This window comes from Pleurodeles waltl, chromosome 2_2 (assembly GCF_031143425.1).
Source record: "Pleurodeles waltl isolate 20211129_DDA chromosome 2_2, aPleWal1.hap1.20221129, whole genome shotgun sequence".
NCBI classification, from domain to species: Eukaryota; Metazoa; Chordata; class Amphibia; order Caudata; family Salamandridae; genus Pleurodeles; species Pleurodeles waltl.
This window is the reverse complement of record NC_090439.1, coordinates 1,098,506,580-1,098,613,641: the sequence shown is the minus strand read 5'-3', so window position 1 is coordinate 1,098,613,641 and position 107,062 is coordinate 1,098,506,580. Positions and strand designations below refer to the sequence as shown.

At 45.4% G+C, this 107,062-nt stretch overlaps 1 long non-coding RNA gene across 1 annotated transcript; it reads left to right on the top strand.

Moving 5' to 3' along the window:
* Nucleotides 1–49,486: 49,486 nt before the first annotated feature.
* Nucleotides 49,487–91,834, top strand: LOC138274682 (uncharacterized). Its single transcript, XR_011200391.1, has 3 exons — nt 49,487–49,550; nt 78,654–78,773; nt 89,752–91,834. It is a non-coding gene; the product is annotated as an uncharacterized lncRNA (long non-coding RNA).
* Nucleotides 91,835–107,062: the final 15,228 nt, after the last annotated feature.

Here is a 107,062-nt window from a genome sequence, read left to right as displayed (position 1 = left end):
CCTAACATATCCAATTGAGCACTGTTCTGAGGCACTGAGTTCCTCCCACTCAGGGTATAAATCATCCTTTGATTGTCAAGGATAGCAACCTCAATTTGACCACGTTTGAATTTACCTCCTGCACGCACTCCTTTTGCTATGGTCTTGACTATGTTCTCAGTTTGGAGCATGGGAAAAAATGAAACATTTCAGCAACTTAAAAACAAAACCTTGCAAGGTTCTATAAGCAGGTGAGAGGATTTCCTTAATTGGCTGATTAAATTGTTTATGTTAGGTGTGTTTTTTTGGTAGGAGATTCTGGTAAAGTTGGTAGCGGAGTTTGTGTGGTAGTCAGTGTTAGAAATTCTTCTTTTGTTCATTGTACAAAGATATTGAATCTAGAAATCCCGTGGAAACTGTCATCTGGGTTGTCCCTTTGAGTTTTTTTTATGTAGGTCTCCTTTTTTGCCTTGATCGACAGCACTACCACTGCCTAGGAGAAACCCTGCACAAAATGGCTGTCCATTTGCAGTACCTTGCCGTAATCAAACTCACTTCTTCCGAATCCTTGGATATTAGTGATTGCCTTGGACATTTACATCTGTGTTACTTCTGAACACTCCAATGTCTAGTTCAAATAATCTAAGTAATGAACCGCTGGAAGATGGGCCGATTTTCAAGGCTGTTTTGAACATTTCTAAATCCTTAAATAGATCTAATGATTTATCTCTGTTTGTTATGGGGAATTTAAACATACCTTCATTGGAACGTTGCTGGTCTAACATCAAAAATAGCAAAGCCTTCCTGGTTGGACCTTATTAAATCATTTGTTTTATCTTACGAAACACGTTCCCAGATTTACAAGGCCATAGCACCACCAGAGAGTCACTTTTTGCGAATCTCTGGTGGCGCTAACCACTTTTCCTTATTTACAAGGAGGTGCAACACCACTTTTTGTGGCTTTACGCCCTCTGTAACTAAGGGCCCCTCTGATGCAGTTTTCTGTGCCAGATGGACATGCAATGGGTGTTGCAGTGGGCGTTCCACAGCAACACTCATTGCTTTTGACACTGCCCCAGATGATCAAGGAAATGTAAATCTGAGGCCGCGCCAAAATCTAACGCCACCCCAGGGGTGACATTAGCATGGCGCAACATGGAGGAATACTTTTATTCCTCCTTGTTTTTGCTTTTTCTATGTGTGCTTCATCCTGCAGCACACGTAAAAGAAGTAAATTGCCATGGATGATTGTTTATGTGCAGGAAGGGACACCTTCTGCACGTAAACAATCACACCCCTCAATGCAGACACCCTTGCTCTATGGTGCAAGGATGCCTGCATTGGCGCAGGCTGCTTAATTCAGCTCTGGCGCAGGGGTAAATGGAGGGGTGCACCAAATTCTTGTAAATATGTTGCATCCCTGCATTTCAAAACTGGCGCAGTGCGGCACTGCTAATTTCAGTGCAGCACCGCTTTGCACCAGTTTCTTGTAAATCTGGGCCATGGTCTACTACAACACATTATCTTCATGGCTACTCCACCTTTGTTGTAGCTGATTTTTTCTTAGAAAAAGTGGCCTGTTGGCTCAGGTAGGTACTAAACCTTATTGTCAAGTAAGTAATTCATGTATAGACTCTTTGAATATTCAAGGTTTGATATAAAAAAAGAACAGATTTTTTAATACTGTGATATTACATTTTTACAGTAGTAATGGTGGTAGCAACAGTGTGTGTAAGTTGACTACCTTATTCAACCACGTAGACACCTGCCTGAACTATGCAGCTGATTCTTTTAGTCGGGGTTGTTCAATTATTATTACTGAGGAACTGAATGCAAATTTAGAAACTGAGGGTCTGATTTATGAAAAGTGGCGCTGCACCAAGTGCATCACCAGCAGTGCCACTTTTTTTGCACCCCTTACGACCTTCCCTAACGCCACCATGTGTGCGCTGTATCTAAGATACGTCATACCATGGTGGTAGTTATGACAACCAGCAGCAACAATTTTGATGCTAGCTCAGAGCTTTGCAGGATTAGAGTCAAAAATGTTCGCGTAATCCTGCAAATCCCATTGAGGCCCATTGAAAACAATGGTGTGATTCCTTTTAATTGATGTTCGTGATGTTGTGGACTGCTCTATTACTCAATTACTCACTTTTGTTGGCAGGATTAGTTTAAATATCATTGACTACATTTTTCTTTATTGGGTCCTTACTACTACTGTTTTATACTCTTATGTCTGACCCTCAAGCTTTGTTGACCACAGTCCTTTATTATTATATCTTCTGATTCTTTAGGCTAACCCACACTGACCATGTGGTGCTCTGAGGTTTGGTCACAGCTGAAGGTGGTGGAGGATGAAGAGGAAATGTGTGCACCCTTCATATCTCCTTAGGAAGCTCATGACTACTAACTTGAGTGACATTTATAATTGTTTGCCCACAAATGACATCTTGGATCTTTCGGTCCTTGCTTCCTTTAAATGTATTGTGATGTTAGTGATTCACTGGAAGTTGAGTCTGATTCTTTCCCTGCCAAACAGAAGAGGTGGTTACATAGATCATGGTCACAGGCTAACAGGAGACTGATGCATACTCTCAATAGGTCTCATATAGAGAAGGAGGAGTAACACTGTGCAGGATGCAGTTTAAAGAATCTGTTAGATTGAAGAAAAAATAATCAAAGGATAACACTTGGACAATGTTCTTGCCTAATGTTCTAAGAGGAATAATTGTCTTTTTTTGGAAAAGTATTAATTCTATGTTTTTTCATAATTGGAATTCCATCCTCGACCTGGCAATTTCACCAGACACCTGAGGCTCAAACATTTCAATACTCAATATGGTGAGGTCTGTGCATCTATTCTTGAATATAGTATTTTCCGAGATTCACAGATAAGGAAAAACATGATATTTTCTTATCTGGAGGTAAGGGAGGCCATTACTGGCAGTCCTGCTGAGAAATCCCAAATGATTTTTTCTTGGCTCTCTTTAAGAGTAATATAGATCTATGGGCTCAACTAGGACCAGGTTTCTTAATGTATATTTTCCATTCCACTCTCTTATTCATAATTTATATATGCCCATGTGTATAATAAAGGGAGTAGGGATGATCCACGCTGAACTACACAGTCACTTTGATTAATTCAGCAGAAAAAAAGCTGGCACAGTTAATATGGAAAAGATTTTGAGTTGGGCAGAGGATAAACAAATTTGTTCGGGACTCCAATATGAATATTAAGTGAGCTAGAACCCCATGAACAATGCCTTTATGTTTACTTACTTAACGAGATGTATACCATTATTATAAAAAGATCACTACACTTAACATTTACGGATCTGAGCTCAGATTACAATGGGTGTTGACTCAGGTATTATTTCTTTTTTTTACAGCGTCTTCCTACTTACCTATCCGCAAGGGTCCAATTTGAGTAAATGGGTGAATCCACAGAATTTTTTTAATTAGCAAGAGTTATCCGACAGGGCTGTGTTCTGGCCCCTATTTTATTTACTTCATATAATAATGTTCTAGAATCCTGACCTGCTTTGGTGGCCATCTGACTGCCACATTATGACCGTGGCGCAACCGCCACGGTCAGACCACCAGCACAGTTTCCCTCTCCACCAGCTTTTACATTGCTCTCTGGACTGAGACAGCAATCACACTGCCTGGCAGCTGACGGAGTGTGTGGATTGGCGTTTGGCTGCTAATGTGTGTGTAGTGACCAGCAACAAGTCACTACACACACACTGCCAGTCAAATGCCAGCTCACACATACTGCCAGCCAGGCACCAGTCTACACACACCGCCAGCTAAGTGCCAGTCCACACACATCGACAGCCAAGCACCAGTCCACACACACTGCAAACCAAGCTCCAAGCCACACACACCACCAGTCAAGCACCAGTCGCTACATCCTGCCAGCCAAGCGCCTCTTCACACACATCACTATCAAATTTTTTTGTTAAACAGAAAAAAAAAACACAAACCAGTTTGAAGGAGATGAGAAACCAACTATGACTATGAACACAACAGGTCTAACTAAGTACATCAAACTACATTCAACCATGAAACTTAACATAAAATATAAAACAATAAATACCAGTTAGTTCACTTTTACTCCACGGTTGCTCTCAATACTTCCGTAGTATGTGGTACAATTTAAAACATGACCCTCCTTTCGCATGCCTCTTCGGACACAGGCCCTCATTCTGACCCTGGCGGTCCTAAACCGCCAGGGCCACGGGCAACGGAAGCACCGCCAACAGGCTGGCGGTGCTTCAGTGCCCATTCTGACCGCGGTGGTAAAGCCGTGGTCAGAAAAGGGGATCCAGCGGTTTCCCGCCGGATTTCCCCTGGGCTAGAGAATCCTCCATGGCGGCGCTGCTTGCAGCGCCGCCATGGGGATTCCGACCCCCTTCCCGCCATCCTGTTCCTGGCGGTAAAACCTGCCAGGAACAGGATGGCGGGAACGGGTGTCGTGGGGCCCCTGGGGGCCCCTGCACTGCCCATGCCACTGGCATGGGCAGTGCAGGGGCCCCCTAACAGGGCCCCACAAAGATTTTCACTGTCTGCTATGCAGACAGTGAAAATCACGACGGGTGCTTCTGCACCCGTCGCACCCCTGCAACTCCGCCGGCTCCATTTGGAGCCGGCTTCCTCGTTACAGGTGCTTTCCCGCTGGGCCGGCGGGCGATCTTCTGGCGATCGCCCGCCGGCCCAGCGGGAAAGTAAAAATGACCCCCGCGGTCTATTGACCGCAGTCTTTCGTCGATTTCCGCCCGGCGGGCGGCGCCCGCTGCCCGCCGGGCTCAGAATGAGCCCCACAGACTCTACATCTCGTACAGGGAACTTTTTTGTATGTGAGAAGAATGTTAACTGGAAAGAAGTGATCCTTCAAAATGTGTCTGCTCCACTACAATAAGGCTACCTATTACAGACTGCTAAAACTGAACAAAAGTCATCTTTGAATATGGAGAACAATCCTTGAATACAACAAAAACATTGAAGGTTGGCAAATGAAACAAGTGGGCAGCCAATTTCTTATTCCAAATGTATGACTTACAAAGAGCACTGTAAGGCTCCAACCTCTGGTTTACTCTAGGTACACCACCGCTATGCTTATTGTAGTCTAAAATGCACACAGGTTTGCGCACTTCAGCAATCTGACCTCAAGCAGTCACATGTGAAGTATTTTCATCATTAATGGTTGTCAGCATATGAACATCTCTCCTGTCTAAATATTTTACAGATAGATGTTCATAGCTATGCAAGGAATGGCAGTGCCCCCTCAGATGTTTTTTTACGTATTAGGTCTTTAGGGTAACCTTTACAGTTAGGGCAAATTGTGTCACATTCAAGAACTCCTTGACCAATTGCACACCAGTGTAGAAGTTATCTGTGCGTATATGGTGACCTATGTTAAAATGTCATCTAACAAGTTCCCACACAATTTTCTCATTGACTCCAAAAGTGGACAAGCAACCTGGGGGGTACACCCGGAAATTACAGAAATATCCAGTACTACTCCCAGACAACATGTACATCTTAATTCCATGACATGCCTTTTTGTTAGAATGTACTGCCTAAAACCCAAACAGACCTTGAAGAGGACCAAAGACTCATCCAAAGCTATTTCTTTCCATGGAATATAGATCTCTGAAAAGCGATCTACTAAATGATCAAGGAAAGGCTGATTATGAAGAGACAGTCACAATCGGGGTGATCTTGTGACAATGCTGAGGCATTATGAAAAAAATGCAGCATCCAAAGCAGAAGCAAATACCAATCATGGTTGCACGAAATATAGCAGTTTTGAACAAGGGACTAGTAGACCAATATAAAGGCAAAGACAACTTCCTATCAATCCCAACAAAAAAGTTTATACTAAATATTTCTTCAAATCATCTAGATTTGTGGGAGTCCACTGACTAACTATAGAGGGGTGCACAACTCTGGCACTGCTGTCCCTCAAATACTGTTTAGCATACAAATTAGTCTGGGCAAGAATCTCATCGGCCATAAACGACTGAAATTGTTTTATAGGCAACAAGTTTTCAGTATTAACTCTACAACCTACAAAACTACTAAAGGCAGGCAACACAGGCTGTACCATGCTTGGGGCAACCAAGACTGTAGCACTCTCAATGGTAAGCCTTTCAGCCTCTGGTTGCAATCCAGATTCCACCTCCTCTACAAGAGACACTACCACCATGCTGAATGTCTCTTCATCATCAGATGATTCAGTTTGGACAGAAAATTCACTGCCAGAATCTTGAACTTCCTCCTCTGCCTCAGATGCAGAGTCAGTCTCATAACCATGGTTAGAGAAAGATTTGAAAAGCAAACCAACAAATTGCTTGGCAGGAATCCCGAGGTTAGCCATAATACTTACTAATAAAAGCAACACAACAAATAAGTCAACAATAACCAACCCTGTGTATAATACACAAATTGTGGCTGTATCAAACAGATTGTAAAACTAATGCCATATAGTAATCTGGAAGGAAAAGTCAATCAATACAAAGCACACAAAGACCTAAGTGATACCATCAACTTCCCAGAGACAGCAAGACTGAGGATCAACAACACCTATTCTGCACAGACACAGCACGCACCAAAGAAGTCCAACTGGAAAGTCAAAAAACACAACAAAAACATTACACATATCACAAGGCAGTATAAAACATGCACAAATCAATACGTTGTTATGAAAGACAATCACGCAAAAAGCTTAAAGTTTCAAATATTAGTGGAGCTGTTAGAAAAGATTATACAAACAGGCCAAGGATACACATTAGATGAAAAGATTACAAAATGGGTTGTTTACCAACCACAACTCCACAAACTGCAGATCTTCCAATCTTCACCTGCAAAAAAGATTCACCACCAAGATTATGGAAGCAATTGGCTCAACATTAAAAACAAAGGAAAATAAAACACAAATAAAAATGGCAACAAAATATCATGAAAAGACACTGATAATCCCCAGAATGGAGACATGGCAAAGAAAAAAAGCACCACCACATTGAAGCAAACCTTAGACTAGAAACAAATCTCTCAACCATATACATACCCTTATTCCCAGTTGACTCGAGTGTTACCACCTACCCTGAGGCCCAATCCACTCACAAAAGACCAAAAACCAAAGAGAATAATATGGCCCCAAAGGGGAGGCTCTCATACAAAGCCCCATGTCTATAGTGGGCTTCCATCACCCCCAAAAGGCAGATTTTCCTAAAAACACCCAATCTGCCTTCAGGGGTGTGGGGGCAGGATGAAACATTATGGTCCCGAAGGGCCACTCCCCTTCAAAACCCAATCCCAGGTATCTAGTGGGTTTCCGCCCCTCCTCCCCCTCCCAGGACAGATCAGTCAAAAAATCGCTGATCTGCCCTTGGAGGGGCAGAATTAAACTAAGATGCCCCCCCAAAGGTGAGCAACTCTTGCCTAAGGGGTTGCTTCCCTTCCAAACAAACTTCCCTGGTGTCTAGTGGGTGTCTGCCCCCACCCAGAGGGCAGATTGGCCTATACATGGCTGATGTGCCTTCTGGGGAATGGAATTCCCCCCAAAAATGATACCCCAAGGGAAGCCCCTGCAATTATTTTATTTGTTAAATAATCCCTGGCATCTAGTAGGTTTCGAATCTTATGGGGGGTGCAGATCAGCCAAATAAATGTCCAAACTATCCCCCAGGTGGGTCCCAAAAATGGATCTAATAATGCTCCCAAGGGGAGCGACCCTTGCTCACGGGGTTCCTTCCCCAACAAGGAAATCCCTGTGGTATATTGTTATAGATTCCTGCTCCTCGATTGCTGTTTCAACTGTGATTGTGGAGAAGGAATCCACTACAAACCACCACAGGGGAAAGGAAAAACCATTGCCTTTCCCCTGCGCTGTTTTCCTAAAAAAAACACCTGGAGAAGCACTCACCTTTCAAAGCTCCTTTCTGCTGACGCGCTGAAATTGAACGGCTGCCATGGGAACCCCGGCAGTATTTGATGATGTTGGCGTGCCATTTTCACGTTAATTTCATCAGATAGCTGAGGGAAAGACGGGCGTAGCAGCGAAGTGCTTTCCCTGCTACCCCAAACGGAGGCATGTTGCTGGTGGCCTAAGGGGTGCGCGCCAGTGCTCCTAACATGGGTCTGTGCCAGGACTGCCTGGCGTCGTCCTCTGCACATACCTAACGTAGCTCGAGGCCATCCTCAGCATGGACGGGTTAAACACCTCCTGTCCGGTGCCCAACAAAAATCCTTGAGCCAGGATTCTATCCCAGGTTGGATATAATTAGCATTGCTTCCATCAGATATGCTGTCAAGCGAAACAACTCTCAGAACAGCCACCTTATTGACTGTGCAGTAGGGAATATTTTATAGTCCCGCAGCCCGCAAAATTGAGGACGCTACTTCAGTACAAAAGGAAGTTTGGACTTTAATGGCTCCCAAAAAAGACCTGCAAAAAATGTGACTTATTAGCATTTGCTGAAAGGCACATACTGTAGTTATGAAGGAAATAACTAGAGCGTGATTCGAAACTAGGAAATAATGAACTCTTAGCCATGGGAGGAGTGGTTACCTTTTGTGGCAAACCTTCAAGAAATGTGAAAACATTGTCTAATGCTCAGAAAGGAAGGCTATTTGCTGAGGCTTGCCCCTGAGGTAATTTTTTCCGAAGTACCCAAAGGGAAAGGCAAATAATCTCCCTGTTGCCAGGATCTAAAACCCTTCATTATACAACTCTGTGAAGGTGAACAATCCTGAACAAGGATGTCTTCAGAAATACAGCAAAAGCACTCATCTCCCTTCTTAGTCATTTGAAGCAGAAAGTCACATAATCAAACCACAGCAAACTTAGGGAAGCATAACAAGAATGGAGCTCCAGACATCGTCTGCTTACATTTTTGCAGAGCCAAGCCCATATTTTGAGACTGTCTGATCTACCCAGAGTTTAGACATCTCCAGCCCTCATCAAGTAGGGCCATTCAGAAGTGTTTCCTTTGTCCACAAAGTCCGGAATCTTTGCCTTGGTTGGAGTGGGCAAAGTTTCCTGACTTCCCCAAAGGCGAAGTTGAAACTGCTTTTGAAAGATGCTCCATGGTTGCATATCCACTGCAGGATAACAGATGTATATTCAAGGCAAGCAACATGTTGCCATTGCTGTGTACGAATACCACACCCCACAGATCTAGCAGGCACAAACCCCACGCTGTCTGTGCTGCATCGATGTACAACCATTGCTGCCTAAGATGCACACTGCTGATACCTCTTACCCCACCAGCAACACTGCTGCATAAGTGAGGTATCAGCAACTTAACTGAGGTCTGCATAAATAAGTTTATGGAGACTGACTGTCAATGCTTGGAATCTCCATGCAACCCACTGATGAAGAGGCCCTGCCACCTTCAAAGATGCTTACAACTGGCCACACAAGGACTCAGAAGCCTGCATACCACCGTTGGCTCCACCACAGCAACATATGTAGGTCTTCAGTTCATTAAAGTAGGGCTGCTAAGGGTGATGAGCTGCTGCCTACATGGATTGTAGACGTTTGGGGACTGAGCCCCCACAGATTCTCTACCCCCCCCCCCACCTCCAGGGCACCCTGCCCCACAACTAAGGACAATAATTAATTCCTTTGGTCACGTGGATTCTGGATAGGAGCAGGTGTCAAAGTCAAGAGCAGATCAGCTAGGGAAGGCCACACCTTAGCATATGACTTTCACAGTCAGGTGCAAATGAGGCAGGCTGACCTATCATATAAGAGGTATGCCTAGACATGGAAGCAATTTATGTCATCAATCAACAGATAAGTGAAGATAGTGTTTGTGATGATAATAATTGAACACTGGGTGCAGAAACATATATTGGAGCCTGTGTATGAGGAAAATAACATATACTCATACATAATATGTAAAGTATTTCGATTCTATAATTTCAAGTACTTAAATACTCTATTTTTGATCATTTATATAGCACATATAAAATTAATTGTTTTTGTTGTTTCAGAGTCAGTGATAATTAACACAGAATGATGATAGATTTAGTGAAAATCTGAAACCATACACATTACTGGTCAGCTGGTGCATAACCCATTGAGCTATTTTACTAGGATCCCAACCACTGAACTGCAGGTTTCATAGGGATATCTGAAACAAATACACTGACTCTCTAAAAAACTCATCCTCAGATACAAACCTGCAATTTATAGGTTAAAAGAAGTCCTCTGCAGCAGGTATATAAGCTCCCTAAATTATTGTATGCTCATTCGAACCCGTGAGCAGCAGATTACATGTAGTTACCTGTAGTAAATGGATTTACTACCTAGGCTCTTATCGTTTCGGCCAGAGCTGCTACATGTTCTTGGTGGTTGGTACTGGAGTGTTTTGTGTAAACTCCTTTTCCACCATATAATGGAGGTGGATGAGGGCAACAGTTTTCTAAGGCAAAGTTGTGCATGCTTGCTACAGCAGATAGACTGCATTTGTGGTGCAAAAATATCACAACATAAAACCATAGTAGATTACCAGTTTAGAATAACACAAACTAACATCACAATAATATAACAGTAATACAACTGTGAAACCCAACATAACTACAAGACAGTACAACACAGTAACACAAGAAAACAACAGTGGCACAACACATCAACACAATTACCGGACACAATCACGACATACCTCAGAAGGAAACACAGCAGCATAATCATCAAAACAACACAGCAAAAAACCTAAACACAACACACCAACAAGACAACATTTACCCACTCACCTACCAACATAACCCTCAACACGAACTCCAGTATAGAAGTTCTTACAATTTTGAAATGCTTTTCTGAAATGTGGTATACCAGGGGTTTTCTAAACTGGGGTCACTGACACCCACTCAGTGGGTGTACAGCCGCCTAAACATTTAAATAATACTAGCAGAGTAATAACGTTTATATAACTAAACAAGCAAAATTGATAATTTTCCAAAGATTTGTAAATGGGAAATAATTTGAAATTGAAGGCTTAAAATTAAGTTGAATTGTTTAACTTGAAAGCCCAAGTACACAAATATAAGTCAGTTTGTGTGGCTTTGCATTGTTTAGAAAATACAAAGTAAAGCAAGACAAGATCTAGTGCTGCCTTAGTTGTGGTAGGCATTCCATTGGGTGTAGCATGGGTGTCCCTGCATATCCAGCTATGCATATCTAGACGTACAAAGACTTGTAAGCTTGGGCTTGCACCAAAAAGGTGCTCCAACCCACCAGAAGTGTAACAAGGAGAAATATCTTTATGTCTCCTTGTTACTTGCATTTTGCACCATGCATAGAAAGAGGAAATTGCCTCGTAGGATCGTTTTTGTGCAGGAAGTTGCCTGTTCCTGCACAAAAACAATCCTGCCTGTAATGCAGGCATGCGTGTTGCATGGTGCAAGTTCTAGGAGAGAGCAGAAGTGTGCCATATCTTAGAAAATATGGTGCGCTTCTGCTATCTTCATTTCACCCAATGCAGCAAGTTGCAGCGCTGTGTTGAGTAAAATATTAGTTAATCTGTTAATCTGCTCCAAAGTGTCTCTAAGGAACAACCGAATCACTCTAATACTTGATTGAAGAAAACTAAATCAGCATACTATATTGACTAATATTTAGTTTTAATTTAACTAGAAATCTTTTTATAGTCATTAAGGACCTGTCTAAACTGTGTTGTTTTACCAGTTTTCTCAGTCCCTCCCAATATTTTTGTTAAACATGAACTACTTCACTGATAAAATTAAGGCAATTTCTAACAACATTTTCTTATTACATTATTTCACCACACATTTCTCTGTCCACAGTTTACATTTAGTGAACCCCCCCTCTACAATTCTGTCCATTCAAGCTGTTGATGAAGCTAATACCTGTAAATTACTCTTGTCTGTCAACTTTGGCTTACCCATTGTTTGCTCCCTCCCTAAAATATTACATACATTCCTAGATGCTGTCACTCCAGCAATAACTGATTCACTCTGGGAATGCCTCTAAAGTATGGAAAGAGAGTACAGTGAGACCTCTCCTAAAATATCTTATCTGAATGCTGCACTCATGTTCTAATGATAGGCTCAGCCCACTAAACCCATTGCTTGCTAAAACTGAGGAGAAATATCTAGCTAAATGGCTATCCATTCTGTAGGAAAATCACAATCTTCTGGATTTGTCCATGATAGGCTTTAGACAGAGCATGGAGACAGAAACTGCTTTTGTTTCTATTCTGATTGATCTCAGGTTAAACAAAGGCATGGGCTTCCCTTTAGGTCTTTTGTTACTAGATCGCTTCTCCGCATTCAGCTCAATCAATCAGTCTATTATGGTCAAACTTCTGTCAGATTTGGGGATGAGATGTTCTGTTTTCAGTAGGCTAGACTCTTTCTTGTGCAACCACGTCAAGGCTCTACAACTCTCTTCCTTTAGATCCAACAGGAGACATGTTAATTTTGGAGTCCCACAGGCATCGTCCTTGTCCCCAATTCTTTTTAATGTCAATATTCGACCTTTGATTCACCCGTTAAGCTCTTTCAGACTTGATGGTGTGTCTTAAACTGATGACAATCAACTCCAGCTCAGCGTTGATAAACCTACAAAAGGAACTCGAAAACATTTTTAAAACTTGCCTAATTGCTGTTTAATCTTGGATCTACGGCCCTGGATCACATAGGACTGCAGTTTGCAGATCTGTGGCCTTCATATATGGGATAGCCTCGCATGCCACCAAAGCAAGGCAAAGGTTTCCCTGGCTTCCTGTTACTTAAGATATACATTTATAGAAAGTCGGGGCCTGATTTAGATCTTGGTGGACAGGTCACTCTGTAGCAAATGTGACGGTTATTCCATCTGCTGTATTACAATTTGCATAGGGTATAATGGAATCATAATACTGCCAACAGGATATCCATCACATTTGTGACAGAGTAACCCCGTCCGCTAAGATCTAAATCAGGCTCTCTTTCTAGTCCACAAAACATTTTTGAACTAGGAGCTCCAGTCATCCAATCTCGCTTCAGAATGTATACATCCCCACATCCTGTCTGGTCCTTCTCCAAGAGTCCTGTGCAGTTCACTTAAAGATTGATGCATATTGGAGGAAGATCTGGTTCTAACCACTAAGACTTGGAACCAGTTATCTTCCCCCTACACTCAACTGAGAAAAACACAAAATTTAAAACCTTTTTATTCACCTTGGGGCAGATGTACATAGGTTTGGCTTTGCGATGACCAAATGGTGAATGTTTTATGATTCGCTATTTGATAATCGCAAACACCCATGAAATAATGTATGTTTGACACATTGTGACCTACTTCATTAATGTTCACAAAGTAGGTCTCGCTTTGCCACCCATTGTGAATCGCAAAAATCACAGGGATGGTGGTCTGCTGAGTTCAGCAAACCAAAATGTCTGTGATTGTTTTTAAATAGAGCAATATTTTTGCTTTTTTTCTAAATGCAGGCTGTTTTCCTCAAAGGAAAGTGGGATGCGTTTCAGAAATAAAAATGAAAAGTTTTCTTTTCATTTTCTAAGAGCTCTTTAAAATGTTTTTACAACCATTCAGAAACCTTCCCATTTGCGAATTGCAAAATGTTTTGTGACTTAATTTCAGTCACAAAACATTCACACATACCACTGCAAGTCAGTATTATGAAGGTACCCCATAAACACGCCCCTTCCTAATACTGAATCACAAACCCTATTTGCGATTTGGTAATAGGTTACTGAATCATAAATTGGACCTTTGTGCATTTAAACATGCTTTTTTCCAATTGCAAACGGCCCAATTCTGTGAATTGGACAGTTGCAACCAAAAAAAAACCTATGTACATTTGGCCCTTCGTGTGGTCAACCATTTACTGTTCTACCTTACTGATATGGATTAGGTTTTCCCCTTTTCATATTGCTTCTCACTTTCCTAGCACCATGGTGACTACTGGTGAACATGATGCTTTTTAAATACACTCATTACATGACTAAAATATTTCATAACGTGCATTTGCTCGATGTATACTTGCTTCAGCATTTGTGTGTGTTGTTTTGAGATTCAAATTATAAATTATATTGTTTAGCCTGGGGTTCCCTGCTTCCAGTAGTGATTAAGTGGGTGCTCACAGAAGTCCAATGTTAAGAACTACTGAGCTGTGTCCCAGAACCTTATACTTCTATGCACTAAACTCATTTACTGGCAAAGAGAGGCAAGGCAGGGGCTAGATCAAGTAACTTTTTTGTGTTTTTAATAGCTTTTCTTAGCCTTCACATTAAGTGTTCTGCCATCAAATTTCCCAAAAAGGTGTTTACTATGGGAAGCTGCTCATGTCTAAATTAGAGCTCCCCATATATGACACCTCCTGAAATGCATAGCATGCTGCAAAATGAACATGACACATGCCAAAATGAATATAATATGTGTCAAAATAAATATGATGCCTGGCAAAGTGAATCTGACTTGAACCAAAACAAATATGCAGCCTGTCACAGTCAATATACGACTTAGTGAATAATATGAATAACACACACTCTGAACTGAATAAGAGATATACTGAAATATATATCAATCATACTTAAATAAATATGTCTCTAGCCGTAAACAATAAAGCAATCACTGAAACAAATACAATATTCATCAAAAAGAATAAGACATTTGTTTTAATGACTAGCATATGTCAAGAGAAATATGACATACATTGAAATGAATATGACAGACTGAAATTAATATGTTATATTCTGAAAAGAATGTAGTGCACATTGAAAAGAATATAATGTACACTGAAATTAACATTACACATGTTTCAATGTGTTAGAAATGGGGTTTCTGGTTGGCTAGGGTATGCACCCAAGCCAGGCAGAACCCACCCACTCTAGTGAGGACAAGTGAGTTGCACGTCCAAGATAACCCCTGCTCATCCCCTTTGTAGCTTGGCACGAGCAGTCAGGCCTAACCCGGAGGCAATGTGTAAGGCGTTTGCACAACACACACAACACACGTGACGCAATATGTACACCACAAAGTAAACACAACACTGAGCTATGTAAAAATAAACTGTATTGCACAAAACATAATTAGACCAAACATTACATGTCAGAAATACCCTGCTATCATAGCAGTTGTCAGAACGTTAGACAGGTTACTAATACACTGCAAGAATAAGCAGTAGTCACTTTAGAACACGTAAGTACTCGGGATTCTGCAACATAAGCAGTAGTCAGGTATCACAATAAACAAATGCACTTGTCATAAATACATCATACAGGTCCATAAAAGGAACATTATTACATATGGCAAGTCATGAACACCTACTAGCATAAATGCCTGGGTCACGGGAACCCATTACCACAAGATAAACATGACATGAACTCATCACAAATGCCCCTATAAGGAATATAAAAAATCACTGGGTAAGACATGAGGACATACCATTATACATGCATCAGGGGCAGGGATTATCAGTATGCTGCCCCGTTGGGCACATCAGGAGATACCGTGGTCCCCAGGGGTTTAGATCCGTCTAACAGTTAGGGCCGCCATGCCCTAGAGGATGCCAGGGGCGTCCCTGTCCCGATCGGAGAGCTCTTCGCTCCCAAAACAAGGCCTCCAGAAATCTCAGGCCCTGAAGAGACCGGAGAGGGGGACAATCTTGAGTAAGAGCACCTCACACGGGGCTGCTTTGAGGGCCATCAAGCCTCCTGGTGGAATATGGAAGCCAGGGGCCTGCTCGGGCTGGGGATGCCAACTGGTGGTGTCCTGCGGCTCTGGGATGCAGCTTCGCTTCTCGGTGCCCTCTCTATCCGTCATGAAGGATCGAGCGCTCCCCAGGGCTTGTCAGGGCCCAGTGGCTTCCCTGGCTCCACTGGGGTCTTTGGCGGCAGGACTCCCACAAGGGGAGAGACCTGCGAGTTGCAAACTCAGGCCGCTGCGCTAATCAAATCAAACCCTGCAGGAGGTGTCTGTCGGTGCCCCGGTATACCTGCTTCAGCGTTCGCCACCCCGGGATCACTCTCAGGACCATGCTCGCTCCTCCCTTCCTCTGGCCGTACCCCAGGGGTCCTCAGTCTGGCGCGCTTACAATGGGCTCAAAACAAAGCCTGCCCGGGTTGCGGTAGTGATGTTCCAGCAGCAGCGATCACGGCAAGTGTTTCCCAAGCGCTAGGGGGTTCATAGATAGGACGCTCTGAAGGCGCTTCCAGCCAACTAGGTAGGGCACTTTTCCAGGCACTAGGTGCCTGCACTGGGGCTCCTAAACACAGTGCTGTCCTCTCACTTTGGAGGAATAGGAGTGCTTCTTCCAGCGCTTGAGCAGTAAAGGTGACAGGGGAACAGGGGCCACAGCACCCAGTCCCTGGAGACAATAAATGGAGGTACAGGCGGCAGGGCCCAGCAATAGGCCAGCGCAAGGAAAATGCAGTAACTGGCTAGTCCTCCTGGTGACCCAGCAGGTCACAGGTCAGCACAACAGCAGCAGTCCAAGGCGGTTCCTGGGGGAGTCCTTCCAGCAGTGTCCAGTGTCCAGTTCCAAGTATGCTTCTTGTCCCTAGAATGTCTAAATGGTGGGGAAAATTCAGTTTACAGTGTGTTTTACAATGAGGAGGAGAAGGGGTTTCAACCAGTTATAACTGGTTCTGGGAGTGCCCCTTCTCTTCTGCAGCACAGGCTTCAACATCAGTGGGGGGTAAACAACCCTATTGTATAAGGCCAGGGCACAGCCTTTACAAATGCAGGTGTGCCCCGCCTCTCCCTTCTCTTAGCCCAGGAAGACTATTCAGTATGTAGATGCACCTCTGTGACACCTCCGCCCTCCCTGTTTACAGGCTGTCTGAAAAATATGTACAAAGGCCAACTGTCACTCTGCCCAGACATGGATTGGAGTCAAGCTGCCAAACACCAGAGTCATAAGCACAGAGAAATGCTCACTTCCTAGAAGTGGCATTTCTGTAATAGCAATAAAAAATACACCTACACCAGTAAGCAGCATTTCTTTCCACCATTACAACCATACCAAAGATGCCTTCACTACCCCTCATAAATTAGGCAATACCCCTTACACATAAGACAGGGCATTTCCAATGCAATCCTATGAGAAGGCAGCACTCACAGCAGTGAGAAACCAAATAGGCTGTTTGTCACTAACAGGACAGGCCACGCAACCTGGCACATGTCCTGCCTTCTACATACATGGCACACTGCCCATAGGGCTAGCTAGGGCGTACCTTAGGGGTGACTTACATGTAGTAAAAGGGGAGTTCTGGGCCTGGCAAGTAAATTTATTTGGCATATAAACGAAACTGTGCACACAGGCCCTGCGCTAGCAGGCCTGAGACAGGTTTAAAAGGCCATGTCAGTGGGTGGCGCAAGCAGCGCTGCAGGCCTACTAGTAGCATTTAATTTTCAGGCCCTGGGTGTAGGGATACCACTTTACAAGGGACTTATAGGTAAATTAAATATGCCAATTAGGTATAAGCCAATCATACCAAGTTTACAAGGAAGAGCACATGCACTTTAGCACTGATTAGCGGTGAAAAAGTGCTCAGAGTCATAACGTCAGCCAACAAGGGTCAGAAAAATAAGGAGGAAAAAGGCAAAAAGTCTGGGTAATGACCCTGTAAAAAGGCCAGGCCCAACACAATAAATATGAACTGTGTTCAAAAGAATATTACCCATATTGCAAGGAATATGAGATATACAGAAATAAATACGAGATAACTTAAAATGAATATGGCTTATGTTGAAATAAATATAAGCCCCATTGAATTGAATTAGACATGCCTTCAAATGAGTATGACCAAAGCTAAAATTCTTATGACAATAAGAGCCACAAAATGCCCACACATACCTATCCTCACGGTTCACACGCCTATACTCCATTCCCCCTGCATGCATGCATGTACACTGTGACCGGCACACGTATGCCATTCACCCTCACATACACCCATGTCACACATGACTATGGTATTGGATTCACCTGCTCCTCTGGTGCCCCATAAAACTGTCCATACAGGGGTAGGACCTCATCCACCAGCCTCTCTAGCTCATCCGGGTTGAAGGCTGGGGCCCTATTACCTGCAGGACGGGGCATAATGGCTCCCAGAGACAGTACAAAGCAGCTCACATAGTGGAGGTCTTGCTTGTTGAAGTGTCAGGAGTCAAGTGAGCTAGGCAGCAGAAAATGGCAGTCGCGGCCGCCACGTACAAGACCGTCACCGCCGGAGGTGATCGCCATTGGCCTCAGTTTCCCATAGGCAGCAATGCTACCCAATAAGAAGTTGCACAGTGGTTTCAACCCCCTACCACCATGATGACATACGCTGGCGGAATTAGGTCACTACCACCTGTCCAGTGCTGCAGGTCAGGCGGCTGCCATTTTAGGCACATATCATGCCACTATGCAGTAAAATAAGTGGTCCAATACACCTTATACTGCAGATAGTGGTGCAATCATGTTTTTGCACATACATGTGAGATGCATGAAACAGTGACCCTATGTGGCTGGTTGTCTGATGACCAGCCTGTCCATATACTCGTCGGCTGATTAGTGGGGTCACAGTATGGGTATATCGCATGACTACATACAGCCTCAGTGCAGGATAGGTCAGTGTGCCACATATGGAACTTGACACATGTGACGAATATCGGACACTGTTGATCAGGGCAGCAATGTGCATCAAGGGAGAAGTCCATGCCGCCTCAGCATGCCCAATATGTGGACAGTGTGCTCCATGTGGACAGTGTTAGTTGTGTGGAAGTTAGATGTGTTGTCCCACAAGTGTGGTGTGCATTTCACATATGCTATTTCTCCTCTCCATCTTAGATACCCTGTCCTAAGGAGAATGAGACATACATCAGTGAACCGTCTGCTAGTGAACCTTGCAACCCTGGAGGAGAGGCATATAATTCAGACCTATCGTCTGAATTATCAGACCATCATGGAACTATGTAGCCAGTTGGAGCCAGATCTATTGCCTCCCATATGAAATCCCTATGTCAGCTCTCCCACAGTACAAGTTCTGTCAGTGTTGCAATGTTTTTCCACAGGTGCCTTTTAGATGACAGTGGGCTTGGCAGCAGGTATGTCACATCCCATGTTAAGTCTTGTGTTGAAGGTTATACTGTGTGCTTTTTTGAAACACCTGGACAGCTATATCAGGTTCCACCAATGAGGTGATCTGGCCCATGTGAAGACAGACTTCTATGATGTGGGAAACATTCCTCATCTAATAGGTGCCATAGATTGCACCCATGTACCCTTGGTCCCTCCCAGTGCCAATGAACAGGTGAATAGGAACCGGAAAAACTATCAATCTGTCAATGTGCACGTGGTGTGTGTGGCAGACTAATACATCTCTCAAGTGACAGCCAAGTTTCCTGGATGTGTGCATGACTCCTACATTCTGAGGAACAGCAATGTCCCATACATGATGACATGTCTACAGAGGGAGAGGGTTTGGCTAATAGGTATATAAGCATTTGACTGTATGTAGCTGTTATGGCACCTGTCATCCTAATGTTCCCTGTGGCTGTACCCATCCTGTAAGAGGTCCTACGTCTGTGCACACAGGTGACTCTGGCTATCCTAACCTTCCCTGGCTGTTGACACCAGTGAGGTACCCTGCCACTAAATGGGAAAACTGTTTCAGTGAGGCCCGCGGCAGCACAAGGCTTGTGACTGAAAGGACACTTGGCCTCCTGAAGGCCAGATTCAGGTGCCTGCACGTCTCTGAAGGTGCCCTCCTCTACACTTCCCAAAAAGTATGCCAGATCATAGTGGCCTGCTGCATGCTCCACAATCTAGCCCTGAGCAATGATATACCCTTACGAACTGATGAGGAGGATGCAGCTGGAGCAGGTAATGCAGAGATAGAAAGTGATGAGGAGGCAGATTAAGGTGGAGCTGAGTCAAAGGCAGAGCTCATCAATCACTATTTCCAGTAACATACAGGTATGTTGTCTGTGTATTTGTATGTGAGGTATTTCAACATTGTTTTTTCATCTATGGTCCTCCTGATTTGGTACCTCAGGGGTGGCGTAGTGTATACATTTCCCTATGTGTGTTTTGTGGGAGGTGACTGACTGCATGTAAGGTGCCGAGTTGTAATGTTTTCTCTCTCACATGTGTACTCTCTGCAGTTTGGATGCATCACATCTCTCATGGACAGGACAGTATTCTGCAGAGTCTCCTGCATACTCCTGTTCTCATGTCATTCCAGCTACTGACTGTGCACTGTTTATCTTTGACACGCATACCTATTGTTTAAGGCATGCATGTTCTGTATACTTTAGTTACTGTGCACATTGCCGATTTTAGCACATGAGAGGTGCCATGTGCAGTGTTTGGTGGTTTATTTCCTGCGACTGGTGCTGTAGAGGTGTTATCTGTCATGCCCTGTTTAGTTGTCAGCTACACTGAGCACGTCCACTATGGACTACATATGTGCTCTAGCTGTCACCGTGCCTGCTATCCTAATGGTGATCTCTGTATTGCTCTTTTTTCAGGGTGGATGTGTACATTTACTGTGGTGTGTGGCAAGACCAATGACTCCCTTTCATCAGCCCTTGTACATATCTGTTGTACTGTGTCTGCTGCGGAGGATACCTGCCTCTGCAGTCCTTTGCACTGCCTGTTGGAAGGTGGCCCATTCCACTTTGACAGATAGGTAAACCTACTTTTGTTAATGTATAAATAAATTCACATATGCGGTGGCTGTGATGATTTGAGTTTTTATGACTTGAGTGACATACAGATGATTAGTGGGGTCATGGTAGAAGACATCCTGAGAGTAGGTGGCACAGCTATAGGTGGCACAGGTCCTGTGTGCGTGGGCCATGGGAAAATGGAGTTTAGGAATTGAACAGTCAACAGGGTGCCTCAGTGGCACACAAGGGAGAGCTATCAAGTGAAAGTCACTTCCTGGCAGTGGTTTTGGTCTTGGCATCTGCTCCAGCTGGATGTCTGGATGGACATCCACGTTTGAGGGGGGGGTTCTCCAGCTACAGAGGGAGGGGTTCCTCACGCCTGTCCCTTCTCTGGCAGGGCCTCCATTTCACTAGCAGCTGCAGATGTGAAGACTAAGGTGTGATGTGGGCAGTGGAATGGGTCTGCTGGTGGGTAGCAGTGGCACTCATGATGGTGGTGAAGTCACTGAGCAAACTTACAATGGTGGCAATGGTCGCATTGTGGGCCTGCCACTGCTGCATGACCTCCTGGTGGTATTCCCTCTGCAGCCTCTGTTTTACCCCCATCATGGTTATGATATACCCAGTCCTGTCCTGAGATAGTCCTGTCCCCATCTCCCAAGTCCTGATATGCTTCCAGGACTTGGGTTCCTGGTCAGATGCCTCCCTTGCGTGCCCCTTTCTCTGGCCCACAGATCTCCTCCCACACCCCATGCCCCCATGTGCCTGTGCCTCTGGCACGGTGTGCCCAATCCCAGTTTCACCAGGACCTTCATTGTCTTGGGGGTGAGGGGTCGACTCAGGTCCCTGTACTGTGAGGCACACTATTGACTGACCAGTCCTTGAGGCACAGGTTTGGGGACAAAGGGTTGGCTGAGTTGTTGTTGCCACAGGTGGGGGGGGGATTTGTTGTAGGCAGGGTGAGGCAGGGAGTGGTAGACCGACCAGGGGTCCCAGATGGTCCATGTAGGTTGTCTCTGTCCGGACATCCAGCTGCATTGTCCTCACTGGGGTCTTCATCCTGAGGAGGGCTGGCAGTCTCTGGTAACCTCTCCATTGTTTCTGTGGCAGAAGTACATGTGGATGGAGTGTGAGAGAGTTACATGTTGTAAGTGTGTATGGTTGTCTGTTAGTCTGATGGATACAGTGGCTTGGCTTGATTCTCAGCAATGGCATTGACAGGTGCAGCACCGCTAACACTGTGGATGTTGGATTGAGACATGTGTGCCATGCTCCTTTGGCTTGTTTGCATCAGGCCTGGTCACTTTAGCTCAGTGGGCTGGTTGTGTTCCTGTGCTATGGTTCACATGACAGGTTTGCCCTGTTAGCTGATGGGCATTCCGGCTTGCTAGGTATGTGATTGGTAATGGCTGTACATTGCAGTATGGTGTACAAATGAGAGGTGGTTATGTGTGTATGCAAAGTTGTTTGTCCTATCTGTGCCTATTGTGCATGGAGTATACCTCCTTAGTCATGGATAGGATTGGTCCATTTCAGGGTAGTGTATCTTGAGTAGTGCCCCTTTGGATTGGTGACAGTGCTGTGTCCGTGTCTGGGTTAGTTTACCATTGTGTAGTGCCATTGCATGCTGTCATTGTCATGTGGTGGTCCTCAGTCGGGGCATACAATTGCTGTAGGTAATGCAATTGTCGTACATGCAAGAGGTTTGATGTGACGTCCACAATGCAGGTTTTGTGGTGGATGGGCTAGTGCATTGTGGGAGATGTAGTGATTGTTATTAGCAGTGCTATCCGTACACTTGGCAGGGAGTGTATAGGCATTGGGGAGGGTGGCAGTGTGGCATGCAGGAGAGGGGCTTTAGGTGAGTACGTAGGAGTTTTAGTGTGAGATGTTTAGATTTGAGGAGGAATTGGGTGGTGAGGAAGCATGCTGGAAAGGACGACTTACTGGCAGGGTAGTGTTAGTTACTCACCAGAGTCCAGCCCTCCAGGTATTCCAGTCAGGCCCTCAAGATGCAGGATGTCCAAGACCCTCTACTCCCACAATGTGAACTCTGGGGGAGGAAGTAGGGGCCCACTGCCAGTTTTCATTACCGCCAGCTGGTGCCTGGATGCCATGGATTGCACCTTCCCCTGTAGGTAGTTCCACCTCTTCCTGATGTCCTCCCTTGTGCGTGGATGAGTGCCCACTGAGTTGACCCTGTCAGCTATTCTTTGCCGTAACTCAATTTTCCTGGCTATGGAGGTCTTCTGTACCTGCGCTCCAAAGAGTTGTGTTACCCTGAGGATTTCATTGACCGTGACCCGCAACTTCTCATTGTGGGTGCTTTTGGCGTGACATGGTGGTTGTGTTGGGGGGGTGTTGTGTGTGCAGGGTACAGTGTAGGGTGCTTGGTGGGGCAGGTTTTTGGCAGTGAGTGGTGGTAGGTGGTGGTGTTTGTGTTTAGTTGTGATGTGTGTATGGAGTTGGTGGTGCTTTGATGCTGTGTGTGGTGGTTGTGAAGTGTACGAGTGCCTATGGTCTATATGTACTTTATGTTTCAATTGTGGCTTCTTGGGTTCTGTGTAAATTTGTTAGTTGTGCAAAGTATTGTGGGTTGTGGGAGGGGGTTATAAAGTGCTATGAGTAGGTGTGCATGGTGTGTGTGTGTGTGTGTGCCGAACTGTCCAATGTGAAGTTGTGTTCTGACAGGAGTGTGTTCTGAGCGCGGAGGTTTGGACCGCCAATGGTTTTCCGCTATGGAAGGACCACTGTACTGATTTGTGGGTAGTAATCTGGTAGGTGGAAAGTTGTCGGTGCAGCGGTGCAGGTGGTGCAACCGCCACTTTCCCACTCCTCTGTCCTGGAGGAGTCAGATTTGTGGCCAATTTTAGGCGGAATACTTTGTGGACTCTTAATACGACTGGCGGGATACCCGAACACTGGCAGTCTTTTGGCAGCCACCATTGCTGCGGTCTTACCACAAAACCGCCAAACCCGTAATAAAGGCCTTAATGTTCATGCCTTACTCTCAGTCCTCATACTTCTCTGGAGAGGGCTAAAAAGAGCAAAACATATGTCAGGGCTGCTTTTATTCATTCCAGGTTGACTTGGAGGATATTTTTCCAGTTCAAATCTGTGATACAGTACCTGAACTTTTAAAAGGCTTTTGTTATTTTTTAGCTTGGCATGAATGGCACTAGCTAGTCCTATGCTTAAAGACTTTGCTGTAAAAATGGCAAAAGACTTTGTCACTTTCTACGTTGGCGTGACTGGAACTGTACAAACCTATACTTAAAAATGTTGTTAGAAAAATGGTCATTTGAGGTGAGCAGATTCAGAGTTCCGGTAGTGTTGTAGAGTGCTCCATAGTAAGGAGCTGCTACAGTGCACCATAGTAAGGATCCGCTCTACCCTTAAGCTTAGAAGCTACCCAGAGCTCCCTGCTTATTTTATGCCACATTCTAATCCTGAAACAATAAAGATATATACATATATGTGTAAGTGCACACACACACACACATATATATATAGGCAGTTGCAGGAAAAGGTCTCTGTAAGCTTGATGTGTGCCTGTAACTCAAACAGGAGGTCAGCCAGCTGAACAATGAAATAACTTCTGGGGTCCTGAGCTCAAGGCACGAAGGTCCAGTCTTCCTTCAGCCTTTTCAAACAACAAAGCACTCATTCTTCTGATTGTTCACAGGTCCAGGAGTGTTATGAGGAAAGGACTGTTGGGTCCACTTTTACGCCCAGTGCCAGACTGTAGGTGATGGGAACTCCTGACCACTCCTCATCGAATCAGGAAACAATTCCCAGCAGTGACCCTACCCGCTTTTGCAGCACTTCCTGTGTGTTTGTCTGTAAACTATCCCCAAACACCCTTTTCACCTAGATCCAGCAATGCAGAATCCTTTGTATCCTGGTCAGAGCTCCGTGTGCCCACGCAGAGGTGTGCTCATGATAATGGACAAACCCTCCTTTGTGGCTACTCAAAACCAGTTCTGGGACAGCCCCCTCTTTGAGTTTGTAGCCGAGCTGACAAGGAAGCCAAAGGGAGGCAGGCCTAGGTGTGAGCTGCATTGGCCGGTGACGGAGTAGACATCCTCTGAAGCTCAGGAAGGGGCTAGGCACAGCCCCAAGGCCATCCTGCTCAAGGAGGAAACCATTCAGCAGTCAGACGAAACCTAGACACTGGCAGGAAGGCCATTTTGGCTTACAGAGAGAAATTACATTGTTCTAAAAGTGTAATTTGTAAAATGGTAATATGAAATCCAACTGGGCCATTACATTTTACACTGCTATTAAAATGAGCCCTTGTATTGTTTGTCTAGCTGCTCCCAAACGGAAATTAAGCACTATACTTTGTTATAGTGTAACCCAGTTTTTCCTATGGGAGAACTAGACCTGCCACAGTGAAATAATTACTTTGAGGGATTTTCAGTGTCAGGACATGTGAAACATGAGATATACATTTCCTACTTTTTAAATACCATGCATCCTGTCTTACGTGCACCAAGGGTCTACCTTTCGGGTGGTATGAGTATTAAAAAAGAAGGCTAAGGCACAGGAAAATGTTTATTTTGGCAGGTGGGAATGGCAGTTTAAACTGCCTACATATGCTTCAGGACAGCCCTTGAGACATTTAAAGTGCTACTTTAATGGGTGGAACAATGAGTGCTAGAGCCTACTAGTGATATTTAATTTAGAGGCCCTGGGTACATGTAGTACCATGTATTAGAGACTTATAAGTAATTTAAATGTGGCAGTCAAGTTTATACAAATTTGAACATGTTTAGAGAGGAGAGCACATACACTTGTTTACCACTGGTTAGCAGGGGTAAAGTGCACAGAGCCCTATGGCCAACAAAAACAGGTTCAGCGACAGAAGGCAACAATCTGAGGTAACAATACAGAAAGGGCACATTTCTAAACATGACCCCCCCCTCCCCACACCGGCTAAAGGCAGGATAGATGTATCAATAGCTCAATGGGCTACCCTGCTCATGCGATAAAAGTGGACACTTCACCTCTTCTGCAGTGTCACCTGTCTGTTCTCTGCCTGTCTAAAAACTACCTTTACCGCTCTGTCACCATCCTCCTGAGCCACTGCACTAGACCATGGAGAACCTTTTCCTGAAGTGCAGGCCCCATATGTGAGGCTTCTGACCTTAGCTTTCTCACTGATGCATCCCAGTAGGCAGACAGCATGACCATGGCCAAATAGCTGATGTGGCCCATTCCTCCCATTGCATCAGACTTCAGTCCCCAGCCCAAGGAAAGCTCTGCCCATAAGGACAACAACTAACAGAGTTCAGAGAGCTATCATTGTCAGGAGCCAGGCCCCTGGCCATCTACTGACAGATGGAGGCTCCAAGCTGGGGCCTTGGGCAAGCTTACTTTCGGCCTTCAGGCTTGCAAGGAGCCTCCAACTTGCTCCTGACTTCTCTCTGGCCTCTTAGGTTTCTTGGGATGGGGGGTAACAGCCCCGGTTGATAGGCACTCTATATTGAGTCTCTGTCCCACCATCTTAGGGGGAGTATCCCGAAACTGGCCTCTCAGCCTAGGGTCTGGACAAGTGGCTATCAAGCCAGGACTTCCAGGGGAGAACCACCACAACCCTCTGAGGTTACAACTTGTGGTCTCAGATGTCTACCTGCTACAGATCCCCTATTTTTAGTCTCTTTAACAGCACAGGTAGCACCTCAAGGTCAGAGGTAGCCTCACTAGGGTGAGCCTTAGGGTGTTTTTCTCTCAGAGTGGGTAACCCCTTAACAACTGATACTCCCACTGTGGAATTTCTTAACCTCCTACCCTTGCTCTCCATCTGGATGTCCGTACTTTCCATTTGGGAGCAGTAGCTCCAGAATCCTGGCCTTGTGGGGAACCCTGGGCAGCCGACCCATCCAGCTCATCTATCACTGGTGATATGTAGCTTCCAAATATACAGTCAATAGGCATCTAGGGGCTGACAATGACCATCCTCTGGGCTACTCTCTCCCACCCAGTCCTAGAGCCATAGGGTCGGGGAAAGTCCTTTTCATGTGCCTGGGTTACTGGGACTGAAAGGAGACCTTGTACACTTCTAAGCCACTCCTTGAAGTCTCCCCCACTTTAAAGGCACATTTGGGTATCTAAACCAGGTCCTTGACCCTACCAACTCAGACACTTCCTGGGAAAGAAACTCTGCACCAGAACCTGCCCCCTGCCACGAGAAGCTGCCTGGCTGCCCAAAGGACTCACCTGACTGCTTTGCTGTAAAGGACTGCTGCCTTGCTGTTGCCCTGCTGCCTTGCTGGCCTCTGGCTCTGCTGAGAAGTGCTGTCCAAGGGCTTGGATTGAACTTCCCTCCTGTTTCTTGAAGTCTCAGGGCCAAAAAGACTTAATCTGCACAAAGAACTCCTTGTGCGGCGAAAATCGACAAACAGCCTGCCGGAATCATTGCACGCCGAACCGGAAATGATGTAGCGCGGCTCCATGAGTGGAGATCAGCACCAGCGTTGTGACCGGAACTTCGACACACGGCCCACTTGATCAACGTAACCCAACTTCCGGCAAGAGGACTCAACGCAGCACCTGCTGTGCAACAGAAACCTCCCTGCATCGCCCACTAGATTGACGCAGATCCTGTGAACCCATCATGCACGGCCAGGACTTCTCTGCATCGTCCCGGGGATTCCAAATACCCTGCAATCTAAAGAGGACCCATTGCTTCTAAGTTAAGCCTGACTACTCAGTGCCAAGCTACCAGAGGGGGAGCACAGGATAATTTGGATTGTGTAGGACTTTACCCTGACTAGACGAGGGTCCTTGCTTGGACAGGGGGTAACCTGACTTTTAACCAAAGACCCCATTTCTAACACCTGTTTTACTCTGATCCTCCTCCTCACTCTGCTGATGGGGACCTGAACCACCCTTTTTGGGGTCAGTCACAGGTATCTTCTTTGACACTCTGGTACTTACCCAAAGGTCAGCATCCTTTGCATTCCCTCTGAGTGCACTGAGAATGAATTCAAAAGGGTGTTGGTGCAGCCCTGCAAAACTGTTACTGAACATATGGCTGTCTCATAAACAGGTTGAATAGCATATCATAGTTACTCAGTTTGTTGCCCTTCACCCAACCACACAGCGCTTAAGTGAAGTAATCTAAAAAAGTCTACCCAGGCCTGGTTAGATAGCTTCTGTCTTCCCCTAAACTTCAAGAGGTATTTATTTTGTCTCCCCAAGTGGGAAGGGTATGCCCAGACGTGGGTCCCATGCTCACTGCGCCACTGGATTCAAGCTAGCCTAGCTGATGAAGGGTGATACCCTGAAACTGGTCCTAGGATGCTTGTTTCCAGTCCAGGGAGGACCTGGCTTGGCAGTTCAGGCTGGACTGTTCCCATGAGGAACAGGGTCAAGACTGATTTGCATATGGCATGGTCCAAACTGGGGTGGCGTGGTGAGCAAAAAAAACGATGGATTAAACCCAGATCTTTGTGACTGGGGGTGAATGTTTGCATTGTTCAGCATCCCGTCCATCATCTGTTCTTTTTGCATTTTTCGCCCAAGTGGGAAGGGTATGCCCAGACGTTGGTCCTGTGCTCACTACGCAACTGGATTCCAGCTAGCCTAGCTGATGAAGGGTGATACCCTGAAACCGGTCCTAGGATGCTTGTTTCCAGTCCAGGGAGGACCTGGCTTGGAAGTTCAGGCTGGACTGTTCCCATGAGGAACAGGGTCAAGACTGATTTGTATATGGCCTGGCCCAAACTGGGGTGGCGTGGTGAGCAAAAAAACGATGGATTAAACCCAGATCTTTGTGACTGGGGGTGAATGTTTGCATTGTTCAGCATTCCGTCCATCATCTGTTCTTTTTTGCATTTGTTGCCCCAAGTGGGAAGGGTATGCCCAGACGGGGTCCCGTGCTCACTGCACCAATTGATTCAAGCTAGCCTAGCTGATGAAGGGTGATACCCTGAAACCGGTCCTAGGATGCTTGTTTCCAGTCCAGGGAGGGCCTGGCTTGGCAGTTCAGGCTGGACTGTTTCCATGAGGAACAGGGTCAAGGCTGATTTGCATATGGCTAGGTCCAAACTGGGGTGGCGTGGTGAGCAAAAAAACAATGGATTAAACCCAGATCTTTGTGACTGGGGGTGAATGTTTGCATTGTTCAGCATTCCGTCCATCATCTGTTCTTTTTGCATTTTTCTTTGGGGTTAGACCATACTTTACAAGGACTTCCATCCTCGGGCCTATTTCATCATGTTTTATTTGCCCAGGGCCAGTGGGGTATCTTTCTCTGTATTGGGCATATGCTTCCAGAGAATAGCCCTCAGTCCTCCTCTTGGACTCTTCCCATCTCTAAGGGCACTTTGTAGGCCTCAACCACTTGTCAATGTTATCCCCCATCTCAAAGCTAGGCACTAGGTCTTCACACATGTGGACCTTTTTGCTCAGTTCTTTCTGGCTCATTTCATGTGCTAAAAAATGTTTCCTCTCCTACAAAGCTTGGCTTGTTAGCTCTAAGGCTCTCTCAGAATCTGCCTTTTTGTCCACCAGGGCCCTGGCTGCAGCTGTGTCAGCTTTCCTCTCCTCAATTGCCAGAGAGGCAAGCTGCAACCTCATCACTCTCTCAACTATCAAGGGGCCAGTTTGTGGGAGACACACTGCACCTGGCAAGGGACCTCACTTCTGTGGAACCTCCCCTCTCCTCTGGGGCCATTATCAGGACATTCTTTTCGTTTCGTATTGCTCAAAGTAAGTGTTATTGGATCCACTGTCCTCTTCTTTCTCTCTCTGTCTGGAACTAATGGGTTTCTGTAATCGAAGAAAATACGTTTCAGTATGTATATTAAGACGTGGTAGCCAAAGCCATGTGTATCCAGGAGACTCCCCAATATTTTTACAATGGGTTAGGCTGCTAAGTGTGAGATGGCCATAACTGAGTCCCCTGAAAGAGTCACGTCTGCTGCACAAATGTAGCAAAGGGCAAGATCTTCTCTGGAGCGATGTAGGAGGTCTATCTAAGGCCACTCAGCAGCTTCTCCTGATAATGGCTGAGCCTCTGTATGCTGCCAGGATACTACACTGAAGCCTCAATGTAGACTTTGATGGCAAGAGGTGTCATTTCCCATCTGACTCCCACCCCCTACCACTTAATTTAGAGTTGTATTTGTAAAACCAGCCAGAATCGTATGTAACCCCTTCCTCCACCAAAAACCAGGAAGGCACAGAACAGCTTAGAGTTGGTCACCTAACTTGCTGTTTCATTTTAACTACGGTGTTAATACAGTAAGAGGGGTAAGGGGTGATGTCATTCCATGCCAGGTTGTGACTTGCAGTAGCCTCAGTTTCACTTTTTCTGGGCCTCAGGAGAAATTAGGGGGTCGACTATCAGCTCCATCATCTCTGAGCATACTGCCAGAGGTGATCCAAGTTGTTTACTCCTGCCTCAGGTGAACTATTGAGTGGGCTGTCACCCATAGATTCCCCTATATTTCTGAAAGGACACCTGGAAAATCAGAATAGGAGCACAATAATAATTCTGGCTCCAAGCTGATGTGCACTGCCACCTTTCTACATCTCTTTTGAATTGGGAGGAAAGTCAATTGGTAACTTTGGCAGAGGAGCTGGCAGGACAGTGGCTTAAGAAAATAGAGGACACAGGGAGTATTAAAACCACTCCCATTGCCATGAGCCAGATTAGCAGAGCAGCTACAGACTTCTTGCTTTGCAAGAGACATTGGTCACAGGAAGGGGCACCTTCTTGAAGTTCCCGAGTATTCCTGTGTCACTTTTTGTAAAAAAATGTTTTACAGCTTGAGCCATCAGTTCTTTACAGAATTTTCAAAATGTAAATAAACCTCTAGGGAATAACGGTATTGTTATATGCCTTCTGCGTATATTAGTAACCAAAGTACCCACTGCTGCTGTCCTGTGGTAACCTTCACATCATAATCATACCCTACATCTAGATTGAACCACAGTTTTAGCATTTGTGTGCACAGTTACCTCAGTAGACTGAGATGTTTCAAAATAAACTAACCTCTTACTCATACTGAGCTCCTCCTAAAGGTCCATAAGATTATGAATTTAGTGTGTCAGTGGTGATGCCGTCTTTTAAGATGTGTTATGAAGAAAGAAGTAATTCAATGATCATGTCAGGGTGAAATATGCACATCCACTCAATAATTACCGATCCCTTCTTCATTGGCTACAGCCAAGGAGAACACAGCAGATCTTATTTCAAAGTTTAGAGTCCACTTTACACAAATCCAATAGGCAAACTTCCATCATGAGCTTAACTTCCATTTATTCCCTCATAAACTTCAGGCTGAACAATTAAAGGAAATTACAAATTAAGGGCACAATGTACTGATAGGAAAAAGCTGTCACAAACTGCACCAAATATTTTCAATCCTGATTTTGCGATGTGATCTAGCCATCTCAAAATCTCCTAATGCAGTGGTAGCAGAATGGCCAGCCTAATGAATATTAATTAAATAGGTCACTATTTGTGACCCCTGTGATTGGCTACAAATAAGGAACTGCAGACCACCATCCCTTTGTTTGGCTTCCCAAATGGAAAACTTTTATGCTTTTTAAAGCAGCCAATGCTTTTTAAAGGAACCAGTGTCACTTTTTCTAAAACAAAAGCTACCCATTTGGGAGTACATCTGGAAGAGCAGGATGGTACCTTTGAGGTGTCAGTGACTGATCAATGGTGTGTGACTGCAATCGCAGTAGTACATTGTTGATACATATCATTGCGACTCGTAAAAAGTAGGGGTACCTCTTCTAATTGGTATTCAGAATAAACTGTGAAATCCATTTTGCAGGTCAGAAAACACCATAATGAAACACCATCTCAGCATGATGGCACCTCTACTTCCTGTGTACCGAGGACAAGTGCAAGTGCCACAAGCTTTTAAAAATGTATGTCCCATTCCTAAACACTTGTTCATACATCCCCCAAATCCCTGCTTTCACTGACACATAGCTGCCCTTCCATACTGCCCTTAGAAACTGTATGTGATCAAAACCAAGGGTTCTCACTCTGAATTTAGGCATGAAGCCAATGCAGCTGTGTGGGGTTATGTGAAAGGATTGTACAGGTTGTTTCACCTTTAGTAGCTCACAATGATTGTGAGTAATCAGGAGTGGGTATCACAACAGGAAAGGTTGTATAGCCCTTGCCTAAATTGTGTTGTGGGCCTGAATTGGTAACATGAGGAGATAGAAAGCGTTGAGGGTGCTCAAAAGATCACTGTAAACCAGTATTTCGTAGGAACCTCTAAATGTTTTCAGAAAAGATTAAGGGCCTCATTACGACCCTGGCAGCCGGCGATAAGCTGGCGGTAACACCGCCAACAGGCTGGCGGTGTTCCACAAGCTATTATGACCATGGCGCATTAGCCACGGCCATACTGCCAGCCCCTCCAACATACCGCCAGCTGCCCTGTGGATTATGAGTCCCCAACCGCCAGCCTGTCCATGGCGGTAAACACCGCCATGGGGAGGCTATCGGTAAGGGGGACTCAGGGTGCCCCTGGGGGCCCCTGCACTGCCCATGCACTTGGCATGGGCAGTGCAGGTGCCCCCAGGCACAGCCCCATCACGCATTTCACTGCCCGAATTTCGGGCAGTGAAATGTGCGACGGGTGCTGCTGCACCCGCTGCACATCAACATTGCCGCTGGCTCTATTATGAACACTGTTTCCGTCCTCTAGCCCAGCTGAAAAGTCATAATAGGGAGCCAGATATACCGCCAGCACTGGCGGTATAATGGGGCCCCCAGCTTTGGCGGTCTTTTTTAAAAAACGCAGAAGTTGTAATGAGGGCCTAAGTTAATGTTCGGTGAATGCATGTGAGCGATGCAACAAAATTGTGTCACTGCACTACATACAAACAAAATCACTCAAAACTTAAATTTTCTATCATCCATAAAGGTCAACGCCCATCAAAAGCGGGACATCTGGAAGGCCATCTCTTAAGAACGTGTGGATCTTGGTGGTCCATTTATGGCGTAGCCTGTATTTCTGGAAGAGGTGGGAGGGCCTTTGACACTCAAGGCTTTAGTCTGTGGAAGGCCAGCTCGGGCAGTCCTCCCAACAACCCAAGCCCGTGCACCGCACCCTGAACGCCCTAATGGTCCACATCCTTGCAGTGGACTACCCGGAGCCTGATGGGCAGTTGAGGGCTCAACAGCAGCATCAAGGGGGTAAGTTATTGCTTGTAGCTATTTTTTTTTGTTTAACCTTTTTAATTTCCAGCAATGTTGTTTGGTATCAACATGATGTTTGACACACATCCAACGCACAAGAGGATTTCTGGAGGTGTAAGTTGATCAGACAGTGTCTGATGCTCTGTCTGGTGTATTGCTTTGGGCGGAAAGGTTACCACTTGAGTCCTCATCACAAGCTAAGTACTGTTTTTAAGAGGCACAAGGCTGCATGCAAACTAAGGGGCACCTGCATTTTCTCTATGTCATGAGGTACAGTTGGACCAAATATGCCCTATTTTATGACTGGGTCAGGTGGGATGCGCCATCACAAATGTGAGTAGGTAATGCAGGCCCAATTACTGGTGACAAGGCAACCTGCACACTTATGATGCAGTTGATGTATCAGACATTGGTAAGTTGGTGCTATGACAATATGATAATGACCATCTGCTACAAATGTACTGGAAACGTTGACAGTGGCATCATTCCTTATCTGAAACCTGTTTGAAACCTGTTTGTAAAGCAAAATTCTAATCAGTTCATGTGGACATTAGCAGGTTGGCATGACTCCGTAGTACTTCACAAATGTGCATGTACGCCAGTCTGTGTCAAACAATGTGAATTTGTATGCCAAATGGTATTGATTGCAACAGACAGGAATGTGTCCAAATTGGAGAGAGTGTTATATGTCCCCCAAATGACATTTTGGTATCCTTAGTTCTGTCCAGGTGAGAAATCAGTGATGGAGAGAAATGTGATACTTGAACGAACATTTGCAGGTGGAAGTTTACATCACATAGATGTTGTACTATCCGATCTTCAGAAGTCAAATTCCAGCCTAACACATGGCTCTTTTGTACATGTGAATATACTTTAACTCTGAACTACAGTGGGCTAGAAATGTCTCAAGGCCTATGTGTTTCCTCATGCAGTTGAAACCCTTTGTCATGGAGGAAACTTCAAGTGGTTAACAGACAAAGGCATACATAATATAGGAGCTAACATGGGGAATTACTAGACTTTGAGCAAATGTTGTGTGATCAAAGTTCATGTCCAGTTGTATTTGCACAGATACCCTCACACAGTTGTATCTGTCTTTTCAGCATCATCTGGCCAAGGCGAAGGTGACAGCGGCCATGTCAGCGGGATGGAAGCTGGCCACTGTGGCTCAGGTTTGGACACCACCGACACCGAGGGACCCAGTGTAATTGAGGGTGAGGGGACTGGCCCAGAGGCCACAATTGACTATACATCTTGTTTGGAGGATGCCAATGAAGACCACTTCCTAGTGGTGGCAGACCCTGGAGCGACTGCTAGACCTGCGTCATCATCTGCCACCCCTGTTCCAATCTCTACCTTCCCTCTTGCTCCTCCTTCTTGTTGCACAGTATTCAGCATCCTTCTGTCTTTGGTTACGCTTTGCAATTCTCCGAGATGATTTGTAATACCCCCCACCAGATGCGCAAGAACTGTGGTCATTATAACTTGCTTCCTTTCTCCAGTGCTAGGAAGACCAGTATCAAGAATCTTCCTATGCCATAGCTATTGCACCCTCGTTGTGTCAATCTCAGCTGTGATGAAAAGGAAATTAAAATACAGGAGCAATGAGATTAGAAAACAATAGAAAGCTTACCCACTTGATATCCAATCAATGAACTGAGTGATGATAAGGGAGTTTCGTTTGACAGAAAACAAAAAGTGATGGATAGAATACTTGAATTAATCTCACTCACAAGTTAGTGCTCTGATTCACAATCAAGTCCCTAAATGTTTTCCTTACTATGCCACTACAGACAGAGTGACATGTCTGCACCTCAATGATAAGTCTCAAAAGCCAAGGTCTGGGTTGCTAAATTTCCCTTTCATGGGGAGAGGATGTGGCCCAGTAGTTTGGACTAGTTTGTCCCTTTGAAGGCAGGCACAGACTAATTTGCATATGGTTGCTATCTTGAATGGCGTAGGAAAAAACAAAACATTATGGTGCTGTTTTGTAGGAGTAGTCAATATTTAGTGCATACATAGTTTGAGTATAAATCTTGGTTTAGAGCATGTCTGTGCATCAATAGCTGGATAGATTGAACTTAAGTCATGCTCTTGTAGCAGGTACGTTTTGTAATACAAATGTTTTCTTCATTTTTCATATCCTTCATTCAAGCCAGATTTGCATGGTACCACCTTCTCAATATGATTCGGCAAACCTTGTTTTAAATCTTAGTGGTATTACTGCAATGAGCAGAAAAGAAGGAATCATCAGCCTTCATATTTTTCAATCAATCAATCAATCATTGCATTTTTAGAGAGCAAATCTGCCAACTTCCTGGTGCTAGAACACAAGAATGGACCCGAAGACAAAATAATTAGTTCTGGTCAAAAAGTCAAGTTTTTAATTGGGACCTAAACAGGTGCTCTTTCTCAAGATGATGCAACACTAAAGGGAGTGTGTTCCATGCCTTGGCGGCTAATACTGTGAAAGAGCAGCCTCCTTTGGTTTTCAAATGAAACTGAGGACATTTAAAAAACAAGAGAGCATGTTCTGAATGCAAACTGCAGCCAGGCAGATAATGCCTAAGTCTGATGCAAAGATATTGGGGAGCCATCTGATGAAAGGTCCGAAATACAATAACTAAGGCTTTACAAGTGATACTTTTACTGACAAGAAGCCAGTGAAGCCCTTTCAGATTTAAACAGACCAACTGAGATTCAGGCAGACCCAAAACAACCTGGCTACTGCAGTTTTCAAAATCTGTAACCGATTACTTAGATAAGCAGGAAGACCCAAATAAAGACCGTTGGCATAATGCATTACGGACAGTGAAAAGCATAACGGATGCTGTTGCACCCTATGCACCGCAACATTGCCGCCGGCTCAATTATGAGCCAGCGTCAATGTTGTGGGCTGTTCCCCGAAATAGTGTTTCTGCCCGCTGGCCCAGTGGGGAACTCCTGCGGCAACCTGATTGCAGGAGTTTGGCGGGCGGCCTTTTTCACCCGCCAAACTCTTAATGACCCCCTTTGTCTGTTTTCCTCCTTGTGCATGCTGTATTTCTGTTGGTGCCTATCAGTGCTGTCAAGGCTACCAGTCATCCATACTAAATTCTGTTTGCTGTACTTTTACTGCTCCCAGTATTAAAAATAAGGATACTAATGTAATTTTTATTTTTCATTTTTAAATTCATGCAAATTTACAGAGCATTTCAAAACCTTTAATTTTCAATTTTGGTTTTTATATGTGTACGTACTTTAATAATCTGCTAATATTATTTAATTTTCGAAAAGAACCACTGGTCAAAAATTACAATAGTCACTGACTAGCCCGTTTTTGCTTTCTGAGACTACCATTAGGTTTACTGACTACCAACTAGGCAGAGTATATAACTTTGGCAAAAAATACGACAACATCAAGACATCAAACTCCATCACGGAATTACCCAGCTGCTCCGAAACACAACCCTCTTCAGAGATAGAATCATCGGAGGAAACTGAAAAAAGTCAGACAACCAGACCAGTAGTACATTTTTACAAAGAAGTCAGAAGAAACTGTTTGGGAATGGCACGAGACAATGGAACAAAACCATCAAGTTCCATAATTAAGGAACCAAGTACCTCAGGAATACAGACACAAGCTTTCAGGAAGGAAGCCAGAACCAAAACCTAAACAAAGAACTGATTGTCAATCTGTCAGATAAAATATTATCAAGACCCCAATTGGAAATCCTGGCAAAGGGCCTCTCATTTTGTCCTACCCTCAGTTGGGACTTAGTGCAAACCAAGGTTGACTTGTTTAAATTCACAAGAAAATTTAAATTAAAATCCTATTTTTCAACACAAAATCAAGGCAGAACCTCATACTCTCAACAACACACTACGAGTGATTTTACAGTTCAGGTCTTGGAGACGATCCAGCTACTCAGTAATCTCACTGGAACTGTGGAGCAAGAACAATCACTTACAGAGACAGCTAATAAACCAGACATTGATACATCATTTTATAAACAATCAAGCTTACCCATTAAATCTACTTTCATACCTGTTCTGCCATCTGGCAGTTCTATTGACCTATTTTTCACAGCCATGATGGAGAACCTTGATCAGGAATACCAAAAATATGTCAAAAAACAGAAGTATCTTCCCCTAAACACTAATCTCAAACAGAGTCAGGTAATTTGAGACCTACAACAAGATAATGCTATTCTGATGAAAGAAGAAGACAAAGGGGGCCACATTGTTATTCTTCACAAAAAGGACTATCTACAGGAAGCCTACCAACAAAACAATTACACCACATGCTTTAAAAAACTTTTGCAGAACCCAACACAGGAAGTCCAAATCAAACTTAAGGAACTTCTTAATCATTGGTGCATGAGAGAACTTCTTACCCCTGAAGAGAGAAACTTTTTGTTCATTGAGCACCCGACTACCCTTATTTTTTACCTCCTTCCTAAAATACATAAGGGGGGGGCTGCCCACCGAAGGGGGGAATCCATCATTTTGGGTATTAAATTGGACATCTCTGTTGACTCTGAATTACAACCCTTTATGAAAAATCTACCCTCCTTCATTAAAGACACAAAGGGCATCTACCGGAAATTACAAAACATTGACTGGCAACCAGACTTCACACTTGCAACTATAGATGTGGTCAGCCTCTATACATCCATCAAACATAAAGATGGAATTGAGGCACTTAAAAAATGCCTATCCTCACGCTCAGCACATTTCCTTGAAAGAAACAAAACGATCATAGCTATGCTGTCTTTTTGTCTTATCAACAACTTCTTCCTCTTCGAGGGAGAATATTTCCTCCAACAACAAGGGACGGCGATGGGAGCTCGTTTTGCTCCACTGTACGCATGTATTCTGATGGGCACAGTCGAACGACATTGGCTCTGGAATGAAGACCATGAACATCTCTCACAACACATTATTTTCTGGGGCCAGTACATTGATGATAACCTCCTAATCTGGCAGGGCCAGGAGTCCCTCCTACAGCAATTTCTACACTCGCTCACACCCAATAATTGGAATATTGAAGTGACCTATCAAACTTCAAGGAGAACATTTGAATACTTGGATCTTACACTATATAATGACAACAATAGATTACATATCTGCTTCCATAGAAAGACCACAGCTGCAAATTCTATCCTACATGCAACAATATTGTCATTCCCTCAGCACAATACGCAATATACCAGCAGGTGAGTACAGACAGGACAGACTCAACTGTAGTGACATTAAAGATTATGAGACAGTATTCTCTGAAATTTCAGAGCGCCTTTCCAGACATGGGTACAACCCCTCTAAACTGAAGCAGACTAAAGAGCACTTCGCCAAAATAGATCACAATAAAATCTTGAACAAGAGCTAAACAACTACTCAGGACACACCTATTTGATCCATTACCCGTTTCCACAATGGTCAACAATATATTTGCAAATTGCTCTACAAACACTGGTACCGGCTCAAGAAAATTCCTTCTATTGCAAATCACATCTCACTAGTCCCGCAGATGGGTTTTTAAAGAGTTCTACATCTCAGAGACAAAATATGCTCTTCATTTTTCTAGGAAAAAAAAAGTTGTCCAAATTGTTTGAAATCAACTTCAGGCTTTTATACCTGTACAAATTGCTCCATCTGTAAACTTGGTCTGACAAAATCCAAAAATATTACAATCAAAGACCAACACTTCACTATATTTGACTTTATCAACTGAGACAGTACCAACACAGTCTATCTCATCATCTGCCCATGCAATATGTCTTACATAGATAGCACAACCAGAGCACTTAAATTAAGAGTACAGGAACACTACAATAATATACAAAATGATGATCTAAGACTACATTTAGTTGAACATTTTGTCAAGTGTCACCCCCATACTAGAGTGTTTAAATTTTGTGGTCTAGAGAAAACTTCAAAGGCATCCTCGTAGCGGTAATCTTGAATTAAAACTACGACAAAGCGAAAGCACGTTGATCATCCGCTTTGACACAGTGCGACAAGGCCTCAACAAGGACCCAGAATGGCATTACTGGCTCCACTGATGGACCATAGAACAGAATAATGACAACATCTGTCGATCGTAATGCATCTTCTATATCATGCATCTATCTGTTCTTTTGAAGCTTAAATGTTTTCTTTCATTATACATTTTAGACGCATGACATCACATGCATCACTCTGACACATTATATAACCTTCTACTTTTCATACACATCCTTAGCAACAAGCAACCACTAGTTATACTCTACTTTTTCTAGTACTTAAAGTTTTTTAAATTGTTTTTATTTATTCCATCATGTACTAGATACACACTTTTTACCATGCCTAATTATTTTTTAATCTATTTTTTTCATCCACCTTTTTCAGCCCCCATAGAACACTGTGTTCTACTCAGGTAGGTCTTTTGCCTCTCTCATACAGCCAGACCGGGTACATCATGGTATATTCACCTGTAGACATATAACAGATTAATCAATCTAAAAATAAAAATAAAATAAACACATTCTAGACTATAAAGGAACCCCTGATAATACTGTACAGATAGGCAATATAACTAGGTAGAATGATCCTCAAACTCATCCTGCATGTATTCACGAAAAATAGGCAGAATAATATATCTAATACACATCCGACATTCATCCTATAAAACTGACACCTTTATGTTCAGGTTCTTTAATGCCCAAAGGTGTGACACTCTGTAGTTACTCCATACAATCGATCTTCACAGTCTATCCAAAATAGCCGCCGATTTATCTTACACTAGCTTAGCTTTCCGGGACACTAAAACAAAAGAAGACCCAAACTGATTACCTATTAAAATAAAAACAATAGAAGGACTGCCTAACCATTACTCAACAAACATTGCGCGTCACTAGAACGCCGCAACGGAGGCATTCAGCCCGGTACTTTTAGCGGCCATAATCTTGGTAAGCGATCCGCTATCGGGCAAGGATTATAACACTGCCACTCCACTGTCATATGTTAAATATCATTTGCCTCTCGTGCCTTTTGCTCTTTACCAAGTATCGCTATTGGACTAAATTTGAAATGGTCTCCCCTACCTTAAACACAGTGAATATAGCACGGACCCTTTGGTATCCAGTAACTACCATCACTTATTCAGTGACCTGCGCCCATTTCTCTACTTACCATCATGCGCGTGCTCTACGATATTTTAGTTCTATAGTCTTTAATCCCCCCAGAACCTGGCACTCCGTTATAAGCACAGATATTATGTTTAAATAAACTATTTGTCTGTTTCACTTCTAATACAGGGGCATATTTATACTCCGTTTGCGCCGAAATTGCGTCGTTTTTTTTGACGCAATTTCGACGCAAAACTAACGCCAACTAACGCCATATTTATACTATGGCGTTAGAGGCGAATAGCGCCAAAGTTCCCGGAATGTGCGTCATTTTTTAGCGTGAACCCCTTCCTTGCGTTAATGATATGCAAGGGAGGCGTTCCCGTCTAAAAAATGACTCCCAGGCCTTTACGTGGTATTTATACTCCCGGGCAAAAGAGACGCCCGGGAGTGGGCGTGGCTAAAAACGGCGCATTTGCGCCGCTTTTTAACGCCTGGGTCAGGCATGGCGTTAAGGGACAAGTGGGCTCAAAATGAGCCCAGAGTGCCCTCCCCTGCCCCCAGGGACCCCCCCTGCCACCCTTGCCCACCCCAGGAGGACACCCAAGGCTGGAGGGACCCACCCCAGGGACATTCAGGTAAGTATTTTTTTTATTTTTTTTTAATAATTTTTTGTGGCATAGGGGGGCCTGATTTGTGCCCCCCTACATGCCACTATGCCCAATGACCATGCCCAGGGGACAGAAGTCCCCTGGGCATGGCCATTGGGCAAGGGGGCATGACTCCTATCTTTACAATGATAGGAGTCATGTTGATGGGGGATGGGCGTCGAAAATAAATGGCGCAAGTCGGGTTACGACGATTTTTTCGACGTAACCTGACTTGCCCCATTTTAAGACGCCCATGCGCCATTTTCCCCCTACGCCGGCGCTGCCTGGTGTACGTGGTTTTTCTCGCGCACACCAGGCAGCGCCGGTCTGCTTGCGCCGGCTAACGCCATTCAATAAATACGGCGCCCGCATGGCGCTTCAGAATGGCGTTAGCCGGCGCAAAACTTTTTGACGCTAAACTGCGTTAGCGCAGTTTAGCGTCAAAAAGTATAAATATGGGCCACAATTCTTCCACGGACATGTCACGGAACACCTTCCTCCTTCCTTTTCCTTGATCTTTTGACCTCTAACCATTTCTCCTGCGCATCCTTGTGCCCTATTCATTTCTATGTGTCGCGTTCCATATGAACAACTGAATCATGATGTAAATATTACGATCTTAATGTAAGTGTGCATGAGCAGTGTTCACTGCTCACTCTTTAACCTCTGCAGAACCCGCCCAAAATGTGTATATTGATGAATGCTTTATGAATAAGTTGAATGTAACAACTTTGTGGTACTCTTTTTTACTTAGAAAATATGTATTAGAATACAGGTATTAGACCATTATAATGTAGATTATTTCCTATTCTATGACAGAAAGTCTTAATTTTATTAAAGACACGGAGGCGAGTATTATGCCTTTCTTTTCTTACTTTATTTACTAGCAGCAGTCAAGAACATACTACAAATGCCATGAGGCAAACAACGAAGAGCCAATGGGATTGAAAACATAGTCCAAACACATGAACCAATAAGGATGAACACATGGTATTATGACATCACTTGGCTGTGAACAGCCCTCTTTTCTTGCGAAACAAATCAAGCAGAATTAAATAGAGGAAAAATGGAACAAAGAATAAAAATCGCCAAAATAAAAGCAAATAAGTCAGAACAAAAGTCCAAAAATCCATTGAGAAGCGGAAGATCTGTAAATTCAGGAACTGTAGACCATGAAACTGCAGAGGCAGACGAAGCACCATGAAGTCTGGCATTGGAGACGAAGGATGAAGGATTAGGAGGAAGTTTGGTTTGTGGATGACGTTGCTAGAAAAAAAGGGAGAGAAAAATATTAAACAAGAGGTGGGATAATACTCGCTTCCGTGTCTTTAATAAAATTAAGAATTTCCATCATAGAATAGGAAAATCTACATTTTATGTCAAGACCAGAGGCTCCTATTATGCGAGTTTAAAGCATATTAATTACAGTCAATGAGGCATTATCAACTGGTTTGCAATAAAAAACTTTAAATACATTATCATTAGATCAGTCTGCAGATTTAAGAATATCCTCTAGACGGGACCCAGCCCAAAAAGCATTTGAAGCCATAGCTCCTCTGGAAGAATGAGCACTAAACATTGAAGTGTCAATACCCGCCAGGGACATAATTCACTTGACCCAACGAGCCAGAGTGGTGGCGGAAACAGGATTATAGAGTTTCATAAAAGAAATAAGGAGTTGGGAAACAGAGGGTGTTCTCAAATCTGCAGTCTTTTGTTCATAAACTTCCAAACATTGTCCAACACATAACTTTAGATGCTGTGGAAAATAAGGATGAAAAACTGAAGTTAAATTAGTCTTGGTTCAACGTACTGCAGTAAATAACACTCCCGATGGAGTGAATTGGCGGTTGGAAATGTCCAAAGCTTTGACATTAGACAGACGTTTAATAGAAATCAGACATAACAACATTGTTAGCTTAGCGGATAACATTTTCAAAGAAAGCATTAAATTATCAGGCAATGACAAAAGGAATTTTAAAACAACATTGACATCCCACAATTGACTGTATTTGGGCATAGGAGGTTCAGAAAACTTTACTCCCTTCAAAAGTAAAAAAAAAAAGACTAGAGGATGTTCACCCACTGGTTTTCTATTGACGTAGGCATGCTTGGAGGATATAGCTAATCCATAAAGGTTAATGGTGTGAAAGGCTTTACCTTTACTGGCTTCTGCAGCAAGGAAACTGACTATAAAGATCACATCTGCTGAAAAGGAATCAATGTGTTTTCCCAAACACCAGCTGTGCCATAAAGACCAGGCTGATTTGTAAGCCTTCTTGGTGCCTGGGGCCCAGGACTGTGAAATATATTGTGAAGCTTCTGACGAAATGATAGGGAGAGATTGGGAAGTCCTGAGATTTTCCATGCCGATAGGGTCAGGAGATTGTCCTACATAAGGGGGATTGGGGGCAGTGAAGAGGGTCCAACAACATATTCGGGAAAGAAGGAAGGAGAAAAGGGAAGTCCACAGAAAGTTCCAAGAGGGTAGGGAACCAGACTTGGGATTGCCAAAAAGGAACTATAAGAACCAAGGTGGCTTGTTGACGCCTGAGCTGTGCTAGCACCCTGCTGATCATGATAAAATGAGGGAAAGCTTAATTGAGGGAGAGAGACCAATCTTGTAAAAACGGATCTGGGCGCCAACTGTAAAATTGAGGAAGCTGAGTGTTTAGATGGGATGCAAACAGATCTATAATAAAAGGACCCCATTTGTTCTGAATTTTTTGAAAAACTGAACAATGAAGCTTCCAATCGCTGGAGTCTCGAAGATGACGGAAATGCCAATCTGCCACTGAGTTGAGAGAACATGGATGATACTCTGCATGAACCAAAAGATGGTTTGAAAGGCAAAATTCCCAGAAGCTCTTGGCCAGCTCTGCTAAGGGTTTGGATTTTGTGCCCCCGAGGTGATTTAAATAGCAAACCGCTGAAATATTGTCCATCCTGAGAAGGATAGCGCAATGGACCTTGTTTTTTGCTAGGCTTCTGATTGCAAAGGAGCTGGCAAGCATCTCTACACAATTGATATGCAATTTGGACTCCTCTGTAGACCAAGAACCTCCAGTCGAGAGTGAACCACAACGGGCCCCCCAGCCTAAGCGGTTTGCATCTGATTCTAACAAAAGATCTGGGGCTGATGCAAAGATACTCCTTCCGTTCCAAGCGTCTAAATGGTCTATCCACCATTGAAGTTCTGTACGTGAGTCGAGATCTAGAGGGATAATATCTGAAAAAGACAGGCCTTTCCTCAAATGTTGGATCTTCAGTCTCTGGAGAGGACGATAGTGTAGGGGAATGGATTTTTCTTTGTTGATGATAAAACCTAAGTTGGCTAGAAGATAACAGGTCAGAGCTAAGTGCACAAGAAGGGACTGGGAAGATTGGCTCAATATGAGAATGTTGTCTAGATAAATTATGAGTCTTACCCCCTGAGCCCTCAGAAAGGCTACTACCAGTTTCATGAGCTTGGTGAAGCACCAAGGTGCTGACGATAGACCGAAGGGTAAAGAGGTAAAATTACAGAGTTGGTCCAGCCACTGAAATTGGAGATATTTTATGAAGTCCGGATCAATTGAAACCAAGAGATATGCATCTTGGAGGTCTAGACGGACCTTCCAACTTTTCGAAGAAGCGTATCTCTGAGGTGAAGGATGATCTCCATTTTGAAATGACGATAGACAACAAACTGATTGAAATGTTTGAGACTGATTACTGGCCTCATCTTTTTGTTTTTCTTTTGCACTACGAAAATGGGGCTGGTAAATCCTGACGGATGTGTATGGGTAAGAGAGATGGCTTGTTTTTTAATCAGAGACTTTACTTCCAGAGAAATGAGATTGGTCATTTCTGTGGAAAAACAAGGAGAGGGAGGTAACTCTGTTTGAATAGGAGTTGAATAAAGGTCTATCATGTAACCTTGAACTGTGTTGAGAATCCAAGGATCTGAAGTAATTGACAACCATTTTGGAAGAAAATAACAAAGAAGACCTCCTATCGGAAAGGATCCGATAGGTGGGCTTACCTGCTTGGTTACAGGATCTGGAATTCCTGTAGGCTCTGGAATGGATGCCTCTGCCTCTCTGGGGATAAAATTGTCGCCTATATTCTTGGTAGGACGCATTGTAGAATCCACGGGAACCTTGATCAGAGTATCTGCCACAGGCAAAGCGGTTCCTGCCTCTGCCGGCCCTGGCAAAAGCCTGTTGGGTGAACATTTTCTTGAGGGATTGCTGAGCTTTGTCAAGTGAGGTGAAAGTGGCCACGTATTTGCTCAGTTCTTTGATGAACGAATCCCCAAAAAGTAACCCCTCAGTTTTGATGTGAGGATGAACAGTTGCCAAATTAACCAATTTGGGATCTAGCTTGAGAAGAAGGCCTTTCCTCCTCTCATGGATAAGGGCAGAATTGTCATTTCCAAGGAGGCAGAAAGAGCGTTGAACCCACAAAGAGAGTTCCTTAGGGTCAATAAACGTGGCATCCATTCTGGCTGCCTCAGCTAAGTCAAAAATCTGCGTAAGGGGACCGATTACATCTAACAGTTTGTCCTGGCAGGAAGACCATGCCTTGTTCACCACTTTCCGAGGATCTTTACCAAGCTTTGTGAAAAAGGTGAGTAAAGGTTGATTGATGGAGAGTGTAATAGTGGATTTATGAGGAAGGGAAGGACGAGGGCATTCGGATCTCAACTTAGCCCTGGTTTGCTTGTCCAAAGGGGAAAACAGTTTGGCAGCAACATATTCATCCACATGATCTGCGGGAGTCCATTCAGTAGAGTTGGCGTGAAGGACGTGACAAGGGTCAAACATGGGTAAACCTTCCACATCAAAAAGGGGTTTGGAAGAGTTAAAAGGGGAAATCTTAGGTTTCTTTGAAGGAGGGAAGGAAGGGAACTATTGTCATCCCTGTCAGATAAATAGGTATCTGAATCAATGTCAGGCATGTCATCATCCGTATCAAGGATGGAAGAAATCACAATAGGGGGAATAATATTTTTTTACTTAGATTTTAGTTTTAAAGATGTTTTGATAGAATCCAAATTTTTGTTCTCCGTGGGAGGAGCCTTGTGAGGAACTGCGTCCTCTGCCGTGTGTGAGGAAACCTCACTATTCTTTTGCGCCAAATGTAGATATTTTTTGGGAGAAAGGCGCTGACTGCATTCCCCCGCAGTTTGGGCAGAAATAGATTTGGAAATTAAATTAGAAAAAGAAGTTTCTAATTTTTTTGATAATTTCTGAATAGAGCAAGAGACAGCTTGCTGCACAGAACTTTTAATAAAGGAGCTAAGCTCCTGTCTGATTTGATCCAAATCATGAGGGACAGCCTCTCCCAAAGGAGAACCATCTGTTTGCATTTTAAAAGCACTAGGAATGAAGATGAGAAAAGGACTTTTGAAAAAAACAGCACAAAAAGGTTTAATTGGGAGATGGAGGGCTTGAGAAAACAAAACTCTGCCTATGGGCAGTGATACCAAGTTATTCGACGTGCTGACGCTGCCTGGATCGGGAGAAGGCAGAGGAAAGCAGTCGCGTCGCCAACGCAGGAAAAACAGTAAGATTAATGCAGAAAAATAGAAATGTGGGCAGAGGGAGTAATTGCGGTAGTTGTCGGTGCCTCAGGAGCAGTGAAAATGGCGACCGCTACCTGAGACAATGAGAGAACGTCAAAATTTGGAGCGCGAGAAGGAGCGCTCCGCGCTGAGGTGTGGCAACTTGCCGACTGATAATGAAGGTAAAACGTGCTACGGAGCGGCGCAATACGAGGGAAAATAAATATATGAAACAACAGTAATAAAATCACAGTATTATAATAAAGAAATGATAATATGTAAGAAAAATGGTGAAAGAGTACTTAACTTGACTGAGAGCAGCAAGAAAAGAGGGCTGTTCGCAGTCAAGTGATGTCATAATACCATGTGTTCTTCCTTATTGGTTCATGTGTTTGGACTACGTTTTCAATCCTAATGGCTCTTCGTTGTTTGCCTCATGGGCTTTGTAGTTCGTTCTTGACTGCTGCTATTAAATAAAGTAAGAAAAGAAACGCATAATAGGTGCCTCCGGTCTTGACATAAAATTCACTGTTTAATCCTGAATTCTACTGGTAAAATAGCAATGCAAAATGATGAGTTTTGTGAAATGCTCAGTTACACTGTCATTTTCATACAAATCACTCTGACGGACCCTCATAATGTATTCCTATTGATGAATATCATTTGGTATGAATACCTTCCTTGTTCTTATTCCTTGATGTCATTAATTTTACATTCTAATCTATACTAATGCACACATGCCAAGTAAATAAAATTAACAATCACTCTCTGCCAGCACCAGTCCTGTCAATGAGACATCTATAACACATTTGCATGAACCTTTAACACTCAGCCAAGCCAACTATTAACCTTACTTTTACCACAGTATGGTACATCTCAAAGAAATTCTGTCACTATTAGGGTTACAAACATTGGTTGTGGACTCAGTGATACCCTTCCCAAAATTAAGTGATCTATCTTTTCTTTCCCACCACACTATTACCCTAAACTCACGGGGTGTATTCCGCTATGTCTTTTATTCATACTGCACTGTAAGACTCACACTACTGAAACTCAATCTAGCGTCTCTTCTTCACTATTGTTCTTAATACTTTGCATTGTTTACAGCCTTGAAAAAGCCCCAGGTCTATTCACCACTAGGGGGCGAAACACATGTCAGCTGTCCGGTCTGAAGCCTATAAGTTTTTATTCAGAATAAGACATCTACAAGCTTCCTAGATCTCCAGACGAAAAAGGGCAATAATAAACTGACTTGGATTCACCAACCTAACTCGGAGTATTAATCTCACATTATAAATTGCACGTTCAAAAATCCAATATGAAGGTGGGTTCTCAACATTCTCACTATCGCATGTGCTTCGTTTCGGGATAAACTGGCCCACAATCTCCCTTGACAACCCACTGCATGGAATATAAATGGACATTCCTGAGGGAGAGAGCAGTGGGCCACAAAAAAGTCATTCTTTGTTCCATTAGGTTTAGAATTTTTCAAAAGTAGGAAGAGTCTTTGATTTTTATAAGTTGCTGTTGTTAGTGTAAGTAAGCCAGTTTTTGCAGAGTTAGGAGTCATGGGTTTATTGTGACTGAGCTTGTAAGAACCAGAAACCAAGCTTCCCCGACAAGCACATTCATTGTCCCGAGTTCTTTTTCTCTCATTTTCTCAGCCGGAAGAGAAAACTATTTTGCCACAGGTTTTTTTGATGACATTATATTTTTGACCTTTGCATCCATATTTTGCTATAACCGCACCTGATAATTCAGTTAAAACATAAATCAAAACTTTTAATTTTGAGTCTGCTTTCTGGAGAAATCTCTCTTTTATTGCTATAAATATAATTGATTAGCAAGTAGCCATACCTAATTATCTTTTTACAAATACTGCTTTCAGTAAAGCCGCAAACTGAGTTTTTTAGCTGCACGACTCCAACTACCATTGCCTGCTTTCAAGTATGGCTGCAAATTAAGGAGACCAGCATATGATTTACAGACTGTCAAGGGGTCTGTCTATTATTGGATAACCCAGAGGTATACAATAAAAAGAACATTGTCAACAGTGTGATTCTGCACATTGTCAATTAGTACAGTAATGTTTAAATAAGCAGAATCGAGCAAAAATATTGTGTGGTGCATCAAGATGTTCTTTTTATATATGATTGAATGAATGAATAAATGATTGAATGAATGAATGAAAGATTTAATTTAAATAGCACACTAGCTATCGAAATTGGGACATCCTGGTGTTTATACAGACATGCAGATGGCCACAGTGGTGCACCTATTGAAGAAAGTGGAACTCAATAACTTAGTGAAGCTGTTTATGAACTACAAGGCGTATTTATGGCCAAGTGGTTCAGCATAGTGGCGCAAATCACCTTTCTGCACTGCGATGCATCACAGGGAAAGTGCAGGAATATGCCATCTTTATACTAATAGAGATCATTCCTGTCCTTTTCCCAGTACTGGCACACAATGGGCTGCCTAGCGCCAGTGCAGGCATCTGTGCACCATGGTGCAATGGTGGCTCCATTAGATGTAGAATTGTGTTTCTTTCTGCAGGAAAAGCACCTTCCTGCACAAAATCAATCCTCTGAGGCTTTTCCCCCTTTCTATGTGTGCTGTAGATTGCATGCATAGGAAATATAGGAAAAGGAAAACACAAGGAGAAATAAACATATTTCTCCTCATTACGAGTCACCTGGGGAGGCATAGGTTTTTGGCACATTTCGGGGTCTACCACTTCTAGTAAATTGGGGAATGTGTTGAAATCTATCAATGTTACATGGGAAAACCCACAGAACACCCATGGAATGCCTCCCTGGTGCAGAGTAAGGCAATGCAAAGATATGGGCTGTGTTGCTTTACTTGAGATTTATGAAGCCACTCAGGGCCAAGCAAGGTGGCCTTGAGTGACTTCCTAATCTCATTTGGAGTGTTACGCATGAACCATGTTGCATGGTGAAAGTGTGACATAACTGGTATCATAAATATGGCCCACATATTTGTTGTGTTTGGACAGAAGGGAATTGGATGATTAAATAAGAACCAGTTGATTATGAGAGTACATGGCCTTATTTTTACGGATTGGTGCACATACCAGTAAGAGAGGGCTCAAAAGAGGAACACAGGTGGAGCGGCATGGAACACAAACCTGTTCTTCCACAACCATCTAGGTTTCTCAAACAGAGGAATGCTGGCTTGGAGATATTAGGACAAGTACTCATTGTGAAGGCTTAGGGTGTGGCTTGCAATTTAAGAAACTACAGGGTGTTTTAATCAGCTTGATTAACATCATATTTCATCATGATACTTGTTTGTGGATAATTGTCATAGTAATTATTTATTAGGCATGAGGAGAAAAAATGTATAAACTTGTTGCAATGCACTATGACTTCAGTCCAGAACCACACACCGAAGATGAAGCTAAGCCTGATTTTGCTGCTGGCTGCAGGCTTATATGTTCAGCTAGGTAAGAATTTCAGGCTTTGTATACTGGCATGAAATCAGAAACGCAGGTGCAATAAATAACAATGAAGATATAAAATGCACTTTTATTTAGTCACAGAAATTCTATTAGTAATAGTGATGGTAGTAGTAATAGAAGCCATATGATCATATTAGTAGTGATATATAGTAGTGCAATATAGTAGCAGTAGATGTAGTACAGTAATAGTCAGTCTTAGCAATGGTTATATTATGAACATGATATTATGATTATAAACTTTTTTTTGGTTATAACAATTATTAGATGCAATTGTAGATGTTTAACAAACTGAGATTGTGTGTGCTCCACTATATGTTTTTTCTCTGATATTAACTGGTTAAGGTTTCTAATTCCAGTTTACACACCTTGGCAACAGATGTTTTTAGTGTTTGAGCACCATTAATGATTTAAGCACACTGTAGGGATGTGCAGCTAAATGAAGTCATTGTTGCCTTAGTTCCTTGTATGTTTAATTAGTGGTTGCAGTAGAAGTAGAACTTACAGTTGTGATTGCTCTATTGGCAGCTGGAGCTACACTTGTAGTGATTGTATAACTACTATGAGCAGAAGTTATGTTCTCTTAGGGATACTAATAGCAGAAATTGTATTAGTGATAACAGCAGTAGCCCAGAAGTACTAGTAAAGTACTTGTAAACAAGGTTAAATAGCATTATTAGTAGTGGTAGTAACAATTGAGTAGTGGTAGTAGTATCAGCAATGGTAGTAGCAGTGTTTATGTTTCTTTTTTTAATAGCACTAGGTACTGACTGATGGCTGCTTTTGAGTTTTTTTACAGGAGTGTCAGAGTTTGTTACAAGGAATGAGGTTATATGGTTTTAAGCCAAATATGATTTGTTAGTGAAGGTTTGTGCATGCTGATGTTTGCAGCAGTTTTTGGGGAGGAGGCATTAATTAATTCACTGCATTTATTCTGGAAGGACATTGCCCCCACTGGCACCAGCACAACCCACTGGGCATGTTACCATTGTCAATATGTAAAAGGCACTTTAAGGAGTGTGTGCATCAAAGGTGAAACTCATATTGCACACCTCCATTGGTGATGCAGGGGTGTTGCTTATGGACTGTAGCACTTTCAAGTGGAGGGAAATTAGTTCTGCTGAGCCGCAGGAGCTCTTAAGTTTTTGTGTGGCTGAGCTTGAATATATATGGTATTCTGGTTTATCTGTGGCTATTTAAAATATTTTCATTAAAACTTGCATTACACTTTGAGCATGCATCTATGTACTCATATTTATAGAGAGTGAACTAGCTAGTAAGCAGTGGAGCTCTATACATTGCCAGTGGGGTTGGAAGATGAGCTATAATATTGCATACAAATGGGGATTAGTCAAATACATTTCATGCATTACGTTCAACATTTATAGACTTAGAGAAATTAGGTGAATTGACCAGATTCATGTGATTTTGAAAAAAGCAGCAAGGCCATGATTCAAACCTGGATCCCCAGGTTGTTAAGTGAGCAGCCCTAGCAAAATCTCATCCCCAAAAGCTGAGCAGCCAACATAATTGATTGTACCAAGTTGTCTAAACACCCACCTCTCGTATACTGTTGCAGAATGTGCAAAGTTCAGTGGCGGCTCCTCTGCTTGGGTGGAGGAGCGTCACCCCACACCAGTAGCAGAAGCTGAAAACCTTTCCCAAGAAAGGGACAATAAACTATGGCCCTGATTTATAATTTTTGGTGCAAAACTGCAGTGCACCATTTCAGGGCCCCCAATGGCACTTAAAAAACACCTCAGACAACCATTCCTTCTTCCTCCACACTCAAACCCTTTTACCATGACCGTCTCTGTGTGTCTAAGAAATCTTTCTTCTCGGAGTTGAATCGTTTCTCTACTCGTCTCCCACTCCATGTGACCATCAAACGCTCTGTGTCCCTCCCGAAGTCCAGCCCTTCCACCTCCAAAACATCCCCTGCCCTCCCTGCAAGTACCAATGCCCCTCTCCCTGTCTAGAAGTCAACCTCTCTGAAGAGTTTGCAGCCCTTCCCTAAGCCTTGACCTAAGCCCCCCTCCCAAACCCAAACCCAAAGATCCCTCTCCCAACCCTGAACCCAAGCTTCCCTTCCACCCCCACCCCCAATCCCTGAGATGCCTACCCGCCCCCTTGATGCCCCTATCTGTGGAGGTTACATGGCAGTCAGGAGTCAAGCTGGGGCACTTACAAGTGCCACAGGTGCATTTTGCACATATCTGTTTGGACTCTCCTATGGCTTTTATTTTTTTACATATTTATATATGTATTTTTATTTAATTATTTATATATATCTGGGCCAACCATTTGTTGGTTTGAAGGTTACATCTTTGTCCTGATTTTATTTTCCTAGGGTTGTTTTGGACGTGGCTGCTTTTGTTTCTGTATGAGTAAATTTTGTGTGAGTGGTGGTTGTGCTACCAGTTGTGTGTGTGAGAGTGTGTTTGGAGATTGGTATGTCAGATCAGTGGTGATGCGTGTTTGAGGGGTATGTCGTACGCCTCGTTGTTAGAATGTGTGATTGTGTGTGTTCATCTTCTGGTGTTGTTAAGTTGTGTTGTTTGTATGATTTGTCAAGTGGATATGTGCATTGTGGGTGCTTAACAGTACTTTTGTGGTGTTGCAGTTCTGGTGTAGTTGTGCCGTTTGGTGGTATTGTAAGTTGTTGTGAGTGACTGTGACAGTGCTGTCTATCTGGGAGTTGGTGTGTGTTCTAGCTGTGTGTGCGTGTGTGTGTGGTAGTGGTAGAGTGTGTACTATGTATGCACATGTGTATTTGGCTGTGTGTGTTTGTTTGTCAATGTGAGGTTACGTGTGTGTGTTTTGCCCTCGCCACCCGTTCCCGATGTGTATGTTGTGTGTGCATAGGTACTTTGGCTTTTTGAAACATTGACAGGTAAGTGTGTGTGTACTTATGATTGCTGTTGTTGTCGCTGGTTCCGGAGTCGTTGAGCAAGGAAGAGCAGCAGGAAGATGTGTAGTTCTGGTTCTGTTGGAAAATGGGTTATTGGTAAGGGCAGGCAGGTACCTACACTTACCAATAGGCCACTAACCTCCACTTAGGTCCAGTTAGGTCTCAGAAAATTAAACCCAGCTCAACCCTTGGTAGCTTGGCAACGAGCGTCAAGGCTTAACTTAGGAGACAGAGTGTAAAGCATTCAAATATCACAAAACAGTAATTAATTAAAACACAGGAAACAGTTTAAAAAATAGCACCTAGAAACAAAAAGCGTCAATCAGGTCATCTGGTTGCACCTCGACCGGGGCAAAGTCAAAGTTTAAGGCCGACCGCGATGGAGCCCTGCTCGGCTACAGGCCGCTTGAGGCCTCGGTTAAAAGTTTACCTTCACACTTAGGGCCAGATGAAGGAAGCAGTTTGCATGGTGCAAACTGCAAAAATCGCAGTTTGTGCCATGCAAAAGCCTTCTGTGATGCACATTCACAATTTGCGAGTCAGTACTGACTCGCAAATTGTGAATGCGACTCGCAAATAGGAAGGGGTGTTCCCTTCCTATTTGCGAATCGCATCGCAATTCAGAATGGCTTTGTGACCGCGAATGCAGTCGCAAAGCAATTCGCAGTTACCACCAGTGTCACACTGGTGGTAACTCATTCGCAAAAGGGAAGGGATCCCCATAGAACCCCTTCCCTACACTGAAAAAACAAAACCAATTGGTTTCGTAATTTTTTTTTTTTTTGCAACTCATTTTCCTTTAAGGAAAACGGGCTGCAAAATAAATTTAAAAAACTGCTTTATTGAAAAAGCAGTCACAGACATGGAGGTCTGCTGACTTCAGTAGGCCACCATTCCTGTGAGTGCAGGGACTCGCTATGGGGTCGAAAAATGCGACCCACCTCATTAATATTAATGAGGTGGGTCTTTGCGACCCCATAGCGAGTCGCAAACAGTGTCTGAGACACCGTTCTGCATCCAAATTTCCGATTCGGAAATTTAGAGTCGCACCGACTCGCAATTTCCGAATTGCAAATTCGGACCTTGCTACATCTGGCCCTTAGTCTCTTTTTCGAAGATTTTCTTCAGCGGGACGAACCTGCCAGTCCAATCCGACCTCCTGGAGCCCTTCTCCGGATACGCGTCGCAAGAATCCTCGGTGGAGATTTTTACCTTCGGACTTCGACCGGGTTAAACCTGGATCTTGATCCAACGTCCCTGGAGCCCTCCTCGGATATGCTGGCTGGGAGGTCCCAGTCAACTTTTTACCTTCGGACTTAGGTGGTCATTCCGACCTAGGCGGGCGGCGGTTGCCGCCCGCCCGTCGGAAGCCGCCTGAATACCGCCCCGCGGTCAATAGACCGCGAGGGGTATTCTGACTTTCCCGCTGGGCCGGCGGGCGATCTGATTCAGATCGCCCGCCGGCCCAGCGGGAAAGCGCCTTCCACAAGGAAGCCGGCTCGGAATCGAGCCGGCGGAGTGGAAGGCGTGCGACGGGTGCAGCAGCACCCGTCGCGCTTTTCAGTGTCTGCATCGCAGACACTGAAAAGCCTAGTTGGGCCCTGTTAGGGGGCCCCTGCAGTGCCCATGCCATGGCATGGGCACTGCAGGGGCCCCCAGGGGCCCCAAGACGCCCGTTCCCGCCGGCCAGGTTCTGGCGGTAAGAACCGCCAGAGCCAGGCCGGCGGGAAGGGGGTCGGAATCCCCATGGCGGCGAAGCATGCTGCGCCGCCATGGAGGATTCCCCAGGGCAGCGGGAAACTGGCGGGAGACCGCCAGTTTTCCCTGTCTGACCGCGGCGTTAGCGCCGCGGTCAGAATGCCCTTAGGGGCACCGCCGGCCTGTCGGCGGTGCTCCCGCGCCCGTTGGCCCTGGCGGATTGTATCCGCCAGGGTCAGAATGAGGGCCTTAGTCTCTTTCTCTGAGATTTTCGAACCAGCAAATCAGGCCGGGTCGCGATTGAGGCAAGCCGGCTAGAGTTGCCGCGGCGGGTCGGACCCTCTATGGAGCTTTTTTTCAAAAGTTCTCCAAACGTCTCCAAACTTCTGGGGCTTCTCCCAGATATCCTTCTAAGGTTCTTTTGAGGTCCACAGCTCACCCCAAGGGTCCAGAAGTTCTGAGATGGTCCTTGAGGGTGCGGATTACAACTCCCAGAATGCACCTGGCGTAAACTCCTTTTTGGCCACTGGACAGTGGTCAGCTGGTCGCTTTCTTCAGGAGTTGGTGCAGGGGACTCTGGTTAGCAATTTTTCACCTGTAGCAAATAGGGAGTCCCTCCTTGAACCAGTTGAAGCCAGGCAAAGTCCTTCTTGTGGTGAAGCCCAGGTGTGCAGCTGGTGCAGTCCTTTTGAGTGCAGGTTCCAGGTGCAGGCCAGGGGTCAAGCAGGGCAGTCCTTCTTCTTCTGTAGTTCTTCCTTGTTGGATGTCGTAGGGAACTGAGGTGTGGGTGCAGGTCTGCCAGTTTTATCCTTGCTCCTGAGTGAAAAGCAAGGGGGTCCTGGTTCTCCAATCAGGTGCAGGGTCATTCCCCCTGTGATGACCACTTCCTGGGAAGTGTGGCAAAAAGCAATCCCAGGAGGCAACATTCTTCAAAAATCCATCATGGCTGAATCTGATTTTTGGAGGTTACATCTGGCTGAGCCCACCCACTGGTGTGGCTAAAAATCAAAAACACACCCCTCTCCTGCCCTCTTTTAATCTAATCAAGGGGGCACTAGGTGTCTGGGGTTGCAGGATGTGGGGGTGTTGCTGGTTGCTCCAAATGTCCTTCTCTGCCTTTGAAGACCAGTTTGGCAGCCCTCCCCCTTCCTGCCTCACCATCTGATGAGGGTAGATTCCCTCCCACAGGCACATTCCTTTGTGTGAAGCCAGGCCACTTCACACCTCATCAAGGCAGCCTGGCCAGGCTGCTAGATGCTGGCCAATCAGAGCACAGCAGCAAAAGCAATGAGGGCTGAAATTGGCAACTTTTCAGGTAAAGTTAAAAACTCTTCACCTGAACAAGTTATATTAAATCCAACAACTGGAAGTTGTGGGATTTACTAGAACAATTAATTTGATACCAAACTCTTGATATCCATCATTTAAGGGGACTTTAAAAATTAAAATAAAGTCTCCCCATTCTAGTCTATGGAGGCCATTCACTACAATGAGGGAAAAACGAATTTGGCTGTTTTTCATCACCAGGGCTTATAAAACTATTTTTATAAGGTCCCTGCTTATAGTTACATGGCACCTAGCCCTAGGGGCACATAGGGCACACCTTAGGGGTGACTTATATATAAAAATAAGGTAGTTTAAGACTTTGGAACTACTTTTAATTCCAAAGTCGAATTTGCATATAACTTTAATTTAAAAGCAGCCAGCAAGGCAGGCCTGCCTTTAAAATGGCACTGGGCACCTCAGCAGTGCACCTATGGGTGTACTACCTATGCTGTGGTCCCTAAACCTACATGCCCGACCATATACTAGGGACTTATAGGCAGGTTGACTTAGCCAATTATAATTAGCCTAATTTGCATATTGATTTTACACAGAGCACAGGCCCTGGGACTGGTTAGCAGTTCCCAGGGCACCATCAGAGTCAGGAAAACACCAGCAAAAAGTGAAAAATGGGGGCAAAAAGTTAGGGGGCCTCTGCAATCAGCCCTGTTTTCTTACAGGTTCCATGGCAGCTTCAGACAGGTGTGGCTTCCTGAAGGTGAGTGTCTCCTTTTAAATTGTTGGTTTCTGCCAGGGTTTCCGTAGTTGTGCTACTGCAGTGGAAACCTTAGTAGTGAGCAGCCTCATGATATATCCGATATGTCATGATATTCTGTTGGGAATACTGCCATGGTCATAATTTGGCAGTCTTTTCCGCCAGCATGTTGGCGGTACAACTGCCACCGCCAACTTGGCGGTCCTGAGACCACCAAACTACTAATGACCCCCATGGTGTTGTAGCACATTGTCATTTACAGTCAGCACATCTTCTATTGAAGTGGCCACAAATTTCGCACTGACATGCAATTTGACTGATAAAGCTATATGGCCTACAAATGATAGTATTTGGAAATCAGTTTTCTGGAAATATTTATCATTTGCACATCACCTAGTGAAGTGTACTGATTAGTTTTGTCCCTACGAAATCTGTGTTTCCATCACACTTCTGAATTACACAAAAATGTGCTTTCTTAATTGCTGATATATTTTGAAATATTTCTACTGTTCATTTACAAGGTATTTAAATGTTGTGTTAGAAAAAAGCATCCTACCGCTTTTGATTTCACAAGGGTTGTCAGACAGTTCAGCTTTACAAAATCCTTCAACTTTGCAGTCATAGAAAGAAAAGTAAACACTAATCTCAAGGACAAAATAAATAGAAATTTGTAAGAAGAAATAAACTGTCTTGGAACACACAGAAAATGTGACAAGATAAAAAACAGAATCTAATATGTTTTTATTGCTCATTTACTTTCTAAATGAACAGAAACCCAGTTCTTTGGCAGCTTAAGCTCTTTTGTAGTATGGTTGGTTTTATGCGTTAGCTTTGGGCATTAGGCCTTTGTGCATTTTGCCCTGGATGTATTTTATTTCATTTGCTAGTAGCCTAGAGCCTCTGTGCACTTTGCTCTGCGTGCTTTTATTTTTTCTAAGTACTGTTATTTTCAGATAGCCAGTTCTACGGTGTTGTTTTTTATTCATATCACACTGTTTTGCATACTTCAGCACTGATGTTCTTCATAACACACTCACTCTGTGCTTCAGTCAAGGATATGGTCTGGTACATTGCCGATAGACGTGGTTGAAGTTTAGACTTGGTATTTCTGCGTATTTGGTGATCACTTTGACATATAGGTTATAAAATAACTTCTCTGTCCCAATACAAGGCAGAGGGAGATTCCTACCAGGGAACCACAACTAGATGCTGATGCCTCGTTGCAGATGCTGAACCAAGATCACAGGCCTTTGCTCAGGTATGAAGACTAATGTCTCCTCAGTGATACCGATAGGCAAGTTAGACACTTAACATGCTGTGCTCTAAATAAATTAAGCAGAGGGAGAGTAGAAATTCTAATGCACAATGATTGCTTTATTTTTATGTTTTACTCTCCTGGTAACTATCTCAATCCTACTGTGTTGTATGGTTCTGGTTATCGCGGCTCATGCCTTATTCTCTAAAATACAGTCGTTTTATTAAAGCATTATATAAAACTTATACTGTCTTTGTCATTTGTATATGAGATCATATTGTAAATGAGAGAGTTTGTCTGGATCTGAGTGACCACGACTTCCCTGAGAAGTTCCAAAGATGTCATGCGCTCGGCTGCCCAATCATCTCTTCCCCTTGGGAGAAATGAGGCACTGCTAGTTAGCCGGAGCAAAACCGGATTTAGGGCGACATATTTCTTTACACGTGGGTCAGACTCAGTCCCCCACACCGTTATAGATCCTGCCGCCTAGAAATCCAGTAGTCTCATTTCAGATAATGAGAGCCCACGCGACACTTTCACCAGATGGGACCACTAGGCCCTAATAATAGCTCGAGCTGATAAAATCTGACTTGTCATAGCAAGCAGACCAGTAGATTTTTTTAGACCTGACTAGGCAAGTAAAATTAACTCATGATATATTTATCTTGTTACAAAGATTATTGCTATTATTATTATTATTTGTTATATTAATTGTTTTGGGGAAACTTTCTCATTGAGATTTGCTGAAATACTACTTCAACTAGCAAATCTGCCAATCTTTTCTTAGTGAAATGTCCACCAATCTTTATTTGACCCCCCTTAAAGGATAGCTTGTATCAATAATGGAACTTTACTATTCATAATAGCTTTAATTAATTTCTAATTTTGGGATTGATTTAGAGATTAGTGGAGAGGTACTGTTAGAAATGGGGTCTTTGGTTTGCAGTCAGGTTACCCCCTGACCAAGCAAGAACACTCACACACAATCCAAATTATTCTGTGCCCACCCTCTGGTAGCTTGGCACTGAGCAGTCAGGCTTAACTTAGAAGGCAATGTGTAAAGTATTTGTGCAATAAATCATACAATAACACCATATAGCACCACAAACATACACCACACAGTGTTTAGAAAATTATATAATATTTATCTGGATATTTGCAGGTCAAAACAATCAAAGATGCAATAAGTAAATGTGGAGATATCACTGAAAAGTGATATAAAGGTGGTCATTACAACCCTGGCGGACGGTGTTAAAGCAGTGGTAAGACCGCCAACAGGCCGGCGGTAAAAAATTTGGAATTACGACCGTGGCGGAAACCACCAACAAAGGCAGCCACTTTAACACTCCGACCGCCACGGTGGTACAAACAAACAGCGCGGCGGTCACCACCAACAGACAGGCGTAAGCCAATGTACCGCCCACACTATTATGACAGGCCAATCCACCACATTTTCCGGGGCGGATTCACCGCGGATAAAAACACGGCGGAAACAGGAATTTCGAAGGGAAAACGCTCACCTCTACACACTCCACGAGGAAGGAGGACACCATGGACCCGGAACTCAAAATCCTACCTGCGACAGTCTTCCTGCTCCTGTACCAGGAGCACGAATGCCGGCGGCGAAGACCACGGTGAGTACTGCACCTACGACACAGGGGAGGGTGGAGGCAAAAAACAGGGGGACACACACGCAACACCCCCGCCCCTACCCTCACCCACTACAACACACACACTAATACATATCGTTACATTATAGTTACACCCCTCAACGCCCCCCCGGAAGAATGCAAAGACAAAAGGAAATGAGTGTAACCATTGTAATCTATTATAATGCAGTACGCAAAAATATACATATATCCATTATTAAAAAAATATACACCAAGAATAGTAGTCCAGGTATTGCACCATTCATAGTCCGTGGACCACTGGGCCCAAAATGCATGGGCGAGGCCCACACTTGATACCAGATCAAAACAGAGAGAACACTGCAGGGGCATCAGATAGAAATACAACGGGCACCTCAGGGGGAAGGGGAGGGGGGCACCTCAGCCGGATGAGTGCACGACGCCAGATCCACGAAGGGGCTCCATGCCCATTGATGTATCCTGGGGAGTGCAAAGCCACAGTTTCTCAAGTCTCTCCAGTGGGTAATTTGCCCACTGCATTATCCTGGGGAGTGCAAAGCCACAGTCTCTCAAGTCTCTACAGTGGGTGGTTTGCCCACTGCTGCATCCTGGGGAGTGCAAGCCACAAAGTGGATAACAGTCTCCACTGGTTCTGGAGGGGAACTGGTGCCCAGAGTGCTTCATCCTGTGAAGGACAGAGGTAGTGGATGCATGTCTCCACTGGTTCTGGAGGGGGACTGGTGCCCACAGTGCCTCATTCTCTGAAGGACAGAGGTAGTGGATGACAGTCTCCACTGGTTCTGGAGGGGGACTGGTGCCCAGAGTGCTTCATCCAGTGATGGACAGAGGTAATGGATGCATGTCTCCACTGGTTCTGGAGGGGGACTGGTGCCCAGAGTGCTTCATCCTGTGAAGGACAGAGGTAGTGGATGGATCTCTCCACTGATTCTGGAGGGGGACCGGTGCCCAGAGTGCATCACTCACGCTGTGACGGTCCCAGTTGTGTCAGTGCCCCTGGTGCTCATGGGCTAGCAGTGCTTGATTTGGCGGTGCCCTGTTCAGCGGTGCTTCAGATGGCGGTGCCCTGTTCAGAGATGCTTGAGTTGGCGGTGCCCTGTTCAGAGATGCTTGAGTTGGCGGTGCCCTGTTCAGCGGTGCTTGATTTGGCGGTGCCCTGTTCAGCGCTGCTTGATTTGGGGGTGCCCTGTTCAGTGGTGCTTGAGTTGGCGGTGCCCTGTTCAGCGCTGCTTGATTTGGTGGTGCCCTGTTCAGCTGTGCTTGATTTGGCATGCCCTGTTCAGCGGTGCTTGAGTTGGCGGTGCCCTGTTCAGCGGTGCTTGATTTGGCGGTGCCCTGTTCAGCGGTGCTTGAGCTGGCGGTGCCCTGTTCAGCGGTGCTTGATTTGGCGGTGCCCTGTTCAGCGGTGCTTGAGTTGGCGGTGCCCTGTTCAGCGGTGCTTGAGTTGGCGGTCCTTCATGGCCCAGCGGTGCTTGTGCTGGCGGTCCTTCATGGCCCAGCGGTGCTTGTGCTGGCGGTCCTTCGTGGCCCAGCAGTGCTTGTGCTGGCGGTCCTTCATGGCCCAGCGGTGCTTGTGCTGGCAGTCCTTCATGGCCCAGCTGGGCTAGGGCTGGGGGTCCTTAATGGCCCAGCTGGGCTGTGGCTGGCGGGGCCCTCCTGGGCAGCTGAGCTGTGGCTGGCGGGGCACTCCTGGGCAGCTGGGCTGTGGCTGACAGGGCCCTCCTGGGCAGCTGGGCTGTGGCTGGCGGGGCCCTCCTGGGCAGCTGGGCTGTGGCTGGTGGGGCCCTCCTGGGCAGCGGGGATGGGGCTGGCAGGGCCCTCCTGGGCAGCGGGGATGAGGCTGGCAGGGCACTCCTGGGCAGCTGGGCTCGCAGTGGCCTCCTGGGCAGCGGGGATGGGGCTGGCGGGGCCCTCTTGGGCAGCGGGGATGATGGCGGTCTTCTCCGCCGTGCTGCTTTTCCCAGACTTGCCGGGTTTCTTGTGGCCCTTCCCCACCTTGGGAGGTGTCACAGCTGAGTCCACACTCCCACGGGACCTCTGGGAGCGGCTTGGGTGGCTGGAGTCTTCCCCCTCTCCCGCCGGGCACTGGCCAACTTCTGGTGTTTCACGGGGGGGGGGACAGTCTGTGCTGTGGCTCCGTGCCACACTGACTGTCCTGGTGGCCGGTGCACTCCACATACCTGTGACTACAGGCACCACTGGTCCCGGAGATGTTGTGGCTGAGGTGCTAGTTCAGGACCTATGAGATGGACGGGCGGGGAGGTGTGGGAAAAAGGTCAGGAAAAGTTTTTTTGGACACACTGGGATGTGTAGCTGGTGGGGGTTTGGGAGTGGAGGAAGAGGTGGTAGTAGTAGGAGGTGTACGTTTCGTGACTTTGGGTGCAGGTGCATGCGCTGGAGGCTGTCGTGAGGTGGATGGCTGTTGGGTGGGTGTGTGCCTGCGTTTGTGTATCTTGGGAGGGGGCATCACAGACACACTGGGAGAGGACACAGGGGAAGTGTGAATGTTAGTGGGGGTGGTGACTGCATGTGAGCGGGGTGTGCTGGTGGGTGTGCTGGTGGGTGTGCTGGTGAGGGACATAATGGCTGTAGAGGTAGTGCATGCAGGTGTGTGTGTAGACGAGACTGGTAGGGAGAGGAGGAGGAGGGGGCACAGTGGAGGCAGTGGATGTTGGTGTGTCTGCATGTGTGTGATGCTTGCGTGAGTGCCTGTGGGATGTGTGGTGCTTATGTTTGCCTGAGCTTCCCTTGTGTGGTGAGGTGTGTGCAGCCTGGTCTGATGGTGTGCTTTGGATAGTCAGAGGTACAGGGGATTGGGTGTGGGTGGAGGAAGTTGGAGGGGGGAGGCTAGACACAGGGACAATGGCTGCCATCAGTGCTGAGGCCAGAGTTTGAAAGGCTTGGTGAAGGGCCGCCTGACCAGAATGAATGCCCTCCAGGAATGCATTAGTTTGTTGCAACTGCCTTCCTACACCCTGGATGGCATTCAAAATGGTAGACTGTTCAACAGTGAGGGACCTGAGGAGGTCAATGGCCTCCTCGCTGAGGGCAGCAGGGGTGACTGGGGCAGGGCCTGAGGTGCCTGGGGAGAAGGTGATGCCCACCCTCCTGGGTGAGTGGGCATGGGGCGAAGGCTGAGGGGCTGCTGGGAGGGTGGTGCTGGTAGGGGGGGGTGGCGGCTGTAACTGTAGATGCGGGGGGCACAGATGTTGCCGCCACCACAAGGGAGCTCCCATCAGAGGACGAGTCCGTGTCACTGGTGTCAGCTCCTGTCCCCGCCGTGGAGCTCCCCTCGCCCTCCGTCCCACTGGTGAATTCTGAGTCCGTAGTGTGGCCCTCCATGGCCTTGTGGGATGCAGCTCCCTCGTGCTCCGGTGCCACTGCTCCTCCGCCTGATGATGCTAATGCGTACAAGAACAGGCAGACCACAAAAAGGGGGGGGAACAGAAGAAAGAAATGTTGAGTGCATGGATTACCGCTACCGTTGGTGGTCAAGACAGACACAGAAGCCCCCTGCACTACTCCGCGCTCTTGGGCTCTACAGTGCAATTGCTGGGGAATGGCCTACAAGGCTATGGACGACATCAGCACACATAGGTGACACAGGGGCATGAATTGCTGTACTTGGCACTCTACAGAGGTGGGGTGGGGGGCCGCAGGGCCATGCCTTACGGAGGGGCCTAGCCTGCGGAACTCGCCCTGGCCTAGGGACAGCCTTCCTACCCCACCCAGACGACTCCACTGCACGCAAAGTCAGCTGAATGAGAGTGTACTCACCCCCTTGTGTCTGCTGTGATGCCCTTAAGCGCCCATCCAACTCCGGGTAGGCCACCGCCAGGATCCTGAACATCAGGGGGGTCATGGTTCGACGGGCACCCCTCCCACGTTGGGAGGCCATCCCCAGCTGAGCCTCTGACGTCTTCTTGCTCCAGCGGCGAATGTCCTCTCTTCTTTTCCGGCAGTGGGTGCTCCGTCTGTGGTAGACACCCAGGGTCCGGGCATCCTTGGCGATGGCACGCCAAATATCTTTCTTCTGGTGGGCGATGACCTACATGTAATGTACAGGGGAAGAAGAGAAGTCATTACCAACTGCACCGTCAAAGTGAGTGGCCCCCATCCCTACTGTTGCCATGTGGCACATGCACCCACCGTCTTTCATGCACACAGAACTTTGCCCCCTTCCTTCTTACATCAAGCCCTCTCCACACAGGCATAGCCCATACAACATGCTCACTGTGTACTTACCTGTTTGTCTGGAGGACCGTAGAGTAGCGTGTACTGGGGGAGGACCCCATCGACGAGCTTCTCCAACTCCTCCGATGTGAAGGCAGGGGCCCTTTCCACAGATGCACAAGCCATTGTCTCTTCCAGACCGAGGTCACAGCAGCACTTGCAGTGTAGGTCCTTTCCTGTCGAAGATCAGGTATCGAGTGATTAAACAGATAAATAATGGCAGTCACGTCCACGGTGGTGCGTACCATCATCGCCGGCGTACATCGCCATTGGCTCCTGGGACCCATAGAGTCCAATGTTAACCAATGCAGCATTGCGCCGCGGTCTCCGACCACCTACCACGACGGTGTACAACGCCAGCGCAGTTACCTTACATCCCATTGTCCCACTTTAGAGGTCAGGCAGCCGCCATTTCAGGGGCCCACATGGCCTAATTTCCAACTGCGTCACAAATACCTAGGCCTAGTCTCAACACACATACAGGCCACATTTTGTGTATGATTGGTGTTCTGGGTAAACTGTGGGTATGTATCTCTGAGTTGTTTGACTCTGTGCTCGCTGTTGTCCTTCATAGGAACTGTCCGCTGGGACATGTGAGGAGATTGCGGAATCCTCCGGTGTACCGACCGCTGGTAGACCTGTCGACAATGGAGGAAAGACATTTGATAATCACCTACAGATCTGACCGTGCCACAATTCAGGAACTGTGTACCCAGTTGGAGCCAGACCTGATGTCAGCAATCGCCATCCGACAGGAATCCCCCCTCAAGTGCAGGTGCTATCAGTGCTCCATTTCCTTGTAAGTGGGTCTTTTTAAACAACTGTGGCCGTGGCATCAGGGAAGTCCCAGCCTATGTTTTCCAACGTATTGTCCAGTTTTGTCTGTCCTGCTGAAACACATGCGGAGCTACATCGTTTTCCCTCAGGTGGAGGATTTGCCTACAGTGAAAGGTGACTTCTATGCCCTTGGACATATCCCCAACATCATAGGTGCCATTGATGGTACCCATGTGGCTTTGGTCCCCCCCTACAGGAGTGAACAGGTGTACAGAAACCGGAAGAGTTATCATTCAATGAATGTACAGATGGTATGTTTGGCAGACCAGTACATCTCCCATGTGAATGCCATGTTCCCTGGCTCAGTGCATGACGCCTACATCCTGCAGAATAGCAGCATCCCTTATGTGATGGGTCAACTCCAGAGGCACTGTGTGTGACTATTAGGTGAGCCCCTGGAAGCAAGGCAGTGGGAATGGTTGTCTGGGGTTATCCCTAAGAGTTAGTGTGTGTCTAACAGTTATCCCTCGCCATTTGCAGGTGACTCTGGGTACCCCAACCTGTCATGGCTACTGACCCCAGTGAGGAATCCCAGGACCAGGGCAGAGGAAGGCTACAATGAGGCCCATGGGCAGACTAGGAGCGTGATCGAGCGGAACTTCGGCCTCCTGAAGGCCAGGTTAAGGTGCCTGCATATGACAGGTGGATCCCTATTCTACAAAGAAGGTGTGCCAGATCATCGTGGCCTGCTGTATGCTTCACAACTTGGCTTTGCGACGACAGGTGCCTTTTCTGCAGGAGGATGGTCCAGATGGCAGTGTTGTGGCAGCTGTGCAGCCTGTGGACAGTGATGAGGAGGAAGCAGAGGAAGAAGACATGCAGAACAGGGACTCAGTGATCCTGCAATATTTCCAGTGAAACACAGGTGAGAATAAATTTTTGCCTACTACATGTACTTTTAGCCTACTACCTCTATCCTGTCTGTCGTTTTCACCCAGTGTATGGTCACTGAGTTGTCACTTTCCCTTACAGTTTCACAGATGTGGGTCCCAACATGTGTCATCAGCTTAGATTCATCATGGACTAGAGCTGTGTGACATAGGTATGTTGACATTACTATTTCAAGAACATTTTGTCACTGTAATTGCAAATACACTATTTCGAAATCACAGACAGACTCCAGATCTTTTTGTGCTTTAGGTGTGTTTTTTTAAATACAAAATATTGGAGGGGGAAGTTAAATGGTGAGGGCTGATGGCGGAGGAGTGTCCATGGCAGAGGCTAGTCTATTAGTCTCACAGGTGCATTGCCCATATGGGCATAGGAAGTGGAGCTGGGGCATTTTAATTATGGACAGGGTGACAAAGTGGGACAGTGGGATGACAATCAGGGTGGTCTCATTTCTTGGCGGGGGTGTTGGCATTGTGCTCTGTCTTGTTCCTGGATCTCAGGGACCGTTTACGGGGTGGTTCTCCGTCTGCAGGGGGTGGGGTGCTTGTGCGGGTGGTCCTGTGGTGGGGCGTCCTGTCCACTAGTGCCGGCGGAGGTGGTGGGCAGTTCATCATCCATGCTAGTGTCAGGGGGCCCTTGTAGTGCCACAGTGTCCCTCCTGGTGTTGAGTAGTTCCTTCAGCACCCCTACGATGGTGCCCAGGGTGGAGCTGATGTTTCTGAGTTCCTCCCTGAAGCCCATATACTGTTCCTCCTGCATGCGCTGGGTCTCCTGAAACTTGGCCAGTACCGTTGCCATCGTCTCCTGGGAGTGGTGGTACGCTCCCATGATGGAGGAGAGGGCCTCATGGAAAGTGGGTTCCCTTGGCCTGTCCGCCCCCTGTCGCACGGCGGCCCTCCCAGTTCGCCTGTATTCCTGGGCCTCCGTCCCATGGTCCGTGTGCCCACTGCCACTGCCCCCAGTCCCTGTTGTTGTTGGGGTGGCGGGTTATCCTGGGTTACCTGTAGTGGTGGACACACAGCTGATTGATGTGTCCTGGGGACGGAGGTATGGGCCCGCTGGGTGGGTGCTGTGCTGGTGTTTCCAGAGGGGGGAAGGTCTGTGGTGGCCTGTGCCTGTGTGAGGGGAACCGACTGTCCCGAGGCCCACAATGGTCCGGGCTGGTCGTCTAGATCCAGTTGGACAGAGGTGCTGTCATCACTGTGGGCCTCTTCTGTGGGTGGAGTGGACATGTCTGGACCCTCCTGTCTGGTGATGTTGGGTAGTGGTTCTGCTGGGGTAGAAAGGCATGATTATTGCATCTGTGTGTGTCATGGTGTGCAATGGGTGGGTGACTGTGTACCCCAGTGCTGGCATTCCTGTGTGGGAGCTTGTGTGATGATAGTTTAGGGGGGTGTATGGGTATGTGCAGTGGGCATGCTTTAGTGATGGGTGTCCACGCTTTGTTGTTGCATGCAGGGCTTGGTGTTGGGATGTGTGGTTTGTGATATTGGTACATTTGTGAGGAGTTGGAGTGATAGGGCTGAGGGCGATGGGTGGGGGTATATGATAGCATGCAGGTAGGGTGGGGGATGTAATAGTTAAGATTTGACTTACCAGAGTTCATTCCTCCACCAACTCCTGCGAGGTCCTCAGGATGCAGAATCGCCAAGACCTGCTCCTCCCATGTTGTTAGTTGTGGGTGAGGAGGTGGGGGTCCGCAGCCAGTCCGCTGAACCGCCTGGTGATGTCTTTGATACCACGGAACGCACCTTTCCCCGTAGGTCATTCCACCTTTTCCTGAAGTCCTCCCGATTTCTTGGGTGTTGTCCCACTGCGTTGACCCTGTCCAATATTCTTCGCCATAGCTCCATCTTCCTTGCAATTGAGGTGTGCTGCACCTGGGATCCAAATAGCTGTGGCTCTACCCGGACGATTTCCTCCACCATGCCCTGAGTTCCTTCTCCGAGAACCTGGGCTGTCTTTGCCGTGCCATGGGGTAGTGTAAGTGATGTGCGGGGTGGTGTGTGGGGTGATAAGTGTGGTGATATGTAGTGGTGTGTTGTGTAAGGTGCGTGGAAGTTGTGTGGGTGATGTTGTTGTGTGCCTGTGGATGCTAGTATTGTTGATGGTGGTGTCTCTCTCTGGCCTTCGTTCATGATTTTTGGTCGTAGGGGTTTGTGGGTGATGTGGGTGTGTGTTTTATATTGTATTGGGTGTGTGGGAGTGGTGTGTGTATGTGTCTCAGGTGTGTGTATTTCAAATTGTCCAATGTGGCTATGTTTTGTAAGGGTGTGTGTATTTTGAGCGCGGCGGGGTGTACCGCCAATGGAATACCACGGTTGAAAGACCGCCGCATGGATTCGTGGGTCGTGATAGTGTGGGCGTATTTCTGTTGGGGTGACGGTGGAGGTTTTGTTTTCGCCAGTTTATCACTGACCTTTGGTGTGGCGGACTTGTGTGGGTGTCTGAATTTTGGCGGATTCCGAGCAGTGGGTCATAATGACCGTGGCGGAATTCCGCGGCCGCAGCGGTGTATTGGCAGTCTTCTGCACGGCGGTAAGCGGCTTTTCCCGCCAATGTTGTAATGACCCCCAAAGTGTCTTTTTAAAGCAAACAAAGTCTCTTTCAAGCACAAAGTACCTGGTTTGCTTGAAAGATCGCCGCAAAGGACAGCAGAGGAGGAGAAGTGGACACAAAGGGGTGTGTGTCAATTTCTCAGGCTGCACACGGCGATGAGTAATTTAGTTTTCACGCAGGGACGGCTGTGTGTTGATTTCCGGCGCTCGTCATGGTCATCAGTGAAAAAGAAAAATTTTAAGAACGTACTAAGTGGGGTCAAGAAGACAACATACTGCCATTCCACGTGGCAGGTATAGCAGAGGAACGCAAAACCCCACACTACTGCCAGATGTTTGTTAAGGCATGGATGCCTCAAATATTAAGCAGGAAAGGCCCCTTGCCCTGACATAGATGTTCATTTTAAAAGAAAGAAGCCTGCAAAGCTTTGCATAAATGGGTATTCAATACATATGGTCTTTCAGATTTCTGGAAGTTCTCCAAAAAACACAAGGGTATTGTGATCATTAACACTGTCAAAGTTCAGCCTCCCTATCCTGCAATCTAATTTGTCTGCTGCTATTTAAAATGTCATCCACCTGTAGACATGATGCTAGTTTAGTAGTTCACTAGTGTAGGCAATTTTTTTATCCACACTCATGAATACTTCCTAGAAAAGTCCCATTTTAATTCGCTATGGTATAGCTGCGTTCATAGTGATTTCTGTGTATTCTTCCTAGAGGACACTGCTTGCTTCACAGACGAGCAAACAGTATTGCAACATCTGAATACATTCTTTACCAAGCATTTGCAATGGAAAGGGTCACATGTTTGCTCGAGTTAGAACTATTAGCATTGTAAGCTCCTAACCAGACTTTTCTTGCCACATAAATTGAAAATGGAAAGTAAAACAGATTCACATAACTAACCAGACTTTTGTTCCCACATAAACTGAAAAATAAAAGCTTCACGACGGCCGCCATCAGCGCAAAGCAGACACACAAAAGGAAACAGAAGTTCGCTTGCAGTGAAACATATTAGTAAAAGTGCAATTATCCATGTAACTGGCAAAAGTGCAATTTCCCACGTAATTGGCAAAAGTGCATATATCCAGGTAACAGAGTCGATGTAATGCAACGTGCTCGACTACTGCCCAGCGAGAACGCGCTGCGAAATAAAGAGAAAAAGTAGTTCAGAAACCATACAGAAAACATCGAGCCTCGTATGTTTTCAGTAGTTGGTTTGTGTGCTCAGGGAGGGCTAAGCACCGGAAAAGGCATGACGTATGCATGCCTTTCACTAATGAAATCAAAAGGAAAGCCAACAAACCAACTAAACTGATGGGAGTGACATGGGTGTGGTTACAAGCCCATAGAGTTATTACAGCAGGGACAGAGAGCTTTGCGCTCGACCCTAAAAATAGTAATGTATGCTTTAAAAGTCTCTGCACAAATAGTAAAAAAAGTAATGTTTGTGTTACATGTTAGTGCTTTGTAAAGTATGACAGTGTTTTCTATTGCTGCCTTGCAGATAAAAAGAAAATAAATGTGTGGACAAGAAGGTAACACAAGATTACCCAATTGTGATACATTATTATAAAGAAATAACAGGGGGTGCAGCACTGAGCTGTTAAGCACTTACTCATGTGTAAAGCTCTTGTGCAAGTTCCATTTCAGTGGACCAGCGAGGCATCTGGTGGCATGCTCATTGGTCAATATAGAAGCACCTGTGGAATGTTGGCTGGTGCCTCAAGAAAACCCCTGACTGGTAGAATCAGAGACATGAAACATACTCCTCTTCCTTGCAGCATTTGAGACAAGAACGCAGTTGTGTGTTAAAGGATGTCTGGACAACAACAACGTTGGTAAAACTCTAGTGTAGATGCATGGTCACAAGGGAGCAGTTTGTTGCTGATACGGAGTTCTTTACTGACATTCCTGTACTGTTGTGTACATATTTTGCAAGGGTTTTCCCTCAGGTGATCTCTGAATATGACAGAGGATGATGCTGTTTATGCTGTGAGGCCAGATCCAGAGGGCCCAATACTGGAGGGGTCAGGATGTGTGGACCTGGAGGTACCCCTCAGTGGCAATGACCTAAGCCACAGTGGGGTATTTGGTAGTAAAAGGACGTTCTGGTTGTTTTTGTGGTAGCTCATTCCGCGTTTGGCAGCATCCAAACAAAGGTGAAAGGCGAACTGAAATGTTTGACTTAGGAATACAGGAAAGTCATAACCCTTGTCTGGCTTCCTTAACCCAGGAGGAACACATCCTGCCTAAGCTCCTAAAAAAGAGAGAAGTGCCAGATATCATAGATCGAAAGGTCAGACAGGAGGATTGTTGTGATTTTAAAACAACTAGTGCACACAGGAAAGCACAAACATGGACCAGAGGATGTCAATCGTGGAAACCCAGGGCCACATACAAGGAGAAAAATCAAACCACTTAACACCATTAAACACCGCACAACCTCTTCAGTGGTGTGCTTGTAACAAGTAGCAGATAGGTTCAATAACTAGGCAATGGCAGCTGTGGGCAGGATTTTGTGGGCACCATCAGTAAATAGGGGTGAGGATGGAAGTCCTAGAAGGGGGGATGTGTTGGATGGCACCTACAAATGTTGACCAGGACATCTAGAAAGTGTTTTAATTCCAACCAAGGACCCCAGCTCCTTGATCGAAGGGTCTTGGACGTTGATTGTAGACCTTGGGGACCCAGCACATAGACTGGCTATCACAAGGTCTGCAGCAAAGACAAACAAAAAATACCTTCTGAACTACACTTTGACAATCATGATGTAGCGCAGTGATTCCTAACCTGTGGTCAGGGGATCCATGGGGTGCTACTAAGCCTATTCAGGAGGTCTGTGATTACTTAGAAAAATAAATAGTATTAAATAATTAATAATGAGTGTATAAATAAAGGACCCCAATGTACCATTTCAAAGTTTAACATTTTCTGTAAATGTGAAGGAATTAGAAATTGGAGGCTACAAATTAAGTTAGTATCCTCAGCTTGATCTGTGAGAGCAATGCAGAGACGTCATACAGAATAGAGTATGGACGATGAGTGACCTCAACTGAATTTAGAAAGGCAACATCCCTCCTATTAAAATTACAATTCTGATTTTTGTTATGTTTGATTGTGACTTAAATAAATTATTTCTTCATTTGTGTTTTTATTTAATGAATTCTTGTTTCTGTATTGTTTGTGTATCGCTTAGCATGTCAAATAGTCGAAAATGCTTAGGCCCAGTTCCCCATCTTCCAGGACTTACTCACTGGAGGTCCCGATTGGAATAATAATTCAGGTGGGGGTCCTTGGTTTCCAGGAATGATTAAGTAGGGGTCCTAAGAAGTCAATACATTAACAACCATTAATGTAGACGGAAACACTTAGCAAACACGGAGGAAAACAGCATTAAATAGGCAATCGTGGATGATGTAAAAGAACTTCAATCTGAAAGTCTTCATCAGGACCAGAGAGAAATAATAATTGTTGCATTTCTAGTGCTCTTAACTGGGAGGACACTGTTGTGTCTGCTTATTTAATTATTGAGTTATCAATTGAAGTTACAAGTACTTGGTAAATTGTATTCCAGGGGGTAATGTTTGCCTTTGGGCATTCTATCAAGATTGTTCCATGATTTTACTTCAGTTATCAGCCTTACCCCCATCCTTTCAGGTGGGGGCATTGCTCCTTCACATACCTGACCCCTTTCTGTTAGTTTCAGACGTCTGAAACTTTCAGCTCCATGGCGTAAAAGAGAACCTCCCACCTCTGGCTGAGTAATTTATGCTTTGCAGCTTTCCTGCCAAGATTGATTACTTGAAAGCACTGCTCAGTCAGCACTGAACTCAGCTTGGCTGAGCTTCAATTATTATAAATGTGGAACCCAAATATTGCACCTGCCCTATTAAAAGCTTACAATGATAGCTCACTCTCCTTGGCTTCAACCATTCCTCCTTTCTTTGTGTTGCTTCTGCATTTTTTCTACTGAAAGCTGAGAAAGAGACTATGGGCCTGATTACAGCTTTGGTGGAGGGTGTTAATTCGTCCCAAATGTGACGGATATTCTGCCCACCGTACTACGATTTCCATAGGATATAATGGACTAGTAATACGGCGGGTGGTACATCCGTCACTTTTGGGACGGATTAACACTCTCCGCCAAAGTTGTAATCAGGCCCTATACATGGTAAGAATTCCAAAAGTCAGATAAGTATTAACAAAACCTACATGCATTAAGAAATCTTGGTTTTCGTTGCAAAATTAGACGCCATGAATTTGAAATTTCCATGATGGAGTAAAGCTAGGCTGTAGAAAACAGTTTTTTTGTAATTGCTTGGGATTTGATTGGTGTCTTGCTAGGATTTAGGGTTTGCAAGGATTGTATAAGGTGTGTAAATTGTATTAATTTGATCTTATTGGGCCACCACAAGTGATGGAACAGGTGTGACTGTGAAGTCTATGCAGGGATCATTGAGGGAGGAAGCTCTAGTTCTAAGAAAAGGTTCAATACTGCCAGGAGGATATTAGATCTACTTGCTTTTACTTGAAGAAGAGCCCACGGGTACGGTGATGTGAAACTGCTTTGTCTTGATATATCTCAATGAAACCACGGTCATTATTTAACGGGTGTGTGTTAATGTTAAGCAGTGGGCAATGTGAATGTGTGCAATGAATATATGAAGCAACAGTTGGGAAGGAGTGGGGAGGAACTACATTCATGGTTATTGTATGCAAATGTGTGTGCAGAACTCAGTAAAGAATTGTTATAGAAACGCATTGTTACCTATAACATACCAGGCGTCTAGTGTTCTATTAAGGGCATGCATTTGAAAGACAGCACAAGGTAGTAATATCTGAGACTCTGAATGGGAAAACATTGTGTGGGATCATTAGGAGGATTCCAGTTCAGGTTCTGAAGCTAGATTGGTTACTGGGTCATACAGCATATCACATCCACAGAATAAATATTATTGTCACCTTTATAGAATAAGGAACCAGTAAAATAGGTTCCTTGATATCAAAGGCCAACATAGTTCAGTAAATATGTGTAGATGGAGTGACCAACAGTACACAAAGAAGTCACAAATGTACCAGATGAATGTACATGATAGCAAATGGGAGGGCAAGGAAAATTATACACAGTGTGATTATTGTATAAAATAAGATTGGTCCAGTCCAAGTTTCCAAATTCCGACAGGATAAGTAAGGTGGGGCCAAACTCAGACCAGATGATTGTGCTTCCATGTCCCATATTAAATTAACAATGTAAAAGTATTGTGTGTGGTGGAAGAATGGCAGCTACATGTGAAAGAGCAGAACACTTTCTTATTAAATTATGGACCATAAATTCTGTCCATACCTTTAGCTCTCACATCAGCATGGTTAACATGTCATATAAGAGAGCCATTGCTTCAAATAGGACAAATGGGGTGAAAAAAGTGAAATGATAAAGATCCAAATGCATACATGCCAACATTTTAGAAGAGGTAAGTAGGAGATTGTTAAACAATAATCTGGAGATTGTATTTCCCCCATTGACTTCCATTGAGACAGAAACAACTTCAGACAGGAGACAGACAAAATAAAGTCATCTTTGACTTTAAAAATCAGGAGTCTCCCGCCTTAATCAGGTCTTTTGGCATGGATGCAAATATTGTGCAGTTGCTGGTATGAATGAACAGTGACCCAAGGGTAGGTCGCTCCCCCTGCCACTGCAGCTCCACCAGCCCAGGCTCCTGACACCTCCCAGCAAGACCTGCTAAAAACCGTAAGTACTCCCCCCACCCAGCCCCTCGCCCAGCCCCGCGCTACTCACCTCTCTCTTCTTGTACTTCTGTCTTCTGCCTTCCGCTCTCTCCTCCACCCTCTCTCCACACCTCTGCTGTCCATTTCCCTTCGCTCTCTGCTCCTCTTCTGCAGCCCACTTGCTGCGTGTTCTGCTCTTCCTCGGCCCGCTCCTCTTCCTCACCGCGTTCTCTTCCTGCTTTGCTCTTCATCTGTGTTCTTCTTTCTCCTCTGCACCCCAACCTGCGTGTTCTTTCTTCATCTGTGTTCTTCTTTCTCCTCTGCACCCTGACCTGCGTGTCCTTTCTTCTTTCTTCATCTGTGTTCTTCTTTCTCCTCTGCACCTCGACCTGCGTGCTCTTTCTTCTTTCTTCATCTGTGTTCTTCTTTCTCCTCTGCACCCCGACCTGCGTGTTCTTTCTTCTTTCTTCATATGTGTTCTTCTCTGCACCCCGACCTGCGTGTTCTTTCTTCTTTCTTCATCTGTGTTCTTCTCTCTCCTCTGCACCCCGAGCTGCGTGTTCTTTCTTCTTTCTTCATCTGTGTTCTTCTTTCTCCTCTGCACCCCGACCTGCGTGTTCTTCTCCTCTTCTTGGCTTTTCTCTGCATGTTCCTTTTCTTCCTCTGTGGCCTCTCCACATCTTCTGGACGCTTCCCCTCTGCTTCTCAGGTCTCTCCTCTTCCGCCTGACTCTTCTTCTTGACTCTTCTCTCTTGACTCTTCTCCTCTTCTTCTTGACTCTTCTTCTTGACTCTTCTCTCTTCTTCTTGACTCTTCTTCTTGGCTCTTCTCTCTTGACTCTTCACTCTTCTCTCTTGACTCTTCTCTCCTCTTCTTCTTTACTCTTCTTCTTGACTCTTCTCTCTTCTCTCTTGACTCTTCTCTCTTCACCTCTTCTGTTCTTCCTGACTCCCCTTCTCCTCTGTAATCCCTCCTCCCCTATCTTTCCTCCCCTCTACCTGACCCCCTACCCTCCGCTTTCCCGCCGCCACCTCCTGCTCAGCCCGCCCCCCCTGCTCCCATTCGTCGCCCCCTCTCCTGCCCCCCGGCCCCAGCTGACCCCTCCTCCCCCCTCCTCCCTCTTCTGGCGGCTGCTGTGCGGCCACGCAGCGGACCCGCGCCAAAGGCAAGCCTGTCCGCCTGGACCGCGCCCAGCGCCACCACCCCTGGCCCCCAGCACTCCCAAACCCCAACGCACCGCTACGACCCCAACACCCTCCACGCCCTCAACCCGGGGCGCTCCAGTACCTGCTTCCAAGCCAACCCTAAACGCACCCATGGACCCTTCGCATGCCTCACCTGCAAACTCACCTTCCACTGCGAAACCACCCCGTCCGCCAGCCCACGCGCCAACAACCACCTCAAATGCATCCTGATCAACGCATGCTCCGTCCACAAGCACGCCATTGAACTATGGGACCTCCTGGACTCCACCGCACCGGACGTCGCCTTCATCACTGAGATCTGGATGAACGCCTCTTCGGCCCCCGACATCGCCATAGCCATCCCCGACGGCTACAAGATCTTCAGGAGAGACCGCACCAACCAAGCCGGTGGAGGAATCGCCATCGTCTTCAAGGACTCCATCAACATCACCACCTCCACCGAAGACACCCCCCTCGCCGCCGAACACCTGCACTTCCAGATCCACACCGACCCCAGGACCACCCTCAGAGGAACTCTCATTTACAGACCCCCTGGACCACGCGCCCTCTTCAGCGACTCTATCACTGACTTCATCTCCCCACACGCCCTTGCCTCGCCGAACTACATCCTCCTCGGTGACCTCAACTTCCACCTAGAACAGAACAACGACCCCAACACCACCGCCCTGCTCGACAACCTCGCCAACCTCGGTCTCAAGCAACTGGTGAACACCCCCACCCACATCGCCGGACACACGCTCGACCCCATCTTCTCCGCCAGCAACCACGTATCCTTCAGCCACTCCTCCGTAATACACTGGACCGACCACAGATGTGTCCACTTCACCTTCCGACGCGAGACTCTCCACCTCCGCACACAACCCATCCCACGCAGACATTGGAACAAAATCCCCACGGAACAGCTTCTCTCCACTCTCAGCGACAACCAACCCACCTTCTCCACCGACCCCAACGACGCAGCCCTCAGCCTCACGCATTGGATCACCAACTGCGCGGACAACCTCGCACCCCTCAGACGCCTCCCAAGACAGACCAACACCAGGAAACCTCTTTGGGTCACAGACACCCTCAAGGAATATAAAAAAAACTGCCGCACCCTCGAGAAAGCCTGGCGCAAGGACCACACCGCAGAAAACATGTCTGCCTTCAAAAACGCCACCCACGAACACCACCAACTGATCCGCGCCACCAAAAGAACTTCCTTCACAGACAGACTGGACAAGAACACTCACAACAGCAAAGAACTCTTCAACATTGTCAAAGAGCTCTCCAATGCTAACGCCAACGGCAACGCCATCACGCCCTCACAAGACCTCTGCAACTCCCTCGCCACCTTCTTCCATCGTAAGATCACTGACCTACACGACAGCTTCTGACACCAGACCCAGCCTATCACCACAGAACCTACAACCCCAGCCATCACCCTCAACGCCTGGAATCACATCAGCACGGAAGAGACCAAAGCTACCATGAACTCCAGCCACTCCGGTGCCCCCTCGGACCCCTGCCCACATTTCATCTTCAACAAAGCCGACGACATCATCGCCCCGCATCTACAGACCATTATCAACAGCTCGTTTGCTTCTGCCACCTTCCCCGAGAGCTGGAAACACGCAGAAGTCAACGCCCTACTGAAGAAACCTACGGCGGACCCCAGCGACCTGAAGAACTTCCATCCCATCTCGCTCCTCCCCTTCCCTGCCAAAGTCATAGAGAAGACCGTCAACAAGCAACTTACCAACTTCCTTGAAGACAACAACCTACTCAACCCCTCTCAGTCCGGATTCCGAGCCAATCACAGCACAGAAACCGCCCTCATCTCAGTCACAGACGACATCAGAACTCTGATGGGCAACGGAGAAACAGTCGCCCTCATCCTCCTCGACCTCTCGGCTGCCTTCGACACCGTCTGCCACCGAACCCTAATATCCCGCCTCCGCTCCACCGGTATCCAAGGACAGGCCCTGGACTGGATCACCTCTTTCCTCTCCAACCGCTCCCAAAGAGTCTACCTCCCACCGTTCCGCTCAGACCCCACCGAGATAATCTGCGGGGTCCCACAAGGCTCCTCGCTCAGCCCGACTCTCTTCAATGTCTACATGAGCCCCCTCGCCGACATTGTACGTGTCATCCTCGGAAACACCCCGTCCGCCTGGGACGACTCCTGGTGGCCCACGGCCCTTGGCACTGCACCAACCCCCTCAGACTACGCACGCAACCTTGGATTCATCCTGGACCCACTTCTCACCATGACAAAACAAGTCAACGCTGTATCATCTTCCTGCTTCCTCACCCTCCGCATGCTCCGAAAGATCTTCCGTTGGATCCCCGCCAACACCAGAAAGACTGTGACCCACGCCCTCGTCACGAGCCGCCTGGACTACGGTAACACCCTATACGCAGGAACCACCGCTAAACTCCAGAAACATCTGCAGCAAATAAAAAACACCTCCGCCCGCCTCGCCCTCGACATACCCCGCAACAGCCACATCTCCGCCCACCTGAGACACCTGCACTGGCTTCCCGTCAACAAAAGGATCACCTTCCGGCTCCTCACCCACGCACACAAAGCCCTCCACAACAAGGGACCCGAATACCTCAACCGTCGCCTCAGTTTCTACACGCCCACCCGTCAACTTCGCTCCGCCAACCTCGCACTCGCCGCCGTCCCTCGCATCCGCCGCACCACGGCAGGTGGGAAATCCTTCTCCTACCTGGCGACCAAGACATGGAATTCCCTCCCCACCAACCTCAGGACCACCCAGGACCACCTCGCATTCCGGAGGCAACTCAAGACCTGGCTCTTCGAGCAGCAGTAACCCCCTCCCCCTAGCGCCTTGAGACCCTCACGGGTGAATAGCGCGCTTTATAAATGTTTTTGATTGGATTTGATTTGATTTTGATTTGAGTATTTGAAAGGCCTTAAAGGCTATTGATCATATTGCAAGTATCAGGAGATCAAGAGGCGGTGGATAATTGCCATTCCACGAACCTGGACAAAAAACGTCAGTGGACAGAGCCTTCTTGGTTATTACCCTCAGGAAATGGAATAAACTCCTTAGCGAAATTCCTATAATCTCCCAATTACTCTCCTCAAAAGCGTACTTATTTAGGCAGTAGTACTCTCTGGCATCCTAGCACTCCATTTTTTTTTCACAAGCCCTACAACCAGCTGCTACGGGGTCTACAGGCTGTTAAAAGTTCTGAAGGCACGTTATGGGCTCGAGGATATTAAGGGTAGAATATTCAAAATTTAAAGGGGAGGAAAATATAAAAAACGCTGGAATTTTGGAGCCGAAGGCTTATAACAGCAATTATTGGCACTGGGCCATTCCACTGTTTACAGTGCATGCAGTGCTTAATTTGTAAATAAAAAGGTGTTAGTGCCCAAAGCCCTCCTCTTAAGCACGCTGTGCGAACACGGAATACTGAGACAGAGTAATCCCGAAGCCTTCTCAGGCCTCTTCAATCCGTTTACAGCCACTTCCTGCCCCTTCAGTTTACTCTTGCAGCTTTCTGCTTTCTCCCACTGTGATGCTTTGTTGTTTTTCTCTTCCTCAGTATTTCCCATATGTGTCTTTTGCCCGCAGCAAATGCTTGAGGCAGAAAAATAAGTGCAGGCCCTCAAAAACAAAAGTGCTGGTGCTCTGCACTGGAAACAACAAGCACAAATTAAGCACTGACTGCATGGTATAGAAATCTCATCTTGTATTTTTCTTTCTTTTGTCATTCAGTTTTTTATGTGGTATGAAGCTTCAGTGTGCATGCACTTACACATATTAAATACAAATAGTTATAATCTATATTCTAAGATATTGACGGAAATATAGGATTTAATTTAGCTGTGTTGTTATATAAACATTCTAGTTCAAATGGATTTTACCATTATGATTATTGCGTTCTAACTCCAAAATTACTTAAACAGCATAAATGATAAAAACGTGCTACAGCATGTGTTGCTTCATTGTTCACGGGGACACATTTAGGTCTTGCTTGTGGCACCAAATGTCACATTTGAATTTTAAACATGTACATTCACCTATAGGCATGCAACCTCTTGATAGATTGCATTTTATGTTGCAGGTGATGCTCTCCATTGCTACTACTGTCCTATGCCAATGTCTGCTGCTGAATGCATGGAGATAAAAAACTGCTCCAGCCAGTTCCAGTGGTGTCAGACAAAGTTGTACGCATTTGAAGTTGGTAAGATTTAAAGTTATAATCAAAAAGTGGAGACAGAACAACTGATTACTTATTGCAGAGATTGCATAACATTACAACAGGGTGCAAAAATGAAACATTAGAAAGAAAACTACAGTGATATAGGATTTACATAGTGTTGGAAGGTGGATTATTAGTAGAGGTTAGCACACACCTACCACTAGTGGGTAAGAAAGTATGGAATACCTAATTGCCTTTATAGAATAAGGAGCCATTACAATAGAACCCATTATATCAAGGGCCTACATAATTCAGTAATTATGTGTAGATGAAATGACCAACAGTACACAAAGAAGTCACAAATGTACCAGACGTATGTACATGATAGCAAATGGGAAGACAAGGAAAATTACACACAGCATGATTACTGTGCAAAGTAAGATTGGTCCAGTCAAGGTCTCAAACCATCAGCCCCAATCTCAACTCCGGTAGCTTGGCTATGAGCAGACAGGCTTAACTTAGGAGACAGGTATGTTAAGCATTTAAATACACCAAATGTAGTAACTAATTAAGACACACCACACAATAAAAATACCAGAAATATTTTTATTTTTAAAATGACAAAAATATTAAATGAAAAATGTGCTTTGTAGTGCTCAGAAATCAATATCGCCAGCTGGGGACTTCTGGTAATGCTAGACTGGAACCAATTTGAGGCCGGCCGTGATGGAGTGCGGCTCGTATACACTGAGCAGGAGGCCTCGGTCAAAATCTTACTTTCGGACGTAGTTGTTTTTCTGGAGCTGTTTCTCTCGTCGGAGAGTGATGCTCTTCTTCAGGCCAGAATCCGATGCAAACATCGTCGGCTTGAGTTTCTGTGAAGCCGGGGCCAAACCCTGAAAGTTTCATCAATAGTAAAAGCTCTGGAGCATCAGTGGGCCAAACTTGAAAATCAGGCGGGCATGCGGTTTGGTGGCGGCAGTTTGACTCTCGTCGACTGGTTATTCACCTTATGGAGCTTATTCACAAAAGTTCTCCAAACTTCTCCAAACGTCAGAATCTCCTTCCAGAAGTTGAAGTTCTCCTCTGGGTCTCAAAGTATTCAAAACACAAATCCAATGTAGTAGCACTGAGATGGTCCTTGGAACTTTGGGACTTCAATTACCACAATGCACCCAGCCAAATCTTTGAAAGTCTACTGGACACACTCCAGGCTGGGGACATTTGTGACAGTTGGTGCAGGCAAGCTCTGTTAATCTGTTGCTTTCAAGGAGTCCACTCCTTAGACCTTTTGAAGCAAAGCAAAGTCCTTAGGGCTCTTGTTCCAGTGTGCAGCAGGAGCAGTCCTTCAGAGTGCAGTCCTTTGGGTTGCAGAGCAGGGTTCCAACAGGGCAGTCCTTCTTCTCTGTGTGGTTTTACCCAGCGGATCTGAGTTGCTATGCAGCTCCCAGATATTTATTCAATCATCTTTGGGGACAAGCAGAGGGGCATCCCCGTCCAATGATATGCAGAGTGCAAGCAAAAAGCATGACTGCTTCCTCCAAAGTGTGGCATTTTCTTGTCCCACAAAGCACCACACTTTAAAATCTAAGATGGATGATTTCTCGCCAGCAGAGAAAGACCTGGCTAAACCAACCAGTGGCTCATTTCTATTACCACTCCCCTCCAGATCTTATGCAAATTCCTTTCCTGTGCCTGCCATCTGTCTGAGTGGTACAGGAAGAGGGGTTAGAATTGGCTGGCATTCATAGCTGTCATGCTCTCTTTGAAGCCCAGTTTGATTTACCCAGCCCCCTTTCTGGCCCAAACTCTGCTGCTGCGTAGCTCCCTCCCACAGATTGCCTCTGCTCTATGCAGGTCATGTATCACCTCATCAAAGCAGCCTGGCTAATCCTGTTAAGGCTGACCAATTAGGAGAGGCCACTAGCAGGCTGGATCTTGGCTTACGGAAAAGAAAGTAAATTACTTCTCTTCTGTATTACTTATGATATATTCAGCAGTGGCAAGTTGGAATTATCATGACCCATCTGTTGAGTACTTGAATGACACATTTAGCTTCCTAGCAAATTTTAGGCTTATATATAAAATATTCCAATGTTAGCCTAGGGAGCTAAGTATCTACAATGGGGAAACATCAAACTGGAAGTTTTTCCCTCACCAGAGCATATAGAACACCTTTTATATTGTTCCTGCTTATAGTTACATGGCACATCACTCCTAGGGCACATAGGGTAGACCTTGGGGGTGACCTATATGTAAAAATAAGGTAGATTATTACATTGGAAGTACCTTTAATTCCAAAGTTGAATTTGCACACATTTTCCTTTTTATAGACTGCAAGGCAAGACTACCTTTAAAATGTCAGCAGGCAACACATCAGTGTACACTCCAGTGTGGTAAATCTACTGGGCCTCTAAACCTCCCTGCCCTACTATGTACTAAGGACATATAGGTGGTTTGAATCCCTTTTGCCGTATTATATGCTAGGGATTTACAGGAGTCTCCCATTGCCAATTGTAATTGTACCACATTACCATATCCCTTTTGATCAAATCACTGGCCCACGGCCTCGTTAGCAGAGCCCAGGCACAGTCAGGGTAATTTACCACTAGCATCAGTCAGAAGAAAAATGAGGGTGAAATTGCTAGAAGGATGACTTTCTCACATGCCCCCCTCCCAAACGAAAGGTGATCGGTAGTTAACCTGCCCCCTAGAAGTCCTTCTCAGCTAAGTGGAAAAACCTGGAAAGTCCATCTGCATTGGCATGAGACACCCCTGGTGTGTGTTCCACTGTGAAGTCGATCCCTTGTAGGGAAATGGGCCAATAGCTTTGGATTCGTCCCCCCTCACCTGCATGAGTCATCTGAGAGGCCTGTGGTCAGTATGCACATGAAAGTGAGTATCAAACAGGTATTGTCTCAGCTTTTTCAGGGACCAAACCACAACAAAGGCTTCCCTCACAATGGCACTCCATCTTTGCTCTCTGGGGATTAGTCGCCTGCTAATGACGGAAACTGGCTGATCAAGACCCTCTTCATTTACTTGTACTAACACTGCCCAGATCCCATGTTCTGAAGCTTTTGTCTTAACCACAAATTCTGTTGTGTAGTCATGGCCAAGTAATACACTAGTGCTGAACACATAGCATCTTTCAGAGTGTCAATGACCTTCGGACACTCTGGGGTCAACATGACCTTCTTTGGCCTCCTTTTAGAAGTGAGTTCTGCCAAAGGAGCCACAATGGTCCCATAGTTCTGAACAAATCTTCTATAATACCTAGTCAGACCAAGGAAGGCCCTGACCTGTGTGTGGGTTGTAGGAGCAGTCCAATCCAATATGGGTTGGATTTTGACATGAAGGGATTGTACATGGCCTCCACCTACAAGCTGACCCAGGTATACAACTGAACTCTGCCCTATTTGGCACTTACTGGCCTTAATAGTCATGCCTGCCTGTTGCAGGACCTGAAACACTTCTTTCAGGTAAATGATTCTCCCAGGTGGATCTGTACACAGCTATATCGTCCAGATAAGCTGCAATGAACTGCTCCTTCCCACACAGGGCACTGTTCACCAACCTTTGAAGGTGGCAAATTGCTTACTTTAAATTGGTAATGTCCATCTGGTTTGGGGAACCCTGGCCTCAGCTTTGCTCCTTCACTGAGGGCAATCTGCCAGTAACCGAGGTCAAATCAAATGAACTCAGATACTTAGCAGCCCTTAACCAGTGAGCTCATCAGCTCTAGGTATAGGGTGAACATCAACCTTTGTGATTTCATTCAGTACTCCACCCAGAACCTCAATTCTTCCTCCTCCCCTTCTCCCCCCCCTTGGAGATTAAGTTTGGGTAGCAGCACCACAGGACTGGCCCATGAACTGACAGGAGGCTCAATTACCCCCGGTTCCAGCATCTTAGCGACCTCAGCCTTGATACTGGCTCTGACTTGGTCAGACAACCTGTACAACTTGCTTTTGACAGGTAGACTGTCACCAGGGTTAATGTCATTGACATACCAAATTGTTAGTCCAGGGGTAAGTGAGAACAGCTTTGCAAACTTCTCCAACATGTGTTTGAAGTCTTTTGCTGCTGATCTGTCAGCTTGCACATTGTGGGAGAGGAGGTCTGGCAGTGGCTCAGTTTTCTCTTCTCCTCCTTTATCTGTGACCATCAGCATGGTCATGTCTGCCCTGTCTTGGTGGGGTTTCAACCTATTGATATGCAGGATTAAGGGAGGGTTCCTGGGGGGCGTTAAAGTCTACCAGATAGGTAACTTCACTGTTCCTCTGTAGGATTGGATATGGCCCAGTCCATTTGTCCTAGAAGACAATAGGAACCACAGGATCAATCACCCACACAAATCGTCCTGGTTTGTACTCAGGCATAGTAGTCTTTTGGTCATACCAGAGCTTCATGAGCTCTTGGCTGGACTTTAGGTTCCTGATTGCTTTGTACATGTACTCTGGCATGCGCGATCTAAAGCCTAGTACAACCTTTCCACTGGGCCATTAGTCTGGGGATGATATGGGGTGTTGAACTTGTAGGTAACACTACATTCTTCCCACATCACCTTCAGATAGCTGGACATGAAATTTGTGCCCCTGTCTGAAACAGTCTCCTTAGGAAAACCCACTCTGGTAAACACACCAAGTAGGACCCTGGCCACCGCAGGAGCAGTGACTGTTCTGAGGGGAATTGCCTCAGGGTACCTTGTGGCATAGCCCACTACCATCAAGATATATCTGTTCCCGGATGCAGTTGGTGGGTATAGGGGACCAACAACATTTATTCCCACCCTCTCAAAGGGAGCCCCAACCACCGGCAGTGGTATCAAGGGAGCCTTTGGCCTGCTCCCTGTCTTGCCACTGACCGAACAGACTGCACAGGAGCTACAGAACTCCTTAACTTTGGCAGAAATGCTGGGCCACAAGAAATGGTTAACCAAACAGTTCCAAGTCTTATTCTGACCCAAATGATCTGCCAATGGGATAAGGACTACCAGGATGTCTGCACGAGACACTAGTCCACGTTACTGCATTATACACTAGTAACCTGTTTGCAACTCTACAGTAGGCCCCTTCACTGTACGCTCTTACACTGCATGTACCTCCACTCTATGCCACGTAAGTCTATGCCACTCCACTCTACACTAATCCACTGTACCCTACTCCTCTATATGCTATTCCACTCTATGCCATTCACTGTATGCCACTCCACTCTATGCTGTTACACTGTGTGCCACTCTACTCTACAACACTCCACTCTACCCTCTTACACTGTATGTCACTCCACTGTACATTTATCTGCTCTACGTACTCCAGTGTATGGCACTGCACTCTACTTTACTTCATTCTAATCTATTCCATTGTGTGCCTCTCCAGTGTATGCAATGCAACTGTATGCTATTGCACTGTACCCCACTTTACTGTACAACAGTCTAGTCTGTGCCTCTTCACTGTATGTTACGATATTACACTCAACACCTCTCCACTGTGCAAAACTCCACTCTGCACCAGTCCACTTTATGCTATTACACTGAACGCAATGCCACTCTATGCCACTTCAGTGTACACCAGTCCACTGTGTGCCACTCCATTCTATATACACACACTGCATGCTGTTTCACTATATGTCACTATACTGTACGCTACTCTACACAACTCCAGTAAATGCCCCTCCATTCTACACCACTCCATTCTATGCTATTCTGTTGAGTACCACTCCACTGTATGCCACTCCACTGCATGCCACTCCACTGTATGCTATTACATTTCCCCCCACTCCAGTATATGCCACTCCAGTCTACACATGTCACTGTACGCCACTGCACTATGTGCTACTCCACTATACGCTATACCACTCTACACTACTCAATTGTAGGCCATTCCACTCTAAGCTTTTCCATTCTATTCTAGTCCATTGAACGCCACTCCGCTCTAAGCCATTCCTTTGTATGCTATTCCACTCTACACCACTGCACTGTATGCTGCTCCACTGTATGCTATTACACTGTATGCTATTTCACTATCCACTATTCTGCTCTATTCCACGGTATGCTACTCTACGCTATTACACTGTACGCATCTTCAGTGTTCAGCACTTTACTGTATGGTACTACATTCTACCACAGTCCACTGCATGCACTCCATTTTTCACTATTCCATTGAATGTCACTCAACTATTTGCCACTCCACTCCACTATATGCTACTCCACTTTATGCCACTCCACTCTACGTCATTCCATTCTATTCTAGTCCATTGCACGCCACTCCGCCCTAAGCCATTCCACTGTATGCTATTCCACTTTACCCCACTACACTGTATGCTGCTCCACTGTATGCTGCTCCACTGTATGCTATTTACACTGTACGCTATTTCACTATACACTATTTTACTCTATGCCACAGTATACTACTCTACGCTATGACACTGTACGCAACTTCAGTCTTCAGCACTTTACTGTATGGTATTCCACTCTACCCCAGTCCACTGCATGCACTCCATTCTTCACTATTCCATTGAACGTCACTCAAATATTTGCCACTCCACTGTGTGCTATTGCACTCTCCCCACACCACTGTACACCACTCCAGTGTACACCACTCCACTGTACGCCACTTCAATGTACGCTACTACTATACAATTACTCTCTACATCACTCCACTGCACAATACTCCACTATATGCTATTCCACTTTATGCCACTCCACTCTATGCTGTTACACTGTATGTCACTCTACTGTATGGTACTCCACTCTACACTACTCTACTCTGTATAACTCCACATTACAAAACTCTACTACACTCTTTGCCACTGCACAGGACTCTACTTCACTCTATTATTGTACACTCCACTGTCCAGATTTGTCTATGCTCATACACTATATTGTACATTATACTCCACTGTACGACAGTTTCCAACACTGTATGATACAGCACTCCAATCTACTGTATGAGACACCACCCCTGTCCAGTTTTTTCGATTCTACATTACGCCACTTCAATGTATGCCACTCCACTCTACTCTAATCCACCATACCCTACTCTACTTTACGTCACTGCATTGTTCACCACTCCACTCAATGCTATTCCACTCTATGCCAAGCCACTCTTCTACACTCGCTGCTCCACTTTACAGAAATCCACTCAAAACCACTACAGTGTATGCCACTCCACTCTATGCATCTCCACTGTATGACACTTGCTTCCAATCTATATATCTCCACTCTATAAAAGTATATTTCCAATAGAACAACTACAGCCCGAACCACTGGACAGAACTACACCAAATTTGGCAAAAAGATAGTTCATGGTCCAAAAAGCTGCAATGATATCAAAGATGCCGTACAAGATATCATCAATGACATAAAATGTGGAGTAATTAGCTGTGCATGCCGAAGGTGTGAGTTATAGTTTTCTTAAGACGGGAGTTATAGTTTTTGAAAGAAATCTAACTATAACTGCTGAATTTCTATGGTTTTCTATGAATAAATTCAGAACCTAACTATAGCGTCCCTGTAACCTTTGTTTTTTAGGTGAATATATATGTAAATTAGAGGTCCCTCTTCAGTTGGAAATTGAACTGCCATCTGGCAGAGAATGTTAAAGTATTAACACTGAACACTACAACAGAAAATCTGTGAGTTTCACCAGTAGAATACTAAAAATGTAATATATCAATTATATGTACTTGTCATCACAAGTCACAGAGAATCAGCCAAGAATTTGATGCAATACTAGTAGAACTCTATATCAGCAAAAACTGTAATACTAGCAACATCAATTTGTTGGTTTCCCAGGCAATAACTCAAATAGATGATGTACTTTAAGCCATAATATACTTGTAATTGGCCAATGATGAACATTCCAAAATACAAAACATTAACGTTTAGTACAGCAATAGACACCAGGTACAGTTTTTAATGTACAAACCGCACAGCATAAGGGGATGAGGGTGATGAGGATATTAGGCGCAGCTCCTTCACTAGCACGGAGGAGCGTCGGCCCCCCACCAGCAGCTGCAAACCTAAACTGCGTTTATTATCATTTTGTAGTAAAAGGCGCAGGGCATTGGGGATGATGAGCACTGAGGAGGAGTGCACAGCACTCCCCCTGATTGTTCATGTATGTTTGGCCGGCCGTCTCGGGCTAGCCAAACACACATGTGCACTGTACTCTCTCCAACCCGGCACTATGTTGCCGGCTGTAGAGAGCAGGCACAGGCTCCCAGTCTGCCCGGGAGCACCCTGGCTGGGTGCTCCCAGCCAATGCTAACATTATTTCTGAGCAGCGTAAGGATGGCTTCAGGGCAGACTGGGAGCCTGTGCCCGCAGCAGAGGAGGCACGGTGGTGGTGGCAGTGGTGGCATCATACAGGTATGTGTATTTTTTTTTAAATAATTCCCCCCACCCCTGTCCTCCTCGCACTGCCCCACCCCAGAGAGTACTGTGAGCTGCTCCTGGAGGATATAATATACATGATTTTCTCATAACTCATCTATTCCTGCACATCTGATCTGGATGGGGACAGTGTTGTTTATTTGATGTCACTGAGGACCTCTTGGTTGGTATTCTGAGTTATCAATCTTTTATTCTGTACAGTATGATTCACAAACGTGTAGCAGGTTTGCTATAGGTATCTTGCTGCCACTAGGGAATAAACTTGTGCAGAGGAAGGCTTGCCTTGGTCAAACAGAGGAAGCATTTGCCTCTTTGAGCTGCAATGGAGACATGTTATAACTGCTACTTATAATTGCCTTGAAAAGTGGGTGGTAAACTTCACAGCCATTACCCATCCCCCTTATCTCCTATTGGACCCCAAAGGCCATTTCTCACTCCTCCCCTGTATAAGGTTCAGTTCTCCAACGCTCTGCCCCTGCACCACCCTAACCCTCTCTGAGCTGAAGATTACTTGCATTGCTTTCACTTCCATGGCAGCTTGTTCTCCATGGCCTACTTCTGCCGACCTGGAACCTTCTACCTGGTTATTGCGGGGAGGGATTCTGCAGGATACACTCACTGCTGATGAGTTCGACATTTTAACCTTCACCTCAACTGAAGTCAAGAAACTTTGCAAATACAAAGTTGCTCACCTTCAGTTTCGAAATATATAACAATTGCTGCGCAAGAGCATATTCTGAAAAAACTGAAGTGGTTTAGGTATATGCCAGCATCCATATCTTCTTTTCTGATGTTTGTTAAATGTCTATCTTTGTAGATCTGTGTATGGTAGCTCCACATAGCTTCGCCTTTCCACTTTCCATTGCCTAAGACAAACAAACTCATTGGGAAAATCCACCAAACAGATTTATTTGTACCCATACATAACTAGATTTTCGGTTTTGAAAATGTGCAAATCCTAATTGTGTATCAGGGATTGCATTTAACAATGGAAAATCCAATTTATTGCACTTCATAATACAAAATGCTTTATAAATGAGGCCCAAATTCAGTTGCAATACAAATTGTGGTACAAATAAATCACTTATGGCCTGATTTAGATCTTAGCGGAGGGGTTACTCCATTGCAATGGTGATGGATATTCCATAGAAAACAATGGTATTTAGATTTCGGTGGAAGGGATATCCATCACTGTTGCGACGGGATAACCCCTCCACGAGATCTAGATCAAGCCCTTGGTGTTCACAAATAATGGCAGCATACTGATGAAGATCAAAGAATATTAACGTAATGTTTTTTAATCGCTCAGTAGATAATAATGAAACTTAGGGCCAGATGTATCATCAAGGCCATTTGCGATTCGGAAATAGTGATTTTTAAGAAATCGCTATTTCCGACTTGCAAAGTGCCATGTATCACATTTGCGAATCGGTAATAGCGATTTCTTAAAAATCGCAAATGCTATTACTGATTCACAAATTGCGATACCGGCCCCATTCGCACCTATGGGCCTGTTGGTCCATATCTGCGAATTCTTTGCATTTCTAAAATTGCGATTTCTGAACCAGAAATCAAAATTTTGGAAATGCAAAACCCCAGGGTGCTGGGGGCCCAATTTTTTGGGACATGTAAGGTGCACACATGCCAAAAGGGCATGTGTGCTTTACATGTACAATTTACAAAATGCATTTTAAATGCATTTTTAAATTTTACACTTGGTTACCACCAAGTTCAACTTGGTGGTAATTAGCGATTCCTAAATGCCAAAATCACATTTAGGAATTGCTTCATACATGTGCTAAGGAATCGCAAATAAGGAATACTTATTTGCGAATTTCGAATTTAGAGAGTCGCAATTTGCGACTCTCTAAACAGGGTCGCAATTTTAAGGAATCGCTATTTTAGCGATTCCTTAAAATTGAGTTCAGAATGTATTTCATACATTCTGAAATGGCATTTTGCATTTGCAAACGGGCATTCGCACTGTTTGTGAATGCAAAATGCTTTCATACATCTGGCCCTTAGTGAAATATTGTTCTTAAGGAAATCTGACAAGCTGAGGGCCCGATTATGAGTTTGGCAGATGGGAACACCCCTCCGCCAAAATCCTGACGGGATAGTTGCTGCCATCTGCCGACCTCACCGCCGGACCCATTAGGACTTTACCACTGGGCTGACTGGCGGAAACCTAGATTTTCTGCCGGTCAGCCCAGTGGAAAAGTGGCACCAGCATTGTTACCGGCTCGTAATAGAGCCGGCGGCAATGCTGCTGAATGCAGGGGGCTCCCGCACCCTCGAAATGCGCACTGTCTGCTCAGTCAAGGCTGCTGACTTCCCGGCCGCCCTGGATGATTACAACCTGCACCCACCGTCAGGCCATCGGGATCGAAGATCCTGTCGGTGGCGGTGGTAGGTTGGTGGGTCTGCCTATCAACCTCGTAATGTGACGGTCAGACCACCGCAACTGCAGCAGTCCGACCGCCACCACTGCATTGGCACTCCTCAGACCGCAAATTTTGTAATCAGGCGCTTAGATTTTTCATAATCAGATATTTAAATTGTGTGCACTGGTATCACGTTTTGGAGTTAAAGAAAACATTTAATGGAGTGAATTTTCTCTTCCAGTTTATCCCTATCCGCCAGATGGATATGTTGTCAAAAATTGTGTTAAAGACTGCAAACCTTCACAACATAGCATTGGAGAAGAGCATCCCATTTCCTGCTGCAATTACGATCTTTGCAATCAAGCTGGTACCAATGGCACGAGGGATGACGCAAACAGCAAGGACATCAGTTACGTTCTATTGACTGCATCTGCGGGATTGATCAGTGTGCTGCACCAGACAGGACTCTAGTCTCTTTGCACCCTCTAAGTGGACTTTGCTTTTTCAAGTTGGTCGCTGCTTGGAAGGGGAGCAGCAAGATGTGGTAGACACACGCATGAGGCAAGATAAAAAGCACAGCTTCCTGAGTGCACTGGCACAAAACTCCAAATCATGGCATTGATAAAGGCAAGATGGCATCTTGTCAAGATTTCGCTTCAGTTAACCCTCAACTTCTAGTTTTGGATGTAAACTGTGATTATGTCCTCAGGTCTGGTGCTTTCTAATAATGTAAATTAATTTGCTATATCTAAATTGTTTCTCACTTAATCATGAAATTCAGTCACACTGTGTATGATGGTGCGCAGTTTCTTACAAATGTTCTATTTTACCCATGGAATTCAACATTAGTTGTATAAATGCACATTGTCCAGATATCCTAAACAGTCTAGATATCATTCTGTATAAAGGTCAACACAATAAAGGAATAATCATAGATATACACATAGTGGAAAGTAGTCTTTCGGGAGCGTCTAATCTCTACTATTTCTTCAGTAACATGTTAATAAATCTCTACTAATTGTTTCATTTATAATACTTAAGGCTTTTTCCGTACTACTAGCACTGTCATAGAGTATGGTAAAGAAGTACAGTACAACAATATTTACTTCAGTATTTCAAGCAATACAGTACCATTTTTAAATTGGTGGGGCTGGCATCCAGCCATATGAGCAGTGACATCATTAGCATTATAAAATCCATTGGTGGAATATGGACTATGGGTGTGCAGAGTTGCATTTTTGTGAAACGTCATATTTTACAAAATTCTGCATTTTTATACACAAATTCACAAAATTCAGTTACCAGCATCTGGGATGAAAAGTTAACAAACGATTAAACCTCATTGTAGGAGATGGGTCTGCCTCTTTAAATCCTCTGGATTTTTCAATGTTAACGGTTTTTGGACTGTTACTATAAGTGAGTCTCATAACTTCTCATTCACTTTAAGTTCAATGTAAATGGGCTGTGTGTGCTAACCGCCTGTGCCTGACTTTTAAGATAAGGCTGCTGCTGCACACCTAGCATAGGAGGTTCTGGGTTTGTTACACATGATCACACGTGTGCTCACATGTGTGGGCTGAGCATGTGAGAATACTGTCTAGCCTATCCCGGTATCTGCGTACAGGTATCCTGTCACAGAAGACACTTTTCAAGTCAATCTTTTCCCCTACCTAGGTCTACAAGTTACAGTGAGATATACATTTTAGGGAAAAAATATACACTGAGTTCAGAACCACTGTCCTTTCTCTGAATACTGTACCTCTTGTGGCACTTTGAGATTTTCAATATTTCCCTGCCTCAGTTATAATCAGATTCCACGCCTTTGTCCCTCTACTGGATCAAGTTAATTACTATGCTGGCCGGAAGAAAGATCAAAGGTCTTCCCACAAAATAGAGATGCTTTCCCCAGTTCCTGGGAAAGGAAAAGGTGGGGAGAAAATCTGTATGTTCTTAATAACTCTTCACTGACCTGACCAGGCCCTCAGAAACAAAAGAGGAAGGCCAGGCTCTGGAGCCAAGCAAAGGACAGGCTTCTCGTTGACGTTCTGATTAACAGGGATTAGCTACATGTGACGGGTGCTGTTCTATTCTTTTAATGCATTCATAAAGCAGAAGTTTTTGCTCGTAAGCTCTGGAGTGTTTGGCACCATGTTTGCTGGTTCTCAAGATGCAATAGCAGCACAATAAAGGTAGAAATAAGAATTTGAGACACATTTTACATTTTAATACTGGCCATGGTAATGATTGACACCACAAGGTTTTTGAGAATGTGACATTTCTCTAGAGTTTCACCCACAGTATTTCCATCTACCTGATTTAAAATATGTGTGTGCGTGTGTAATAAAGGCAGTTTTCCTTGTTAGAAGAAAAATCACTGACTGGACAATGATTTATTGAGTGTTATGTACCAGCAAGTTTGGTTTACTAGTCCACACCCTTTGAAATGATGTGATGGTGGGGTGGGCTTTCACAGAATTATTTCCATTAGAGGGACCCCTTACCATTGTGCCCTTTGAATTCTAACATTTCACAAACTAGGCCTGTATGAGGAGGACGCATCTCTACAGGTGTCAGGACTGTAAGAAGTACCTATACAACACAATAGATTTGGACAAAGGGGTGGGCCCTACTTCTTGGGTTGTCTGACCTGTAGCAAACTCCTACCTTGTGCTCTTTAATTGTACCAGACATGGGATGTGAGGCTATGTGGTCCCTAGTAAATCCTGGCTTGCCAAGCATGGGCTCAGCCCCTCAGCTGAGTGAGGCAGAAGGGGACAGTGTGTGCTTATACGGTGTCCTGGGAAGTTTCACAGGGGGTTCTGTAGGATCGCTAGTTGGTCTGCATCTTGACCCCTTAGAGGCTTGGAAGTGGCCAAGGTAGGCTTGGATGAGGCATGAACACTGCAGTACCAAGTGGCCCTTCCAGTTGACATTGTGGGGCTTGAGAGTCCATGAGTGGTGGACGTGGACCCTGTTCTCATGGAGGAAAGATGGGCCAGGGTTCCTAGAGTGGTTCTAATGGGTGGGACTGCCCAAAGGTTACTCTATCAGTGATGTGATTTGAGGCTTGAGTAGGATGCTCTTTCATAAGGAAAGTCGGTCATCCCAAATGGCTAATGACAGCCTAAGTGCTGTGGGCGAGGGTCAGAAGTTCTGAAAGTGTCCTGCTTCTGCATCGTTTGGTGTAGTGAACAGGATGATTGACGGCACCAGGGTTGTATTTTCTCTTGAGGGAATACAGCCAGTGACCTGAGGGAACCCTTGCTGGTAAGAGTGTGGTGGGTGCAGAGCTGCATGTCCCATGTCAGTAGTGTCCCTGGACTTGCTCAGGCCATGTAGGAGCTAAGTGTCCTGGATGCATCCATCTTACAACCACGAAAGTTCTTAGTGTAGTCCAGGATTACACTTTGCAGGTTTCTTTGCACTGTTACCTGCTGGGTGGAGGAGGAAATGCTATTAAGCTTGTTTGTGCTCACACAGCATGAGACACCACAGGCTTTGGTTCTACCTAGGACAGCAGGACTACACCTCCAGGTTACTCTGGACCTTTGTCAATTGGGGGACTAAAAGGAAGCACTGTTAAAGAAACTTGTGCTCCGGCAGCCTGGATTGCCAGGGACTTTTGTTCTGCCTGGGCCTGCAGGACTACACCTACCAGGTCACTATACACCTTTTCCTGCTGGGGGAGGAGGACGGAGTACTATAAAGGGTGTTAGTGCTCGTGCAGCACAGGACACACTGCTCCACCTGGGCAAAGAATGGACCCGTGAGTGCTCATCAGTCCAGAAAAGGCTAGACTGGCCCAACCTTCTTGTTTTTTCCTGAGAAATTCTTTCACCATGGGAAAGAGAAAAACATCTACTGCTCCCCCGATCATATTTGGATGACAAAAGCTCTTCTTTTTCATCAATGGACTCCTTACTAGTCTGTGCGTTGGTGTTTTGGATGAGAACATTTTTTTGGACACTTTTTGTTTCTTTGGACTAACCAATGCCCTGACCATGTGGTGCACTTAGATTTGGTCACAGTTAAAGGCAATGGAGGCTAAAGGGGAAATGTGTGAACCCTTCATCTCTCCTTAGGAAGCTCATGACTACTAAATTGAGTGAAATGTATAATTGTTTGACATCAACTGACATCTTGGATCTTTTGGCTTCCTTTAAGTGCATTTGTGATTTTGTTAGTGCTTCACTGGAAGTTGAGTCTATCCCTGCCAAACAGAATTGTGGTTTTCATATATCATGCTCACAGGCTAACAGGAGACCCAGACAAGCTCTTAATAGGTCTCAGGGAAAGAAGGAGGAATAACATTGTGCAGGATGCAGTTTAAAGAATCTGTTAAATTGAAGAAAAACTAATTGGAAGATAAGGCCTGGACAATATTTTTGATTGGTGTTTCCAAGAGAAACACTGGTCTTTTTTTGTAAAATTATCAATTCTATTGTTTAATCATTATTGAAATTGTGTTCTGGACCTGGCAATTTCACCAGATACGTGGTTCAAACATTTCAGTGCTCTATATGGTGAGGTCTGTACATCTGGTCTTGAATACAGTATTTTCCAAGAATCACAGATACAGTGAAACATGATGTTTTCTTATTTGAAGGCAAGAGAGGCCATTACTAGCAGTCCTGCTACGAAAGCCCAAATGATGTTCCCACTGATCTCTTTAAGAGTAATATCGATTTATGGGCTCATCCTTCTCCTACCTCGCCGCCAAGACCTGGAATTCTCTCCCTACCTCCCTGCGCCAGACCCAGGACCTCCTCACCTTCAGGAGACTCCTCAAGACATGGCTCTTTGACCAATAGCAGCTGACCCCCCCCACCACCCCCAGCGCCTTGAAACCCTAACGGGTACATAGTGCGCTTTATAAATTTTATGATTGATTGATTGATTGATTGGGTTCTTAACGTTGCTGTACATTTTCCATTCCACCATCTTGTTCCCAATTGATATTTGTCCTTGTGTAAAAGAAAGGGAATAGAGATTATCAACTCTATTACTGCCCAGTCACTTTGATTAATTCAGTGGGAAAAATAGTTGGCAGAGTTAAAATTGAAAAGGTTTGAGTTGGGCAGAGGACAAACACATTTTTGGGCCTTCAGTATGAATTTTAACTGAGCTGGACACTACAAAACAATGCTGCAATGTACAGCAACCTATTGAGATGGATACAATTATTGAAAAAGGATCACTACACTTAACATTTAAGGATCTGAGCTCAGCATTCGATCGAACCAAAAGGTCCCTTTTGGTTGCATTGGGTGTTGACTTAGGTATTGTTTCTTTTTTACAGTATCTTCATTCTTACCTATCCGCAAGGGTCTGACTTGAGCCAATAGGTAAATGCCCAGATTTTCTTTTAAATCAGCAAGAGTTAGCCTTCAGGACTGGGTGCTGGTTCCTATTTTATTCAATTCATATATTAATGTTTTAGAATCCTCTCTTGTAGGTGTGAACAAGGATGTCCATTGAGAAGGACATATGCAGATGATGCTGTATTAATGACTAGGACAGCGAGTGATTTAAAAAAAAAAAATATTTGAGGGATTTATGTCCTTTATGGATTGTCAGGACCTTAGTACCAATTTTCCAAAGTCTTCTGTCATGATTGTAGGCTTGACACATATTAAAACTTTTAATTTTATTATCATGGGACATTGCTTAGAGAAGGTCAAGGCTTTTTTAAATTACGTATGGTTTTGATAGTTAGGTTATATGGTCTCTTGTCTTTTGCCCACTCTGTCTGTTTGTCTAATTTTTCTAGTAGGCAAGGGAAGAAGTCAATCCCACACATGATCACACTACACAACATTAAGGGCCTCATTATGAGTTTGGCAGTCTGTCCGCCAGACCACCATGTTGGCGGTCCTGAAAAGATGGCAGACTACAGCGGCGGGTGACCTGGATAAAGGTGGTCCGACCCCCTGTTTCATCAGCCCAGCAACAAACCACCAAGCATATTACAAGCATAGAGTCGCCGTGGCGGTCCCTTCATGGCGGTCAGCCATTGGCGGTCCAAACCACGGTGGTTCTTGGGCTGCAAAGTAAAAGACAGCTGCACATGGGGTGAATTTTTAATCATCGCAACTGACACACATTGCCACAGTGGACACACCTGCAAAGGAAACTATAAAACACACCCCTTCACAGGCCACAATCCTTTGCATTTCCACTGCACGACCAACAACATTCAGCATCATTTTCCCATCTGGTCATGTCATAGGCACCCCCATTTGTTTTCACATACTTTTGTCAATTCATGCCCTTTTGCACTTCCCCTGTTTAGTAAGTCACTGTCACACGTTTTTTTTCTCCACCATGTCATGTTCCAAAAAACCACGTTTATCTGAGGATGAGTTAAAAGTCATGGTGGACTTCATGAGAGTAGAGCCACAATTGTTTGGATCACAAGTCCAGCATACTCCTCTCAGTAGGAAAATGGAAATGTGGAACTGGATAGTCGGCAGAGTGAATGCTATAGGCACCAACCTGCACACAAAGGACGACATCAGGAAGAGGTGGAAAGACCTCAGGGGCAAGGTGCGTTCCCTGGTCTCAGGTACCAGCTGCAGGCCAAGAAGACTGGCAGTAGCCCTCTCAGTGCCCCATTACATCTCTTTCCCTGAGAGGAGAAGGTCTTGGCCATCCTGCATCCTGAGGGCTTGACAAGAATGCCTGGGGGATTGGAGTCTGGCAAGTCACAACACAAGAAATGTCATGAAAATGCCATACCATGCATGCTCATAGCTCACCTTTTCCCACTGTCTTGTTCATGTACCACACCAACATTCGATTGCCAGAGTATCGGGGGTTTACACTGTCAATCTGTACTGTTGAACCCAACATCAAAGTTACAAAGGTCCAGTACAGGTCATTGGTCCAAATGGTGCCTGTAAGTCTTTCAATACACAACAACAATCCCAGGACTCATAGTATGTCTCAACAGGTAAATGTATGCCCAAACCATAAATGCAGTCTGCATACAGATATGTAATACACAACATTTGTATAGTGTGTGCAGTAGAGTGACCTAACTTCAACTCCTAGCAGGCACTATTTCTGTAACTCGAAACACCATACTAGTGCTCACCTGTCCAAATACTCCTGTTTGTAAGCTCCCAAATAAAGGGCGGTAGGATGGTGGTAACACTGCCAACAGGCTGGCGGTGTTCCGCCAGCTATTATGACCGTGGGGCAATAGCCACGGCCATACCGCCGGCCCCTCCACTATACAGCCAGGCTGGCGGTAAGGGGGACTTGGGGTGCCCCTGGGGGCCCCTGCACTGCCCATGCACTTGGCATGGGCAGTGCAGGGGCCCTTAGGCATAGCCCCATCGCCCATTTCACTGCCCGAATTTCAGGCAGTGAAATGCATGACGGGTGCAACTGCACCCGCTCCACATCAGTATTGCCGCCGGCTCTATTACGAGCCGGCAGCAATATTGATGTGACTTTTCTGCTGGCCCAGCGGAAAAGTCATAATAGGGAGCCAGAAATATCGCTGTGGTATTCTGTCTCCCGCAGCCTCGACGGTCTTTTAGAAAGACCACCAAGGTTGTAATGAGGGCCAAAGTGTACTCACCTCGAGGATACCATTTTTCAGTAACTCCAACCAACAGCACTGTGTACCTTTGACCAAATACACCTGTGTACCAACGCACAAATGAAGTTTACTCACCTGGGGAGTGCACATTGTATTAATGTGTGTAGTACAGAGAGTGACCTAACTGCAACTCCCAGCAGGCACTGTTTCTGTAACTCCAAACACCAGACCAGTGTGTCTGTTACCAAATACATCTGTGTATTAACTCACAAATGACGTTCACTCACCTGGGGGATACCATTTGTGTACTGTGCAAAGTAGAGGGAGCTAGCGGACTACAGCTCCCAGTAGGCCCTGTTTCTGCAACTCCAAACACCAAACCAGTGTGCCTGTGACCGAATACACCTGTATATCACCTTACAAATGGAGTTAACTCACCTGGGGGAATACCATTTGATTATGTGTGTGGTACAGAGAGTGGCCTAACTGCAGCTCCAAGCAGGCAGGGTTTCTGCTTCTCCAAACATCAGACCAGTGTGCCTGTGACCAAATACACCTGTGTACCAACTCACAAATGAAGTGTACTCACCTGGAGGATTAACATTGTTGTAGTGTGAGTAGGAGAGATCGTGACTTGACTACAGTTCCTAGGAGGTCCTGTCTCACCAACTACAAACACCAGACCAGTCCTTTCTTGTCCACATACTCCAATTAAAGCAAACTCACCTGGGGGAATAATATTGGTACAGTCGGTGGAGGAGAGGGACTGACTGGGCTACAGCTCCCAGGAGGCCCTGTCTCACCAGCTACAAACACCAGACCAGTCCTCGCTTGTCCAGATAGTCCTGTTTGTCAACTCCCAATTAAGGTAAACTCACCTGGGAGAATAACTTTGGTAGAGTGTGTGGACGAGTGGAACTGACTGGACTACAACTCCCAGAAAGCCCTGCCTCACCAACTACAAACACCGGACCTGTCCTCTGTTATCCAGATACCCCTTTTTGTCAACTCCCAATTGAGGTAAACTCTCCTGGGGGAATAGAATTGTTAGAGTGTGTGGAGGAGAGGGACTGATTGGACTACAGCTCCCAGGAGGCCCTGTCCCCCCAACTACAAACACCAGACCAGTCCTCCCTTGTCCAGATACTCCTGGCTGTCATCTTCCAGTTGAGGTAACTAACCTGAGGGGATAACATTGGTAGAGTGTGTGGAGGAGAGGGACTGACTGGACTACAGCTCCCAGGAGGCCCTGTCTCAGCAACTACAAATTCCAGACCAGTCCTCCCTTGTCCAGATACTCCTATTTGGCAACTCCCAGTTGAGGTAACCAGCCTGGGGGATAACATTGGATACAAGCTATTTGTGGAAGCAGGGATAAGTTACAGGTACAGTGTCCAGCTCAAGATTACAACCATTACACACCAACACATTAGAACAAGTGGCTGGTCAAACCACACATTGTAATACAGTGTTCAGCACATAGGCTGTCAATATGCCTGGACTATTAGAAATCAAGAAGGAGTGACTCACACTGAGTAAATGTACATATTTACAGGTACTGACCCCCAGATCAGGGAAGGAAGGGATTTTTCAGATATTGTCCTATAGTATAAGCAAACATTGAAGTGGTTGATGTCATCAGCTTGAGCCTTATCATATACCACACCAAAGTAATCCAACATCACATAATTCAAGATACAGGCAGATGGCAGTACCACCGTCCCTGATTACAGGGCCATTCTAATCCAATGGTCATGCATCTTGTGGTATGACACAAACATATGTCAGTGTTATGGCACAGGCACCAGCCCTACAATGATGAAACACATCTACAGCTACATACAGGTTATACATAAAGAATGTTTAGCTGATGTGAAGGAGACATTACTTGATAAAAAGCTAGGACTACATATTCTATGACCACATGATGACACACATGATGCATCAGGGTCCCCCCAACACACAGTGCAATGGCCACTTCTGTACCGCCACCCAAACACTGTGCAAACTATCTTGGTCCAGGTCTCATACATCCAAACTCTGCAACATACATTATCTGGTACAACACATGTCCACTTGGTATGTCAGAACATCATCAGATACCTGCCAATGCCACAACTCTAAAATGCCCACAGGAATATGTCAGGGTGAAGGTACCGGTACAAATAACAAAACAAGGAGTATAGGCTTGAAACTATACCTATGACACAAGTCACATAGCAAGCACCTGGAAAACAAAGTACTCTGGCAGGAAACTGACACAAACAAAGCAACATCATCAAGGTGGAGATGTGTCAAAAGCTATCTCATCAAGCAGCCTTTAGCTGAATTTTGCTGAGTGTCATCTCCTTAGCTGTTTACAAAACGCTCAACTCCACACATTCTCACAACTACAGTTCATTGTACAGTCACAGTCATAACATCACATGACATACTTACATGTATGAAAAGAAGCTGTTGATGATATCTTCTTGCAACTGAGCTCCTTCCTCTTCACCACTGTCATCCTTAGTTGGCATTTCAGGAGTCTCACCCAGTGGCACTGCAGGCTCCCCCTCCTCTGGGATGTATAGGATATTCCTCCGCAGGGCGAGGTTGTGGAGCAAGCAGCATGCCACAGTGACCTGACACACTTTTCCTGGTGAGTAGAGGAGGGCTCCACCAGTCCTATCGAGGCACCTAAATCTGGCCTTCAGGAGCCCAAAAGCCTTCTCCACTGTCCGCTGTGTTCTCACATGGGCCTCACTGAAGCAGACTTTCCCTGGCGTAGTTGAATTCTTCACCGTCATCAACAACCAAGGATGGTTTGGATATGTAGAGTCTCCTGTCAAGGAATGGGACATAAGTGCAACAATGAGTCACTCACTTCATGATTGTCGCACCTGACAATGCACACACACAATCAGGACAGATATGACTTACCAGCCAGCCAGGCCTTCTCTGATCACAATTGTGGCATCAGCTAGGGTATGGTGCTGTTCAGCAATATAAATGAATCATGGGCTGAGCCTTGATAACGAGCACAGACGTGAGATGTAGAGATCTGCCAAAGAGACAACTTGCGCACTGATGGGATGGAAGTTCTTTCTGTTGCAATACACTTGTTCAGTGACCTGCAGTGGCACCAAGCCAACATGTGTGCCATCAATGGCCCCCACCACTTGTAGGAGGCAGGCAAAACCATAAAAGTCAGCCTTCACATTGGCCAAATCCTCACGTCGAGGGGCCCTGATATAGCTGTCAATGTGTTTATCACTGCGGAGAGGAAATCATTCAAACCACACTGAACATAGGTTAGGACATATCAGCAGATAGGGCCACTGTATGTTGGAAGGCATCAGATCTGGGTCCTACTGACAACATAAGTCCACTATTGTTTGCCTGTCCAGGCGGTAGAACATAACTATATGGTGTTGCTCCATGGTCTGAAGGTCTTGCAGTGGATGGTAGACATGAGGTTGTCTCATCTTCCCTCTCCCAGAGTACCTATGTGTGACAAGACATGATTTGTAACATTAGTCAGTGTGTCCACAGCAACATAAATTATGCATACCAATTATGTCATGAGACAAAGCATTCCTGACTGGATAGACATGACACCCAGTACACAGCACAGCTGGCAACTATACAAGGGTCACATGTGACCCACATGGTTGTCAACACGTGTCCACATCATGGATGTAAACAAAACTCAACTATCTGCTACGCAATTGCCCCTTGAAATGTGACTGTCGGCAGTGGTGGACCATGTACCTCCGTCTATTGCCATCTGTGCCCTGCAACACACTACACTGGTAGTTGTGTAGAAGGACCTACATGACAAGACAGAATAAGAATGTCTGCAATGCCACAACACATTTTCTGTAGGTGTGACGCAGTTTACAAAGCCAAATACAGTATTTCATGCCGACTAAATGGCGGATGCCTAACCCACTCCACTGGACATTAGGAATCACCCGCAACTGCCGGAGGAAGTCATCAAGACGGTATGTGGTCCCAACTGTGGCAGGCTCACCCATAGTCTAAAGTTGTTGGCTGTGGAGATCGCAGACCAATGGCTGTGTCCGCTGGGGGAATGACCAAGTAAGTGGCGGACATGACGGACATGTTGTGCACATTCACCCACTTGACTCCTGACACTGCCTCCAGCAACTCCTCCACTACCTGAGTTGCTGTGTGCCACCTCTGGGAACAATCATTCCACATACAGCAGGTGATAGGGCCCCTGCCTTCTCTCCAGAGGAAATGGAGAGACTTGTAGATGAGGTTCTGCCCCTGAATGGACAGCTCTATGGCTCACCAGAGGAGCAGGTAAGATTCTCATTGGCACAATTGGTTTTGTTCAAAACCATCCTTTCCCTTCTCACAGGCTGATATGTGCCCTGTGTGCCAGTAATACTTCTAGTGTGCCTGTTGTTGCAGTCTTTGTGGCATCAATGGGATGTACATTGCGCAGGTACTGATGGGCAGTACTACACGTTAAGTTCAGTCACAATGTGTTGTGTGAGGTGTTTGAGGTCCAAGATCCTCCCTGTGTTGGATGCATATACTAGGTAAGAAGACTTTCCTGCCATCCATTGACATCTCTTTCTTCATAATTGATGTATATTTTTGACAACATGTAGGTACATGACAGCATGAGCCATGTACACATTTTGTATGAGTCATTTGCGGATCTTGTAAGCAATGTGTATAGTACCATGGTTCTTCCAACCCACATCTGGCCTTGACAAACTGTTGCCTGGAATCCACATCCCGACTCACTCTGCCCTCCAGGTTGCCACACAAACCACATGCCAACTTGATGATGGCCACATGATATACTGCCTTGCATGGAAGTGATGGAAATGTGAGTGTCATATAGGTTCAGTATGCTCAGCCTGCAGAGACTATGGCCTGTCAGCTGTATCTCCCAGTATGGGATCTAATACAGGCTGTGGGAGAGTCACTCTGTCTATGCAACTGTGGCACTGTGCCCACTCCCTATACACCAGAAGATCCTGTCATGTTGACAATATGATGCTCTAGTGGCAAAACCTGCCATGAATGCCTCAGTCCATGGACTAGATTAGGTATGAGTACTGAGGTACATGCCTGAACTGGTCCATAAGTGCATTTTGCCTCATTGTCAATGTGTGTCTTTGACTCATGACAGGTTCCTTACTCTCACAGCTCTGTTTTCACCTTCACAGAAGTCATATTTGTCCTGTACAGGTTATTGCACTTATGACACTCCCAGAGTGCAGGCAGTGTGTTGCTTTCTGTGAGGCTATGATATGTGTATCAATACCTTGGTTACATAGCTGACATTTTACAATGTATACCTTTATATGTTGGATGCCATCTCTATAGGTTAGACACATATGTCCAAAGAAGTGTTTTTTGAGGTATATACCACAGAACCCACCCCCTAAAGTGTCATGAGTCGGAATTTTGTAGGCCACATGTCCACGCATGCAGAAAAAATACACTTTCTGTACTCACCATGCCAGCCCTTTCATTTTCACTCAAGTATAATGGTGAAGTCAATGCTATGTAAGTTTCCTGTATGGACTGTGTGCAGTGAGTCAATCTTGCAGAGTGTGAATGTATTTGTCCAGTCAGGCCTAAAGAGTATAGCCTTCAGAAGCCACATATGTGTGTAGTGTTTCTTTGTGGCTCACATCACAACAATTGTTGCTGGATCATGGGCTACCTGATGTCAGAAGGCTTGCTAAGTTATTGTAGGCTCTGAGCAGGCTAGTGGGTTACTCTTCAGACTGATATAAATGGCTCTAGTTGTATCCCTATATTTATTGGCTTGTGTGCGTTTCACTTGTGGTGTGATAACAAATAGAACATTTCTAGCTTGGTGTTTCTCACATGTGTGTGACTCACCCATTTGTGCAAAAGACTTGTGATTGTAATCTCTTGATTTGCATTTTGCATCCAACAGTTAAATGCCCGTCAGAAGAAGGAGATACGGCGAGCCATCGCCTGGAAGGAGTGGACCCTGAGGGTCCACAGTCAGCAGAGCACCCACTGTTGCAAGAGGTGGGAGGACCTGAAAGGTTGGGCCCGGAAGATCCCAGAGGTCTAGCTGGGGCTGTCTTCCCAATGTAGGCGGGGTGCCTGTCAGACCATGAGCCCCTTGATGGCCCTCATCCTGGCGGTGGTGTACATAGACATTGAAGGGCGTTTGAGGGGAGCACAACAGCCACGAGGGGGTGAGTACCTGGATATTCTTGACTGTCACATTGCCCAATTAATGTGCTAGATGCTGACCTTTCCCCCTTACGATTAGGGATGAACAACATGTGACACAATAGATGAGTGATTGTTTGTGGAGATATGTCATGTGATGCATACTGATGTAGCTTGCCTATTGTCCTAGGGACCTAGAACACAACTGTGTACAATCCTCAAACAATTTGCTATCCAGGGACAACACGTGGCTGTGTACATTGATCAATCATGTAATGCTTGTTGTTGTAGTGGATGTAAATTCTTTGCAACAGACCACTACTCCTAAGTGTTTCAATCCAAAGGTAGGGAAGTGATGGATCACTGTCCTTAACTATGTTTGTGGTCAAATGAGTATATTAGCATCTGCCACCTAGAGGCTCCTAGTCTTCAGTGTGTGAAGGGTGCTAGTACCTCACTACTGTCTGTAATGTGAAGGTGGCCATCATACATGATGCAGAGCATACATTGCTCTTTGTGTACATACTCACAGACATCCACCACTCCACCTCCCAGCCCCCCAAGACATGCAAATACCCACACTCACACAGGCAACCAACGCCACCCACATAGAAGCATACCTCACACACGCAAACACCCAAGACATCTAACCCAACACACCAGACAACCACCCCTTAACCACCAAATCCCCAACCCCTTCTGATGATCGTCCCCATGTTCCAAAGTAGAGTTTCCTTTTTTACTTTGCCCTTTCCCCTGTTGCCTCCATACCCCCTCTCAAACTCAAGAAGACCCGACCCACATTCCAACCCAACCCTTCCACATACAAGCACTCATTATCACACCTGCCCTCCGCAAGCACCTATACCTCTCCCCACAAGAAGAAGTCCACCCCTCCCAAGCTCAAACCCAAAACCACCCCTCCCATATCTGACCCCCTCCTCCCAAAGATGATACCTGAGGTGCCTGTCCGCTCACTTGATGCCCCTTTCTGTAGAGGTTCACTGACAGTAATAGGAGTCAAGTGTGGCCACTGTGATGTGCATGGACATCATAATTGGACTGGCCAATAGCCTTTGCTCTCACTGTTTGGAGCTAATAAATCTTAGTTGTTGTTTTGTTTGGTACACATTTGTCCTGCAATTCCTTTTCTACCTTTATGTTGTTCCTGAGTAACTTGTGTTGTATGCGTACAGTTGTGTGTGTTTGACCCTGCTTGGTGATCCATCTGCTGTTGTTTGCGAAACCTGACTTTGCGGGAGTGCTGGTGTCCCCCCAAGACAAAGGTAGGTGTTGACTATATGGATATGTGTGTGTTAATCCAATGGGGTGTCATAGCATTGTGTTCTGTTTGGTATGGTAAGTATTTAATCTTGTGTGGTCCAATGTCAGCATGTATGGTGTTGAATTGTCCCCCTGGTATGGATTGTACATTGGTCTCATGTGTGTCAGATTCAGTTTTCATTGTGCAGACATGGAGGGTGTTCAATTGTGCTATCTTCCTTTGCATTGACTGTGCATGTGTCTATTATACTGTGTGTACCTTGCAGCTACTTCATCTAGATGTTTGCCTTATGCAGTTGCTGTTGACTTGACTTGCACTTCCACATTGTGCAAATAGGCATGTCACTTAGCTCTAGTTTTGTTTGTCCATGAGATACATGTAGGGCCAGTTCGTGGGCAAATGGTGTTTTAGGGATGTGTGCAAAGTGATATGTTTCCTAGTGCAGCACCCTTCCCTGAGTGTTGCTGATGCCCCCATTTCTATTGAGCACATACTCTTTGCATTGTGGACTTTGGATGTTTGTCTTGCTGACTATTGTGTATCCCATTGTACTTCCATTCTGTTGCAATGTGGGTGACGTGTAGGTCCATTAAAGGGAGGTTTAATGGGAGGGGTGGTGGTGTTAAATGTCACATCCATACATATGTGTGCTGAGTCTGACGACAGTCCATGGTATGTGTGCAATGTGAGGGTGTTAATTGTATTGGTAGATGTGATGTTGTTGTGTTGTTGGTGTTGTGTGACACAATGTTGTGTACACTTCACTGTCCCTGTGCCTAAGATGTGCAGACGTGTTTTGTGTTGTGTTGTGGTGTAGTGTGAGTGACTGAGCTGCCCAAAGGTGGTGTTTTGTGGCTGTGAATGGATCCTACTCTGTGACTCACCTCGACTGTGGACACAATCACAGGTGTACTTGGTGCCCGTAGCATGATTCCCCATATCATGTGGATGATGGCACGAGGATCTGTTGTTAAGCGTAATGACACAGGTAGGTAGGTGTGTGTACTTAGCATTGGTTGCGTCCACAGCAGAGTGGATTTTGGGCTCCATCAATGAGCTGCAGCAGCTGCAGGACATGTGTGATAGGCTCCATGGCGGCACACTGTAGGTGAGTTGCTCCCTTTATGCTCTCCATTTCTGCCTGCTGGGTCGTGGTAGTTGGACCGCCATGGCCACATTGGTGGTGTGCAACCTCTTAATGTGTCCGGAGGAAACACAAGCTCCACCGACCTGTTTGTCCTGCCTCATCACCGCAGCAGTGCCGGCGGAACCACTGCGGTCTTTGCTCCATAAGCCTGCTTGTTTCGTAATACAGTGGTCCAACCGCCAAGCCATACGTGGTCGGACTGCTACCGTCGATGGCAGTGCACAGACCGCTAACTCGTAATGAGGGTCTAAGTGTGTGTCTTTGTAGCCTGCTATGGTGCAGGAGTTCGGGAGTATGTTGATCCTCTTCCTTTACAAGTAAAAGAGAATAGATTTTGTCATCTTCTGTCTGTGCTCCCAGGATTCTCACATTTTTCTTGCCATAAAAAGATTTGGCCAGATGTATGAAGCATTTTTGTGGATGCAAGTTGCCCACTTTGCATAATTGAACCATTGGCGATCACCAAAAGTGCCTTTTCTTATGTTCAAACAAATAATTGTGGTTCAGTATTGTAATTTGACTTTGAGACCCAGTACCAATTAAGTATGGGGAACAAGCATGTTTAGGGTGTTTAATCCAAATACAGAATCACAGTGGTGTGTATTAATGTTTTGCAACCGAATTCTGGTTGCAAAACATTATTGTCTCACCACCTCATCAAAAGAGGTGGTAAGCCATGTACAAGTGGGAAGGGGTCCCGAGTTGACCTCTTCCCCTTCGTAAATATTGAAAAAAACATATTTTAGTAAGAGTAGGTAGTAATTTACCTTTTCTTTTCTATAAACGCATCACATTTTCCTTTAAGGAAAACTGGTTACATTTTTTTTTAAAGACAGCTTTATTTAGAAGCACCCATTCACATGGTCTTTCAATTTGCAATCTACCTCATGAATATTTATGAGGTAGAACAAATTGCAGCCTACTAGAAATCATTTTTTGTGAAGTGACCGATTATTACATAGGCTGGTTCGAAAAAAAAAAAAATACTGGTCGCAAAGATACTGATCGTAAATTGAAACCAGTATTTTGCAACCGGTTGGAGGTAACTCTGGTCCTTGGTCTTGTAGTAAATCAATGTGACTGACATATACTTAATCAATTTGCACTGAATTACGCACATCTGATATTTCTGATCAACCCATAAACTTTAATGAAAAGGGTCAAGACACGGGCTAACACTGTTTCCGAAATAGGGAACAAAATAGAGACATTTCAGAATTACCTAAACTGATTGGTAAATCTTTATTCATGCATCAAACAACTCTGGCAATTGCATCATACCTTTATTATGTACAAGAGAACTGGGATCGTTATTTGGTAACTTGTTTCAGGATTGTTTCATTTTCCAAGGGTTAGATGACCAACAACAATATTACCTTCTGTACATG